This window comes from Calypte anna, chromosome 3, assembly GCF_003957555.1.
Source record: "Calypte anna isolate BGI_N300 chromosome 3, bCalAnn1_v1.p, whole genome shotgun sequence".
NCBI classification, from domain to species: domain Eukaryota; kingdom Metazoa; phylum Chordata; class Aves; order Apodiformes; family Trochilidae; genus Calypte; species Calypte anna.
Genome location: NC_044246.1, coordinates 95,705,419 through 95,849,597, shown reverse-complemented (window position 1 = coordinate 95,849,597; position 144,179 = coordinate 95,705,419). Strand labels below are relative to the sequence as shown.

At 38.1% G+C, this 144,179-nt stretch overlaps 3 protein-coding genes across 4 annotated transcripts; 2 read left to right on the top strand and 1 right to left on the bottom strand.

Annotated features, from left to right (window-relative positions):
* Window positions 1-57,098: 57,098 nt before the first annotated feature.
* Window positions 57,099-62,491, top strand: ALKAL2 (ALK and LTK ligand 2). The gene is made up of 4 exons (XM_008506184.2): window positions 57,099-57,375; window positions 59,828-59,881; window positions 59,993-60,073; window positions 62,427-62,491. The coding sequence occupies exons 1-4, from the start codon at window positions 57,117-57,119 to the stop codon at window positions 62,489-62,491; spliced, it is 459 nt and encodes a 152-aa protein (XP_008504406.1). The 5' UTR covers window positions 57,099-57,116.
* Window positions 62,492-68,812: 6,321 nt separating this feature from the next.
* On the bottom strand, window positions 68,813-89,599 carry ACP1 (acid phosphatase 1). 2 transcript variants are annotated; one of them, XM_030446746.1, is made up of 6 exons: window positions 89,499-89,599; window positions 81,096-81,169; window positions 80,871-80,984; window positions 76,385-76,446; window positions 74,194-74,299; window positions 68,813-73,310 (listed from the first exon to the last, which is right to left on the bottom strand). In XM_030446746.1, exons 1-6 carry the CDS (start codon window positions 89,539-89,541, stop codon window positions 73,233-73,235), a joined length of 477 nt encoding a protein of 158 aa, XP_030302606.1. In that variant the 5' UTR covers window positions 89,542-89,599; the 3' UTR covers window positions 68,813-73,232. The 2 variants fall into 2 exon arrangements, with proteins under 2 accessions (XP_030302606.1, XP_030302607.1); XM_030446747.1 differs by lacking the exon at window positions 80,871-80,984 and adding an exon at window positions 80,702-80,815.
* Window positions 89,600-89,848: 249 nt separating this feature from the next.
* SH3YL1 (SH3 and SYLF domain containing 1) lies at window positions 89,849-131,074 on the top strand. The gene is made up of 10 exons (XM_030446745.1): window positions 89,849-89,922; window positions 100,811-100,921; window positions 101,888-102,001; window positions 102,483-102,547; window positions 105,596-105,708; window positions 107,139-107,267; window positions 109,159-109,303; window positions 109,953-110,025; window positions 110,736-110,792; window positions 130,616-131,074. Coding segments are annotated over exons 1-10 (1,008 nt in total). The 5' UTR covers window positions 89,849-89,921; the 3' UTR covers window positions 130,816-131,074.
* The last annotated feature ends 13,105 nt before the right edge of the window (window positions 131,075-144,179 follow it).

Here is a 144,179-nt window from a genome sequence, read left to right as displayed (position 1 = left end):
AGCCAAGACAGTATTCCAGCCCCTAAAGCTGTCAAACTGCAAGTGAACAGCGTCAATATAGGAGAACTTTTGGCAGGTACACACTTTCCATTTTCATTCAGTGATCTTCATATTCCTACTCCACTTAGCATTGGTTAGCACCACAGACATGTCTTTACTGAAACTTAGTAGTTTTGTTGATAGTTTTGACAAGCATTGCCAATGTAAGTACTCTTCATGAATCATAGCAATAAATATAAGGCCTTAAGTAACCTTTTCCCTCTCTCTGGAGCTTATTATATACTCCTTTGGTACAGATGGGATTAATAATTACATTTGTATCTTTATAACATGGTGCTCTGAGTGTTTTAGGGTGGATGGGTTTATCTAGCTGAAATATCTACAGGCATTATATCACAGTGTCACAACCAATGCAGTGTTAACAGAAATTGGGGCCATTATTTCAAACCCATCAACCATTCACCTGCCAGGTGAGTACAAGCCTGTGGTCTGGGACTCCCTGTGTAGAGTCTATAGAGCTGGGTCCCCTGCAAAGGCTATCCTCAAATCCCTGAAGTAGTGGGGCAGCTCAACACCCACCTACTTCTGGCACTCAAGCACTCTGAAGGGGACAGGAGGCAACTCTGTACCTCTGTACCTCTTCTGCTGAAACTGAACCAGGCTGAAAAGAAAATCACAAGAGTTACAGAGCCCAAAGATCAAAGGAAGGAGAGTGTGACACAAGAGCCTAGTAACACAGCTGGCTAAAGGGTAGGGAGCAAAGGTACTGCTTCCCTCTACAAAAACCTTTCAAAAGTAGTCCTGGAACTAGGACAGAAAACCTGGATGTTATGGTAGAGTTTTCCATCCACTAAGATACAAAGTCCTTGTTCCAGTTCGCTGTCATTTGGTTCTTTGTCTTAAAGAAATGGAAGCAACATCTTTATTGTCTTAAAGTTAGAAGCTGAGAGCTGTCCTGGCCTCTGCTGTTCTTTGATTATTTATCCAGTAAGAATTTGCCACCTGTGAGGTCCTTCTACTGGAAATGAAAACAGCAACAACTCCCAGCACTGCTGTGGAATGCTGTTTGCTCCACACCTGGGAGAATCAAAGCAATTGGTCTGGAAAAAAAAATAAAGATAGAAAAAATTCAACACTTTAAAGCAGTTTGAATCTCACAGAGATTTTTTTGTTGCTGTTGTTCAAAAAATCATGAGATATTTTGTTGAATCTTATTTTTCCCTTTAACAAGAGCAGCAACGATGAACCTTGACTGTTCAGAAATCAATATGTATTTTTTTAAAAAACGGCCCAATGATGTGCAGCTCTGCAATATATAGGTTATTCCTTTCAGAGCAAAGGAAGTAAAAACTGGCTGCTTTAGTTGGTCTTCCAGATTTTTTAACTTTGTCATTGCCCTTATACACAAATCTGCAACTTCATACTGAATGTGTATTACAGTGTAGAAATGGAACATATGGTAGCACTAACAGAAACAATAAAGAAACATATGAGAAATCAGTAAGTTTAGATTACCCTTCTATAATATGCTAATCTAGATGATCTAAATAATAATTATTATTATTATTATGATATAATTATATAATACATAATTATATGTTTTTGTTGGTTTTGTTGGTTTTGTTGTTGTTGTTGTTGTTATTATTATTATTATTATTATTATTATTATTATTATTTTGAATTCCCAATCTGGCTTTTTAGAAAGTGAATGTTTGCATGTGCACAACAGAGAAACTAAAGCAGTTTCCCAGTGCCTGGCTGCTTTATCAGAATAGCACTTTACATCTTTTGAGAAGCTAGCAGGCTATTACATATGACTAATGTATCAAGTTTGAATGCAGCTCTTATTCAAAGTTTCATGGAGATAATAGTAATATAATAGCTACCCTCTGGATCTTGTAATTGAAAGAAGACGAGCTTAAAAGTCATTATAAAGGAATGTGAAGTTAATTACTTGCTTGTGTGTAGAATAAGAAGTCTATAATCTTAAGTAGTAGCCAATTTACAGGTTTGAATTCCTGAACACCCCTGTATTAGGAGAACCATTTCAACTTGTTCTGATAATATCTTCATATAATTATGATCAGACTCTTAGGTATCATTTAATTAGCTATGCCACTTCCCAACGCATCCTTTCTCTATGGTTTTGTTTACCAGAGCAAGATTTCAGGCACTAACGTTGCCTGAAAGCTTACAGTAAATCTAAATGATAAAGATATTTTACAGTCAATGGCAACAGAAAATAGAAAGTGTTAGTACTGAGATATTAGTCTATATAAAGCTCAGTAGGAATAAAAATTATTCTGAAATATTAACTTTATTCTGTTTATTCAAATTAAGGTTGAATTTAAAAATAAATATTTTTATTTCCTATGGAAGTAATTTTCAGCTAAAATTTGGTGTCTATGGTAATTTTCCAAGTTTTCATTATCTACTCTCCTGGAAGATGAAGAAAACGTCAAGAGATGTAATGTTGTATATGCAGAACCAGAAGACTTTTCCAAATTGCTTTTGAGTTTTTAAATTTTTTGTCTCCTATTGTACATCACTTACAACTATTTCTTCCCTATTGCTGCTGAATCATATGGAAAAACTTTCCACAACTTCCTTGAGCATGTGGAAAATTGGTGTATCACATCAGATCTACAGGGATAGACATTAATTTGTAAATATGAACCAAAACCAAAAAAAAAAATGGTAGAGTGGCCAGACTGACAAAGTGAAATGTTTCAACATATTGTGAATTTTGTGTCACTAATAGATAGGAGATGAGACTTTGCCACATATTTATTACACCCTTAAAATGAATTCAGATAGAGAAAGGCTTCATGCCTTTTACATAATCCTGGATACTGACAAAAGAGAAACATGCTTATCTGTGATAAGATGACTGATATTTCAGCCTGATTTTTCCAACATAGATATGCTTTCTGTGTGTCCCAGCAAGACTAGCTGAGCTTTCTTCTTATGACATATGTTCTAAAACTTGCTCTCCTGTGTTTGTGAATAGTCAAAAACTTCAGTCAGCATCACTGATTTTGCAGGACAAATTGAATCTAAAATATGTATTTTGTCCATGGTGGTTATGTGATGTCAGTAACACACTTACTCCATGTGTGCAGGAATGTAAATGAAAAAGATTAATCAAAAACTACCATCATGTGGAAGTCTCACAGATCTTCTTAAATTCTGACTCAGTAAGTTAGTTTCTCTTTTTTTTTTTAATTTAATTGGCCACTGATTTAAAATTTAAAACTAAATAGTGAATATTGGTAAATAAGACACTTCCTGCATATTTACACTGTTTTTTTTAAATACTATGTATTATCTTATAATGTTTATTCATTTAACAGATATATGTATGCAGCCTCTTTCGCTTTCACTACCATTTTCTGTATTTATATAAGTAATTAGCTTGTTCTCTATGACCTCTGAAATAAAGTGTGACTATGGCATGTAGCTCAGGATAAAATGCTGTTGTAGTTAAAAGAGGATAATATCTTGCATTATGGTCAAATAAAATAAAATTAGTTCCCAGAAGGGAAACAATGCCTTGATTGATCTAAGTACAATACTAAGTTTTTAGGGCATAATCGTAGAGTGAATGATAACTAACACACAGGAAAAAATCATGTGATGGTGTGAAAATACTGAAAAAACATTACCTTACCATGAAATGTACTAATGTATAAAATGTATATTGATGTAGGAAAGTTATATTTTTAGAAACCATTTAACAATTTCCTTTCAGTATTCTACATATGTATCCACAATTGATGCAATAACATAACATTAGATATCATAACTAATAACAATGACATTACCCAATTACACAAAATAAGGCATAAGCAAAAGTATGTGGAAGGTAGGTACCCCTTTGCACCAGGAGGTACACAGTGAAGAGACTGGAGCCTTAAGGGATCCCATTTAAATTCAGCAGATCTACTACCTCAAAGGACTTCAAAAAGCTCTTGACCATGATTTTTATTTTATTTATGAATTGGTTATAATAATTAATATAGTTAATATAATAATAGTTAATAGTTAATATAATAGTTAATATAATTTTAACTAATAGTCAAAGAGTTAAGGGCATGGTATGGAGACCAGACCCACTGTCTTGCATATGGGTGTGGTTTAACTATGCAGAAAATTAGTATTTCTTCTTTGATGCTGCATATTTATTTCATATTTGTGATGTGAATATGGACCTGTTGGAGCAGATCCACCTCTCCTATGAGGAAAGGCTGAGAGGGCTGGGGTTGTTCATGGTGGAGAAATGAATGGTCCACGGAGAAATTGTGGCTTTTTAGTATCTTAAGTGGTCTAATAAGAAATATCATGGAATCATAGAATCTGAGTTGGAAGGGACCCATCAGGATCATCACATCCAACTCCTGTCCCTGTGTAGGGCACCCCCAGAATCACACCATGGGCCGGAGAGCATCATCCAAACACTGCTTGAACTCAGGCAGGCTTGGTGTTGTGACCCCTTCCCTGGGGAGCCTGTTCCACTGTTCAGCTGCTCTCTGGGTCAAAAACCTTTTCCTGATGTCTAACCTAAACCTCCCCTGATTCAGGTTCCTACAATTTTCTTGAGTCCTGTCTTTGGTCAAAGGAGTGAAGAAATCAGTACCAGTCCCATCTGTTCCCCCTGTGAGGAAGCCACACACTGCTATGAGGTCACCCCTCAGACCCCTTTTCTCCAAACTGAACAACTGACTCCTCTTAAGCCATCCACACAGGGGTGGGATAGGGACAGACTCTTTAGTAGGGCCTTTTGCCATAGGACAAGGCTTAATGATTTTAAACTAAAAGAGGGTACATTCAGACTAGATATAAGGAATAAATCTGGTGTCCCAGAAAAGTGTAAATGCCACATGGAATTGGGGCATGGAATGGAAACATTCAAGGTCAGGTTGGACAGGGCTCTGAACCACTTGATCTAGTTGGAGATGTCCCTGCTCACTGCAGGTACACAGGACACTGTCTATAAACATAAGAAAAATATTTTCACAGTGAGGGTAGTCAAACACTGGCACAGCTTGCCCAGAGATGTTGTGGAGTCTTCAGCCTTGAAAATGTCCAGAGCCAGACTGGGCATGGTCCTGGGCATCCTGTTCTAGGTGACCCTGCTCTGATCAGAGAGACAAACTTAAGTGTCTGGAGAAGCCCCTTCTAACCTCAGTGATTTTCTGATTCTGTGTTTCCATCCTTCTTTGTTGGTTCACCCATGTTTTTGTTGTCTTTTACTGAAGTTCATCACAAGCAGAGTAATTTTAGGAGGCTGCCACTGTTCTCAGAATCAATTAAATTAAAGCATTATTGATAAAACTGAATTCCCCAATTTCTGTGCAAAATACATATATTGGAAAGGAGCATGTGAGCAGTGGAGGGCATAAACCACCCCAGGTACTGTACATTATTTATGATGGATTCAAACAGCTTTCTGTATTTCACTTCTCTACCATTTAAGCCAGAGTGCTACTAGTAAAGACAAATGAAAATATTTACAGTAGAAGATCAGGAGAGGCAACATTTTAGGCTCATGATTAAAAAATAATGTATTTTTTTATGTTTTGGGAATTCATTTCCCATGATCTGCAAAATATAGTACTGAGATGGTTTATAATGGATCTGGTTTATCTGGTGCAAATACCGTAAGATATGATTTCCTCTTCAACTAACAAGAATTTGATAATTATGAGCATGGAAGGCAAAGTGTTTTGGAACAACAGTGAGAAGGAAATTGCAGTGAAAAAAATCGTATTACAAACTTGCAGCAACACTTATTATTCCCATTAAATATGAATCATTTATTAAGAAAAGTGACTGTAAGTGATACACATGCATTCACAGATAACTCAGTGTGAGGCTTATGAAATTAATGGGAAATACAGCAATCTTTGTAATGTCCTGTTTAATGATTATTCCCTGCTAATATAGCATGAAGCACTTTGAAAGGTCATGACCTAATATTCTTGCCTCACTTCTGATTATTGTACAGAAAACCTGGTAGTGTGAATTGAGCAGAGGTACCTAGGATGTGTGTCTTTGCCTTGATTAGATACATCCTCTAGAAAAGCAGTCAGATCTGGTTAAGAATGAAGGTAGAACAAGTAAAATTGAATCAGTAACCCTTAGAAACAAACATAAATGCTAATGACTAAGGCCCATATCTCAGCAGACATTTGGGTGCCCTACCTTTTATTTAAAGCAACAGATGTAAAAAAGTCAAGGCAAGAAAAATTAATTAATTTAATCAAATCCTATTTTATTTCTGTTAATAGCAAATAAGATCACAGAGTATGGAATCACAGAATGCACTGGGTTGGAAGAGACCTTTAAAGGTCATCTAGTCCAACCCCTCTGCAGAGAGCAGGGACATCTTCAACTGGATCAGATTGATCAAAGCCGCATCTAAGATGACCTTGAATATTTCAAGGGGTAGGTCATGTATGGATGGATATACAACGGGGATGGTAAATATAGAGATTTTAAAACAATACAGTGTGAAACTGCTCTCTCTCCTTCTAATAGGGAGTGGCCACATATCTGTGACATTAAAATTGTGTTCAACAGGATTGTGCACCTGTCAGATGAAATTATAACAGAGAGTTTTACCTAAGCTCTCAACAAACACTGTGAGTTTTTCTCCTCAAAAGAGGAAGGTGAATGTCAAGTTATTTGGTGATTCCTTAAGTGGAAACTTTTTCTATGTTGAAACCATTGGGCCATTTCATTGCCTCGAGTCTCCTCCTACAATTCCTGAGTAGGCCCAGTAACAGACGTGAAGATGACCTTATCTTCTAATTAAATATTTACTGTCTTTTCTGGAGAAAGAATCATGAAGGATAAAAGATCAAGTGAAGAATAAAAAAAAATAGCCAATCTGATTTAAGCTCATTCTAGTGTTTGTTACACAATTTCAGCAAGCTTTTTGAGTGTGTACATGTACCTGTAGGGGGTGTGTGCATCCCAGAGCTGGGCAAAGGATTGCAGGAGGCTCTCTGGGAGGAGAGACCAGGGCTGCCCCTTGCTGGGCACAGCCAGTTCCAGATGGATCCAGTCAACAGCCTACAGGGCATGTGAGAACAGATTGAGGGGGAGGAGATGCTTCATGGAGCAGAGATTCCCTGGCATCCCACAGACAGGTCCATGGATGGACCATGTACAATGGAGATTGTAAATCACCATCCATGGTGGAGCAGTTATCCGCACTGCAGCCTATGGAGGACCCCATGCTGGAGCAAGGAGATATTCCCTGAAGAAATTGTGGTCCATGGAGACCTCACACCAGAGAAGACTTATCCTGAGTGACCACAGTCCATCAAAAGGATGCACACTGCTGCAGGGGGATAAGCGTGAGAACAAAGAAGCAGCAGAGAGGAACTGCTGCATACTGACCATACTCCCCTGTTCCCTCTCTCTGTGCCTCTCAGGGGAGTGCTAGAGGAGTTTAGAAAGGAGGGAGGAAAAGTGTTGCTTCACTAAATGTTTCTCAATACCTGAATCTATTTTATTTGGCAACAAATTACTTTCCCCAACTCAGTCTGTTTTGCCTGTAAGTGATCTCCCTGAATTTTCTCAACCCATGAAATATCTCATCCTATTTTCTTTCCCCATCCCACTAAGGATGGGAAGTGAGTGAGCAGCTGGGCAGAAGTTTGGGTGCTATCCAAGGCTAACTCACCATTATATGTGTCTTACTCATAGTAAGATTAAGCTGACAGCTGAGCAATCATCTAATGAAAAATATTCCCACAAAGATTTCTCTGTGAAATTGTCATTAGAACATAAACAAATAAAAAAATAGATCTTTTATGTCCAACTTAGACCACTTTCTGCAATCCAGATAGTTTCAGATTTCATTAAAGCTCTCTGAAAGGCTTTAGTTTAAGAAATAACTGAATTGAGGTTCTGGCACCTAAAAAAATCATATCTAGCACAGGTATTTTTTTATTATTACAACTTATCCTAGACTTCACTCATGAGTTCAATTATAAAATTTGCCCTCTCCCCTTTCATTTATAATATACAAGTTCTTTAAAAAAGCAGGACTTATTATTCTATAATCTATATTTATTAGCCTATATTTTGTATCTGACTTTTTTCTTCTCAATAATATGTTTGTACTCATTTTTTTCTTTCTGTTACATACCACTTGCCCAATTTATTAGAATCACTATGAGTCCTCTCACGTGCTTATGATCCTTCCAACTCTGGTCTTTTCATTCCACTTTTCCATCAATTACTTTCATCTTTAATTCATTAAACCTGGAGTGTCTCTGTAAGAAGAAAAGTATAAACACAGATTTTACAGCTGTGATTTGCTCTGTGATAATGTGTAAGGAAGATGCTTATGGTTCCAATATAATAAAACACTCATTTTTGTACTTAGTGAGAGTCAAAGTTTGAATAAAATTGTAATCTAATTTGTTAAAACTGTAAACATCAATGGAAAGGTAGTGATGTATGTTCAGTTTTCCAATGTTTAGAAGTAACTTGGAATGAAAGAATTCTACTATGCAAGATTAGTAGTCTTGGATATTCCATCATCTGGTTCTTCATTACTGCCTAAAGATTGCTTTGAAATGTTCAATAGACTTAATCATAAAATAAACAAATGAAACAAAATAAACAGAAAAAATGACTTCATTATAAATTTTTGATTCCTCAGCAAATGGAAAAGTGTCAAATTTCCTCACAAGGAGTTTGGGCAACAAATTACCTTTCACAGGTAGATTTGTAAAGCAATATGTCTTTATTCCTAAGCTGAATCTCAAAACCATTATTAAGAGGTAAAAAATAGGGACAGAATAAACTCAGGAAACACACAGAAGGTGTTTATTTCAAATCAGCACATCCCTTACTAGGAGGCTGCCCACTCTAAGAACTCCCAACACGTGGTTACAGGCAATTTCCTTCACAGGTGGGGCTGGTGCATGCAGATGTTGTAACTCTCCCTCCCTCCCTTTCTACCAGCTGTTTCTTCCTGACCCTGTTCTGTCTCACAATCAGATCACACAGCTGTTTGGGAGGTTTCATGACACATCAGTTTTTAAGAAAATGGCACTGATGAAAAATAAACTTTGAAAAGTCACTAATTCAGGAAACTATTCAGGAAATTATTTCTTGCACTGCCTTCTGTCTTTTGCTCACTCTACTCACAGTTTGACATTCAGAATTTCCAGGCTCCTGACCACAAGTGGGTCCATCAAAATGTCTAAAGAGAAGTGATCCTGGATGAAGAAATTATGTTCCCATATACTGCAGTTAGGGCAGTCTTCTTTGGGGACATTGAAACAGATTTCACTTCTCAGAAATAAATCTTGCCTCTGCATGCTCCAACACTTCAAATCTCCACAGATACACTCACCAAAAACTGAACTGCTCAGTTTTCAGTGAAATCAATTTTTCCCATAACATAGATGTCAAACTTCAGCTTTTCAGCTGCAGGCAATTCAGCTCCATTAGAACAGGTAGTTGAAGGGCACATATGCACATACACATATATATATATACAGTGAAGAAGACTGAGGAGAATAGGGAGTAGGATATGTTGTAGTTCCAGCTAAGGAAAGATAAAATCATTTGAGTAATGTAGGAAAACCAGACAAGGGAATGGAAACAGAATATCATAATTGGGATTAAAGACATGCAAAGGTCTCAACAAAAACTAAAGAGCAGAAATGGAGAACTGTGCACCTGTGGAGGAATGCTGGTTTTATCTTGCTTATAAATTACTTTCATGGAAATTTTAAGAAATATCCTGGGGAGCATTTTTGTATCCTTCTTACACATGTGACTATAACCAAATATATGGTGTCTGATTTGCAATATTAAAAACTAATAAATTAGTAAGCTCCAATGTAATTAAAGATTAAGTATAATGCAACAACCTAAGGAAGTGGAGATAGGATGCTGAGCCAGCATTGTTAGAGATACTTCAGTTACTGTGATCTTATAGCAGAGACTTTAATGGAATACAGCACTCTACATAAGTCTGCAATTACTTTTTTTTCAGAATCAACATCCTCTCACATCCAATATGTCTTTATTTTCCTCTATGCTATCATCTAGTTTTCCACACATATACTTACTACTCTGTGTTTCTAATTATATTTACCTCTTTTTTTATATATATGTGTAATTTAAAACACCATAAAAAGTATGGAAAAAGGAATTAGTGTAAAGGAAATTGTACTCAGATATTTCCCTCAAATTCTAGTTTTGAATTTTGCCTTCAGTTGAATGACTTTTACTTTTTTAATCATTCAGTAATCAATTCTCTAATTAATGATATTAGGAGTTCAAAATTGTATTTATGTAACTATTAACATTTTCTTTGCTTTTATATTGCCTGTCCTGGTTTAGGCCAGGATAGAGCTAATTTTCTGTCTTATATTTTTGCTTTCATCCAAGTGTCTCATAAGTAGCTGTACTTGCTGAAATTAAGAGTCTCCTAATGTCTGTTTCTAGGACTTAGAATGCTTGATGTTTATAGTTACAGCTAGAGAACAACATGCAGAACCAAGGTCATTATTGGTTCTGAGGAACATCTTATGCTTCGGAAAGAATAAAAGGGAGTAGAGATGTCACAGACAAGATAAATGGCCAAAACTGACCAAACAGTGTATTCCATCCCATACCTATCATACTTAGTACAAATTTGAGGGATCATGAGGGTAAAACCCCCTCATATCCATGCTTCACTCTTTTCTTTGGCCCTTCTTGGGCTGTCCCTGTTTGCTTCGGCATCCTTGGAGGATTCCCTCCATTCGTCTGCCTGTGGTCCTGATCCGTGCCAGCCCATATCTGTGTGTTCCTGCCTCCAGCTCCCAACTGCTGCCGACTCCAGGAGTCCAGCCTGGACTTTCCCAGGGCTGCCCTGCAGCCTCGGCGGTGACGTGAGAGTTACTGGGGGAGTAGGGGGAGGAATGTGGTATCATTTTTCTACATATTTGTATATATTTAATTTTTTTTCTTTTTATCATTACTGTTTCATTAAAGCTGTGTATTTTAGTTTACAATCCTTATATGTCTTTCTCCCTTATTCTCTCTCCTTTATCGAGGAGGGGAAGGGGATTAATAAAGAGCATCTGTTATTCAGTTTAATTGCCGGCCCAGTGTTAAACCATGACACTGCCTCATTCCTCATTTATTGGGAGATTTATTACCTGTTATTCTCCTGAATTTGGAGTATTTACTTCCATATTCTCCTCCTTACTTCCCAATATTGCATTTTCTTCCTCTGCTTCCTCTGCATTTTCTCCTCTGATAGTAACACCATTCTCCAATCCATTGTACACACAGCAGAGCAGCTTCTCTGTTGAAGCTCTGTTTAACCTGCTTAAAACACAGACTTTGCTACAAAAGAAATAAAATAACTGAAGCTTCCTCTTGATAAAGCAAAGCTAGCAGCCTAATTTCTATTGTTTCTCTTGGGTGCAGGAAAATGGCTGCACTTGCAGTCCAATTACTTGCTTAGACCCTCCTTCAGATAAAAGCAGTACTGTTTTTTCTTTAAGTCAATGAAAAATCTATATTGTGAGTCACTCTCTGTAAGGTCACTGTAGGTGCATTACATCACAGAGAGAGGCACAGCTCAGCATTGCATTTCTGTATTGTATCACTTGAACACTTCTGCCAAGTTTTGTCAGCAGCAGGAAGGGTCAGGTTCAAAATCTATGAGTTCTTTGTAAAATTGTAAAACAAAGCCAGATGACTGTTCATTCAAGCACCTGGGAAAATGAAATCCTTTCTTTGAAGGCCAAAGGTAATCAGTATTTTCCTGTTCTGGAGGAGTACATAATTCTGTACATGTAAGAAAAAAAAAAAAAACCCAAAAATATTTACATTAAGGTAAAAGAGAACACAAGCAACAAGGAATTGAATAAAACACATAGCCCAAAAATAATTCTGACAACCAACTTCTTCTTTTGTTTCCTTATGTGCTGATGCAAATACTTGTTGGATAAATGTCTCACATGCGTTTCTTGGTTTTATTCTCTAATGACTTGTATTTGTTACCCCAAGTTGGTGAAGGTTCAGATGCAGGAATCCACTTAGATAGGTCCACTTCTAGCCCCTCAATAGAAACACTCAGAGGTTCTTTGGAGGTGTGTACATGTGTACACAGACCAGGGCTCTTCTGCTCTCAGTAGCAGAGATTTAGTACTAAAGCACCTAATTTATTGTGAGGTCAAAATCATCTTGGGATGATTCCTATTCAGACAATGGACAGAGGATCATAATTCTTTCAAAACCCACCTCATAAGTGGACCATGCCCATTAAATGACCTCTTGATGGCACCTTCAAGCACTCCTGGAAAAACCTGGTGAAACATGAGCATCTATCTTCAGAATTATAAATGCTATGCAGAAAACCATTTATATTTTTCCCATGTCAGCTGCTGTAACACTCTGCAGGAAAGAGGTGTTGCCATTTTTAATGCCATGTTCCTCTGTAGCATTCTCCAAAGCTTTGCTGATGTCTGCCCTGCAGCTCTTTGAGAAGAGAGATATCATAAGATCTAATTCAGCTCTTGATGTAACCTACAGCTTCAACACAAAGCACACATCACCTTTCAGAAAGATCCAGAAGAACATTTGTGACCTTTGGACTGTGTTAGGGATGTGGTTAAATGGAACTCTGGTTCCCTGAACTGACTCTATTCCTTAAAGTATCTTCCAAAACAGGTCAGATAAAGACCGGCTGGCAAAGGGTGGAGCAGGTGGAGGCAACCTAAGCTCCATCTGCCATCAGTGTGTCTGAGTGCTAGTATGAGGCTTGTTTTGTCTCTTTGGTATAAGGTGCATACTACAGAGAGTTCTCTTCTGTCTCAGTCATACAAGGCATGGAAGGTGGCAGTATTCCTGTGTCTGATGCTTACTTGGATTTTAACCTCTATATTAACAAAATATTTGGATTGCCAATGCAGAAGCTGTTCATTGCAAAATATGTCTGCCATGTAATTTCTCCTCTTGATATAGCTGTGGACTGCAGAGTACTCATTCATTTTTAACCCATAAAAATGAATGGAGCAATATGATCCTTAAATTCCATACATTTTACTTTCTTATCTTTTCAGCTCTATCTAGAAGGCAGAGGATTGCACATAGTTTCTCTGCTTAATGTGGAAGAATGTCTAATGACAGCTGAAACAGGACCAGATCTTCAGCCCTTGAAATTGGAAATGCAGAATCCGTTCTAGGGTTTTGAATTTGCATCTGGATATGGTGGTTCGTATCCCAGTTGAGGACCTGGACCATAGTCTCTGAATTAAGCAATTGTGATGCTATCATCTGATAGGCAAAACAAACTAATTAGAAACTGAAAGATAATTAGTTCAAGTTTCTGCTGAGCCACAACAACTTCCATCTAAGAAAGTAGTTTGTTCAAGTCAAAACCAAAATTCCATTTGGTTTCAGTGGTAGAAGATCTTTAAATCTTAAGATCTTTAAATCTTAAGAAAAAAGTTCTTCTGGTTGGCCTCCCAGGTGTCCAAAGTTCACAGATTATTTGAAACAGATGAAGCAGAAAGAAAACCAAGTATACCACCAACAGTTAAAGTTTGAGAATGAATCGAGACTGTCCATATGTTCTTCAGGAGGCAAAAGGAAGGTTCTTCGACCAGTCAGCATATTTCTTCTACCTAGTGATCAGTTTCATTCTTCCTCCATAGGCTGCCTCTAATGGAGCTTCGAATGGAAATGGAATATCATCACTGGGATTAAGGAAATGCTTCTAATGTGATAACTCCACTTTCAGTTTGTGAATAAAAAGTAATATGAGACAAAGAAATTAAGGGAATTTCAAGGAAGTTACTGGGTTACTGGCATCGCATCAACCCAGAACATTCTACCCGTGAGGTAGAATGAGCTCACAGGTGAGCTCTGTGAATCATGTACTCAAGAATTATTTTTAAAATCAACATTTATAACAAAAACTCTACCTCAAACCACAACAGGATCTCTTCCTGAAAGCAGAAGCAAAAAAACCCCAAGACTAACATAAATGAAACATTATGCATGATTTTTGGTTAAAACATGCTAACAAAATACTGATTTAAAATCAGAATGGTCAGGGAGTGATAAAGGTGTCCATAAAGTTTCATTGAGTTTCAAAAAGTCAAAGGAGTTGTTTTTTAAAAGAAAAGAAATTTTGCTTGAAAGCTGTCCAACACTAGACTAAAACAGGTTCGGTCCAGCATATCTGCATCTGTCAGTATTCAGCAAAGGGCATAATAGACAAATCATAATTTTGAGTAATTATGTCTGACTGATTTATTAGAAACATAGTTCTGGATGGAAGCTACAGGACAAAAGAGAGGAGCAGGTCAGTGCCATCCAAAACAAACTCTTCCATAAGGATTGTGTTCAGAAGATTTTGTTCAAAGTTGAATATTCCATTTTGAATAAATAAAATTGAGGTTTCTTCTAAAGAGCAAATGGTATCTAATACCCTCATTTCTGATAATCCCAGAAAGCCTACCTGCTATGCTGTTGCTCTCTTTCTGCATCAGTATCCTGCAGAAAAAGATTAGAATCATTCTTGGGAGGAAGATTAATGGGTAGACATTGGCCAAAAAGACGTATTTAGTATTGTATCTCTTCTACCAGATCTATCCAGAACTTCTGAGTAAGTGACTCAGAATTGACATTTGTGAAACCTGTCTAACAAGAAGGATCATCTGTATAAAATATTAGAAAGCTGAAAGAATTGACAAAAGCAGTTGTTCTTGTCACATGAACCACCTGGCATCTAATTCTGTGAGTAACTTTGTCTTCTCAGGCTTGAGCACCCTGACTCTTCAGGTCCTGAGAGATGATGGGCTGCAAACTGTTCTGCATATTTGTAGTCACTGTATCAGAATTTTTAAAAAAATATAGAAAGAATTAGTGTCAGTAATCTCACCAGAAAACTACCCTGAATAAAACAATTTTATTGAAGAGCACAATTCTATCATAACTTAAATAATTTAGGATAGGAGAGGATTGCTTGATGTAATTGGGACCCATATGTTTCTGCTGTCTTGACGTTGTTTTCATGCACAAAGAAAGGCTAAATTTTTTTTAAAGCATATGCAGCCTTTTGGATCAAGATTTTAAGAAAATTCTCAAACATCTAAAAGTTCTGAAAAATGTATAGAATTTTATGCAACATTTCAACTTGTAATTTAAATTTTTAAGATTGTTTTGACTTACTACACGAGATGACTTACTGCATGAGATAGAGCTGTAGTTTATACTGACTTTTCTATGTACCTTTAGCTATTTTCAGGTAAGTAGAGAGATATACAAATCTTGCTGCTGTTGATTCACATCTTGGTTATTCAGTTGATCATACACTTCCCCAGCCATCACTTGCCTTTACCAATAACAATTTACAGACTGAAAAATGTTGAAGCCTGGTCTAAAATTTCAAGAGTGGATACTGATTTAGGATTGTTGAAGCAGCTGGAAATCAAGCATATGAAATTTTATAGACGCAAGAGAGAGCTTTCAACCAGTGAATTGATGAATGCTTTCTGGAAAATAAGCTTAAAAACAACACAAGAACTAACTCATTCAAGTGATGCACCAGCAAATTCTGCAATGCAATTGAACTAATCTTTTCTGTTCTTTATTCTTGTTCTGAATAGATGTACAGTTAAAAATTACCATGTTGACAGTAGTGGCAGTATCAGGATCTAGGCAGAACAACAATAGGCCTCATCTTTGTGTTGAAGGAGGCAATACTCAAAGTTAGAGATCAGCATAATGAGCAGGTCCAATTGGGTCCTTGCAGATATGCACTTACCTTAAGAATGGGATTTTGTAAGGGCAGGAAATAAAAAGGGAGAGAGGACCAGGTAAAGATAGCAGCAAAGTTTTTAAGAAAATATTTTTTTTCATAATAAATGGTGCATCGTCAAACCCAAAAATGTTCACAAGGAAGGCAATTATAACTATTCTTTTCACTGGATTTTTTTCTCTTTAGCTTTGAAATTGCTGTAGATGAAAGTGTATCTTCTCTTTTAGATATCCCTCTTGGATATTTTAAATATAAGTAATTTATTTTAAATATAAGTAAATTAGAGTAATGGTCTTTTAAAGCACAGAATAAAAGATAAGAGGAAAAAAAAGATATTTCAACTGGCAGGATACTGATTTTCCTTGGATAAATACTAAATGAAATTTGAAGAGTTAGTTGCAATTCACAGCAGCAATATTTATTTATTTATTATCTTACCAGCCTGGAAAAAATATTTTCTATTTCCAGCAACAGGAAAAATTGTGGCATCTTGTCCATGCAGAAAAGAGAGACAGGAAAGCACCATCAGACCCTGGGAGACATGGACACGTGGGACACTGTACCTCTGGACATTCACAGGAATGTAAAATGATCTGCACTCTGCAAGGGTTTCCTTATTCTTGTCTTAAATTGATTGGGCAGGATGAATTGTTGGGGGATGGCAATCTTTCCCTTTTCTTAGCCTATTGAGATTGGTATTCCAAAGATGCATGCAGGCAAAAATCCACACCAATCCACAGCAATCACATTTGTTTCTGACCCTTCATTGGTAGCATTTGAGGAACAATCTTGATTCAAATGAAAGTTCAGCTCAAGAGCTAAAACACATTTGGAAGAACATTCGATTTCTTATATTTAGATATTCAGTTAAGATGGGTAAATTATCTAATCACGATTACCTGTCTTCAGTACTCAGTCTACCTGAGAACATAGACATGAGTGAATTACCCTCTGGAAATACATATCATTTTCTCTCTTCATTGAACAGCAAAGATGCTGAGTTAAATAGCTAAAATTAGGAGAGGTAAATCTGAGCCTATTAGTCCCAGTAACAATACACCTTAAAAACTGCTAAGGGTTTTCTTCAAAGTCCTGCTGGAAAGACATAAATTACAGTGGTTTTGTTATTCTATTTGTACATCTTTATATGGCTTCTTTTCATGCTTCTCATTATGGTCAACAAAATTATAGTTTAAAAATTTTAATCACTGTTCACATTTGCTAAGTTAATGCCTTATACTGGATACTATTTACATGTGTTACTTTGAAATTCAGTATTGTGAAAAAGTAACAGTAACACTTAGGGTTTTCATTTTGTTGAACAAAGTAATGTATAAAAGTACCCCTTTTTCCTACCAGGAAATGTCATGACTAACACATTCACATCAAATTGGAGTGGACTGCTTTTTGGAAGTTGCACACTTGTGAAATAAGTTAGATGTTTGGAAAAAATATATAACTCAAATTCAGTTGTCAAGTTTTCTCTTTATAATATCAAAATCAAATTATCAAATATCAAAACTCTATCCAAAGTGTTGTCTCCATATCAAAGAACAAAACTCAGTGTCTTGGAGGAACTCTAATAAAATTAAGGGACTGAAACCTTTTGAAGAAAGTCTGAGAGACCTGGGGCTTTTTGGTCTGGAGAGGAGAAGACTGAGAGGGGATCTAAAGAATGTGTATGAATATATGAGGACTGGAATGAAGAACGAAGGGACAACCTCTTCTCTCTTGTGCCCTGTGATAGGATGAAGGGAAATGGATTCAAGATAGAGCACAGGAAGTTCCACCTAAACATGAAGAAGGATTTCTTTACTGTGAGGGTTACAGTGCTGTGCAACAGACTTCTCAGAGAGGTTGTGGAGTTTCCTTCTCTGGAGAGTTTCAAGACCCATCTGGACGCATTTCTGAGTGACCTGCCCTAGTTATGGTCCTGCTCTGGCAGGGGGATTGGACTCAATGATCTTCAGAGATCCCTTCCAGCTCCTGACATTCTGTGATTCTGTAATGGCTATAAGAAAATAACATCAGGTGGTTTCCCTACATTATGGGACCAGTACTGTTCAATATCTTGATTGTTATAGTCAGTGATCAATAAAATCTCTTTAAGAAAGCTTGAGCAAAGTACTAGTTTTTTAGTTATTTTTTCAGAAACATCCAGAGAACAAGATTGTAACAGCAATATTCTACTGGCACTGCAAATACTGCAAATCTGTGTGCACCCTTGCACTTGTACTTACCTGTATAAACAGAAAAAAAGTAATTTTCAGGCTAATATGCTAATCTTGAATGAAACTAGATTTCTGATCCTTACTAATTCTTTGCTTGATAACTAAGCACATCACTCACTGCATGTGCTATCCTGCATAAAGACAAGTAGTCAGCCCAGTGCCAATGAAGACAATTTATTTTTACTTCCTCTTTGAATAGCTTCCAAAATATAGTCTCACCCTTAGTAGGAAAGGGTGATTTTGTGATTCTTCTTATCTTTTTTTTTTTCCACTTGAAGTGGCAGGAGATTGGAATATAATCCGTGTTCAGACTCAGTTGATAAAAACACAGTTGTCTATATAGTACCATGGAAGTACTTTTTATTCAAGAGGAGTTTGCACAAGTCCATTCACACATGTTGACAAATCCTTCCTTAATACTTTCTCTCAAAAGAGAAATCTGTTGGGTAAATAAGAGAATTCAATCTGTTGGGTAAATAAGACCTCTGTGGGCTTTGTGGTCACTTCTCACTTGTCTTTTATGATGGCTGTATTAGTAAAATTCTCTGGCTGTGCAGCCTCTATCTGTATTATCCCAAAACATCTTTATGTGAAAAACATATACCCAAAAATATTACCAACACTTAGGTGTAGTATTCCTTGACTCCTGAATTTAGTAGACACTATGGAGCAAATAAAGACAAAAGTATCCATTGCAATTCATCAGATATAATTTTTCAGACAAAATATGCTTATAAATCCAAGTCTGCTCAGTCATGAAGAACTTAGAAATTTAACAGTGGCTATAATAGCAAACAGTATGAAGCTGAATTTCCAGAATGCTCTCCACAAATCATTCCTACTTATGAAGTCTTCCCATCAGACCAGCAAACAACAAAGCCGGATGTGCTAATGAGGCCAGAGAAGCCACATGGCCTCTGCTAGCTGCACCAGGGCTGGAGTAAAGGCTACGTAAAGACCTGAAGATTTCTGACACTCAGTCTAAGAGAATGCTTCATTTCATCCCAGTTGTTGTCAAGACACTGTATAAAAGTAAAAGGCAGGAGACAGAACCAGGGTAAATCTTAAATGGACAAAACCTTTCCTGCTAGCAAGGAAGCAAGGAAGGAGTCAGCTAAGTAGAATGGTTCTACATCAAGCTAGTGTGAGCTGCTTGAGATATCAAGTGTACCAGAGTCTAACAAACACTAAACTTCTGGCTTATTCAGCTTTGAACAAGAACTGCTTTTATAAGGAGAAAGAACATCAGTTGAATATACCACAGTAACAAGTGTCACAATCATAATCCTCAGAGAACTTTGAAGGAATACTAAAGGTACAGTTTTCTTTTGGTTTCCTAGCTCTTGTCATTGAGGATAAATCTTTGATCATCAGCAAGTGAGCCTCATGGAATAAAAACAAAGCCAGATACCAGGATCAGCAATGGCCTTGTTGGATACCTTTTCTCTTTCAGTCTAATTCTGGCTTTAGAGAAACCAAGACTGAGAAGGCCACTGTGATTCTCTGCTCTGTGTCCTGCATATCAGCTGCCACAGGTTTTCCTGAATCTTGATGTTTTCTGTATCTAAATTTTTTCTAGCACCTAATTCACTCATACCTTAAATCATAATCCAATTTTACTTACCTCAGGCTCTAATCTTTAGACTTAGTTATAACCTGGCCTGTTACATTTAGAGACCTTTCTATCAGCAGATTTCTGTTACTTTCGTAGATATTTATGGACAAAAATCAAGTCTCCATTTTGTCTTTTTTAGGGTAATTCATTGCAGCATAGATCAGAAACACGTGAAAAAGCTTTCCCTTAGTTTGAGCTCATTTTTCCTCATTTCACTATAGAATAATGATCTGTACAGATTTATGTTGCTGGACTGCACATGGGTCTTGTCCATGATTTTTTCAGAAGCTTTTGTTGACAGCAGAATATTAAACATGGAGGCACTGTAAGATTTTAGAAGAAACAAATATTTTATTTCCTATTCTACAATTACGAAATTTAGGACTGCAAAACTGATCAATAGATCAATAGTACAAATAGATTTTCTTCATTCAGTGCTTCCTTTTTTTCTTATTCATTTACTAAATAATTTTTTCTCTCATAGAATTTTATTCTTTTTTCCCACATAGTTTTCAGTCTTTTCAACTGTTATGAAAATAAATTGAAAAATTAAGCTTGACTTTAGTGGATTTTAGACCAAAAATTAAAGCCAACATATATTTACACTGTGATGCTAAGTTACAGTCCAAGTTGTGAGCATAGAAAAGATTACTTTAACCTTGCAATGTCTAAAAAGTTAGATGCCTAAGTCTAACTCAGTCACTCTAATTCTATGGAATGGAGTGTAAGAGGCATCTTCACCAAATGTGTCATAGCATCATAAAATAGGTGTCCAAGAAGAGTTAGTTATCTGAGTCACTCTCTGTAAGTGTGTTTTTCTCACCACTGACTGTAAAAAGGATAATTATCCTAGATTTAGAAGGACAGTTCTTAGATATTTCAGCAATGATTCAGGTGCCTATACAGAGACACTGAAGATTATCTGAGGCATCCTCATGGAGCTAACAGAGGTAACAGAAGTTAAGGGACCCACATCCATCTGCAGCAGCAGCTGGAAACTGAGGAGAATGCTCCAAGTAATATAGCAGCAACTGCTCAGGCAACTGAATTTCAGTGGAAAATTTTCCCTGATTACATGGTTATGTAGCATAGCCATTTCAAGCTTTTACAGTTATTTTAAATATTTCACAAAGGAAAATTCTGAACAATGCATCAACATATGTGCTAGTGTGCATTGAACTCATGTGCATCACAAATGTCAAAGATTTTGCTTCTACCAACAAATGCAGAGTTATATGAATAAACACATGTATAAATAAAGCTTTAACTTACCTGTTGGAGGGTCAGCGAAATTTTCTGCACAAAGAGATTGAATTTTGCAAACTGTTAACTGGAAAAAATGAAATTAATTATTTGCTGATTTGAGGTTTTTTTCAATCTGCACTATGCTCTATCCTGAGCAACTGTACAGATATTGAAGGAGAGATGACACAGCTGAAGAGCAGAGCTTATAGGGCTTTCTTGAATGACTCAGAACTGCAGCTCCCAAGAGGCATCAGAGCAATTCTTTCTTCCAGAGACATTCCAGTCATTGAGGAAAGGAAGTACTGGACTGATATTTTGTCTTAGTCTTCCTCATGGCTTGGATAGGCTTACTCTCTGCTGGGTAAAAAACTGGCTGGATGGCCAGGCCCAAATTGTGGCAAATGGAGTTAAATCCAGATGGTGGCTGTCACAGGTGGTGTTCCTCTGGGTTCAGTGTTGAGGCCAGTTTCTCTCTTTGTCCTTTGAGCACTCCACTGTGCTGTGCTCTGCAGATTTACCTGGTCTCTGAGCACTACACACTACTTCAACTTTAGGCATGTATAGAATATTAGAACCTCAGAAACTCTGCCTTATCTGGCTGATGAAATTCTTGAGGAACCCACATTTCTCTTAATTGACCTTTCTTGGATTAAATCTCCAGAACAGTGAAGCAAGGATTAATTCTCTCATAGTTCAGATAAATTATCTTATCACAGGGATAATGAATCAGTTTTTCCTTTTCCTCTTTCCTTTCTACTACAGCTCAAAGAAGAGCTTTGCATTTCCTCCTGGCAACAAGGTGAATGAATTTAAATGGACATGTTTCTGTTTCTTTCCACTCAGTAAGGATCTGCTCAGGTTTAGGTGCTTAAATGAAAAGCATGATGAATAAAACCTATATTAATTCAGCAATATTGCTCAAATCAGATTGAGTTAACATGGCTTAATTCATGGGAATTAATCTATTGCACTGAGATACTGCTAACCCACCTCAAGTGAGTTTAAAGTGTATTTGATTAAACTTCTCTCAATGAAACAGAAGATCATGCAGTTGGTTCACATTTATGATAAATGGAGGGCATGTATATGGCAGTGCACAGCAGGTAGGTGATAAAGGAGAGCTCTGCAGTGATGGACTCTACCTGCTAACCAACCCTGAAGGAATTCACTTAAGGAATTCAAGAATTGAATGCAGGTGTTTACATATATATACATGCCTGCAGGAATGCTGTTTCTTAAATAGATTTTTGTTCAACAGAATTAATATAAACAAGAGAATGATTCAGGTCACCATAAAATAGGTAGCTGGTGGTGTAATTTGAAGCTGTATTACTGAACACTATCACTGATTATCAGCAATGGAAATATCCCCAGGAGGTAATTACTTGAGCTTTCTGAATACAGAAAGAAACTAGACAAATAGATTAGCTCAGAAGTCTAATCCTTACATAGAATTACAGAATGGTTTGGGTTGGAAGGGACCTTAAAGATCATGTAATTCCAACCTCTGTGCCGTTTGCAGGGACACCTCCCAGTAGACCAAGTGTCTCAAAGCCCCATCCAACCTGGCCTTGAACACTTCCAGGGAGGGGGCAGCCACGGCCTCCCTAGGCTAGTGTCTCAGCATCCTGACACTAAAGAATGTTTTCTTAATACCAATCTAAATCTACTCCCCCTCATCCTATCACTACATGTCTTGTAAAAAGTCCCTCCCCAGCTTTCCTGTAGGGACTCTTCAGGTACTGGAAGGCCACTATGAGGTCTCCCCAGAGCCTTCTCATCTCCAGGCTGCACAAACTGAAGTTTCTCAGCTTGTCTTCATAGGAGAGGTGCTCCAGGCTGGCCCTGAGATCAGTGTTACTGCTTTCATTGCAAGTTTTTACCTCTGTCTCCCCATTATATTCACTGGACATTATTTCTGCAAATTTTTATGCTACATTGTCTTTGCTAACATTGTTAGCAGTGGTGAAAAAATAGAATAAATGGAGACAGATCCTGCTTTTCTTCCTTGTTTCTGATTTTTCCATAGACCATTTTCTAATAGTTAAACGGGTCTTGCTTTCTAAATATTAAAAAAAGTTGTTAGAGTACTACTCCTGAAGCATTTATTTTTGGTTGCTCAGGATAGTAAGACTAGGGGAAAAAAGAAATCTTTGAAAGCCAAATGACTTGTAATGATGAATCACAGCTAAGAAAGGGGATATACCAAATCATCCTGTTGGCTGTACTGATTGCAATGTACAGACAGCTCAGTCTCTGATGTAATGGGAAGCACTGTCCATGGCACTTCCCCAAAGAATGAGAGGCTTTATGTTATTATATGACTGTCTCCTAAAAGAGGATGAGGAATAATTTTCAGAACTCTGAAACAAAAGCTAAAAATAAGTTTTGCTCTCTCACACACAGATGGATTTATTTCAGAGTAACTCCCACTACTTTATCCTCCAAGTTGCAGCAAATTGACCCTGACTTTTTTTAGAGTTGGCCACATGTCATGCAACCTCCAGACTGTATTGTTTTTCTAACTTTAAACAGCAAATCATACAAATTAAAGTCCCTCCTAAGTGTTCTTTTGAAATATGCACCTGGACATCCTGAGTTAGGAAAAAGAGGAACTCTTGATCCTTCTCTCAAAATTTGACAGATTTGAAGAAAAAAAAATTAGTTTTCAAGTGATACAGGGTTGTGTCTTTACTGTGGGAAAGTGTTTCATTAAATTTGATACAGTGCAGCTTTAGGTCTAGCCATATATCAAAAAGCACAAATATTTTCCACAATTAAGTTCTGAGAGTACACAATATCCTTAATGAGCCTAGTGTTAAAATATATACATACCATATATAGCACTTTCATGCTGACATTCACAATTTCCATTAAATGTCTTTGGTTTTCTTCTTCATTTGTGTATAGATCAGGTGGTGCAATATAACATAACCTATCGATAGCTTTGCTTCTCCTAGCAAAAAATGCTTTGAACAATATCATCTTTTATTTGCCCACCACTACTAAATTATTGCTTAGATACCCATAGACATTTAGGGTGTTAAATTTTAGGTAGGTGTCTTACTGACAGAGCAGTCTCACACACGGTAGATTAAAAGCACAGAGTAGTTGCCATTTCAATAGAAACAGATATCTTTAAAATTATGTAACAAAAGACCTGTGCTACTGGGAGTCTTTCTTGAACAGTATGGAGAGAGTTCCTTTTCATTATTACAGTAAATACAGGTCAAATTCATTCAACAAGCAACTAGATGAAGAGCCAGATGTTTCTACAATCCCACAGAAATCATGATGAAGTTTTAGAGTTGTGTATAGCTTTATAAATTTATCTTATTTATTAATTTAATATTAAGTCATTCCTTTAGGATATAAGTTCAATCTTCATAGACATCTTCCTGTTTAATAAGGATGACAATCTAAAGTGAATGCTCTTTGGAGAGCAGATCAAGAATACACCAGGAAATCTCAGGTGAACTTTGGATCATTCGTAAGATATTGAATGACTGACACATTTGTTCTTTCTTCACATATGATGCATATAAAGGATCATAGGTGACTTCATACAGTAGATAAAATTCATTCAGAAGTTAGGAGATGCATATCTGTACAGGTTTCTGTATTTATGGCATGGTAAGAAGAAGAGGCTTAGCTGTGTTTGGTGTGGGCATGGAATTTATATACTCAATAAAATGTTTCATATTTTAAAAAATACAACTAGGAAAATATATCGTAATAAAATTAGGGACTGACCAATATCTGACAATTACCATTTAAACCCTGAAATAGTGCCTGCACAGAAACATTTCATGCACATCATGTAGGATGGAAAGAAAGCAAAATATCTGTCTGACCAGTGTTTAAAAATCTCCCAACACAATCTAACATGGAAGGCCACAGATATTTACAGCAGCACGAGACCTTTTCTCCCCATATTCAGTGTGTTATGCACTAGTACTCTAACACAGTCAAAAGTGCTTCCAAGGAAGCTTCTCCTCACATGAATTTTCTGAAAAGATACCAATAGAAAAGGAAGACATTTTACAGTCATCAGCTCACATTCATTTCACCTTCATTCAAATGCCACAGGAATCCAGTATTGCTAGTTAGGTTGATTACTCTCAAGAACTTTTTTCTACTGTAACATCAGAAAGACTCAAACTGAATAAAGAAACTTTTAGATAAAAGATGCAGCTAAATATCTTCATCCTTGTACAAATGACCATGTTACTATTGTATTTTTTTGCCTTACCTATTCACTTAAGTTCATCGATATTTTAACTACTTTCTCTACTACTTCTTTCTCATTCAGATTCCTAAAACCTTTATTTACAGTTCTTGGCATAGAAAACAGGAAATAATTCTAATAGATTATCTAAACATCTGTTAAATATTCAGGTTTTGCATCTCAGGAAACATCCAAATCAGAAAGGAAGAAACCAATGTTTTAAATTTTCTGAGAAATAACTTCCACATAGGCTGTGTGGAACATTGGTATATGATTTATTTCAGTTATCCCTTAGTATTAATGATGAAATTGGAATACTTCAGCTTCCAGAACTGGATTCTCCTGGCCATAGATATTGTGACCGGATGAGCTAAGTCTGTAGGAGAGAGAAGACAAGGAACAAGTATGATCAAGATTTTTTTAGAAATTCCAGATTTTGGTATTGGACGAATAGAAGGTAAGGGAATTCATTAGATCTGACATTACAACACAAAATATCAGGCAGAGGCAAGAACATAGTAGGCGCAGTACAGGTATTTGGGGGAAGGATATGGAAAGAGAGCAAGACCTGGAAGAGACTGGATGGGTGAGGCTGAAGCAGGAAGCTCTAGGTCAGGAGAGGTTGGAGAAAAGTAGTCAATCCATGCTATGATCTTATTGTCAGCGCATAGTGTCTGTGCACAGAGATTTGAGAGCTGATTGAACAGAAACAAAAGAAATATCCTTTAATACAGAGTCAACAAAGGTATTGCTGCTGATATATCTTTCTTTCTGAATTTCAATACCATGTATCAGAATCTTTCACTGGAATTTGGTAACAAATTAAGACAGGGACAGATCTGTCATAATTATAACACTGCACTCCTATAGACTGCAACAAGGTCAAGATAAAGATTTCAATTGTTCATGAAATAAGCATCTAATTATCTTAATTTAGGGGCTGCCTACTTTTGAATAGAACTAGAAAATCATAAGAAATTATTTTATTATAGAATTTCTACTTGAAAGAGATATGTTAAAATTATACCCACAAGTCAGATGAGATAAAGGGATGAATTATATACTGTTTGATGACAATAAACATCCTAATAAAGCCAGGTGCACTGCCAAAAGAGACTGTACACCAAAACACATCTGCACCAGTTTCTCCATGTGAAAATAGAGACATGTGGGAAGCATTACATAATTAATTCTGTAGCTACTTCTCAAATTAGAGTAGTAACTTACAAAGTTCTGTGAACTGTAGCCAACTTATGTTTTGACATATACAATAAAATTCTGCATTTTACATACTTTTCTCTAAAACTCACAAATCTATGACATCCTAATACATACCATTGGTTGGATAGATTGAGGAGAGGATAGAGAATATTTTCTAGAGAATCACTGAGTCGAGAAAATCAAGTTCTACCAACCAGCAGGGCATACTATTTAGTTTCAGTGCTGTAATTTTTATTTGTTGATCTTCTTATCCTGTCATTGGGCACCAATGAGATCAGTTTATTTCTCTTTTCTTTGCTTCATTCGACATACTCATACACACTGAAAAGAGCCTCCTGAGACCTCTTTCTTCATGCTGTAGAATCTCATCTCAGACTCTCCTCTCCATATGACAGATGTGCAAGCCCCTAATCATCTTTTGGCCCTTCACTGGATGAGCTCCAGTAAGTCCATCTCTCCCTTGTACCAGGGAGCCCAGAACTGGATAATACTCCAGGTGTACACTAGTACTGAGCAGAGGAGAAGAACTGTCACTTTCAACTAGCCCAGCAGCACTCTTGCCAATGCAGCCCTGGATGCTATTGGCCTTTGCCACAAATGTTCATTAGTGGTTCACAACTAATTTGTCCCTCAGGACCCCCAGTCATGGCATTCCAACAAGCCATTTCCCCAGCCTCCTGTGCTCTGATGTAGTATTATTACTTCTATATAGACAAAGTTGTGATGTAGCATGGTTGCAAAAGAAATAACACATATTTGTGTAACCACAACTATAAAGGATGGGTGTATGAGATTATTCATCTACCTAAGATTAATTTAACAAGAAAGAAGAGGCTGCCTTATCTCCTGGAATTTGAGAATACAATTTATCTATAAATTCTATATCTATATCTTCCGAATAGGTTGAATAAAAAGAATTGTTCATGTTCAACAGTATATTGAAAACTGGTGTTCAAGGATTAGTCTTCAGACAAATTTTTTTAGGAATAGTCCCTAAAAAATTCATTTGCATATTTTCCACTCTGGATATTTATTCATATATACATTTATTAAGAAGAAAGGATTTCTAGAGATGTCTTGAGATCTTGCAGTGAGATCTCAGTGAGATCTTGCAGTGATCTCAAGAACACTGAAGAAACTTGATAAAGCACACAAAACTCTCTGGTAGCTCAGCAATTAAAAACTGTTTCCCACTTCCCAGTAAAACGAACAAAAATTTTAAAATATTATATATATCTGTTAGACTATTCCCCACTTCTACTTTGTAGTCTATTACAGAGGAGTCCAACTCTTAGAAAAAGTTTATCTCTTGCCCCAGTCATAATGCTGCTGTCATCATTACCTATCTTTACTGATGCACTTATCACCTTTCTCCTCTCCTCACCTCTTCCAGCACACCCAAAGGGTTTCACCTCTCACAGAGGAGCCCAGTGCTCCTGACTACAGTCTTAACATCACAAGGAATAGAAATTGATCTCTGTCTCCTATTCTCTCAATTTTAGTCTTTTTAAACTCAATCGTCTCAGAGGCAACAAGATGGTTGCATGTTCATTCAGCTACACTGAACTGAGGTGTCTCACTACAGATTTTCACTTCTGAATGAAAACTCAAGCACCAAAATAAAACACTGTCTCGTATCCTAATTGCAATTAGCCTACCCTGGCAGCTACCTTTACTTGCCAGCAGATGCTGGAAAAACACTTTTTCCCTGAGGAGGTTTTTCCCCATCTGCAGTTTTAAGTAGCCTTGGATTCCTCTTTTGATCCATTTATCAAAAAAGCTCAGAAGCAAATTTTTTGTTTAATTTTTTGAGCCAGTGGTTTAGTAGGGAAAAGAGGAATTTACCAAGACTTCCTTCTCCAAGCAGAGGGACCTTATTACTGGGCAGTAGAAAAGTGCTCACATATCCTTGGTACCTTTCACATTATACTTGCTTTTCTTGTTTTTTTCTTTTTTTCTTTTTTTTCTTCCCTTTTCATTTTTTCTTTTTTGTTTGTTTGGTTTTTGTTTGTTTGTTTTGTTGCTGTTGTTGTTGTTGGGGTTTTTTGTCCAATGAGAGGTACTTCTTGAAGAAGAATCTTTCTATTCTCACATCTAAGTCTTAACTCACATCCTGGCAATAAAGATATTCTACTTGGAAATTGAAGCAGGATATTCTTCTAAACCTAGTTGCAATGCTTAACCGGTGCACTTTTGTGGCCACTTACATAACACACAGGTGGCTCTTCTCCCCTCCTCACCAAGCATCTTTCTGAAGGACAAACTGTAGAACTGTTGGTTCTGTGTTGGCGTCTGGGCTGGGTTTACATGCTAAATGTGGATTTTTCCCATTGTGGATCTAAAGGCAGCCAATCCTAACAGATGGTTCAGTTAAGCCAAGATAGCACAAGTAAGAAAATTGTTATGCAACTGTGATTCCTTTACCTTTGACCTTTTTAATACTTCCTTGTTGAGAGGCCTTACGAATTACAGGGTGAGCTGTTTATTCTCTTTCCCTATACAAATCAAAGTAAATTTAGAGGTCTGACATTAGCTGTGTCATTTACATATATATACTACAATATCAGCTGTGTTGTGACTGTGATCACTGATTCTGTGCTTATAACATGCTAGCTGACAGATAATTGAACAGGTTGGAAAGATGCTGTGCCCTTAATGGTCTGGCTTCTGCAATAAAACTATTAGATAAGCAACACACTGGTTTACACTCAAAACAGTTTTCTATTTTCAACATTATTGTTAGCTTAGCAGCCCTTACAGTATGACATTATTTATACTCACAGTATCTTCAAGGGTAGCATCCAAGAGCAGATGTCAGATATTGCACCCTTGTAATAAAAGCTTCCAGCCTATGATAAACATATAAAAATGAGTGTTCTTAAGAAGGTTGTCAGGTCCTTGCCCTCTGGAGTCTAAGAGCCATGTGGCATCCTGTGGAGTCAAGGGGAATCTTCTCATTAACTTCAGTGAGCTTTGGATTAGTACTTCCAGTTTCTGTAGTATTCCTGATCAGCCACTGTACAAAAGCAAATGCTAATGAAATGAGTTTAACAATGCCCTTAGAAGACAGAAAGATAGAAGCTATTTTTTCATCTATCCATTTCTGACAAGGGTGAAAGGCCACAACTGAGAAATATAAAGAGATACCACACAGTGTCTCAAGATGAGAAATTAAAATGCTCATTATATTCTTTAAAAATCCAGAGGGATTTACATGTTTGAGTTACTGTTTGCTCCCTAATAAGATAAATCCATCAGAGGAATTAGAAGAGAAATAATGGCTGAGGTTAGTACTGAAACATCTTTCCTGTCTGCCAGCACCATTCCTATAGGGTTTTTAAGCATTTCAGTGCCACTCCTTAAGTGGAAAACTACTGATGAAGACCTAAAGGTAGCTAAAGTGATCACAGCTGTTTACTTAAAAAAGTATTTTCTCACAGTGCTAACCCATTGACACAGCAAATTCTGGATAATAAAGATATAATTACTTTAAAAATGTTCATCTAGAAGTGTAAAATTAATGGTGTGAAGTTTCTACAAAAAAAGTTTGTGGGAGGACATACTTAGAAATGTTGTTTCCTGAGGTCTTTATCATAGATAGTGGCTTAGATAAGCCAAAGCCTGGTTGACTGGTTGGAATTTTAAAGATTGTGCTTGTCAGGCAGGGAGACAGAAAATAAGGAAGATAAGGGATAAAAAGACATATAGAGATCAGTTGTGCATTAGATGGGAGTGTCTCAAAGAAACATACATACTTCATTTGTAAATGAAAAAATACTATGAAAAGATTATTATAATATGAAACACGGTTGACACCAGAATCTTTCATACTTGTTTATCTGCACACTCTTAAATAGAATTTTTCCCAATACATTTTCTATTTTACAGTATGTAGTATATGTGTATAAATCATATAATATATATGATTTTGTTTCAAAATTTTGAGAATGTGAAATCATGCATTGCGTTTTTGAGCCAGATATTAAGCAAGTTAATTTAAAGAATTAGTTTATTTTTAATTCTATACATTTTTTGCTATAAAATAGAGTAATAGATTAAACATCATACTTCAGGCTTAGTTGGAATATGGTAGATTTCACACATGAAAATAAGTTTGCAGATTTAAACATATAAAGTGACATACCCTACAGGTGTCTGCAGGACTGTTTCTCACTACAGCTCTGTTGTGCTATTCTGTCATCACATGCCTTCTAATTACACCTGAATCATAAGCCCATCCTGACTGTTGGAGCACTTATCTGAGCACTAAAAGTTGCTATCACTGAATTAAAGTCTTCCATAAGTCATACATTATGAGAAAGTTTCATAATTTTTATCAGTTCTATAACCCTAGCAAGTTCCTAACTTACAACAGAAGTTTTCAGCACATTACTAGCAAAGGGCATATGCAGAACAAAGTGCTTTCCCCTCATCTGCTGCAAAGATTTATGTTTCTATATCCAGTTGTTGCAAGGTTTTCTGTATCACACTAATAAAAAATAAATAGTGGTATGATTCAGATTTCCTATGGACAAATCATGTCAATAAAGGCTGGATGAATCTTGCCTAGAGTATTAGGGAAACTGTAATGAAGTTGTAAATGGCAAATGTGTGGGATCTTAATAAAGTGTTAGCCAAGAGAAAGTAATGAAATCTTTTACTCAGAAGACAGCATTCAAGCAGCAGTCTTGAGAAAGCTAAACTAAAGAACCTTAATTCTGATTAACCCTCTCTACTTACACAGGTTCAGCACATCTTCTTTTCAAGACCATTATATCTTGGCCTCTACTTCCCATGAAAAGCAAACACTCATTCTGATGATTCAGATGTACTTTATAACTTCATTTGATCCAGGATGCTGTTTCTTTGAAGACATCTCAGTGCTAAAGTGGTGCTGAACTAACAGCTGCAACATCTCACACTGTGATCCAGCTTTTGTTGTGCTATCATTCTCTGACTTACTTCTCTGTGGCTATTGCTAAGGATAAGCATTGTTTGTCAGGCAGAAAAAAGAGAAACTAAGAGATGTTCTTACAGACAGCATCCTTTCAAAATTAAGAGGACTACAATTGCTATAGAAAAAAGTTCAAAAAGAACAAGAACCTTTCTTCAGATTTAAACAGGCCGGAAGGAGAACCTGGAAAACTACAGGCCCGTCAGCCTGACCTCAGTGCCTGGCAGGGTTATGGAACAGATCATCCTCAGTGCGATCACACAGCACCTACAGGATGGGCAAGGGATTAGACCCAGCCAGCACAGGTTTAGGAAGGGCAGGTCCTGTCTGACCAACCTGATCTCCTTTTATGATCAGGTGACCTGCCTGGTGGATGAGGGGAGGACTGTGGATGGAGTCTACCTGGACTTCATCAAGGCCTTTGACACCATCTCCCACAGCATTCTCCTGAAAAAGCTGTCAGCCCACAGCTTGGACAGGGGCACTCTGTGCTGGGTTAGGAACTGGCTGGAGGGCCGGGCCCAGAGAGTGGTGCTGAACGGGGCTGCATCCAGTTGGCAGCCGGTCACCGGTGGTGTCCCCCAGGGATCAGTGTTGGACCCGGTTCTGTTCAATATCTTCATTGACGATTTAGATGAGGGGATTGAGTCCATCATCAGCAAATTTGCAAATGACACTAAGCTGGGGGGGCGGAGTGTGGATCATCTGGAAGGCAGGAGGGCTCTGCAGAGGGACCTGGACAGACTTGGAGAGTTGGGCTGATTCCAATGGGATGAGGTTCAACACGGCCAAGTGCCGGGTCCTGCACTTTGGCCACAACAACCCCATGCAGTGCTACAGGCTGGGGACAGAGCGGTTGGAGAGCAGCCAGGCAGAGAGGGACCTTGGAGTCTGGATTGACAGGAAGCTGAACATGAGCCAGCAGTGTGCCCAGGTGGCCAAGAAGGCCAATGGCATCCTGGCCTGTATCAGGAACAGCGTGGCCAGCAGGTCCAAGGAAGTGATTCTGCCCCTGTACTCAGCGCTGGCGAGGCCACACCTTGAGTCCTGTGTCCAGTTCTGGGCCCCTCAGTTCAGGAAGGAGATTGAGGTGCTGGAGCAGTCCAAAGGAGGGCAACCAGGCTGGTGAAGGGACTCAAGCACAGATCCTATGAGGAGACTCTGAGGGAGCTGGGGCTGTTCAGCCTGGAGAAGAGGAGGCTCAGGGGAGACCTCATCACTCTCTACAACTACCTGAAAGGAGGTTGGAGCCAGGTGGGGGTTGGTCTCTTTTCCCAGACGACTTTCAACAAGACAAGAGGGCATGGTCTTAAGTTGTGCCAGGGGAAGTTTAGGTTGGACATTAGAAAGAATTTCTTTACCGAGAGGGTGATCAGGCATTGGAATAGGCTGCTCAGTGAAGTGGTGGATTCTCCGTCCCTGGAGATATTTAAAAAGAGACTGGATGTGGCACTCAGTGCCATGGTCTGGTAACTGCAGCGGTAGTGGATCAAGGGTCGGACTTGATGACCTCTGAGGTCCCTTACAACCCAGACAATTCTATGATTCTATGATTCTATGAACCTCCTCACATCTACGCAGTCAAATCTACAGAGATTGCATCTGAAAAAAAATCAGGTTTCAGGTTTTCATAGGTTAGGTCTAGATTTTGAGGCAGCACTTTTACAATGAGGTTCATTCTTTATCAAATAGATTTCCATTCCACATCTTTGCACACTTACAGTCTTGGCTTCAGTACCTGAACCCAATATTTCACACAAATATATGAATCCCAGTACCTCATTCTTGCATTTAGTTTGCAAAACACAGCCTAATGGAAAATTCTGGAGAGTTAAAACAAGGCAGAAATTTTAAAAACTATCCTTTGCCTTTTTAAATACTACCTTTCAAGTTCTCTAGTTTCCTTTGACAATTGCGGCTTTTCATTGATTATTCTGAATATCTCATTTAACAATAAGAAATAATGAAAAAATTCAGCAAATGCTAGTATATTCTAGAAGGAGATATTGCAATAATAATAATAATATATCTTCATGTACCATATAAAATAAGCTAAAACGGCTCAAATAATTACACAATTATGTAGAACTGTGAAAATAAATTAAAATATTTATTAGTTGGCAGTATCAAAACTGAAACCTCTCCCAGCAAGATATAAGGTCAAACATTGTTTTAATTTATTATATATATATATCATTATTATTTTACATATGTCATTATTTTATTTTTCTTTTAATTTATTTTAATTTATTTACAGCCTGCCATATTCCAAATCTGAGTAGATCTACCTAGTTACCACAGAGTTTACGGTCAATTTCCATTAATTCCAAATCACTGACATTAATGAAATCAATCATGAAACTGCAACATCAAATGCTATGGTCCTCACATCTGCATTTTGTCTCTTTTATCCCATCAAAAAGTGTAAAGCCAAATAAAACAGTTGAATTGAATAAAAGGCAGCTAAAACCCATTGCTGCTTAAAGAAAATGAGGTCACACACTGGGAGGGATTTGCAGAAAACAGTCCAAATATGTTCTTGTGTTTTGAATTGCCGAGGGGCTTCTGCCTTACTTTTTCATATGAAATAAAGAAAAGCTCCTGTTAGCTTTATGGAGTCCTGCTCCTGTAACACATTCAACAGATGTCTTCTATTAGGAGGATAATGCTTGAAGATTTTAAGTCCTGTCTAGTCAGATTTCTTTAAACATGGACTTATAAGGGATGCAGATACTTTTTCAGGATTATATCTCTCTTGTCTTTTACAATGGAACTTTAATGAGAATTTACACAGGAATAAGGGAAACAAACCTGCAAATATTCTTTCAGAAGATGTAAAATATTGAAGGAATTAAATATATCAGCAAGATTACCCTTGTGATATGACAAAGCAACTTTGAAAAAACACATCAGTGTATAAACATAACTTTAGGTTAGATATTTAAACTATTGCTCAGATAAAAAATAACACATTTTTTACAGCCAAGCTTGCCTTAGATGCAATGAAGTTACACATTGCAGATAATTTATATACCCCTGGAACTTAAAATCAGATTTAGTGAGTGTCTCAACAGTATTTGTGTAACCTAAAACAAAACTCAGAAGAAGCCAGCTCAAAGAAGCTATTAGAAAACCTATGAGGAGAAAAATGTGTTCTTGAATATTTCTATTGCCTAAATTGTCCCTGATATGCTAATTTCTGATCTAACAGGGCTTTCATGTCAGCAGAGAAATACAAAGAATGCTATCTTTCTGTCTTTGCCTGATTAGGGCATACCTGTGCAAGCACACATGCATGTGCAAACTCAAACACCCTTTGTGAAGTGTGGGAAGACCATTTTGTCCTTCAGTCTGAAGCAGCCCCACATGCACACACAGACACACACACTTTAGACTGAGTCAGGCAGTACTCTGAGAGCTGTTGTGTTGCAAGAAGAAAGGGTGCTACCTATCTGCTGTAGATCTGTTCTATAGTCTACAAGATTTATGGATCAGTCATGATTTCAAATTTATGAAAGAATAAACATTTCATCAAAGAAGTGAAGACATAATGATGTTACCATGTGGCTAGGAGAATCTTCTGGAAGAGAGGAGGGCTGTTTATCAAATTAGTAGCTTTTCTGTACAAAATGTGGAAAGTGAACAAGGAGCAGGATTAAAATGGAGCTGCCTTGTCCGTGAGGATGTCTGGTCATTTGGCTATGAAATCACAGTCCATCCTCTGGGATCTATTTTTCTGTTTCCCTTACATTCTATAAATATTGAACTCCTCCTAGCATGACAACAGAGATATAAACCACCTGAACAATACCACCCATAGCATCCTTAAAATAACATTCTCATGGAAATGTAGAAACACAGAATAGAACCATAGTATAAAAATGTATTCTGGAGTGTATGATTCCCTTTGGGCTGCATATGGCAACTCAGGTTCCCTGCTTTCTTGATGGAGGCTGTAGCCATGTGATGCTCTACAGAGGGGAAAAAGGATTGATCTGGCCCAGGTTGAGCTTGGGACAAACCTGTGCTTATGTTTGCAAACACTTCTGTTTATGGATAGAGCCTTGTTCCACCTCAGAATCAATCCCAGCCATATGCTGGAAAAGAGTAAAAGATTTGTGCTCAGAGTTTTTGACATTTCATCATGTTTTAATCAAAATGCACAAAGCGAAGGCCTGGGGAGTCTGCATGTTGATTTAGCATTGAGGCTGTTAAGTTCTTTCTTTCCTAAGTGAAGAAATACAATTACATGGAAAAAGCTTGTATGAAAGAGTAGTTTTGGCATGCTACTGACTGCAAAACTGGGGCAACTGAATTTAAATAAAAATACCATTGATAGGGTCAATGTGGGGAGCAAAACTGACTACATAGAGGCAGGACAGTCGGTAGAGTTAACAGTTATTTTACAAGTGAGGACTAACTATGGTAGGTGCTCCTGTTCTTAGTAGATGGCTTTGCACATTAGGACTGTAAAAGTGTTAATAACAACCTCACTTAGGTGCAAATGAAAAAGCATGAGTATTTATTGAAATGAGTTTTGGATAAATATTAAAGAGACGCATTGCTATGCTTTTATTAAAAAAAAAATAATCTTAAATCCAAGGAGATTTCGAGGCTAGAAAAAAAATTAGTAGGGTTTGATAAGACAAAGGGTATTATTATTATTATTAAACTTAAGAGGGTTTCATGTTTTACTGAATGCTTTCAAGAGCTGAGACTGCAGGTGACAGACAAAGAGACTCCACCTATAACTGAGTTTCATCATGCTCAGATACAAAGGGACATGAAGAGGTACCTGCTGTGTCTTAAGGGGTCTAAGATAAATATAAAAACTGCACTCAGATCTCACCAAGGTGGAGCCTCGTGTTGTATAAAAATCTAGTTCTACATGAAGATTCAGGGAGTTTTAATACAAATTAATAATTTACATTCAGGTAACAAAAAAGAGCTAATATAAAAACCTGGAACCCACATTAATATTTCCTGTGTTATCTCAGTTTAACTTCTTTATGTTTATTAAATTATCATTTGTGTTTTCCTAAATTTATTCAGTTATGAGCAAAGTATGCATGATAAATCCAAGTAGTATTATTGAATACAGAATCAATGGATATTTGTAGTAATTTTATTTTAATTGTTTGGTGCTGAAATTGTGGGTAGAATATATCTTGGAATTCCTTTCTTTTCAGCACCTGCTCTCATGTTTCATCCATCTCCAGGACTAAGTTCATATATTAAACTCATATAGTTCATGTACAACATTCTCACAACTATGTTCTCTTGTTTGGGATTATTTTTAGGGAACAGAGATAGAGAAACATCATAACTGAATCACAGAATCGTAGATTGTAAGGTTTGAAGGGACCTCAAGGGTCATCTGGTCCAACCTTTCTAATATTATTATTTATATGAGATGTCTCAGCATCCCACCAAGTTGAGACTTAAAACTTTCCAAAGTGGAAGAATCCTCTACTTCCTCTAGGAGACCATTCCAGACTGTCCTCATAGTGAAAACCTGTCCTCTTGTGTTTAATCAGAAACTCCCCAGGGGCAACTTGTGACTCATGTGACTTCTTGTAAACAGCGAGTCTCCATCTTCTTTCTCCATCTGCCCTTTAAGTACTGGAACACTGTAATAAGGTCTCCTCTAGGCCTTCTCTTCTCAAGGCTGAACAGACCCAGTTTTCTCCGCCTCTCCTCACATGGCAGGTGACCCAGTCCTCTGATCATCCTCATGGCTCTTCTCTGGACCCTCACCAGCCTGTCCACATCTTTTTTGCATAGCAGAGACAAAAACTGAACACAATACTCCAGGTGTGGTGCTAAGTAGAGCAGGATGATGACTTCTTTGTCTCTGGTGGTGATGCCCTTTTTGATGCATCTCAGCATCCTGATGGCTTTCTTTGCTGCTGCTGCACACTGTTTGCTCATGTTGAGCTTGTTGTTAACCGAGATCCCCAGGTCCCTTTCCACAAGGATGCTCTCTATCCAAGTGGATCCCAGTCTGAGCTGCACTCTTGGGTTATGTGTTCCCAAGTGCAAGACCTTGCACTTCTCCACATTAAACTTTATAAAGTTCCTGTCAGCCCACCTCTTCAATAGCCTTTGTGTATCTTCTGTACCAGTACCTGAATGAGGCATCAGCCCTTTCTCCAGTCATATCCACAGTTTTCCTTTACACACCAGTCTTTGTTTTAGTCTATGCAGGCTGCAACAATTAACATTTTTTCAGTTGCTGATGAACTGTTATATTTATATGAAGCATATTCAAACCAGAAATATAACCATTTACCCAGGCCAGCTGTGGGTTCATCCTAATTTTGAAGGCATTATAAACCACAAAATTCTCAAAACATTTCAGCACCTCTTGAAGAGAACCCACGTTTAACCCTTCCCCATCTTCAATTCTAGCCCCTTCCTCAGCTATGCTTTCAGGGCCTATAAATTCTTTAGCAGAACTTCTTAGCCCTGTATTCTTTGCTAAATCTAGCAATAAATTCCATTTCTTCATCTGATTCTCTGACGTAATACCAATTTCTATTCCTAAACCTCATTAAAACAGTAAATCCTCCAACACAATCATCATACCCAAAGACTCAAAAGAAGTATTTTTTTCCTAACCATTTTCTCCCTCATTCCACCTCTGCAAAACACATCTTAAAAGACTTCAGTCCCTACTTTTCTTTTTACCATAAAATTATCACCAGACTTTAGCTTTTCCTTGCAACTACGACTCCGTCCTTTGCAGAACTAATCTTTATTTGTCACTCAGACCAAAATAAGGTATAATCCTGGTTGTACGGACCTCACAGGAAAAATAAATCCACTATCCCAGTTCTGTAGTCTCTGCTGTCATAATTCTGCTTCTTATTTTTAAACTTTTTCAAGAGTAGTCTCATCCATAAAAAGAGATCTTTAATGAATATCACCTAGAAGGTAGTTCTGTGTTCCACAACCTGCTAGCATGGAGTTAAGCCAAAGGAAAAGGTTTGGGTTATGGGAAAATGAAGACCTTACTGCATTATATCAACAAGGCATACTGCTTGGCAAACTGGGATGGACCTGGCAAGGTCTCCTGTCTTTCAGTTAATTCCTTGATTATTTTACGATACTAAGTCTGAAAGTAAGATTTGAGTTTGGTGTTGGTAGTACTATTTGGAAGAGAAGTTTATAGAAATTTGTAGTTATAGCCATATTTTCGATGATGTTTTTACCTCCCTGCATCGTCTCATCTCTCACACCCTGCCTTCCCTCCCTCACTTTTGAAAATAAGTTTAAGAATAGTAGTGATTGATTTCTTAAGATTACTGCTGGATCTTGCTAGACATGCAGAAGCCGGATGAGGGCTGGGTCTGGAATGTTTGTATCCTTTTTCTCCTTAATTTAACAACTACTAGTAGCCAAAAACAAAGTGTTTGCCATGGTGGGTTCAACATTAAACTTGGCTCTGCATGGCTTGGAAGCTGCATGCAAAATCAAGTTATTCAGTACCCACTCTGCCACCAATAATTGCATCTTTGTTCCTAATCTTTGCTATCAGTTTGCATCCATTAGTCATAACTGACATAGAACAAACAATGACTTCCCCAGTCCTGTAGCCACCAGCACTTATTCCCTTGCCAGAAGCCTTTATTCCAATAGAATATTATCAGCTATTTGGTTTCACTCCATAACACTTCAGAATGTTCTGAAATCAGTGTGTACCACTATCTTACCTATGGATTTGTGGAAGAATAAAATCTTCTGGACACAAATAAGTGTCTAGACTTCTGAAAAAGGTGTGGAAAGGTGAAGAGCTGGTGAAGGGTCTGAAGCACAACTCATTTGAGGATCTGCTGAGTGACCTGGAGTTGTTTATTCTGCAGAAAAGGAGGCTGAGGGAAGACCTTCTCACTTTTATAACTGATGTATTTCTATAACATCCTGTATAAGGAGGTTGTAGCAAGATGGGTATTGAGCTCTTCTCCAAAAATACATGGTATAGAATAAGAAGTTCCTCATTTTGTTCCAGGAAAGATTTAGATATTAGGAAAAAATTCACAATTGAAAGGGTTGTCAGGCACCGAAACAGGCCTGACTTGTTTCGAAGACTTGTTGGGAAGACTTTGACAAAGTCTTCCCAGGGAAGACTTTGGTTTCTCTTCCATGGATGCTTTATTTATGTAGAAGCCTTTTGAGGTACTCTCAAAAGTATCTGACAGATCAGACAGATTTCTCTAATATATGCTGATTCCTTCAAAGAAAAACAGTAGATCTGTAAGGCATGACTTTCTTTACAAAACTAATTTTTATTATTATTTTTATTAAAATAATATTGAAACACAATGATAGGTAGCTAAAACCACATGAAATACAGGAAAACTAACAGCAATGGAAAGACAACCACTTGCAGCATGGCTAAGAGTAAGGAATTGTAATGCACTGAAAAAGAAATGAATCATAGCAATGAAATGGGCCTTTTAACTAGACATGAATTGGTAAATTATTAATAGTGCAAAAAAAGAATATTTATTCAATTAATACTTTTGTTCTGTCTTTAGAAGGATGCCAGATAAGATACATGGATCACATAGGAATAATGGAAAGATTCTTAATTCACTAGTAACTGAGGAAGATACAGCATCCAAACCAGATAAGCTACTTACGGGTGCATAAGATGTTTCCAGTAACACTTAATTGCTTGCTGAGGAAATATATGGCCTCCTGGTTTTGATTTTATTTATTACAGTGGAAATGAAACTGTATAAGACACTAATTTTGTTTTCATAATTCAAAATAAGGAAATGGACTAAGGATGACAATTGATTAGTCTGATTCCAGTTAGAGGTAAATTAATAGAAAATAAAAAGAAATTAATTAAAGAATTAAAAGATGGGATTCTAGTTAATCTCAGTCAACACAAACTTTAATAGGTTTTGTCTAACAAGATAGGATGGATGGAAACAGGAACAAGTCAATTGTTCTTGCCTTGAATAACCTGAAAGTATGTTAAAATGGGCAAGTAAACACAGTAACTTACCTCTGTTATCTTTCTTTAAACCTATGAGTTACAGAATCATGGAAACACAGAATGGTTTGGGCTGGAAGAGACCTAAAGATCTAGTTCCAACACCACTGCCATGGGATGGGATACCTTCCACTGGATCAGCAGAAGGTGGTTCAAAGCCTTCATCCATATTATGGGAAGCAACTAATTAGAGAATCCACTTACTTTGGATACATACATCATCAGTACTGGAATATCATTTCTTTTCCAAAGTATACTACAGAAAACTGCCAGATCCATTTTTCATTCTCCTGGGATACACTGCTGACAGATTAACTGCTCTGCTGTCAGGGTTATCTTGCCTTGAATATAGATTAAGAAGAATAAGATGAAAATACTAATTTTTTTCTTGAACATAAAGACTAGAACTCTTTCTGATGTTTTTCCATGCCTCACTTTTAAAAAAGTAACACACCACCCCCCACCAAAAAAAAAAAAAAAAAAAAAAAAAAATTAGCATTTTGCAAGTAACAAAAACTTAAATGGACCATGCTTCTTTGATCTCTATTCCTTCACCCAGTTTCTCAGACCAAGAACTTCCTACTAAATGAAGAGAGCAGGGAGAGCAGGTAAGACATTTTCAAACATGGCAATATTTCATTAGAGGAATACTCAGTTTTTAAAGTAAAAGTTCTGTGGCAGTATTTTAGCTGCCTAGTAGATTGCTTCAAAGTCAGGTAGGTGGGGACTTACCAGACCGAACAATCTCAAGATCAAATTTCTTGGTGTAATCAGGAATTGCAGAGACAACATGGAGCCAAGAACCCAGCAATCTCGGAAAATTTATTTAGATCCAAGAGTTAAAGATGCTAGAAGGCCTTCAAAACTTGCTTTTTTTAAACTTCCGGTTCCATATGTTCCTTGTGCTAGTCCTAATTTTGGGGAACTCCTGGGATTTTGCCTACCTCTGAACTAGCTGTGTGCACAATTTAATTTTAGAAAAATCATAGGATATTATGATTTCCTAAGATTATTTTAATATTTATTTTCCACTGTCAATATTTTAAAAGATTTTTAAAATTTGTTTGTGAAATTGTCACAAACATAAAGAAAAATTTTTTGGACTGCTGGAGTTTTCCAGAGAATGGAAGTTCCAGATTTCATCTAGCTCCTAATCACTATTACTTCAGTCAAAACTCTTCTCTTCTGACTATTGTTTTCTTGCTCCTCTACCAAGTGAAGTATGGACAAAGAAAAACTGACAAATAGCTCCTTTGGAAATGTATGTGTTTCATTCTGAATTCTGTTTTCAAATAAAATAATTGTAGAGGTCACAGCTGCACTAGGCAACACTGACCAGGGAACATTCTGAATCTATGGCAGTCTCTAATAGAAACACCTGACTGTAATTCCTAACCTAATTAAAACTACCAAAGTGGTATTTCCACTAAACTAGCACTACAAAATAAGTAATATGGGTGCAAATATTCACATTTACATGGGATACCTGAAGGCAGTGATAGAAGTTCATCTGCATTCCTTTAATTACTGATACAAATTCTTCAGTACATCAGAACAACCACTTAGAAAATTTGCATACAAGGAAAATTAACTTTCAGTGGAATATTTTAATTGGAAATTAACATTTTAAGACAGAAACCTTTCCCTTGTGGTATTTGTCACTAAATAGCTATAAAAATGCATGAAGACTTCTGCAGATGACAGTGCCAACTGGAAAAGGTGAAAACAATTGCTCTGTTTCTGTTATCTGGGCTGATCTCAATGTGAAAACTAAAGTAATAACATAAACAGTGAATCATCAATTAGATTTTTATCTTTTATGAAAGCAAATAGGCACTAATTCAGCAACGCAAGATCTTCACATAGATCTTCACAACCTGCTGGTTGTTGTGTTGGGTTTTTTAAATTATTTAGCTGAGTTTTCTAAACAAAATCAATTTAGAGTGAAAACTGTGGAAAAGATTTTTACAGTGTGATTTTTTAATGTGATACTTCAACATCAACAAAAAAACAAGTCAAAACCAAGTCAGTTTTCCATTTCAGAACCACATGGCATTTGTGTTCTGTGAGACAAACTTGAACAAATTTGACATTTTAGCTTAGAATAAGACAAAAAAAAGGGGGGGAGAAAAAGATAGAAATAATAATTAAACCTTCAAATTATAAGAAAAATTTCACTAGTCTCAAAACAGTATTATTGTGTCATGTGTGCAGATTTTTCCATTAAAAAATACACAAGGAATTTGGGGGGACTCATGGGAGAGGATTCATTTTGGGGGGAAGATGGGAGGATTCAAGTCAGGAAAGAAGCTGGAGAGAGCAATTGCAATAGCAAAATCTTCAATCAGCATGTTATATCTTATTAAAATAACATGATGTGAGGCAAGGTAATTTTTTTGTCTTAGGAGAAATACCAGCTTGTAAAGATCAGATACATTTTTTTAACCCTTTTTTTCCCTCTAGGCAAAACTAAAGATACTGACAATTTTTGTCCATTGCCATACAAGATGTAAAATATTTTGCATTTATACAGACAATGCACATGAGAGGAAAAAATAAAAAGAAGAGAATGGTTTTATTCTGTTCTTTAACTAAGTTGATTTCACATTGATTCTTTGCTGCCTCCAGTGGAAGCTGTGTACAGCTGCCTGACCATAAAAAGATGTGGGACTATTTTTTGAGATGGTTTCAAGTTTTGAAGCTGATTTTTTAAGCTGCTGCTGTTCACAGATTCCAATGTTTATTTTATTCCAGTTTAGGCCCTGATGAAAAAAAATCCTCCTGTCAGTTCTACCAACTGGTAAGAGTAGAAGAAAGCAGAAAAAGGGAGTCAGACTGCCCGTCCTCTTTGCATTTAGAGAGTATGGAAGGAAATGGGAAAGAATACAGATCCCTTCCTGTTCTGACACTCCCAGATCGTTCAGGGTCTTAAACACCCTCTCTTTAGGTCTTTCTATTGGTACCATAAAATTATCATGGCCCCCTTGAAATCATAACACTGTACCACAGAAGACAAAACTGAACACTGCCAAAGAGAGCTCCTGTCACTGGAACCAAGCCATCGATACTTTTTAATTTCTAGAGCAGTCTCTGGCACATGGTTAATCTGTGACAACTCCCCTGATCAATTCCTGGGTGCTGCTGGGAAGCTAAGAAGTACAGGATGTGTTCCTAATGAGCAGTTTGCATAAGGCCATCCTCTCACAGGCAGTAAGATGCATGGGCAGAATGGATGTGGCCTATCCCATGCCAGCTGGCTTAAGTGCCACAGTCTTTATCAATGTTCTTAAGCCCATTATACTTACTGATACAGATGTAGCCTGTATATAGCAGGTCCTGGACTTCCTACAGTTTGGCTGACTCAAGTTGTTTTGTGTCCTCTAAAGCACTGCAGAATTCAGTACAAGAAGAGACAACATTAGTGGATGAAATTTGTTTCAATCACTTCATGACTAGAATCAAGAAGGGCTAGGAGTTGAAATCCTAAAACTACAGACTGCTCTCTACAGACTTCTGCTGATACTGGATAAACCTTCTGCCTTTATCCGGAAGGCAGCTTATTTCTTTATGAAGTCGAACATGAGGAGGCTGCCTGAGTACATTTGGGACTGTAATGCTGGTTTCTGGAAGGAGATAAAGGCTGCTCAACAGTGAACACACATACTGTAGGCTCACTGTTGCACAGTAGCTGCAGAACTGCTTAAAGCCTGCAAGATAGTTTCTTAGAATGGGATTCACCTCCCACCCTCCCTTGGCTGCTTTTGTATGAGCATGATCTTCTGAAGAGTGTGCTTGGCAACAAGTAGTCTCTCAAAAAAATCTTGCTGATGGACCTGCTCTACACCTGAGCTGTAAATCATCCAACTGCCCACCAGATGGTCATGAGGCCAGCTCACTCCATGAGCAGCATTCCTGCCTCCTGATGACCTGCAGAAGGAAAAGGTACATCAATATTTGTGCTTAGCATTCAGATGCTGAGAGTGAATCATATGGAACATCCTTATGTTGCCTAAGTTGGCATTTGGTTTTCAGCATAAATTTTTTAAGAAGTGGTGAGACAACTGTGAGATTACTCAAATTCAGGCTATACTATCACAACATGTTATTGCTTATCTACAACTCTACATGTGGCTCTGAAAACCACATGTGATTCACTTGTCTCCTCAATGCTTGGGAATGAAAGAGAAAGTAATTCTGCCTCTAAAACTACTGAGTGCTTATGCACACTGAAGCCATCCTCTTTCCTCTGTCACAGAGAGCTCAGCAGGCCAGAAAACATCATGCACTCTACCCACTAAAGACACATCAGCTAGGGCTTTTTCTTGTAGATTCTACAGCAGCAGCTATAACTCCAAATGAACAGATAGGATCACCAGTGAATGCATACATAGTAGGCTCACCACTGCACAGTAGCTATAGCACTGCTCACAGCTTGACAGATAGTTTATTAGATTGGGATCAACCCCTTACTCTTCCTTAGCTGCTTAAAAGTCAAGGGTCTGGTCATGTTAGTGTCCTCCTGTTGGTGATAGTCTTACAGTCAAGAGAGTTTTGAGTTGCCTTTCTGGGGCATTTACCTTTACTGTGCAAAATAAAGCATCTCTGAAAACTTAAACGTGGAATGAATTAGAGGGGTGTTCTATGAAGATTTCAGGGAATACTTTGAAGATCATGAAAAGCAACTAAAAAAGTGAGACTATTCTTGTAAAACTTAAATTTCCTCCTACTGGTTCAGTGTATTTCCACAGTAGTTTTGCTTTGACACAGAACTATTGCACTGGTGCATCACTGCAAGGCTGGTGAAGACAGTTTTGAAACTGGCTTAGTAAGAGATGTGTTGACCAACTCAGAGATATCTTTATCCTTGAATTTAAACACAGAGAGAATTTCAAGCCAGAAATCTGGTTTAGTTTTTTTTGTTGTGGTTTGGTTTGTTGTTTGAATTTTTTTATCTTTCTAACAAACTTCAAGCTGGCCCTGACTGTAATACCGATAAAACATTTGGGAACAGTATCAAAGCTCTTCAATTTTGGTTGCAGTGATGATTAATGGAATTTTAATCCTGTTGGCATTTGCATCAGGTAGGAAGTGGGGAAGTCCTTAAAATCCTTGATTGGCTTTAATACTGCTAACATCTGTTTAAGTTTTTGTTTTAGTTATATATGTTCTCTGCCTGATTTCAATGCTACAGGAATTCTTAATGCCTCATCTTCACTCTCCCCAGCAGCTGTCATTGGGCATTGCCTCTGAGAGTTGGAGGCTCACAGAGATGAGTGAGCCAGGTGCATAAATATTATTTCATACTTATGTACAATCCATTATATTGAAAACATATTCTGCATTTTCATAACCCAGAGTAGAGATTTTGGAAAGTATCATATGTTGGATGCAGTGCATATATTTTTCTATACAGATTTAAAAATTAAATATCACACATGTATATTCCATGTGTGTGGCCAAAATTTTGGAAGTCCAGTTGCCATGTCAGCCAACTGATACCCACTCTATTAACCCAACAGAAATACCAGCTCTGTCTCATTCCATTATATTTATCTCTAGAAGGACTGATGTATAACTGCCGCAGCAAGGACGGGGACCACAGTTTGATGCAAACTAAATCCGTTTATTTGTATCCTTACATGCAGTTATATACCTTTTCTTATCCCACTATTTCACAATGGTGATTTACCCAAGGAAAGAAATCCCACCTTATCTATATCACTAATCCCTTCCAGACAATCTCACAATCAGGGGGCTGCATATACAGGAAATTCCATACTTATCTAGCATAGCTCGGGACTATGTTTATCCCACGGTTTGTATGACAAACAGCTTGTCTCCATCGGTTGCTTTGCACTGTCTGTGCATACCACCTTTGTATCTACATCTCCCCCCTTCTGTTGCACTAAAAAAACCTTAGAAACAGTTCTATTAAGCATTCCCTGGATACATTGAAAAAGACAAGGCAATAACAAAAGCAAAATCACAATAACAATCCCAGCATAACAAAGAGTTTTAACTAAAGATAAAAGCCATCCTTTAAGTCCCATATCATGAAGCCAGGTTGTGAAAGCATCGCCGAGAGGGTTTATTTGTTGCTGAATCTTCTGTGTGTGTTGCTTCAACTGCGTGATGCTGGCGTGGATGCTCTCACTATGATCAGAAAGATTCATACAGCACATGCCTTCAAATTCCTGACAGCCATGACCCTGCTGGGCTAGCAATAAAAAATCTATAGCAGCGCGATTTTGTAATAAAGCGTGTCGCAAACTATTTTGATCCATTAAAAGGCTATCTAAAATCTCAGTAGTAATATTTGCTTGCTTTTCAGCCCAACATGCTAATCTAGCTAGGTTAGTAAGCGCATTTCCTGCGGCAGCACCAGGAATAAAAAGAGCTAAAGCAGTTCTAGCAGCTACACTTAAAAGCCTAACATTATCATCACACTGCGGTGTGAGGCCAATACTTCTTGCGTTACGAGCACGGTATATAGTATTTACAAGCTGCCTTAATTCAGCAAAGCGAGGAGCAAAAAGGGTTAACGAGCCTAAATAGCAAGGTCCGCCTACAACATTACGGGGGATGCCTTGCCAGGCCCTATCACCGCAGATCAGAAATACTCCGGGGGGTAAAGCCTTAGCAGTGTCATTTACCCAAATAAGTTTAATGTTAGCTTTGGGGTTATGTGTTGTCCCTATTACCGGCATTCGCTCCGACCCATTGTACCCACAATATCCTGATCCCAGTCTATAATCTCCAGATGTAGGACTGATGTCCGGCCAGGTATCAGGGTATGCCCTAGCAGCATACTTAGGACCAAAAACTATGCAAGTAGGTGTCCAGTTTCCTGATACGTTGCCAACCGCCTGGGATCCCAATAGATTTAATTCCTGTGGATCCCAGGGGAGGGATTTTTTCAGCCCCAAAATCAGTTCTGCTGAACAATTTCCAAGTGAAGGGCTTGCTTTGCAGGATCCAATTGAAAAGTCAGCAAACAGAGAAACATTAAAACCTGGGATACCTATAAGGCAGGTACGGAAAGGGTCTGTAGCGGAAGCCATTGCAATGCAAAAATCAGTGGTGCCAGTTGCATTTGCCCATGTTACCCACATGTTTCGCCTTGGAGAGATTTCTAATACAGCATAACAACATACAAACAATTGCAACATACAAAGCCATTTGTATAGCATTTTGCGTGTGCTGAGAGATCTGTGCTACGTCTGTTCCTTCAGTTGTCCTTCTCGATATGGGCGGACGTTCCTTGCCGGATACCACTTAGGTCCTGCTTCTGTGGAAACACAAGCGTAGCCCCTGCCCCAGGTGATTAAAGGAAATGGGCCTTCAACTTTCCCGGACTCCAAATCCCGTACTAACACAGGGGGTCTTTCCTGAAATTTAAAAAGATGGTTACTTGCAAAATGCTTTGTAATTGGTGGGGCATTGTCTGAAAAGCAATTCAAGAAATTAAAAGTATATATAGCTTTTTGCAGTCTTTCTTCTGGTGTATTTATCAGTCCACCAGTTCCCCCTTTTTGTTTTAGTAACAGTGCCTTAAGGGACTGATGGGAGCGTTCAATAATTGATTGACCTGTCGGAGAATGGGGGATACCTGTCACATGTTTAATTCCCCATTCTGCAAAAAAGGTCTTCAAAAGCTGAGAAGAATAGGCAGGACCATTATCTGTTTTAACTGTTTGAGGAACTCCTAGAGAGGCAAATGCTTTTAAAAAGTGTTTTTTGGCGTCTCTGGCCTTCTCTCCTGTATGGCATGATGCATAAATAGCTCCGGAGAAGGTATCAATGGAAGAGTGTATGTACTTAAGACGACCAAATTCGGAAAAATGAGTAATATCAGTTTGCCAGAGTTCAAGGCTTTGAAGTCCTCTAGGGTTAATTCCTCCTGCTAAAGGCTGAAAAGTAAATTTTTGACAATCAGGGCAAGCAGATAAGATATCAGCTGCCTGTTGTGAAGTCAGACCAAATTGTCTGCGGAGCCCTTTGGCATTTGTATGAAAAAATCTGTGACTCAGGCGAGCCTGTTCGAAGTTATTCGGAAGAGGTGACACTGACATTGTTAACAGGTCAGCCGCCCTGTTTCCTTCGGCTACAAAGCCTGGGAGGCAGGTGTGAGACCTGATATGCATAATAAAGAAGGCGTGTTGCCGTTTGTTGATAAGATCAATCAATGCTCTGAGCAGAGTATACAGTTGTAAGTTGGAAATGTCTCTTAGGACTGAAGATTCTGCTCGAAGCACGATACCTGCTACATAAGCTGAGTCTGTAATAATATTTAAAGGTTGGTTATGGAAAAGAAAAAAAGCTCTAGTCACAGCTGCTAATTCAACAAGCTGAGGAGAACCTGGGTGAAAGGTGATATCAGATTGCCAGTCCTTGGTTTCAGGGTCTCTCCATACAATTGCAGCTTTATGAGAGATACCTGAACCGTCTGTAAACACAGTAATTGCCTGTAAAGGAATTTCACTTCTCTTTGGAACTTCTGCAAGGGAAAAGGACAATCGAAAGAGTTTATGTGGAGGAAAATGATTTGAAAATTGTCCCGTGAAGTCCTGGACGGCAATCTGAAAAGGAAGTGAATTCTGTAGAAGAAAAGAAAGATACAATTCAGTAACAGGCATATAAATTGTAGAGAATGATCTGCCAGAAAGAGTTAGCAGTCGCTCTCTGGCTTTCATGATGATTTGAGAAAACATCTCTGGTCGCTGTAAAATAGTTTTAGAGGATTGATTCGGCAGGAAAATCCACTCTAAAATTAACAATGGATCTGTAAGCGTGGTGTCCCACTGAAAAATCATGCCACAATATTTTACACCGTCTTCTAAAATTATTAATTGAAAGAATAAATCAGGGTCCCACCGAGAGGCTTGCCTCTGTTCGATGGCCCTGCAAACTCTTTGTAATGCTAATTCCGCAGAGGGTGTGAGGTGTTTGGGAGCCATTAAGTCCGCGTCTCCTTTAAGAAGATCGAATAGAGGAGCCAATTCAGAATTTGAAATACCCAGAAGGGGTCTCAACCAATTAATAGATCCCAAAAGTTTTTGAGCATCATGCAGTGTGGCTATCTGAGTATTAATAGATAGCTTTTGCGGAATTATGGAATGATTGGTAATTTTCCACCCTAGATAATTCCAGGGGGTTTGTTTTTGAATTTTTTCTGGTGAGACTTTCAAGCCTGCCTGATCGATGGCAGTTAACACAGACTGTATTGCTTTTTGTAAATCACCCTCAGTAGCAGCAGCAATTAACAGGTCATCCATATAATGATACAATATTACAGTTGGAAATTCAAGACGTACTGGGGCCAATATTTTGGCAACATACCACTGGCAGATTGTGGGGCTATTTTTCATGCCCTGAGGTAAAACCGTCCAATGGTAGCGTTTAAGAGGTGCTCCCATATTAAGGCTAGGCACAGAAAAGGCAAACTTAGGTGCATCATCAGGATGTAAAGGAATATCAAAAAAGCAATCTTTTAAATCAATAACAATCAGATTCCATTCCCGCGGGATCATTGTTGGTGAAGGGAGACCTGGTTGTAACGCTCCCATTGGCTCCACAACAGCATTAATTTTTCGTAAATCTTGCAATAATCTCCAACCACCTGATTTTTTCTTAATTACAAAAACAGGAGTATTCCACGGACTGAAAGTTGGAACTACATGTCCCTTTTTTAATTGAATTTGTACCAATTGTTCTAGGGCGGTGAGTTTTTCTTCTGATAAGGGCCACTGATTCACCCACACTGGCTCCTGTGTTTTCCAGGTTAATTGTGGAATTTCACGCCCTTCATCAGTGACCCTCGTTAAAAAACCGTTTCTAAATGCAATCCCCATTGTGATAGAACATCCCTTCCCCACAGATTCAATGGTACTGGCAATACAAAGGGTCGAGTACTAGCTACCCTGTTCTCAGGACCAATGATTTGAATAACATCTTCACTCTGGTAACTGTTACCAATTCCCCCTATTCCTGCTAATGGCTGTGCAGTGCGAGTTAGATTCCACTGGCGTGGCCACTTAGCTTGGGAGATTACGGTAACGTCGGCACCTGTGTCAATAAGACCTGTTAACACAACTTGTTGATACCCATTTTTAAGTTTACATTGTTTCAATGGTCTGTCCTTTGAGATCGCATGTGTCCAGTATATTTGCGGGCAGCCTGTAGATCCAAAGGCGCCCTGCCGCGTGACATCTGAGGGGAAAAAATCAATGTTTAAAGGTAACAACACCAATTGTGCTATTTTGCTTTTAGCGGGTATTGTGCAGGGAGGGGTAGGCGTCCAAGCCATTATTTTTATTTCTAATGCATCGTTGTCGATGACTCCTGGTAAAACAAAAAGACCACTAAAAGTACTTGATGACCGACCCACAATAAGACCCATAGTCCCGGACGGAAGAGGCCCTTGAAACAAAGTTTCTATCATATGCACCGAGGTGTCGGCAAGAATCACTGTGAACCGGGTCGATAAATCCAGTCCGGCGCTCCGTGCTGTGGCGAGATCACTCGCCGTGGCGCACCGAGAACTGGACACTGCTGCATCGAGTATGTCCGAAACGACTGCCGAGCCGATGGGGTCCCCCCCGTGCCGTCGCTGTGCAGGGCGTGGGGGCACTGATAGCTATAGCCATGTCAATTTCTCCCGCATCTAAAGCCTGCTCTTTAATAGCAGCCCATACTGCGTATGGATCGTAATAATCGGGAGTTAGATCTGGTTCTTGTCCTGTATCGAAAGGATCAGGCTCGAACGGATCGTCGCTCGGCGAATCCGGTCTGGTTACCTTGGCTACAGTTCTGGCAGTGGGAGCGTCTTCCCGCGCTCTTCCCTCTGGTAGCGGGGGGGCGCTGGGAACGGCAGAAGCGGCAGAAGTGTCTGCTCGCTCCGATTCTCGCGCTTTAATACCTTCAAATACAGTCCGCCAGGGAAATAGGAGTTTAAGTGCTTCATGATCCCCTCGCGTACTCAGGTCCCATAAACGAACTCCCGCTTTATCCCACAGTTCAGATTCAAAAATAGTAACAGCAGAAGTACCTGGGAATTTATCGCGGACCCATTTTAAAATGAGCTTAAGTGCATGATCCGAGATTTCTTTCTGTTGCTTTAGCAACAGTTCTCTCATAAGTCTATACACGTCCTGTTCTTCATGGGAACTTTGATTACCCATGACTTCGTTTCTCCGAGCTCACCTGCCAAACGCGAGGAGGTGCAGACGGGCGGCCGCCCTCGTCCAGGCTTCTTTCAGCCTCAAATTCAACGTTCTCGGAGACCTGCTGGCCGGCTGCCTCTTCAGCAGAGTTCTTCCCGAATCACGTCCGGGGTCACCAATTGCCGCAGCAAGGACGGGGACCACAGTTTGATGCAAACTAAATCCGTTTATTTGTATCCTTACATGCAGTTATATACCTTTTCTTATCCCACTATTTCACAATGGTGATTTACCCAAGGAAAGAAATCCCACCTTATCTATATCACTAATCCCTTCCAGACAATCTCACAATCAGGGGGCTGCATATACAGGAAATTCCATACTTATCTAGCATAGCTCGGGACTATGTTTATCCCACGGTTTGTATGACAAACAGCTTGTCTCCATCGGTTGCTTTGCACTGTCTGTGCATACCACCTTTGTATCTACATATAACCTGAGGATTAAATGATATGCTTCTTTTGTGAGGAGTGAAGTCTGTTTTTTTAAACCAATAGTGCAACTTTACTTTTTAAGATTTTTGTAAACTGATTTAATGTTTAAGGAAAAAATTTACCTCAAGTTCTCAGGTCAATAAAGAGTGATGCACAAAACATTTTTACAGTCTAGTCATATGGATGCCCATTGCCATTTTCTCCCGAGTGTATGTTCAGTTCATGTATTGGTTATGAGCCTGATTTAGACAATGTTGCACTTGCTTTTATTAAATATAGATAGGAACCCGTATGTCTGTTATAATCAGCTGAAACAAGAGCATGCTTGAAACTGTAGGGCTCTTAGCATGAAAATTTCACCAGTCTTAGAAGAGAGAACCAAAGAAAACACGTTTTCTTGTTTTCACATACACCATGTAGATTAAAAAGAAGGCAAAAGATCTTTCCTTTAGTGTCTTAGAATGGCTTTATGAATGGAATTGGTGAAAATGGTGACTTATACAGTGTATTAACAGTGTGTTATTTAACAAAGTTAGAAATTCCGCTTCATGTTTCCTCTGAATCCCAAATGAGTGGCTGTTTCATAAGCATCAAGGGATCTGGAACAGCACACCAGCTAAAACTATCCACCAAATGCTGCATTTGATCTTCTCATTCATGTGTGCTTACTTCCCAATGTTCTTATTCTGAGGATCACAGTTTACTTTAAAGACAGGGCATTTTTAATAACATTGTAGATTGATCCATTCATACATTTTAATTGCAAAAGAGTTTACTAACTTGATGTCCTATAAAAACAAACCAAAAACTGCACCAGGTATTTTTAAATGAAACCCACCACTCCAGGACAAGCCAAAATAGAATCATAGAATGGTTTGGTTTGGAAGGGACTATATCGTCTCAGCCCTTCCTCCTCCCAGGGCAGGTACACCTTCCACTGGACCAGGTTGCTCAGAACCTCATCCAACCTGGCCTTCCAGGGAGAGGGCATCCACAACTTCCCTGGACAACCAATGCCAGTGTCTCACTACCCACACAGCGAAGACTTTTCTCTAATATCTCACCTAAATCTCCCATCTTTCAGCTTAAAACTATTACCCCTTGTCCTATCACTACGTGCCCTGATAAAAAGTCCTTCCCCAGATTTCCTGTAGGCAGCCTCCAGGTAGTGGAAGGCCTCTACAAGGTCTAACTGGAACCTTCTCCAGGCTGAACAATTCCAGCTCTCTCAGCTTGTCTGCAGAGAGGTGCACCCACCCTCTGATCATCTTAATGGTCCTCCTCTAGGCTGGCTCCAAGAGCTCCATGTCATTCTTGTGCTGGGGGCTCCAGAGATGGACAGAGTACCCCAGGTGGGGAGCAGATGGGGGGAATCACCTCCCTTGACCTGCTGCTGACACTTGGTTTGATGCAGCCCATACTCATTGTACAGCATTACCTCTCGTGATCGCCTCTCACAGGTTCACGTTGCTTTTTGAGACTGGGTTTTTTATGTCCCTCTCCAACTTCTTTCAAGGAAAACAAGCAAGTTTTTGTCCTGGCTGGGAAGGTATGTTTCTCTTCAATCTCTGCCTGAAGGGATAAAAACTTACATCTTGTAAATCCTGGAAGAATGCTTTCCTCACCATCCTGGCTACTTAGTGTTGACGAGTCACTTTATAAGCCTCAGGAGTCAGACTGAAGGTGGGTGGAAGTCTTGGGGGTTGCAGTTTTGGTAATACATCTGCAGAGTAGGAGCTCGGTAGCATTTAGATGGTTAGCATCTCAGTGGTTAGCTTAGATGGAGCCCTAAGAAAAAACACTCAACAAAATGTAACCTGTCGGAATATTAAATGATCATCCTAAACCTACCACCATGAATTTAAATTATGTCCACTGAAATCACAGGAGATATTACACATCTTTGGATAAAATAATGACTTCCCGAACATCTCCTTCAGTCCTGCAATTGTATCTGCCTTTTTCATAAAAGAATACTTTGGATGAAGGACTACTTGAAATGTAATTGTAGAAAGAAAACACCAGGCTGTACACTTCCTGGCTCGTTTTTCATCTTCCCTCTCTCCATTAGGTGACCCTAATGTGTCAATATTTGGTATGACTAACTTGTAAATATAGCCATACCAAGTCATGTCATGCAGAGGGACGTTCTTTCTCATTGTTGAGCTGCTCGTTCAATTTTTTTTTTTTTTTTTTTGAGTCTTAAGGTGACTGAAAACAAACCAAGCAGCCACAGTGCAGGAAGGATCCTGGACCCCTGACAAACCGTTCTTGCTCAATCTTGCCTCTGGGTGTCTTTCTTCATCAGCTTGTGTATTTATTATTTTTTCTTTTTTTTAATAACTCCATTGTGACAATATGGGCTAAGATAATTATTTGTACCAACAGATACACATTCCGTTTATTAATAAAATACAATCTAATCGGCCACTATGGGTAAAAATAACGTAGTGGAGAACACAATGGTATAAAATATGAGCTGCACTCTGTGAAACGGCCACGCCGATTTCCCGTGGCTCTGCCCGCACAGCTGCCCGCGCTCCGCCAGCAGCCAGAGGAACGACCGTTAACGGGTCTCGCGCGAGGGGCTGTCGAGCCCCGCGTGGCAGCCGCGACCCTTAGCGCCGCCTGGCGGCGGCAGCGCCACGCTGGGCCCCGGTCTCGGCCGCTGGGGGTCGCTGTTGCCGCTGCCTGAAGAGAGCACGACGGCGCGCGCTACCTGTCTGCGGAGGCCGCCGGGGCAGCGGGCGGCTCTGCCGTGCTCTGCTCTTCCCTGCTCTGCTCTGCCCTGCCCTGCCCTGCCCTGCCCTGCCCGCGAGGGGCCGCTGCCGGCTCGAGAGGCGGGCACCGAGCACCGACCGCTCCCACCCCATCGTCTGTCGGGGTCTGGGAAGTACGTCCGCCACGCGATCCAGGTCCGTGTTTGCCCATCTCAGCTGCCAAGGGAGAGGTTTATCCACACAGTCAGAGTCAACAGAAAAGTTCAGCCGGATCGTGTTTCACCCCCACCTCCCCCCCCAATCCCACACGCTCCTGGGGGCTTCGCGGAGAAAGCGGCGGAGAGCTTGGGCTGAACGTATTTATTGAGGGGTGGGGGTGCTTGGGGTGGCTCTGGCAACAGGCGTCTTGCTCTGGCAGGGGAGCGCACCGCTCCCAGGAGGTTGTCGCCCCCCCCCACTTTCCACCGCCGGCTCCCCCATGCCAGTGCCTTCTCCTCGCTCGGGCTGGCACCCTCTTCCGAGGGAGCCGGCGGCTCCGGGACCTGGCAGGGCGCTGCTGCCTAGGGCACTGTCTTCGCCGCCCTCCTCCTAGCTCCATCCGGCCCCGCTGGGAGCACTTCCAGGCAGCAGAGCGTCGAGAGAGCCCAGGAAGCTGCCCGGCCACCCGAGATTGCCCTTGCCCAGAATCGGCGAGAAAGGCGACACGCCCGCCTCTTCCACCCAGACCCCGCTCCCAGCCCTCTCTTCGCGGGCTTCCCGGTCGGCGGCAGCAGAAAATAGCCTTCCTCTTCCCCGGCAGTTCGCCCCCGCCCCAACACCTCCCCTTCCCCGCCGCAGCCGGGCCCGGAGTTCCCGGTAAGCAGGCGGCTCCCCCACTGGGGACGGCGCGGAGCGCGGCGGCTGCGGCCCCGGGCCGGGGACCCGCCTGACAGGGAGCCACGCCAAGGCCATCAATATTTCAGGGGCTCGTCAGCGCGTTTCTAATTAAAGGCTGGGGCGAAGCGTGCCCCCCTCCCTCCTTGTCCCCATCTTCTCGCCGCCGCCCCCTCCCACTCCACACACACACACTTGGGACCGTCTCCTTACGTCGGAGAGAGACGAAGGAGTGACTGAGCCCTACCCGGGAGAGCCGAGCGAGGGGGAGGAACGGGGGGGGACCGGGGCGGGAAGGAAAGGAGGGCGGGAAGAGGGGGGCTTGTGCAAGCAGCGACTCTCCCAAGGATGCCAAGTGGACTTTTATTGTTTTCCACCCACTTCCAAGTCGATACTATCTGCCGTCTCATGTCCATCCTATAGCCTATATAAGCGGCTGCGCTGGAGCTGGAGGCGATGGAGTAGTTTGTGGATACCGCGGGAGCGCAGGGACGGCAGGGGGGCGGGCGGGCCAGCGGCAGAAAACTTGGATTCCCCGCCGCTCACGGGCTGCTGCCATCAAGGGAGAGCCCGGGAGCAGCTCCCGGGGGGGCGACATCTCTGCTGCTGGGACTGAAAGACAGGTAAAGCGGCCGGGTAGGGCCAGAAACCCTCCTTCCTCCCGCGTGTCTCTCCCCACGCCTCCACCCCTCCCGCCCCGCTGAGCAGGACCACGGCGTGCGGTGGGGCCGGCGGCACTGCGGGGCCGCGCCGGTGACAGCGGCAGCCCGGGGTTGTCCGGGAAAGCCGCCGCAGGGAGCACCCAGCGGAGCCGTCCGAGGGCGAGAGGCTCTGGGGATGAGTCCCCCGCCGCGGGTGGCTGCCGCTCCATACTGCTCCCCGGGGAGGGGACCGTGGCCGCCCGCGCCCCTTCTCTGATGTGAGAGGGAAAAGGGGCTGAGGAGGGGAAGCCCGATGTTGCCGTTCCCTGCCCAGACGGCTGCCCCAAGCCGAACGACCCTGTCCGCTGCTCCCGCCAGCAGCCCCGGCACGGAGCCTCGCGGTTGGGGTTGGGGGGCTCGCTTGGTGCGCAGCCGCTGCGGCTCTTGGGCGAAAAACTTTGGGGAAAGTTGTCGCCCCTTGCCCGCGCTCCTCCGTTTCGCGGCGGCGGGCGGTACGCGCCGCTGGTCCGTCACGGCCGTGTATCCGCAGGGCGCGGGGAGTCCCTCCGAAGCACCCCTCGACTGCCCCGCTCGGCGGCTGCGCAGCCCTCCCTCCCCCGGGGCCCCGGTGGGTGCAGGCGGGCGGTGGCCGGGGGCGGCGGGGCGGGGGGCTGCCGGCCGCTGGGTGCAGGCAGCGGCTCCCCCCGACGCTCTGCCGACCCTTCCCGCAGCGGGCTGGGCTCTCGCCTGGGGTAACCTGCGGAGTGGTCGCCGCACTTTCTGTCTCTCATGTTTCCGATTTCACGCCCACGAGTCTCCCCACCTCTGACCCAGCCCCGTTTCTCTCTTCCAGTGAAATAGGCGTCATCCCACGGTCTTGGATCCTTCCTTTTCATCTGCTCGTGCACCCTTCAGGTCAGACTGCAATGAGTGGACTGAGGTCTCCGGGGCTGCTGGGGCTGGTGCTCTTAATGCTCTCCGCAGGATATTGCAAAGAGAAAACTGACTCTGCAGATTTGAAGGACAGGCAAAGTCTCCTAAATCTGATCATGGAGATCATTCAGGAACTGAAAAGGTACCACCTGGAGAAGGACAGCGGGGTGCAGTACTTCTCCAAGGATGACTATAACTTCAATCAAAGAGAAGTGGCTGACTATGGAGGATATCAGGATGAGCAGAGAGTTGGTAAGTCACAATCCATGACTTGGGAGACTTTTTCCTTTCTGTAGGGTAACTTGGTGAATCAGGTATCAGACTAGGTTGCTAATTTCATATAAAGAATTCACAGCTTATAATACCTGCAGATTCCCTTTGGTACCAGAAACTGACATAGATGGCAAATTTGGAATAAAAAAGCTCCACATATGAGTATCATACTCTCGATAATATACTTGACTGAATTTCTGACTTCTGTGTATTGGCTTTGAACAAACCTATTAGTAAAAGACTGACATGGACTGAGATTAAAGAAGTAAAGGTTGAAAATGCTTTTTCTTGTAAATTTACAACTTAATAAAATGTGCCTGGTTTAAGTCTTTCTTGGAAATAACTCTGCAAAGAATTCCCCTGCAGGAGTACAATATGCCCTTATAGAAATCACATCTAGAATCCTTTTCTGTTAAGCTTCATTAAACTTTTTGTCTCACTTGTTGGTCCTTTTTGTACAGCAGTGATCAAATCCTTTGAAATCCTAGGGAACTGAAACAGGGTATTCCTTTGTCACTGTACAAGGTGTGATTACTTTGGGATACCCCTGTGGGCCTCCTACTCAATTTGACTGGCTCTTCTCTAACTGCTGGTGAAAGCCCAGGTTGGTTTGCAAGAGGGTCAGAGCAGTCCAGAAGTGGTCTTACTGCATAGTGGTGGTTACTGCTCAGCTTCATGATGTACATTTGTGCATCCATTTGAAAGCTGATTTGGCTTCTGCTGCCATGTCTAATTTACTGTTCACTGTCATTCCCAAGCCCCTACAGCATAACTACTCCTCATCTTAGCCATTCTACTGAAACTAACTTTCTGAATATTTTTTTCAGCAAATGCCTACTCACCTGTTTCCAAACTGGCTTTAATTTTCCTAGTGTGCTTTTTATTTTGCCTTTATTTATCACATTAAACTTCATTCTACCTTTTCTTCATTGTCATTCAAATATACTCATTACTTGCATTTGTTGGTGGTTGTCAAGAAAATGTTACTTCTGGATGATTGATGAATTTACAAAGGAAGACAATTTTTCTCCATTTAAGATCAGTGTAGTGAGACAACTTTTTTTTAATAAACGTTGACAAATTTTGAAAAGCAGACTAAGCAGGAAATCCTGATCTACACAACTCTTAAGTTTCAACATGGAACATGGTCATAGTTTTTGGTCATCCTACATCAGGACATTGGTGCAAAACATCTGGTTTGTGATGAACAGTTATGTATGTAAATAATAAATCTACTTCAGGTCAGATTAGTTGGAAGTGCTGTCATTGACTCCTAAACAGGATTCTTCATTCTGTTATTATAATGGAGTTATTCCCAGCAACTCGGAAAAGAACTGCTGCTTAGAGTCTTCCATTTCACTTTTGGCATTACTTTCCCAGTGAGACTGTCCCATGGGAAATTTCTGAGTGAAGTATGTGTGGTTTTCATGCTCTTCATGACATAATTAGGTCAAATATGATAAGGTCAATTTTACTTACACTGACTAAAGTTAGAAGCAGATGAAAAATTACTTTCGAGAAGTGTCTAACCTCACAACTGAATCAGATCTGGATGGAAATGCTCTCTCCTTTATATCTGATAAGAGGTGCCAAGGGAATGAAAAAGGCTGCTCAGGCATTTATGGTCAAATAAATAAAGCACCATGTAGTATATCATACACATGCAGCACTGAGCTATCAGCATAGATATCGTAACAGAAAGCAATCAAAGATAGCTGTATATCAGGAAGACACAAGCAAAGGTTAGGGCTAAAATGGATTTCAGTAAACCAGTTTCATTTTGCCATCTGCTGAACACAAAACACGAGGCGGTAAACCACAAACGCAGAGAGCCAGAAGAGAGCAATTTGCTTGGGATCATTTCCTGTGATTTTTATTTACTGCCAGGGAAAAAAAAAAAAAAAAAAAAGGATTCCTGTAAGGAGATCAATGCAGTTTCATGACAGCAGAATGACAGTGCTTATACAAACATACTGGTGGCAAAAGAGTGGCTACAGTTGCATAAGAAAACTGGAAGACAATAAGCCAGTCTTGAATATAGCTTTGGGTCTTAACCACTAGTGGAATTTCTGAGCAACCATGAAGTAAAAATTCTGAAAAAATTTAGATCTATGTAAACTTGACACTGTAATTCGTAGAGAGATACAGTCTGACTCTCTGAACTGTCATCATCATTAATAACTGCACACCAAACAGACATTACTTGTTTCATTATCACAGTGTGTTTCACAGTGCATTCTACAGTGACTTGATACATAAAACAAATGCTTGCATTTTGGCCTACTGCATACAAAGGACTTCTGGCCTCTGTGCACCTGTTTCAATGTAGTGGTGATGGTTGATGGACAGTTTTATTTCCTTTCCTCATACTATGCTTGGTAAGCACAGTTCCAGTGCAGCAGGGTGACTGTTCTTTTTTTCCACCCAACAGAAATAGTTCCCAGAGATTTGAGGATGAAAGACAAATTCTTAAAGCATTTAACAGGTATGTTTTAATTTTGCATTGGTATCCATCATTTCACCTATAAACTGTAAGCTGCACTCTTTCTCCTGTGAGTTGTGCTGATTCATAACTTACTTTTTCTTCATATTTCAGGTCCGCTCTACTTTAGCCCAAAATGTAGCAAGCACTTTCATCGGCTTTATCACAATACAAGGGACTGCACCATCCCAGCATGTAAGTGCCCAAACCAGAGACTTTCATGAAACAACAGAAAACTCTGAAATTGAACAGCTGTATGAGGTACTAGTAGTGATACAATGCTAGAATATGTTCTTTGCAATTAAGAATTTGTAGTGCTCTAAAATATTCTAGGTACACTTTACATCGCTGTTAGAACAGCATCAGCATTACAGTGAGGAAAACACAACTTTTTCATTGCAAATACATTGAGTAGAATGGCTGTAAACAGGAGTTACCTAGCTACTGATGCAGATGTCTCTTTGGTTCCAAACCAAAGGTGTTTGTATTCCATAGAAATACATGACTTCTCTCACAGACCTCTCCTACCAAATTTTGAGTGCTGCAAGTTCAAGATAGGATGAGATATCCAGCTGTGGCTATTTCCTTTTCATTTATTATTTATATAAAACATTTTATAGATGTTCTATATTTTGACTGTTCAATTACCAGTCTACCAGTGATGTTAAAAGTGAATCTTCACAACTCCTGTCTTCAGTGAATTACAAAACTCTAATTTCATAAAGCTTAGTAAAGAAAAAAAATGCCAATGGATGCAAATCAGCAAATTCAGCTTATCATCTCTCACCCATGTTGGCAGCACAGAGGCTTAAAAGTAAATAGAATCAAACACTGACATTTATCAGTCAGTAGCTGTGACTTTAGATTCATACTGAGGTGGACCTGTTGAATAAGCAGATGCTATTTTAGTACAGCCTTTTCAGAATGGAAGCATACTTTGTTTTACTTGTCTGAGGTCAACCAGTTGGGTCAGTAGCCAAGCTAGGAATAGAAACAAGTTAGATTCCAAGTTTCAAGTATTAATAAATATTTCAGTCCAATATATTTTAAAGGCATATTTGGTAAGAATTGCAGGCTTTTCCCCTATTTGTAAGGCTTCAGATTAGGAATATCTTCTACAGATAAGAATTTATTGATAATGGCTAACCACATTCCATTTACATGGATAGAGATGGAAGTTGTTCATAAATAGTCTGTTTTGAACAAGCAAATGATCATGCTACATTTTTTGTAAGGATCACATCATAAAAATCATTCAACTCAGCACTAATAAGTACTTCAAACTGTGAAGCTAAAAACTAGTTGATTCTAATGTCTGAATTAACCTTTTCCTCCTGACAGGTGACATACCCACCAGCATTATGTCTGGATAATGGAGGATAATTTGTATGAATGGCAATTACAACATATTTATGCTGTGAGCTACTGAGTGTTAACATGGCATCCCTAGGAAATATTAGATGTAGTTACTCATAAATTAAATAAAGCCTAAAGAAAATCCACATCAGTCACCAGAATGGACTGACTAGCATTTCCCTAAAGTAACTTTCTTCTAGGAAAATCAGATAAACAACCTGTTTTAATTCTTGGTGCACAGTATGGTGCTACTTTTTTTATAATATCCCAATTTCAGGTAATACTGTTCATTCTATGTAGAAATTCAAAGGTCAAATAAGAAAGAAATTCAAAGCATCTGTGATGCTGCAGCACATGGGTAGCCATTACAAAAGCTTTTATTTGGCATATATTCTAGTATTTTGTACAGCATAGTAGCATTGACACCTAAAGTAACTTACTCTGCTGTCTGTCCCTGACCGACTTTGTTAAAATTTGCTTTCAGTTTGCCATGATAAAGAAAAAAAATATCTTTAAAAATTTTGTAGCTTTGCATCGTTTCTGTCCCTTAGTATAGATGATTCAAAAACCGTAAGGTACCTACAATAAGAACTACTAACAGGACTGCTGTTAAAAAAATTTACTAGTTTTAAGACAAGACTTGATACAGTTATGAACAGATTTGTGTGATGTGGTCATCTAGTCAAGCTGGATTTAACATTCCTGGGACTACACATTATTTATCTCATTTTAAGTTTTTCCAGGAAGAAACTTAATTTGAGCATTGCATTACTTGTAATGAAGTTGATGGCTTGCTCAATGAGGGCTGGATTTCAAAGCTGGATGAGTACTATTTATTCTTCCTGTAGTATGGAAATACTAGCCACATGTGTAGACCCCACATTTAAGCACAGACAGAGATGCGTAGAGTTTTTACACACATATACTCTTGGAGAGTCTGCAAGCACATTCATGCTATTTATTTATAGATACATATGGTTACACAGTTACATGTGCCATTAGACACAGCTTCCAGTTACACAATTTTTACAGGCTCCATTCTAAGTGGAAGGAGCTGATTTCTACACTGTTGCGAACTAGAGTGTTCACTGAACTTTACTACAACAATAATTTGCAGAGCATTATCAATTTTAATTTTTAAAGGCAAAATTGGCTACTTCAGTAATCTGTTTATGCTTTTTTTTCATGACAGACTATAAAAGATGTGCCAGGCTTCTTACTCGGTTGGCAGTAAGCCCAATGTGCACGGAAGGATAAAGGTAGGCTTTTTCATAGCAGTACTGACAGTCTGCTGCATAGCAAAGCAGTGGATTTTGTGTTTCAGAAATGAAAATTCATGAGAGTACTGTAGAAATTGTCCCTTGGCTAAGGTATTCCCCTCACAGAGCACTTAAAGGAAGTGGTTTAATCTCAAATATTGGCAATAAATAAAGGGTACCCCCTACTGGAAGTCATTATATAAAAATCTGTGTGCATCAGCTGTGAATTATTCATTATTTGCAGCAGCAGCCCATTTATGTAAGAAGCTGAAATATATGATGTATATTTTAGTATGAGCTAATACATACATGCATACATACATAATACATACATATTAACTTTACAAATGCAGATAGGTTGCAGGTGCTTTTATAGTAATTCAATTTAAATGTATTATTAGTAGCACTGATAAACTGACATGAAGCTACTCATATTTCTTGGGATTTTCATTGTGTTCATCTCTCATGTCTTTGGGTTTATTCCCTCTATTTTACCATACACCAAAATAAAACCAAAAAAGCAACCAGCCAAACAAAAACAGTATTTCTAAACTATTTCTAGGAAACTGATGCATAGTATACAAAAGGATAACATGCATTCTGTCCTCAACCTTAACCTGTGATAAAAATGACCTCTGACAAAGGGATTCGTAATAATTCATATGGATTTTGTAGTAACGAACGGTGTAAACCCGAGATATTTTAACTCTGCAACAAAATGCACATCTTGTGGAGAGAGTCAGGAAAAGCAATTTTATTTTTTTTTAAAGCACTGACACTATTTTGTATGACAGTCTCACATGCAAGAGAATGATCAAGAATCTGATCAAGAGAAGTGTAAAAAAAACTGGAAAAAATATACAAATAATTTATTAATGCTTCTGTCACAGAATCTTAGAATTTTAAGGGCTGGAAGGGACCTTTAACATCATCTAGTTCCAACCCCCCTTCTACTAGCTCAGGTTGCTCTGAGCCCTGTCCAGCCTGGCCTTAAAAACTTCCAGGGATGGGGCTTCCATCACCTCTCTGGGCAACCTGTTCCAGTGTCTTACCACTCTTATGGTGAAGAACTTCTTTCTAACATCTAATCTAAATCTAAATCTACCATTGTTTGAATCCATTCCCCTTAGTCCTATCACTACCTGACATCCTAAAAAGTCCCCCACCAGCTTTCTTGTAGCCCCCTTCAGATACTGGATGGTTACAATAAGGTGTCCTTGGAGCCTTCTCCTCCCCAGACTGAGTAACCCCGACTCTCTCAGTCTGTCTTCATAGGAGAGGTGCTCCAGCCCTCTGATCATCCTCATGGCCCTTCTCTGGACACTCTCCAGCATGTCCATGGCTTCCTTGTAACAGGGGCTCCAGAACTGGATGCAGTACTCCAGGTGGGGTCTCATGAGAACAGAGTAGAGGGGGAGAATCACTTCCCTCGACCTGCTGGTCACGCTTCTTTTGATGCAGCCAAGGCTCTGGTCAGTTTTCTGGGCTGCAAGTGTATAGTGATGGATCATGCTGAACTTCTCATCCACCAGCACTCCCAAGTCTTTTCCTCAGGGCCAACTGGAAAAGTGTATTAATCAGAATCCTACACATCTTCATTATGGGTATGATACTGTTCAATATTTTCATTAATAACCTTGCTGATAGAAGACAGTATATTTATGGATGGCAGCAGTATACAAGAAACAGCCATGATAGATTGAAATCTTGAAAATAAGCTTGGCTAAGTGGCCGAATGGTCTAAAACCAGAGTAAAATTCAAAGGAATGAGCAGGAATAGTCAAGTGCAGAAACACACAGCACGTTGTGAACAGATGGACAGTTCTGTAGAAGACACAGGGGTTGTAGTTGATCAAAAAATAAGCATGTCAACCATGTCACACTTGAAAAAAGACAACATACTGAAATTTATCAATAGAAACATTGTTTGTAAAACATCTGAAATAATCAGTTACTGGAATACAGTATTTAATTAAGGACACCATCAAGACATGTGGTTGCTTCTCTTAAGAGTCCAAAGAAGAGCAACATGGATGAGCAAAGACCTAGAAGATTTACAATTACAGCTAAAAGGTATTTGGATTATTTAAGGAAAGAAAAAATAACTGCAGGAAAACATGATAGAGCTATTCAGTTCCATAAAATGTGGCTCCAAGTCTATCCAGTGTGGATAAATAAGACATAATTTGTTTAACTTTGCAACAAGAGAGGATTCCAGCTAAACATTAGGAAAGACTTTTCTAATGGCAAAGGCATAGGTAATATATCAGATGTGATTCAGCATCCTGACTTTATGCTGAATTCCTCAACATTTTAAGTATTTTCTGCTTGGCTTCATCAAATAAACCTACATTAGCCCAGCTTCAACACAGAATGTTTTCAATGCCAAATAACTGTTACATTCCTTACTGTCTTAATTTGAAACATACATGCATGGAGAGGAATCTTACCCATACAATGTATTCAGGGATGGAATTGTGGAAACAATTGCATACAGTATTAGGACAAATTAAAGTTAGCAAATAGGTAAATTCTTTGATCAAATAAGTAGAAATGCCAGGGATTCGAACTGCCAGTTGTAAAATCCAGAAAGCATGGGACAAATTGGCTAGAATATATTGATACTCACCTGTGAAAGATAGGTGCATAACATAATTACTCATAATAATAAGAAGATGTACCTGAGTATTTGTTTCTCCCATTTCTTGCAAAATGTATCTATACCTTTACCTCCTATCATGTAACAAAAACTCAATAACTCACAACTCAGCAACGTAACTGAAGTGCTTCACATCTCAAGCTGGGAGTCCTATTTTTAAGAAGTCTGTCTCATTTTGCCACACAACTCCTTTGCTCAACTAGGAGACATGTTTCAGTGTGAGCAACAAGCCTCCACTTCCGTTATCCTCTACACACACAAATCGTTAATAGTATTATCACTTTTAAGTAACTTCTTTTAGTAGTAAGGCTCCTCTCTGCCACACATGCCTTGAGGTGTCTCCTTATGTGAAACATACTTTCTCCTCAAAGCTTTTCCATTGCATCACTTCAGTTTGTGTGGCTAAGACAGAAAAGTGTAATGCAGACTTCATTTGTTTTCATCACTTCATGGACAAAGCTGCAGAAAAATGGGTTTGTATTTTCCCACTTATCAATCCATCATTTTTCCACCAAGTGTACAGTTATCATTAATCCAAGATGTTTTCAAGAGGTTTTGAACATAGTACCACTTAAGCATAGCAAGACAAGATTTTGAAGCCATTTCTTAATTAAGATGGTTCGCTAGTGTAAAAAGAGTTTATTCATAAGTAAAAACACTCCTGGTTTCTGCCATAAGGCTACTAGTTAGTATCAGTTCTAGAGCTTAAACCATCTCCTGAGTACTAGATAAAATTTTCATACAGGATACTACTCCACAAAGGTCTGAATTCACAAGTAGAATGTGACTGTATTAACTGTGATCACAAATACATTAAAAAATCTTACACTCATAAACTGGTAAAATAACACATTCTTAATTATCCTCACCTACGTTTTTTTTTTTGTTGTTGTTGTTGTTTTTTTCAACAAGTGAGATTTCCTGATCTGCTCAGGAGCTGATTTTTGTTCATTGGAGGCTTGTGAGTGGGAGGAACTATAGATGAATTATTGTTTTGCATTAATTTGGAAAATTAATGGTTTCAGTCCATTTTTGAGATCTATGGACATCTATCTGTCCGTATTCAGAAATCACTTTGGAGGAAAGAAAAGGCCAGGTTTGTTTTTTATTGGTACTTAAAATGCGTTTTGGACTATCATAGCTTTACAAGACACTGAAACTCAGTGCTAGATCAACCAAAAAAATAGGATGCAAACCCAGGAATGAGGCATCTGTTACTATCACACTACATACCCAAAGCACAGAGTTGTGATACCTTGTCTTATAGAGCCTTCACTTGCTCATTTATCCTACACATATGTAACAGGGCTCTACCTTCTCTTTTTTTAGAATGTATGTTCTCATTTTGGTTCTCCCATAGTAGAAGAAATGCTGGGGTCCAAAACCAACCCTTTTACATGTTGGGATTGCATGTGTGAAGCCAGAGCAGCAAATTTTATTACATCACTCAATAATTCATTTTTTCCAATCAGCAACCCAGGCTGTGTTACCCAGCTGCCACCAGCATAGTCTCTACTTTTATTCACCTCTCCTCATGTTCAACACTGCTATGCCAGAGTCCTGTCCCAAGTGCCCTTTTTTCCCTACAAAACAGTAGGAACAGCATTTTTTTGAAGTATTTTTGCAACAGTATTTTAAGGTTTATATTGATATTTAAACCAGTAAATTCTCCTGCATACATTAGATTTCTCCTCAAGTCCATCTCTATCATCTTGCACAGATGACTGGAATCATTTCTGGAAAGCTGTAATATGCATTTACATAGCTTGCATTTGTGCTTTTTAAAACTGGAACAATTGTATGGTTTGGTCAGTTTCAGCTAAGACTTGCACTAGCAAAGAAGGATGAACAACAGGAGAAAGGAGCTGCATAGCTACCCACGTTCTTAACAGAGAATGTGGTCAAAAAGTATTCAGGATCTCCACTAAGACAACTTGCCATTCTTCAGCTAATTTCCAGTCTCATTTTCCTAGCAAGACATATATAAGACAGATTATTTGAAATTATTTTTTTTTAAAAGTACAACAGATTGAGCAATGCTAAAAATCTGGGGCCTTTTCAAGGATTTCTGAAAATGCCAGGGATTTAGAAAACTGCAATTTAAATAGGCACTGGGAATCTGAGACTCAGTTTTTGATCAGATATCCACACAAAACCAGGTATAGATGACAAATAAACATCCTATTCACTTTCAGGTTTTCACCCTCAGTGATCTGTGTAGAATAATTAGTAGTTAAAAAATTATTCTCAGTGTTTAACTTGTTAGCTGTACTACACATTCAAACTAAAAGCACATTTAATTTGTTTTTGAACATCACAGCTTAAAATAAGGTACAGTATTACATACAGAAAATAAGATAGATTAAAATCTAGGACAAGGCAAAGTTACATCAGTTTCCCCTCTAACGAATTACATTTTTAAAAACAGAAAAAAAAAATTGTCTAGTCTGTAAAGACAGAGGAAAATTAAATTACATTAAGCTTTTCTCTAACATTATTACATTTCCTAATAGCTTTTAGAAATTGCAAAACTAAATACATTTAAAGACTACTAACAAGAATTTCTGTATGCACCCATAGCTTGATTTCCAATAGATTATGTCAAATCTGGCTGACTTTGCATTCAAATTATTCTATTACAAATTAAACGGTAGAAAATTTAGAGAAACTCAAAATATTGAAGAATTCACACTGATCACGGGAAAGAGAGTTACATATGTTCAGACAAGTAAGATGAAAGTTTTAACCATGACATCAGCAGAACTCTCATCAGAGACCCACTGTTTTTTTATCTCCCACATACTTCTGGTGTGTATGACACATAACCTTCAGCTACATATGTTCACACGCGGTGTCTTTCACCTGTGCAGTTCCTAAGAAGAGATAGGTTATTTTTTTATTTTAAATTAAGGGCATTAACAGCTTGAAATGGGTAGGCAGAGTTTCAGCATTCAGTGGCCACCTGTCTAGAGAATGTGACTGCAAAAAATCTCAGGAGTCAAGGGAGAGGGGATGGATTTGTAGATTTGTATACACAGAGATGGCTACACTACATTTCCTCATAAGGCTTAAAGCTGTGAGGAAAAAGGGTCTTGGAAACCTTCACTTCTCAATTTTTGAATTAACAATTCTAGACTACAGACAATATACATACATAAGCAATGGGGAAAACTCTGATTTTGTGTCAGTGATTTTGATACCAGTGTCAAAAAAAAGGTTATGATTTCATTCCAAGAAACTACTCTGGGAAGAGTTAATAGAATGAACTTCTGCAGCTCCTACTCACTTGGTGCTGCTTCAGTGTTTGCATTTCCCAGGGGCTATATTTATATGACCAAAAATAAGAAAGTTTCTTCTATTTCTTTCTTGTTTATATGAATCCAGATCTCTTCTCTAATGGACCAAATGCAATACCATCCTGGAGGATATTATTCACTTTTACTCACTTTTTACTTCAAAGCTGCACTCATAGGAACAGGTTAAATGTAATTATGAGTCTGTTTTTAATAGGTAGAGCTGTATTTTCCAAATCTGTCTACATAAAATGAACCCACACAAAAATGGATGCTTTCCAAAATTTCAGCCTTGATTAACAAAGCAGTAATTTAGCAGTAGGCTGATATAAACTAAACTGAGCTAAATCAGAAATGCACTATTGGATCTTTTGAAAGTTTGTACTGAATTCTAGTTTTATTTACTATTGTCAATATGATAAATACATTCTTACACACGTATGTGAGTATAACAATGATGAAAATCAATATTCTTTTTTCTTGTAGTCCACCAGATGATATTACCAAGAAAAGAACCACCAAGAACCAAGAGAAGTGCCTTGGAAATCAACAGGGAAACAGAACTTATTACCTTTATAACATATTCCATTGTGAACAAGAGATTTATTTTTGCAGATTGACAGACTACTTCCCACAATTCTTAACATGCATTTTGTATGTTGTCAACAATTTGCAGACTGACATTCTTTACAGTAGCATAACTGCCAATAGTACTTAACGCTCTGTACTTAAAGAACACACTTTACAACTGATGTGTAATGCTGCCAAAATTATGTAAACACAAATATTTCACCAAGAAAATTGATGTTCTGTTGCTTAATTCTACAGTTTTAAGGAATGTTTGTTTGTATATCTAGAACTACTAAAGATCTGCTCCACAGTACTTGTGGTCACTTGATATCCTTTCATGCTTAGGCAATTTTTAAAAAGTTTGGTTAAAACAGACTTGCATTGGGGTCACATTGTACCCTAGAAGTACAAAACTGCATGACAAACAGGAACACAATTCCAAGTAGACATATTTTTGAGGACAGTGGAGCATGTATTTTGTACACAAACACAAATGCCATTAAATTACTTTATATAATAAATGTATAAAACATTCCAGCAAAAGTGCAATATGTAGATACTGTAAATAACAAGAAGCGTAAGTAATAAAGTGTTTGGTATTAAGTTGTTCTCAGTTTTCTTTCTTTTCACTGAATCCAGATGAACAAACCATCTTCCAGCAGCTACTATCGTTGATACACACCTCAACCTGGTTTTGTCAAGAGCTGACAAGAAGAAGAATAAATGGTACACCCACCCCAGAGAAGTCCAGTAATTTGGACACTCTATACATTTGTAAGGATGGACAGATCTGTGTGTTCCACTCCTGCAATATGCCCAGAAAATAAAGCTACTTTCATTCTCTACAGCATTATAAACTTGAATTTTTTTTAATGAGAAATGGTTAAACAGAGGCAATATAATTAGCACATGTCCCAGAAATCATCTTAACATCACAAAATTTTTACAGTCAGCGAACACTTACTCAGGAAGTTGATAACACATTTCCCTTTCTTCCTTAAATTAAATACAATTGTCATAATAAAATGGCTCAATCAGGCAGAAAAATTTGTGTGATTTGTAGATGAACATCAGGTACTTTTATCTTAATACTGGAATTTAGCTTCCATTTTATCTGCAATTCAAGCCACAAAATAAAACACACCCCTCCCCACCCTGAGAAATAACTAGGAGCTGGGATACTTGACATTCATACATTTATGAACCTTCAGAATCTAGTTCCTTAAAGGAAAAAAGACAAAATAATACAGAACAGAGTCCCATCCTAGAGTATGGCTCTATTAAGTAAGGGAGAAGTAAATATTTTGTAGCTGCTTTTGGTGATCACTAAATTCATTTCCCAATAGAAGTAACACATGCACACCAAAATATTGATAGTTAAGATACAGGATTCATTAAGCTCAACATCTGCACTAACACCTGGGTAGAACTGCTTCCTGGTGACTGAAATCAGATTATAGCATGTTATTTAACATGGGAGTTCAAATTAGTAGAAATCTTTCTTTTTGTAGTGGATGCTTGAAATGTGGGTAACTAAAAACTCTGTAGAAAAATTTCCTTGTAAAAGGAAAATAGTAAGTTATTTAATGACTTAATACATGAATATAAACAAATTCCACAGCAGATTTTTGATTGGGCAGAAGTGAGCATGCTTTGACAGAAAATACAACTATACCATACCAGAGGTTTTTTACTTAGTCTTAGGTATAAACTTACTATATAAATGAAAAAAAAAAAAAGCCAAGGTGGGCAGAGGGGGAAGAAGTCAATTCTGTATCTTTTTTAATGAGTGGTATTGCAAAGCTGTAAGAGCTTAGCTGTGTATTGGTATGATACATAATTTGTGTATTAATCCTATGATCACTGTTTCTCTTGGAACCCAAATAACGGTATTGTGCAACTGTCCTTCCTCAAGACTATTCCTCTTCTGTATTCTTGTATTCTACAGATTCTTTTAAAATACTGTTATGTTCTCCTTCCCTTCCTCCAAAAGAAACATACTAAGTACAAAAACAATCAGTCAATCAATCAATCAATCAGCTGTTTCCTCCTAACAGAGCTAGTGAATTATTTAGCCAACAGAATACTTGCTGAAAATACACCCCAAGGCTGAAACTTTTAAAATCCAAACCGAATTTAGCACAAATACCTTTGAATTAGTATCACTTTACAGAAAGATTCCTAAGACTACAGAAGGAAAACAACCATAGTCTTTTCCTTTCTGTTACCCCAGCAGCATGAAGATAAAGATTTACAAATTTTAAATCTTAAACTGTAATATGTAGAAAACTATAGGTTGAATTCCTACTCAGTCATGAATGGGAAAGCACAAACCATCACATGTTCAATCTTCTGAGTTTATATTCACTGGAATATTCTAAATATCGCCTTGGCATTTAGGAGTATTCCTAAGTACTTCCACTTCTGAAGTTAGTGCATAAAACCACATTTAAGATAGTTTGACCCTAACTGCCCATTATTTTCCCTCATTTATTTTGTCAAAGCATTTACAAAAGAAATAGAAATGTTGTTCTGGTGTAAGTGCTTGATCTGACCTGAAATACATATTTTACTCCTTGTGCACATAGAGAAACAACTATTTACTTGGAAATTTCCAGCTTGTTATTTAAAAGTCAAAACTATTGGTAATGCAATAATGCACAAAGATCCTGATTCATGTATATAGGTGTTCATCTACCACTTGTCTTTTTGTTAACAGGTTTTAAAGTTTTATGCCTGACTTAAATTTTAGCACAAAGCAGAAACCTCACTAAATACAAACACAGCTGTTCCACAGGCAGAATCTCAGGAAACTTAACCTCCACTGTGCAGGCTGCAGCTCACACAGACTGACACCAGAATTCCTCCCTTGCCAGGAATAACAAGGCCCTTTATTGAAATGCATCTCTCTTCTAGAAGGAGAGTGGATGAAAAAAAAAAAAAGGAGCCTACTCTACTAGTTTAGAAGGCAGGCAGAGGCAAAACTAAGGCTAAACAAACAGGAAAGCAGATTTCACAGATAATATGGTAATGCAAGTTCATACCAGTGCTAGTATTATCCGAAACAGGAAAATTACCATGGTATCAGTTATGCTGCTACCTCAGCACCTTTCCAAAGCAGAAATGAAATGTGATGTTCAGACAAACAGACAAGTTTTACAAAGCCTTCAATTTTGTCCAAGAGCAGAATTTTCTACTTATTAGCCTTCTGTTAACGTTGTATTACATTACAGATAGACTGCCTTCAGATTAAACTATATTCTCAGAGAACACTTTTGATGGGCTATCCATTCTCCTGAGTAAAGGTAAAAACATTGCCCAACACCTACAGAAACTCAGATTACAGCAGACTCTCATTTGATAACATTTGCATGGATCTGAGTATTTTACTACAAGATAAGATTTTGCAATTAAGACTTTTAAGCTGACCTGTTTTGCCCTCAAAGTAAATGCTATGTTACATATACTTGTATCAGTGTGCTAGGAACTGATCACAAAACCAAAGGAAGACTAGCCAGAGAAGTACTATTAACATCAAACACTACTTCTGAACTGAGTTAATCAGTATAAAAATGTACCAGAACAAAAATAACTGTTAATAACTCTCTTTAAATAACTGAGCATTGAAAGTCATACAAAATCCATCTTCACAGGATCCTGATGACAGACACAGAGGTTTTTCCTTGCTTAAACTTGGAAACAGTGATAAGAGCAGTGTCTGTCTGGTGACAGTTCTTTTAGACCAGAAGGCTCAATATGAAATACCTTCATTCCCAAAGGCTGTCTAACAATACAAGTAAGACACTCCAGTGCATCAACTATTACCTCACAGACTCTCACTGAAATTTGACTTAAATTAGTTCACTTAGGGCACAATGAGAAGACCTCAGTTTAGTTGGTAAAGCACAAGAAGGAGCAAGATGTTACTTACTTTTGCAGTGTTTGAAAGCACTAGAAGAGTTTACAGATAAATTTAATCTGTATTATAGATATTTTGCTATTACATTGATGTGTTACAAAATAGTTGATACTCCTATCCAATTAAAACTTTTCTATATTTTTAATTAGATGACAGAAAAGCTAAAGTATCAAATTAAACTGAAAAAGTTTAGAACCCACTGAAGCATGATTTTACAATTTAAATACACCAATCAAGTAAATTTTACGTATTTCAGGAGAAGCTAATTATTTTATTTTAGAAGTAACATTATGAAGCATTAATGAGACTTTTCCAGAAATGCTTTGCAGCATCTAACACACTGCTCATAAACAGTTTCAAAGTCCTTTTCACTCCCCTAGAAAAGAACAGAGGAAAAAGAATGTAAGAATAGTAATATTGGCTCAAAAAAACTTTGCAAAGTAGTTTCCTTCTGTCAGTAATGGCAAGTAACTGGCATTAGGGAAGCATAAGGACAGCATTACACGAAAGACTTGGTGAAAGTTTTTGCATATTTTCCCCTCATTTAAGCTACCTGCAGCTCAGAAATTTCCACAGACAAACACTGTGACTTTGTACCCAACAGTCCTGGAATGAACTTTACTTTCCTTGACATATTTCTTCCATTCACTTTTTGAGCCCTTTTAAGTCTTTTTTTTTTTTTTTTTTTTTTCTTTACATTCACAGAAACCTGTGATGTTGAGTTTCACGCTGTGTGGAAAAACAAACACTCTCTCTTTTCAACTTGCTTCACACTGATGCCAATTGATTTTCTCTACTTTTTTTGGTAAGGAACAGAAATTCCTTATTCACCTTCTCGTACGATATCAAGATTTTATAGAACCCTTTTAGATATCTTCATCCACTTCTCCTTTCTAAACTGAAGAATCTTCTGACCACACTGACCAATCTAATTGGTTGCTGCTCATTGATATTATTCAACTTCTTTGACCATCTCTGTACATGCCTTTGTCTCAATCTTTACCAATTATATCCTCTTTAAAAGGAAACTGACCAACCAAGGCTTCACCCAATACTGAAAATATAAGCAATTGCATCATTTAAATTTAAGTAATTGTTACAAACCTAAAGACATGGTTTCCTTTCCTATCCAAGTAATTTATAATGTAAATTATAAACAGCATATTATGTGTCACATGTCAACTGTGGGATCTGGAAAGATTATATACCATATATACATAATTTTTAATCAAGCCACTCAAAGAATTTCTTACACATACATAGTATGGATCTTCAATGATAAGCTGTTTCTGCGGATCATAAGTTCCAAGTAGTTCAATCCTGGCCTTGCAGTCTTTCACTTGATTGCTTTTTCTTTTCAGATCTCTGTATAAGAGAATAACATTTTTTCAACTGATTTTTCTTCAGAAATTTTGGCATCAGCATGCAATGCTCATGACCATTTCTTGAGAACACAGGAAAATAATATGCATCTGGACTCAAGTCAGTCCTGTGGACTCTCTATGCTGCTCCTCATTTTTGTTTGTTCCTTGTGTGTTCTGGGGTTTTTTGTTGTTGTTGTTTTTAATCAAGTATGGATGACATATACATAAACTTAATTCACAGAATAAATAAGCAGTCAAGCACTCAACCTAAGGCTACCTGGGCTTTGTAACAGTAAGTTCATCAACTTAAATTCTTTGTCAAATTAATCATTAGTACTCCCAATACTCACCTTCAGCTTGTATTAATTCTCTAGCTATTTTACCAAAGTACAAGTAAGTTTTGCCCACCTGTTCAAAACCAGTATTTTAAATTGGTATTTTGAAATTTCTCTCATTCATGAAGGCATTGCATGCCTCTAAATCATGCAAAGTCCTACTACATTCAGTTAACAGTATAAACATTTCTTTCCAGGCTTTTTTTAGGCCACCTAATGAACAGGAAAAGGCCAGGTGGCTCCCATGCTAAGGAAAAGGGATGTCCCAAATGTTTCTTCTCAGATACAACAGGCATTCTGTATCAACACCTGGAATCAGCTTGCCCTCATAGTGCTACAAGTAGGTGCTCTCAGGGAAAATGGTTGAACTGGGTGCAAGTTTAAGGTGAAATTTCAGTGAAGCAGTAGCAATATCCCTATTGCAGCTGTTACATTTCTTCTGCTCTACAACTCATGTCAATTGTTAATAAATACAGAAGTAAGCTTCCATTTAAGAACTCAAGTGAAAAGAAGGCTGAGAGAGAATATTATTAATGTCTATAAATATCTGGGGGGAGGGTGTCAAGAGGATGAGGCCAATCTTTTCAGTGGTACCCAGTAATAGGACAGGGAATAACATGTTCCACCTCAACATGTGGAGAAACTTCTTTACTGTGATGGTTGCAGAGCACTGGAACAGGCTGCCAGGGAGGCTATGGGGTCTCCTTCTCTAGACTTTCACAATTCCCCTGGATGTGTTCCTGAGTGGCCTGCCCTAAGTTATCCTGCTTTGGCAGGAGGGTCGGACTAGATGGTATCTACAGATCCCTTCCAACCCCAAACATTCTGATTCTGTGAAAATAGAAGTAAGCTTAGTAATGTCATTGCCTAACATGCTGAAGTCAAGCCAAGGGGTTACAGAGCCCTTCATTTCTGCAGTCTCTGTAAGAGTCATTCAACACATTCCAGAAAAGTCAACAAAATTATAGTTATTTTAGTTATGTGGTGCTTGGTTTGGTGTTTTCGTTTTTTATTTTTTAAACTAATTTAATGAGTAATGGTCCTCAGAAACTCCTTTCTCTATGCAGGCTGCCTCTGGGGATCACACCATGTGCCTCAGAGCATCATCCAAACACTGTTTGAACTCAGGCAGGCTTGGTGCTGTGACCATTTCTCTAGGGAGCCTGTTCCACTGCTCAGCTGCCCTCTGGGTCAAAAACTTTTTCCAAATATCTAAGATAAACCTTCCCCGATTCAGGTTCCTACAAGTTCCTCGAGTCCTGTCTTTGGTCACAGGAGTGAAGAAATCAGTACCAGTCCCATCCCTCCCCCTCGTGAGGAAGCCCTATACTGCTATGAGGTCCCCTCAGCCTCCTTTTCTCCAAACTGAAAAGCCAAGTGACCTCAGCTGCTCCTCAGTCATCCCTTCAATGTCCTCAGTCTTAACTATACTGGCATCAACTGCACATCTATAGCACAAACTATAAAAAATTTCCATTACCTTAATCCAAACAGACCATTGAGTTCACTAAACTTATTAGAAGACAACATCTATCATCTATTAGGGTATCATACACAAATGCATTAAAAAAATAATTACAAAACAAAAAACAAAAAAAACAAAAGAAAAAACACAAACAAACAAGAAACCAACAATCAAACCAAACAAACCAAAACCAAACACCGACAAGGTAGGCAGTAAAACATGACATGTTGACTTAAGGATCACTACAAGGAATCCATATGGATTTGTTCCATCTTTCATACATTACCTTAGATTGCTTTCATCCATACAAAGTATATAATCAAAGGTCTGGAAATCATCTTTCGTAACCTAGAATTAGAAATATGTGCTTTAATCTGAATTTTGATTTACAAAAAGGGGAAAAAAGTATTTCAAATTTAGTAGTTCTGATTTATTAAGAGACAAAGGTCAAAAGAATAAAACTTCATGAACATTTACAGTACCATAAGGCATTTAAGATGTTTATTTATCCATATCTGCAGGTTTTTCATCAAAAAAATTACCACTTTTTTTAAAAAAAAAATCTCATGCATCAACTTACAACATCATTATAAGTGACTTTTCTAATGCTTTTCAGTTACTAAAGCTAAAACAGGTTTCCAGTTTTGGGAACCATGCAATAAAAATGTAGACAAATAACTGATAGGAAAACAAAAATGGTAACCTGGAATTCAGTTCAATGATTCCAATCTAGAAATTTTGTCACTGCACAGAAAAGAATACCAAATGAAACTCAAAGCTGAATATGATGGTAGAAGTTAAAATCTCCTAAAAAAAAAAATCTGAGTTCTATTTGTACATCTGTCTACCATCATACTTTATTTTTCTTTCCTGTAAATTACTGACTCCTAAACATGAATATTAACTAAATTCAGAGATCTGAGTTTAGAGTCAGGTAGGCAAACACTGCAGATAAACCACTAACTTAAGCAGGGATGTTATTATCTGTAGTAGAAAAAGGTTGGCTGCAGATTTTTACCAGTATAATTATATTTTAATTTACATTTAAGCCTTAGCTTGGGTTAAAATTTTCCTAGACCATGTCCACAAAACACAGTATAAGATATCTGAACCAAATGTCCAGAACAGGGAAGAATAAGTGGAGTAAAATCTCTAATGAGTTTACATTAAGACTGCATTTCATGCATAGTCCTATGTGGAGAATTGTAACAAAGAAACCTGGAAAGGTTGTTCAGTATAGGTTTTTATGGAATCTGTGGGAAGGATGGACTAGAGAAGTAAGTAAGCAAGTGAGCAGATAAAAAGTCCAAACTTAAATCAGAGTTTTAACTTGTGAAAATTTTTTACATATTTAAAAAAAGGTTCTAGATTAAAAGAAACCCAACTTCTTTTTTTGTGCAAACAGCAGATACTGACTAAGCTCCCACTACAGAAGTAAGGAAAAACCTACAGAAATTATCACCAGGGTAAAGCCACAAATGAAACATTCCACAAAAGGAAAATGGAAGGGAAGGTGGAGAGGAGGCCTTTGAAAAGAAAGGGTTAATGGTCAAAACTAATGCAGACTGCACTTTCACTGTAAAAATATTTGCTGTATTCATGCAATGCCTCTGACCTACGAAAATATTTTTGCAGTGGAAATAGCTCCGTTTTCCTGGCAATTCTAAGCAGTACCTCAAGTAGCTGTTTCTGATTGCTCTACACAGCTGGACACTGGCCCCTGTAAAGTACGTGGGCACAGATTTCTTTGTAGTGTGGACCTATGTAAGAATAAAATAAAACCCAATGAAAGGAAAAACACACCTGCCACGCTTCCCACATTCTCTGTATACTTGACAACTTGACAGTTATTACATCTGAATCAGCACTAACACAGGTGCCAATGTAGCCTTAAAAAAAGATTGCTGGTCTTCTTAAGCCCTACAGTATTATCAGATACAAAATCCTTAACTGAGCAAACTTGACTGAACTTAATCTTCCTCAGAACTATGACAGCTAGTATTTTGAGGGAAGAAACTGAGGACATAGAAATGTATGTACATTTTGAGAAGAACAGAGCAGAGCACAAGTAGTCAACTTTGGATGGAACTACAACAACATTAAGTTGACATTAAAAAAACATATCAAACCATTTTTAGAGACCTTCAGTTGAGAAACACAATCATTCCAATTTATTTGTTAACCACCTCCCTTTGTTTACAGAAGGAAAATCTCCTTTTCTCAGTCTAAAAACCAAAGAGAGGCAGTAGTCCTCAAATTTATCAAGTTGGGAAAATGTTTAATACAACCTTCATCTAATCTCAATTTCATATTTAAGGCAAAGGCACTCTATGACTCATACATAAATCAATTTTGGCCTCAGCATGAATAAAAGTGGAACTGATTAATACCTGTCTGCTTTGTGCATGAAAACTAAGGAGCTTAGAAAATTTCAACAGATGCCTAAACATATAGCAACCTAACATCAACTGAAATGTTAACAAAATCTTTATTTTATATATAGACACATAATTTTATACTTCACTTTTCACTTAAAATTCACATAAACAATCATTGTATACAATGGTAGAATGGAACCAATTCACCATTTTCTCTTACGTAAATCAATCCTCTAGCATTATTGAGTTTTGAATTTAAAAAAGATACAACCCATGGTTATCGTAATTATGCACAGAATTACATGAAAGAAACTGCCTTTCACTGGGTGAGTAACACTCTTCCACAGGAAGGAGGAGAGTAATAGCATGAGGCTGTCATCTTATGACAGTGTTTTGAAGGCATCAGAAGATAAATCCCCCAACCGCAGCTTCCATTTCATTTGTTCTGAAAGAAATCTCATGCAAAATTCTATCCTCAAGTTTGTCTCTAATACTGTAATAAATACACTTTCACTGGTACTAACATGACCACTCTGAAAAGTCCTACTCTCCACGGTTGAATCCCTCTTTCCAGAAGTACTACAAGACTATATATCAGGTACACAGTTTGGAGAATCAGCAGAGACCATTTGACAGAAGTTTGAAAAAGATAATGGAGTTGCATAGTTAACATCAGTGCAAAATGAACAGTTATCTGTAGTTCATGGATTTGTGAATTTTATTTGTAAAAGAAATTGCTTCTACTGGGATTCTTTCTGACAAATTTTCAACCTATTATTCTTTCATTTTATTGTCTCATTCTTAATTTTCTCTCCCTGTATCTACAACATTGTAGGCTCTTCTGCTTTAAAAATCTCTTCACTTGCCAGAGTGTATAAGTAAATGTCTTCATTCAAGTGTTTGGGTTTTTCCCTCTTTGCAAAAGAAGTGCATTTGTTTCAAGACAGATGATCAACTGGTTTTGGATACTTTGCTTTTGTTTAACTGCTCATAAATCACTCAAGTAATGTCCAAAAGTTTCCAAGGCTTATCTTTTAATACAAACATATAAAATTACCATCACTGGAACACTGTCTGATTAGTTTCAGTACCATTTAGCATAATGATAAATAATGTTGTTTGTTAGCACTGATAAATAGTAAATCCCAAACTTGTAACAAGATCACAACACACAATATCCAGTAATTATTCTAACAGTAAAACTAGAAAATCTGAAACTATGTTGTGCTCAATTATCTGTTATTATATAACAGAGATTAACATCAGGAAAGGTCAGCAGAGGGCAACTGACTAATTGAGGGAATTTATTTTAAAAGTTAAAAAACTCAACATATTGTCTTTGAAGGTGAAGAAAGTAAATATGACCTCAGTAAGGTGTAGTAAAATTCTGAAGGGAACTGAAATGGAAGATAATAACAAAAGTAGTTCAGCTTTTTGTCAGTACAGGAACTAGAGGCATAAACTCAGGGTAAGTAAAGGTCAAGCCCTCAAGGAATATCTCATATCCAGAGAACGATTAACTGTTGCAAGTTATGTGCATTTATTTGAGCATCTGAATAATTTAAACAGACACATTTATTTCCAACTTCTCTGTAATGCAGCATGGATATACACATTGCTTTGTTAATGACAGCTGAGGTGAGCTCTGGCAAAACTTAGAAGATTTCACTAAATGACAAACCCATCATTGACTTAGGAATGCTTTAAGGGTATGTTTATCTCTGAAGGTACCATCGGTCACACTACTAATCTTGGGTTTGAATGCATTTGTTCTAATTTAGCACTCTACATTTCTTTTAAAAATCTTCATGCAAGAGCAGAAGCTTTTTCTGATGGTTGAACAGGTATTCTACATTGAACCTGCTAAATAAAAATACAATTCCTTGCTGAAAGTAGCATCACAGACTACTACAGTAAGTCAATTTTTATAAAGTATTATAAAGTGTTTCAGAAAAAATGCCCAAAATACTAAACATTTGCAAACAGGATTTTTCTATAATTCAGAAAGTGCTCCAGTGCTTCCTAGTTATATTTCCAACGAAGCTTAATAACAAGCAGCTCAACAACCCCAAGTAGAAGAGTTAGGCCTCTCTGGAGTCCTTTGAAAAACTGCATTTATCACCTGATGTTTAACCATGCATTGGTCAAATGACTTCTGTGATTGTAATGGTTAGGGCTAAACAAAGCATGGGTATGAATAAAAAAGAAAATATACTCTCTTCTACCTGCCGTGCTTTATGTGCTGTCTCAATGCCATGGTTTCTTAGACAACTTAAAGCCCTTGCATCTGGGGAGAGCCCCACGTTCCAGTCTGAAACAGCAGCACTGTCTGTCATCCACTGTAACAACAAAACAAATACATATACATATTTAAAGAAAATTTAAGTACAGTACCTGCCTGGCAATATGATTCATGGGAATGCCATGCTTCTTCATGCAATTCTGTCCTCGATAGTCAGGAGGGCTTCCTATTTCATAGGTGGATGTCGCTGCACTGTCTATCCTCCACTGAAGAAAAACAAATTTATATTTTTATGTTTCCTTTCTCACTGCTTATCCTTCTAATCACTGGCTAAAAGGCACTTACTTTTTAGGCAGAAACAGAAATAAATAGCTTACCTTATTTTCAACCTTTTCATCAGTTACAAGCTTTCTAAAAACTGCTTCGGCTATTGGAGAGCGACAAATGTTTCCTACAGAAACAGAAGAGCATAGTGAAATTTCTGACAATTAAGGATGAAGAATCAGTTACTGTCTTTTTATCAACACAGAGCAGATTAAAGATTTTTATTTACTTAGGTGGAATTGCTTATCTTGTTATAACCCAGGAGATTCTGCAAGGATATAAATCCAGAGTCCTGCACCTGGTTTGGGGCAATCTCCAGTATGAGCATGAGATGGGAGTTAGGGGAGTGCAGCCCTGAGGAGAAGAACTTGGGGATACCAAAGGTTATAAAATTGGGTATGAGCTGGCAGCATGCACCTACAGAAAGCCAACTGTATCCTGGGCTGCATCAAAAGTATAGCCAGCAGATCAAAGGAGGTGATCTGTCCCTCAACTGCGATCTGGTGAGATGACACCTAGTGTGTCCAGTTCTCAGGTGCCCAGCGAAAAGAAGGACATGGACCTGCTGGAATGAGTCCATAAGAGGGCCACAAAAAATAACAGAGGGATGGAACATCTCTAAGTGAGAACTGGGGTTGTGCAATGTGGAGAAGAAAAGGACTGGGGAGATCTTATTGCAGTCTTTCTAGACACAAAGGGAGCTGTAGCAGCAGGACAAGTGCTGACAGTTTTAAACTGAAAGAGGATAGACTTACATCATACATAAGGAAGAAATTTTCTTACTATGAGAGTAGTAAGACAATGGAACAGGTTTCCCAGAGAAGTTAGAGATGCCTCACCATTACAAGTTTGCAAGGTTAGGCTGGATGGGGCTTTGAGCAACCTGATCCAGTTTGAAGGTCCCTTCCCACCCGAGTCATTCTATTAATCTATACAATCCATCAATCCATTGAAATGTGTATTATTATATGAAAACATGTAACATAAAAATAAATAGGAGGAATATTGTGCAAACTCATTGCTCTCTTTTCACAAAGAATCCATGACCACAGAAGACTTAGCAAAATAAAGGAATTTAAATGGCACCAAGTAATCTCTATCTACAAATCTTCCTACACAGTAGCAACCTTCAACTAATGCTTTACTAGAGAATTGTATTTGCCAGTCTTCCTTCCCAGTGGTATTCAACTGCAATAGCCATCTGACTTTACTGTCAATAAGAACTTATTTCAACAATGATATAGTGCCCCTTAAAAGTAGAAACAATGGATCTACAGCATTTTTACTCCACTGCTGAAGTTGTAAGTTTACCACCTAAGGTAAATGTTTCCAGAATACATCTTTGAAAAGAATCAAACGTCACAACAACAATGAAGTCTACTCAACTGTTACTTGAACTTTTTCTTCCTTCACAAATTCTGAGTAACTAGATGGGTAGTCAGAAATTTGGTATGCCACCCAGATACACAATAAATTCTACAAAAAATTCTACACTTCCCATCAAAGAGAACCTATAACTTCTTGAATCATCTTTGACTTTGGAGCAGGTAAGTATAATACATCACAAATGACAACATTCATTCCTATACTTTCAAATAAATTACTCTTCTACTACTGATTAAATACTTTCCAAATCTCCATCAGTAAAAAAACTGAAATGGCCATAAACAAAGCTAAAATTACAGCAGAGAAGAAAAAAAAAAAACAACTAAAAAAACCCAAACAAACAAAAAAATCAGATCAGGAACTGAGCCTCATTTTCATGCTTATATTTTCAAACAAAATATCAAGGAAGATATTTCACTGCTAAAGAGGAAGAAGCTGCTATGACCTGAGCATTTAATAACTTGCTGTCAATCATGCCAATGACAAAAAAAACCCAAAACAAACAACTAAGTGGCTAAGTGAACCACTGAAGTATTAAAAATTCATTTTCAAAATTTTAGAGAGCATCAAATTAGTAAACGAGTGAAAGGAACTGGCTGACCATTGAGACTGCTGAAACGTTACATCAATTTTGATGGCAGTAGATGATCTTCCAGGAGAAAGCATATGGTTTCCTTTGTTTCAACTAGTTTATTCCAAGCAGAGAAGCTAAATCAATCTTGGAAGAAAAATAATTACAAAAATGGTAGAGAATATAGCAATAAATTAAAAGATAAAGCTCACTTCTGTAATTGAGTTAAACATTAAATAATATTTTTTAATAGAAAACAGGGAACATGGGAACATACAACATAAGAGAGTAAAAAATCTTCTCTATCAATGAGACCAGTCCTTTGATAGTGCAGGCATATACAGCAGCACTTCTCTTACAAATACATCAAGCTCTCTTTCAAAAAGCATCATCAGTCTTAAAAGGCTATTCCAGACACTCATTTCTTGCCAGAAACCTTCCAGTCACCACTTAATTATTCTTATTGCTCATCTGATCTTGATTAACATCACTATCTTAAAACCTTTCCCTCCTTCAACAGATACAGAACCCTTGTCAAAGGTAGCTGTGCTAAAACAAACCAAGCTCTCAGTCTCCTCACAAAATTAACTGACTCTTATCTAATCACTCCAGTTAAGCCAACTCTGCACTTGTTTTTATTTGAATTTTTCTTGAATCATGACAAATAAAATCATATACTACACTGCAGGAAAACTTTTTACCAATTTAACACAAGTCAGAAATATTTACTTTGCTCTTTTGAAAATAACCTGAGATAACTTCTACTATCATATCTGACTCCTTCACAAGTATCAAATTTGCAATCATAATCCCCTAATTCTAATTTGTCCATTCCCTCTTCCTCTGTTGCTTCAAATAAGTAACCTTTAAGTCTTCTTTCAAAACTATTAAATTCTGTTTCCACTGCACCAGCTGCTGAGGCCACCTACTTCTCCCTGTAAAGTTTTTCCTCTGTATAAATGATCCTATGCAACTTGTGCATGAACAGTAAGTTTCATTACTACACTAAAAATTTCAGTAATAAGAACTGGTTAATACTGGTCATCCTACTAATTCATTACCTGGCTCTCAGAATTTCAAAATTGTGGTTTTGAAATAAATCCTTCTGGGGGTTTTATATTTGTTTAACCTTCTGTTTTACCTGAACTGAATTTATTCTGTATATAAGCTGCTCATTACTTTAAAAAAAAATTAAAAATGCTGTAAATATCATCTGTGCTGATATGATAGTAAATATCATACTGAATGGCACTATGATCACTGACTGACTAAATATATATATATATTTATACACACACACATACCACTTCCAGCAATAACTAAACTTATTTTTGGGACAAACATGTAATCTAGTTTGTGTATTAAAAACTGTCTTCCACAATGACACATTCAAGACCCTACTGGAGGTATTTACACTATTAAGGAACTGTAATCACAATTCAAATCTGTTCTTGGGAACTACAGACAGAAACCCAAAACTGGCTTAGCAGAGGCTCTTTTCTCCACATACTCTGCAATATTATATTCACACTAACTGTTTACCCATGCTACTCCTTGTGACTTGTTCACCCTTCCTACCTATCCTCTGATGTTCCTTTCTCCTTTGTTGTATTTCTGACTGATTGGATCACATTCTTTTTATGTTGAGGATATCAGTATTCAAGTTCTCTGAATCTCCACCTTCTCCATTAATTTTTTATATTTTTTATATTTCAAGCTTTTTACATTGCAGTTTTTAATAATTAAAAAACCATACCTAGACAGCACCTGCCCACTGATGATCCTACAGACCTCTCCAAATATGAAGATCCAAGGATAAGAAACTCAAACATCAGTTGCAGAATCAGTACTGGAACCATTTGTTGATCAATTCTATGGAGTTATGCTTTCTCATTCATTTTCTAGGAAAAAGGACTCCACTGATGGCTGTTCAAGCCGATGCTTAAGTATTTGAGTTCTTACGCCAGTGTCAGCAATAATCTTTGACCCGTTCCCATACATAAATGGAAGTGTTGCTTCTACTGACAGGAAAGACAACTTGAACACATTTTATGCTCAGGTTCACAGCTCATCTCTGGGTACTGTTGATCCAATAACTATTCTCACAATTGCTTTCGTATCTTATTTGCTCCTTATTCAGGTCTCTCTTTCGAATCTTCCTCAAATGCAGATGTTTTTTTCTTCTTCCTTTTTTTTTTATTTTTATTTTTTTCCCTATTGTCTGATGTTTGTAACGTAACTTCTATTAGCGTTCATTCTCTCACTTTTAAGAACCTGCTTTTAACTCTACTTACTTTCCATGCACAGTAAATTAATCTGAGTGACTGTAATTCCACTACCCCCTAGCATTTACATCATCCATTAGGATCTCTTTGTAAGCAAGAGTTTAAAACCTACTTCTCACTCTATTCTGTTCTGCGCTGAAGTTTCTGCTTGAACTTCATCATGCTTCCTACTTCTTCCCAGTTAAACCTATGTTGTCATACTTGGCACAGTTAGTCTCATAAGGAACCACTCACAGCTCTGATTTTAGTCCTGATTCCCCAGCCTTTCCATTCACAGTCAAGTTCACTAAATACTTACACTCTTTATCTGAAACACCCAAGTATATAGCTACATAAGCAACATCACCTAACTTCTATACATCTACCAATTACCAATACTCAGTGGGATTTCTCTCAGAAGTGGAACATTAGCTTATGTGTGTGTGTTTATATATTATCTAAGCAGATATTAATTTTGGCTCAAGATATCTAACTGTGGATGTCTACAGGAGCAATGGGTTTCAAAGTGCCTAGCTAATTGAGGCTTAGTCAATGTAATTAATGTTGATAGCAATATGATTCACCAAGATTCATGGCAGTCAAATAAGCAACTAATTCACTGCATGTTCACATTTTAAAAATCTTTCCCTGCAGCAAGATTAATTATACTGAGTTATCAAGTACTGGAACATTATGCTTTTTTCAGCAACATAAATGTTCCCCAGTAAAAATAAAACTTTTCAGCACATAAGCACCTACACACAACAACCAGACTCCAGACTCCTAATACTTTTTAATTCCAACACTTTACAACCATGCTTTCAACTCTAGTACTTCTGCATCATTTTGCAACACAGATTAATTAAGGCATTATGTTCTTACAGCTATCTCACTAATGATGCACAGAAGCAAGGTCTTTTCCTTACACTTATCTAACATTCTCTTCGTTATCCAAAAGATGTTATTTGCTCTTTTTGGCAGCTTGATAAGAACCCCAGCTGTTTTCCATTGACCTGGATGTTGGGATCAAGAGCAACCTGATGGAGTTCGCTGATGACATTAAGATGAGTGGAGAGGTTGACACCCCAGAAAGGAGAGCCACCCCCCAGGATGACATAGATTTAAGGGAGACCTTATAAAAATGTTCCAGTACTTAAAGGGCAGCTACAAAGAAGATGAAGATTCCCTATTTACAAGGAGCCACATGGACAAGACAAGGTGTAATGGGACCAAGCTGCTCCAAGGGAGAGTCCATTTGAATACAAGAGGAAAAATTTTCACTATGAGACATTGGAATGGTCTCCCAGGGGAAGTGGTGGATTCCCCCACTTTGCAAAGTTTTAAGTCTCAGCTTGATGGGGTGCTGAGACATCTTATATGAACAATAATATTAGGGTTGAACCAGATGATCCTTGAGGTCCCTTCTAACCCAACATTCTATGATACTATGATTCAGTGTTTTATCCAAGCTGCTTCTTTGTTATTCTGCAGTTATAAATGGTATTTTGTCCCATGAAGCCTTGTATTTAGCTATTCCTAAAGGCATATAATGGATGGTGACAACTGAACTAAGCAACTCAAATCTCTTTGTAAATGTAAACCAATTTCCTCATACTCAATAGACTGTAATTTTAGAATTATTTTATGCAGCCTAGATCTCTACTGGCAATATTGAGTGGATCACAAGTAGCACTTCTGGGGACCTTCTGGGGACCTAACCAGCAAGCACTTAGCTTGCTGTTCCCCAGTCTTATAACCCATTCTCCATATATGCAGGAGATGAGGAAGCCAGTGCCTAGTCCAAGATACCCATGCAGCTTCTTATTTAATACTGGAGAAGTCACCAGTGAAAGAAGCTAACTTATGTAATACAGCATGACATTAGGATCCCTTCTGCAGCTCAATCAATAACCAGATGAACTATGCAAGTGTAAAAAGGGCAAAACACATTTTGGCTCACCTCCATTTTTAATTATTTTGCCTAAATGAAAAATAAAAAAAACCATCCCAGTGCTTTTCCATATACTGTAATCACATATGCTGCTGGGTGCTTCATTATTTCTCAGTGATGGGGAAGTCTTATTAATGTAGTTATGCACATTAACTAGATTGTATTTTGTTGTGTAATGAGTATCTGCTTATCTCATTACAAAGAACAGTCAATAGATACTTCAGTAATATGTTTCTTTCAATCTAATGTAGAAAGAAAATGTAGTTTTTCCATGAAGGCTTGTACGTTCAGGGATCAGCTCTCATTAAATGTGCAAACTTCAGAATTAATGTGCTCCATTAATCAGCACAAAATAGTACAGATAAATGCAGTAGTAGAAATCAGGTTAATACTCTCCACAACAACCACAGCTATTATTCCTAATAAAATTCAGGAGGAAAAAAAAAATCTATTAAGGTATAAGTATCTCTCTTCACAACTAACAAAAAAAGCAAGCAAACTTCAAGTAGGAAAAAAAGCAAGCTGCCTTCAAAACTTGACTAAAAAGAATATTGACTTGACTGGAAAAAATGAGTACTTGCCACATTAATTCTCACACATCACATGTCATTATGGTAATTTTTTTATAACCATAACATAGCTTTTATAACCGTAACATAGTAACATGGAAGACAAAATTTAAAAGATATTTACAACATTTTCTTAAAAAAAAAAAACAACAAAAAAATTATCCCATTAACATTAGTCCTTACTTGTTCACCCTTTCCTCAATTTAATGTTACTAATTCCACCTAAATTATTGTATTAACTTCTACTAGTAACAGTTCATCAAAGACTCAAATGGATTAGGATCTTGTTGAGATTTTTGCACTTTACAGTGCAAATCACTTTCATGGATTCCCAGACCCATAGATATATATGAATTGCTTTGTAAGGGTTACTACTGACTTTAGAACAGAGTGTTTGGAAAAAATAATGCATAATAATTAGAAGGTTTCATAAAAAAAAAAGTCTGCCTAGGCCACTGGCACCCACACATACAAAACCTGATAATCTTTTACTAAAGAATATTTTAGCTAAATTATGATTAGGGAGTGATTTTACTCTGTGGTAAACATCAGAATATATTTCACAATACTAAGGTCTTGTTATGCTTTTCATCTAATCTGCATTTCTCCTATTACAACATAAAAGCACATAGAAAAAAAGCTCACCACATATGAACCAGTGGTTTTGTAACAAAACTGGCAAAATGCCAGGGATCAATTCTTACCATGTAGCTAAGGCTAAAAAGCAGATAATGTTAAAGGCTCCTCAGATGAGAACCAAAAACTCTCTAGCCTTTATCCCCAAAAGGGAGCAGAAACAGGTGTGTAAAGAAAGTATGTACAAACTGGGGCAGAGCCCTGCAATCCATGTAGACAGGTCAGAAATTTGTTCGTTGTGAAGATGCAAGTGACCATCTCGCTTATCAGTTACCAACTGTTCTAAGCTTTAGGAAAGTATCCACACCCTTTAAGGAGCCCGTTTAACACAAGTGTTTTCTGTTACTTGAGGTTCACAACTTAAATGCACAGAATACTTTAAAAAGAGTAAAATGTGCATATATATATATATAATATATATACAATATATATATATATGTTTCCTAGTTCTTCTTTGAGGTAGCCCTTCAATAAAGTTATTTTCTCTGCACTCCTTTCCACGATGGCTATAATTCCATCGATCAAAATCCTTTTTACCCTCCACCAAATGCTTTTTCTTACAAGCCTCTGTTCTTACAGAGACAGCTCTATTAACTTCAGTCCTTCTTTCCACCGTTTTCCTTTTTAACGTCAGGTGCTCCGAACTGCAACCCTCCCCCAGGAGGTACCGCTGCCGGCACAGAGGCGGCCTCTGGCTGCGCGCTTCCCTTCCCTCCTTCCTACCCCCGAACCGAGCACGGAGCAGCCCGGTGCAGAATGCTGTTCACAACCAGCACACATGGGCTGCTCTTCAGAAACAGCAGTTAAGTCACAGCTCGCATTACTTAGTGCGTATTTAAGAGCCGCTCTTTCCCCCCTCAACGACCTTCGCATTTATCAACACGGGATTCCGCCCTCCGGCCCTCCCCGCAAAGGCCGATACCGCAGTGGCTGCTCCAGGCCGGGCCTCCCCGCAACCCCGCCGGGCAAGCACTGGCAGAGGCCCCCGCCTCGCCACGCTCCCTACACCCCCGCCCGAAGAGCGAAGAGCGGCGGGAGGAGGACGGACGAAGATCCGCTTCTTCTCTCGCCCCGCTCACCCAGGCAGACGAAGAGCACCGACTTCACCTCCCCAGCCGCCATCTTCGCTCCTCAGCCACCCGGGAAAGGGACCTTCTCAGCTGTCGCGCCGCCTGCGCCTCGCTTTACGGCACCGGCCGTTACAGCCGGCTGCATTTTTTGCCTGATTTGAGGAAAAAGGGGCGAATCGTGAAACTCTGCCGAGCACCCGCGTATTCACCGGGGGAAGGGGGAGGCGGGGATGGGACAGAGCGCGGGGCGGCACGGCGCCGCACGCCTACAGGGGGTGGCGGGCAGGCAGGCGCTTGGAGGCCGCCTCGGCCCCGCCCGCCTCACCTGCGGCAGGTGCGCGGCTCGGCGGGGCTGTCCCGGCGCGGCCCAGTGCGGCGGCGGCGGCGGTGAGGAGAAGCGAGGCGAAGCGGGGGTGCCCCGGTTTGAGCAGGAGTGAGTATCGCCCTGGGGGGCAAGAGGACTCCTCGGCGGGGGAACGGTGGCGGAAAGCTCCCGCCCTCCTCGGCCGCCAACGGGGCTGCCTCCGCTGAGGCGGCGGCTCTCCCCTTGCTGCTCCTCGTCTCCCCTCATCCCATCCCGGGCGGCCGGGCTGGCGACCGTCTGTCCGGCCAGCGGCTGGGACGGGCACGGCAGGGAGGAGGAAGCCGCCCGCCTCCCTTGTCGCTGTAGAAACCATCCAGAAGGGCGCGGGACTCGACGGGGTCGGTCAGCCCGGGGCGGGGGTCGCGGCGCTGCCCCCGCGCATCCCCGGGGTGCTGAGCGGGTCCCCGGGGTGCTAAGCGGGTCCAGCTGTCTCCGCAGAGGAGGAAACACACTCCTACACTGCTAACAACCCTTAGTTTACCATTGATTTCCCTTCTCGAACAGAGGTGCAGCGTGTGGTGCTGAAATTTCAGAAAGCATCGAATACGGTGTTGGCCTTAGCAGGGCTGCTCGTAAGGTTACACACACGGGCTCTTCGTTTTCCAGAAGAGCTTGAGTATTTTCGGTTTAGTTTTGGGTTGTTTGGTTTTGGGTTTTTTTTGGAGGGGGGAGGGGGTATTTTTTTGTGGGTTTGCTTGTTTGTTGTTTGGGGGGATTTCTTTTTGTTTTGTTTTTTGTGCTATTGTTTTGTTTTATTTTTTATTTCTTTGCTTGTTTTTTGTTTGTTTTTTTTTAAATCTGGTTTCATCTGTTGAGCTATCCCGTGTACCTCTCTGGGTTTTGTAACTCTGGCTTCAGCCCAGTGATGGCAGGGTGTGGCCAGGACTGGATTCTTCTGCTGCTTTTAAGACATGTTTACCTTGTTTTTCTGTGACTTTAAAATGGAAGTGATTCTGTGATGACTAATAAGCCATTACAACCCAAAAACTTACACTATGGAATAGAACAAATAGCACATTTCCTTTTGTGCAGCTTTGCCTGTTAGCTTGCATACATCACTTTGCAAACGCAGTTGTACAGCTGTTTTTGTATATATGTATTCATTTTATTTTGTAGTGGAATAGGCTGGTAAACAGAAATATTGATTCAGTTGCAGGTGTCAGCAGCACAAGGTGATGGAACCAGGAGGGGCCCATGGCACTGATGGGGCCTTTTCAAAGGAGACATGGCCAAGATGAATCAGTTGTGTAGTTCTCACATGTAGCTCTGCCACATTAGATAAATTGACCAGAGTGCCTTTGTTCCTGCCTTCTGTCAAGTGGAGTGCCTTGAGGTGTCAATGTAGGAAACAGATTCACTATCACCTTTATGTGCATTTGTTGGTCAGAGAAAATTTAGGCTGTATATAGGAGGAACTGTTTAGAAAGACCCTTCTGAAGTTCATATAAAACCCAGTATTTGTGTGCTATGTTACATGTAGGCACATATGTAGTTCTGACTTTGAGATAAAGTGTTTTATGTTTCCATGGCTTAAGGAGAATGTTTATTTTAAGCTTTGTTCTACATTTTCAGCCATCAGGAGCAGGAAGGGGCCAGCTGGCCATGGCCACTTCTGCACTGCTAACTCATGGCCAGGACAGCCTCATGCCAGTCAGCAGCTTTTGTTTCTTCAGCACCATGAACAGAATGTTTGGGAGCAGGCAATTCTACTCATACTGCTCTGATTTCTGCACAGGAAGTATATGTGTTTTTTCCACACATGTATATAAGGAACTCCTCTGTATATAATCAGGTTCTTTGTGGAAATCAGAGTACCATGAGCAGAGCCACCTGCCCCTGAGGGAGGTTCTGTTCACAATGCTGAAGGAGCACCACCTGCTGACTGGCATGCAGTTGTCCCAATGGGGAGTTGGTAGCAGGGAAATGGCCAGTGGCCAGTTGTCCTAGACCCTCAGTAGCTAAAGAGCATCACATTATGTACCTTCTTCAGTTAATGCCAACTTTGTGAACTGTAACAGAATTCATTATTGTTCTTTGGCTTATATCATGGTATATCACCACTGAACTCCTATTTCTGTGTGATATTTTGAGAAGTTTTTAAAGATCTATTACAGCATTGTAAAAGAGCCTGTAATGTCAAGCAGCTATGAAGAAAAGGCTTTGTGACTTATGAGCAGAGAAATGCTAATGTGAACAAGACCTTTGTGATGTAAAACTTGGGTAGAACTGGGGCTCTTAAACATATAAAATTGGGAAATGATTTCTCAAAAATGACCGGGGAACGAGAGGTTGAGAATGGTAGTGACAGTGTTACTGATAGAAGTGTTAAGTATTTTCTGCAGGAAGTAGCTAGAATATGTATTTTGTGAAGGTACCCAAATTTCTTTTCATACAGGTTATTGTAGCATATAAAGTTATTGTGTGGTACACACTCGAATCTGTCACATTTTTGTGCCCTCTTTGCCTCCATGCCTGATGTGAAGATAAACGAGATGTGTTTAGCACAAAGCACAGCTTTGTCTTAGTTAAAACTTTCTTATGTAAAGGTTAATGTGCTTGTTTACCTGCTAGGAATGCCACAAACTGTATTCTTCTTGATTAAAATAAAGTTACCAGACCAAAGCTGAGATTTCCTTTGGGATTTTCCCTTTACCCCATGTCTTAATTTCCCATATCATACCAACTTTGCATTAATATGAGGAGAGGCAGGCAGAATTGAATTCTTTGCTCAGAGTCAGCTCTGGTCAAGCTACTAAACTTGCTTGGTGGGCAGCACCCAAGCCCTTTGATACCAACTGCTTACACATCAAACATATTACGATAACTATATATGAGAGAGACTTGCTAGAAGGGCTTCAGGGAGACAGTTTCCCAGGGCTTTGGTGGCAGGGTGCATAGGTGTGGTGGTGTGTTTTGAGCAAAAGCCTGCAATTTTCATAATATAAATTCTTGGAAAAGTCCACTTGCTAGTCTCAGACAGCCCTCATGGTCACTCTGCCCTTAGTGCTTGTTGTAAGCACATACCACTGTCTCTGCATTATTGGAAATGGTATTTTCTGACCATGTCTTTACCAACTTAAGTGATTTTTTTTTCCCCATACCTCATATGTTGATCCTCTTTCCTAGTGCAGAGGCTACTGCTCAGTTATAAAACATGGACTTGGGATTTTAGCATTCACTAAAAATAACAAGGATTTTTGAAGGCTTTAACCTACAGGTGTTCGCATCTCTGCCTTTCGTGCAGTTGAACAGAGGCCTGATGCACTTTTTGGAACAAACCCTCTGATTCAGCTGTGCCACAGGCATTTAGTGACTGCCTTCACATGCCACATTTTCTTAGAAATAAGTAGACATAATCTAGGTGAAACATTTTACACATACAAACGAAACATTTTTCTCTAAATCAATAAAATTTTACCTTCATGTATTCTGGCTCTAATCAGAAACTTTCTAGGAGATGAGAGGAAATTCAGCATCTCCAATTTTAATTTTTTCCAAGTTTATTTTTGGATGTGTTATTTTATGTAATTACCCCATTTGAAATTAATTTGGCTTTGCTTTCAGAAAGGTCATTGGCTAACATCTTATTTAGTATCTTTGTAAGCTTGAATTTACAAAATCCCTGTGCTTAGAGGACCACATCCTAAAAACATGACTGGGAAGGAGAAATCTTCTCCATTAAAAAAGTTACATCAGAAAGCCCTAAACCAAAGTTAGGTGCTTATAGAAACTGAAAAGTACAATTGCCTTGAAATACCAGCTAATAGTACAAGCAGTATAAGTGCAGGTTGGGAGGGGTGGAATTTCCTTCTCCAGGTTCAGAGTTACCACAGTTATATGCTTCCAATACACACTTCCTTTGAGTTAACTGCAGAGTTGTTTTGAGTTCCATTAAAAGAAAAAAAAAAAAACCCAAAACCTAAAAAAACCCAAACCACCTCAAACCAGCAACAATAAAAAAACCCTACTCAGACTTACAGAGATGAGTACAAAGGAGGAAATCAGCTCTCTATTACTTAATTTCTTGCAAGGGAAAGGCTTCTCTGAAGGTCTTTTTTGAATAAATTTATGATTCAGTAGGTTTTGGCTTGACTTTATACTGTGTATTTGCATGCCAAAATTCAAATGTAGATGACTGGGTTTCTCCTCATTGTTGTCTGACTTCTTAGTTGTCTTGGAATTAGCATCCATATGCAATGCAAGATTTCATACAGGTTTTCAGAAGTACTAATCTTTAAAATGGCCAGTCAGTTTTTCCCCTCAAATTACTCTGATTATATAAATATATAAATGTATATGTGTGTATGTTTGGAAATACAAGTTTCATAAATTCATGAATGAGTTCTTATTATAGACCTCTCCACAAAACAATTAAAAAACTTAAAAATACTGTCAATATTTCAGCTTTTATGTCATTGTAGAAAAGTGAGATGCTTCTCTTTGAAAAAAATAATTAATGAGCTGTTTTACTTGTAGAGAAGGTGCTATATTCTGGTATGTGACATTCCTTTTTAATGTTTGAGTTCTTGAAGGCTGAATTTAGTTGTAACTTCAGTATGCTCCTGAGGTTTTTCCTGTGCACAGGCCATCATCATAAGCTAACAGGTTGTTGCAGGTGGAACAAGGAAAAACAAGCTGGTCAACATTAATAAAAGTGTGTGTGGGGGGTAATTTAAGTACCATTTCAATTTCCTGTGTTTTGGGAAGAAAAATCTGATTGTTTTTATATTTTCATCTATCTTAGGTAAGCCTTAAAATGCTTGCAGCTCCTTGTTTATGGTATGCTGAAGGCTGCAGGTTCTGCAGACCTTCCTGCTCTGTTCTCCCCCTTTCCCTCTTACTGACTGCCAGCATCAGCTGCTTAATGCAATACCATAATCCAGTAAACTTCTTGCTTATCGAGGGTTTGGAAGGAGGAAAGAGTAGATGCAGTAATTTGTAGTATAAAAACCTTTGGGTCTGAGTAGACACACATCAGTCTCCCAGTCTCAGTGAAGGTCAGCTGCCACTTCGTGAAGTTGCTGCTGTAGTACTTGTACCCTGCTGCAATTCCTATCTCTGACATAGCACTAACTACTCAGACCAACATTACTGAGGAGCAGAACTTCATGAAAGCTGGTAAAGTTTCAGGAGTTCAAGGGATGAGGATCATGGTAGCAATGCATGACATTAGTGTATGGCTTCACTCTACAGAGGGACCTTGTTTTCTCCTTTTCAATTTTGCTTCCCCTGGCTTACACTGATGTATATTTTGTTGTCCTCTGTGGCATGTTAAGGCACACCACTGGGTCTTCTTCAGGTGCTTATGGCAGAATTGTAAAACAGAGACAATTGGCATGTGCCCCCTGTCAAGAATTGCTGTTTTCTCCTCTGCTACTTTCCTAGACTCCTTCTTGCTCTACCATTAGTGCTTTCTGGAGGGATGATCAAAGCTCTGAGGCTTTTCTCCTCCTGGAGTCTCAAAAGAATATCTGCCTCTTGCCGTTGACTTCAAAATTAGGACTAAGGAGGTCAGGCTCTGAAACAGGAGTCTGTTAGATTTCAGCTTAAAGGTTATTGCCTTTATTTTGTTTTTCATATGTGTGAAATCTGCACGTGAGGCTTTGTCTCTAGTTTATCACCAGTCTTCTGTGAAACTACCTTTGATGTTAAGGTTCTCATATTGCCACAAGCTTTATTGCATCTGCTCGTATTCAGCAGAATTTTGATTACATCAGAATTAGTTACAGCTTTTAAGGTAAAAAGGCTTTTCTAATTCTTTATTACACCTTGCTCAGATAATTTCACCAAATGTTCAGCCAACACATTATTACTGTTAGTCAGAATGTAAATTAGAGGCTGACGCACTTGCCTCATCAGTTTACAAATTAAGCAGTTAATCAATTTTGGTGTGATATTCCCCCATGGGGTTTGTGTTGCTGACTCACATATGCTCAATATCTTCTTTCAACAACTAGCAGCAGTGCAAATGAAGCTTGATCCCAGCTGAGCATTCACTGGTCATGGCATTAAAAATCCATCAGTCAGTACATCCTCCTGATAGATATTATTGTCTTATTGCTCCTGGTTACCTCTTGCCTGAGCATTACTTGAATAGAAAACAGACAATTATATATGCATACTTAAAAGCTAATAGTGAAGACAGTGCTACAGGATTATTCTTTATGTTATTCATGGAGTAAAATGAAAACAGAACTTCTGTTTATTGCTAAAAATTTCATACGATATTTTAAAATAAAAACATATTTCTATAGCGTGTTCAATAGATTTGCAGTAATAAGTCAGTTTTTAAGAATGTAATTTTATAGTTCAAATCCTAAGGTAAGCTTGAGGGGGAGGAGGACAATTTGATAAGTGAATAGAAGTTTAAACCTTTTTTGGTGTCACAGAAATCTCTCTTAGGGTTTTGTCTGTTTATATGGTAATTAAAATAAGTAGAAACAAGATTTTATCTCTGACCTTGACTATTATCTTCAGCCATTTTATTTCTACTGTATGTAGGAACAGCCACCACCCTAGTGCAAACTTCATGCACATATTTTCCTTTTTTTTTTTAAAAAAAAGTAAACAACTATTTTGAGCTTCTAGACTTTGGCAGGTATGTGCAATTTTTCTTTGTGCAATATTTGCGTTTGAACAAAGTTTTACAAAACTGATCTGAAATTTAGTAGTAAGAGTGAGGCCTCACCAATCCTATGTAGCTAACCATTAAAATACACCTTTTTAGTACTAATTATTGTCTGTGTTCTTGTTTAATTTTGAATTCTGTCAACAAAATCTTGAGCGTTGCATAGCCTAAGAGGGCTATCCCCCTTTCCTCAGTGATAAAAATACTAGATTTCTTTGCTTTGACTCTAGCAATCTTAGCAAAATGGTAGTCCAGCCAGGCTTTATTAAGCATCATATTATATATAATTAAGATCAGAATATGAGCTTCTTGTTTGTTTGTTTGTTTTTAAACAAGTCATCAGTTCCTCAAGTCCCCCTACCAGTTTATTAAAATCTACGTAACATTACAAAAATGAATAAAGGAATTTGGAATGAGTCACTATGGAAAGAATCATATGTAGCCACTTTGAGTAACAGTGTTGGTTTCCAGCAGTGGAAGTGTTTAATCAGTTGGCTTGTTGATCCGTTGTTATTAAAACCTTTCTGTGCCATGCTTGCTTGCGAATTAAAGTCTCTTTAATTCAATTACCTGCTGCTAAATTAAAATTTGGATGCAAGTCATCTTACTTGGAACCCTTCTCTACAAGTTTAGTTGACAGTATATCCTTCCCTCTCACCCCCTCTCTACTGTGGCTGAGAAATATCACCCGTTTCTTAGTCTGCTCCAAAAGGCATGCAAATCTGGCTCCATGCAAAGTAACCAGCAGTGTGTTGTTGTCTAATCTTTGTGCTGTTTCTTAGTTAAGAAAAATGATTCTGCATCACTGCAGTCTATGGCAGGAAAGGAGAAAGCAAGGGCCAATACAGGTGTGAATTCCTGTAGATACCCCAGGGGATGCAGAAGCAGTATTGATGTAAGAAGCAAATAATACAGGGAGAAAGTGAAGTTTCAGCTGTTATTTTGGGGATGGAAGGTTTTGTTACTCTTGTTCTTCTTGGAGCAGTGTAGAGATAGGTGAGGAATATCTGATCGTCTCCCCTCTCCCATGGTAGGAAAGGAATTCCAGAACATGAAAAATACCATCATGGAGGGACTGGAGCAGAAATACATAATTTTCTGTTTCACTGAGTAATACTACTTTTCTGTGCAAAGCTTGCATTTAGGATTATAATGTTTAGCCTAGTAGTGCAGAGAAATCATAGAATGGTTTGGGTTGGAAGGGACCTTTAGAGTTCATCCAGTCCAACCCTCCTGCAGTGAGCAGAGACATCTTCAACTGGATCATGTTGCACAGAGCCTTGTACAACCTGACTTTGAATGGTTTCAGTGTTGGGGCATCTATCACCTCTTTGGACAACCTGTTCTAGAAAAATGCCATCCTCATTGTAAAGAAACTTCTACCTAAGTTGTTCCTAAATAGCAACAACAGAATGCAAATGAACCAGGTAGGAAAATAATGGAATCAGCCTAGGCATCCTGTGAAACTTTCAAAATAAACACTGAAAAGGGTTACTTAGACATCCTCCTTCCTGCCTCAAGGTGTGCGAAAACCTGATTTTGAAACCAATTATGTACTGAGACGTGAAGGGACAGTGAGGTGTTGCAGTATTTATTTTTATGACTCATGAAGTTCAGCTTTAAATTGTCTTCAATTAAATACTAATTCCTGTGTGCACATAAACTTGCATACACTGTTTTCTGGTAACCATAAGGTCTTTCTGAAACAATTCTGAGATTCTGAATCTGACAATACATATGAAAATTATAAATATATATTTTATTTTTTTTTTACTGATCTGCTTCTGCTTTGCAGACTTCTTGGTCCGAAAAAATCTCATGTTTTCACAGTGGACTTTAGCTAAGGAATTTCTCTTCTACTCTGAAATTAAAACCCTTTTTGTCCCTCTTTTTAGTAGTAAGAAGAAATTAATTGATGTTCCTTTTTGAGTTCTCTTTCAACCCCTAAAATTCTGTGATGCTCCTCCTAATTCTGAGGTTGGTCAAAGGGAAGGCAAAAGGGAGGAAGGAATGCATGCAAAGATAAGGAAGAGGACAGTGAGAGGAGCACAGACGCATATTTTATTTCTCTGTAATCTAGAAGCTGGATAATGCTTGCTTTTGCTTCATATATTTTTTTTATCTCTTGTGTGCACACATCCTTTTTTCATTGTCAAGATTACTTTGCTGGGAGCCCTGCATTGGTCAGGCACATAATTGTCAGTTACATCTCTCACAGTTTAGATGTGAAGCACACCTTCCACTTAAATTTTATTGAAAAGCTAAAAGAATTGAGTATAATGAAATGTGTATTTGGGGGAGACTGAGTAGGTAACCCTCCCTAAAGTCAAGACCTCTAGATTTATAAAATATGTGAAGTGAAAACCTTCATACAAAAGTGTTCATCTGTTTATGCAAATGGACACGCTCTGTGTGTTACAGTATTAATTATGAAATGTAAATTGTCATGCTAAAAGTGTATTATTAATGCCTTCTTAAGAAGAATGGTTATGCAGTGTGCTTTTTTTGACTTCCTCAATGTACCTCCATACGAAACCAAAGTTGTTATTTTTCTCTTACAAAATGCTGGTAGTGTTTCCCCTGTCCTTCAAAATGCAATGTCAGATACAAACAACAGAAGTAATAGTGACATTTGCTCCAGCCATGTTTGTTAATCCACCAAAAGCAATTGTCTATTAATATTTTGTTTGGGCTACACTGACCTCTCTTATTGCTGTGTCTGTGTGGTCACGTTCGGGACGGGTGAAGTGAGGAAGAAATGCACGTTTTAAATTCCTGCAAACTGGCTTACAGTTTCAGTGCCATAACACTCAGAGAACATTGCACATGCTGGAAGCATTTGATGATGTCCTCAGTTCTTAGACTTTACAGCTTCACCCTCCCCTTTCTTTCACAAATGGGGACTTGGCCATCATCTTAACTTTCTGCAAACAGAAGAGGTTATTAGAAAATAGAAGTAATGTCTTGTCTCTTACTGCAGCACAGATGAGACTGCTGCATTCCATGCATCTGTTTTCTTCTGTTCCGAGGGGCTGATTTTTCTGCACCTCATGATGGCTGGTTTTACTTCATACTCTCCAATGTATTACATTCTGCAGTTTCATAGAAGCCAAGTGTTGCTTCAAGCTTTCACAGGAAAAGCTAATTCAGAGACTCCGCTGTTAAAATCTCATTATGGGAGTCTTCCATCTTGCTTGGAAAAGAATATACTTCACTTTGAAAAGTAGAGGTGTAATTCCTCTTCTAGTCAGTGAAGCCTGGACAGAAACTTGGCTGACTTGCTGCTTGATGTTTCGCTTAGTTCTGAGCTAAATTGCTCTCCAAGCTTCATTGATTTAATCTCAGAATGTATTTAGTCCTCACCTTCATGGCTTTGTCTGGGAGTGTAACCCTGAGTGAAGAGGTGAATGACTGTTGAGGTAATGCCTGTCAGAAAACCAGGCCACTTTTGGCTGAAGGTTGTTTCTCTATGCACAGTCTTTTCTATATTTTTGTGAATTTAAGTACAGCGGAATTTTATGGAAATACTGTGGCTAGTTCTTTTCAGAGACAAGGCATGGGGCTAGATACATATTGGGTCTGACAATACTTTCATGTATTACTGGGATAATTTGTCACTGATAAACTTGGAAATGGTGGATGTTGATATGTCCAGACAAGAAAATAAGAATAATTTAAGTTAAAACTTTGAGGAGTTTTACTAGATATGAGGACCAAGACAAACTCATGTTTATATCTATGTTAAAGCCTCGTTTTGCAAATCTGCGGGTGAAATGTTGCTGTTCATACATAAAGGGGTATTTATATTTTTGCAGAATATTAATATTGTATAGTACTTGATAATGTTCAGTGGTTGATTAGTGACAGCAGGTCTGGTAGATTTAAACAGAATCAACATTCTTTGGCAGAATTTATGATCTCTTTTTTTCTCATTCTTTTTGTGGCAAATTTTCAAGATTTTTTGTTGGCTACTGTAGTCTGCAGTTTGAGAAGGTATAACAAATTCTTAGGCAACAAGTCCATAAATGCTGACAGGAGCAGCTGTGGGTGTATCTCCAGCATCCTTGCTATTACTGAGAAGGCCCATAGGGAACAGATTGCTGAAAAGAATTGAGGTTGTGTGCTCTTAAGTGGTGTCTTGTGATAAAAACATCAGAGTCAAAATGTGGGCCTGATGCTGAGAGTAATTGTATTTGCTGTTTCCCAGTTTTGTTTGATTTATTCTTCATTTGTAAAGAATCACTCCCATACAAATTACACTGATTTGTTTTTATATGTTATCTTGAGATGACTGTAGATAACATTTCTAATTTCTTTTATGTTTTACAGTGAATAATCCTATACCTTCCAACTTGAAGTCGGAAGCTAAAAAGGCAGCTAAAATACTACGAGAATTTACAGAAATAACTTCCAGAAATGGCCCAGATAAAATCATACCTCGTGAGTAAAGAAAATGTTTTGATTCAGCTAAGACCTCTAGCACTCCCTTGTGTTGCAAGTGTACTCTTTTACCACTTCCCTATTTTTACTGATCAGAATTTAAGAGAGGAATGAAGATCTGGGGTGCCATAACTTTTGTGAAACTATTTTGGAATAAAAGGGGTTTAGTTTGCTGTATTCTAGGCAGACATTACTTGCTGGACGTTTTTTGCATCTTTACAACCACAGGTATCTGCTTAGGAGGGTTTCACTGTGGGGTAGATGGACTGTCTCATGATCACCTGTGAATGTCTTTTCTCAAGGGAAAACCTGGACTAGTAGATTTAGTTCTTGAGCCTCTGTTTATTAGAATTAGTTAGATGTAAAAAAGATGCTGAGGGAAAGAGAACAGGCTTCATTTCTCCTTTGATATGGACTAAGTGCTCCTATTTGCTGCTATCCTCTTTATTTTTGCAATTGTTATTCTGTGTTTGTCCTAGTGTCTTCCTTCATCTGGTGTTGATGCTTGTTCCAGAAGGTGTATAACAAGACTTGCAGGATGATGACACTGTCTAATGATATAAGCTTATTAGGCTGCTGTGTGTTGCTGTGATTTAAATTCAGACTCCTGTCCTCCAAAAATCTGTTGAGACATGGATGTCAACTATTGATTCCCTCTTTATCTTGTTTAAGGGTACTCACACACAATGTTTGTGGCAATAAGCAAACTACTACTCTGTGTGCTAACCAGGGTAGCTGAAGCAGCTGTGAGTGTAGAGGTGAGAGCAGGCTAATGGGAGCTGTGCCTGGCTGTGTGGTTGACTGTGGAGTAGAGCTGTCATACTTGTTCTGCCTTATTGCAGTTTTTAAGCTTTCGCTTTGATTACTTGACTCTTACATGTTCAGAATTGTTAAATGTGGTTTTATTTTCCCCTTCTCTTAGAACCTTTCTTACAAGTTTTTGAATAAATAATTTTGCTGTTTCAGCTCATGTAATAGCTAAAGCCAAAGGCCTTGCTGTTTTATCTGTTATCAAAGCTGGATTTTTGGTGACTGCTCGAGGGGGAAGTGGAATTGTATTAGCTCGTCTTCCTAATGGAAGTAAGTGGTTATTTTTCTTTCATACTTAATGGGAAAATGAAAAGAAAGAAATATTTGTTCTTCATTATTTCTTTTCATAGCAGGAAACTCAAGATGTGAGATGTAGCAGCCAGTAGGTGACAATATTTGGTTTGAAAGCTGTTTTCAAAATTTTCTACCTGTTTTACCTTTGCAAATCCTTCAGTATCTTTGCACAAAAGGATGAAATATAAAAGTGCATAGCTTAAAGCTCATTAGAGGAATGAATTATATCCAGTTATGGACAATTATAAAATAAATAAGTTGTAACAAAGATTTGTTTAAATCATGAGGGTTTGTATTTCTTAAATTTCTTCCTGTGGGATAAACCAATACAGTTATGTGATTGCTTTGAACGTAGTTTTAAAGAGAGAATTTTTTAGCCTTTTAAAACTCTATTATTAAATAAGTATTTTTATATTGTGGTAAAAAATCTGTAAATTTGTCTTGTTTTGCATAACAGCTTGGTCTGCTCCTTCTGCAATAGGAATCGCTGGCCTTGGTGGTGGATTTGAAATTGGAATCGAGGTATAATTTTGTATTTGAAATACTTTTTGATAACTTTTTGCAAGAAATTAAAAGGCATTGATGAAGATCTAAATGTTAGTGAGACAGCAAAATCAATTTTTTTATGTAAAACAAGCTATTTTAAATTTCATTTATACAAGACAAACAAGATAGGGATTTTGATCCTATCAGTCTAATTGCTTGGAGAAATTTAAATTAAAATAAGTGACATAACAGCTGTTTCCTCACTTTCTCACTTCTAGCAGATTGAATCTCTCCCTTAGAGAAAGCATCCAGTCAGTGATCACATATAAGCCAATTGGGGTTAATTAAAGGTATTCTACACTTAATACTGTATCAAATGTTAAAGAGCCATCTGGCATCAAAGTGAAATAAATTGAAAGTGGAGTAAAATGTAATCTAGCTCATGCTACTGTACTTTATACATTTCCCATTCGAACTTGTGATTACTGACTTACCCTTCAGTTTGGGAGCACCAAAGCTGATAGTGCCTCCTCTAAAGGAATGCTACAGAAAATGAGTCAGTTTCTTGCCAGCACAAATGGCCAAGTAAAGGACTCTCAGCATCTTCAGAAAAATCCTGATGATCTGATCCCTGACAGCTCTCTGCTCTGCTTCCAGTCTTATCTTCTTCACAGGTCCTTCACCTTTGTTTCCATTTTTCCTTTTCTTTCCCACCTTAGCCTCCAGTTCTGTCCTTCTCTTTTCTTTCTGTTTAGCTTCTGTTCTGCTGGTTCTAAAAGAAAATCAAAGTAAAGGTGTGTTGCCAACAAGACCTCTTGCTTTGGGCATCCTACTCTTCAGAAGAATCCATGCATGGATGATCAGGCTGGTCCACACCAGCCCCCAGTGTGTCTCCTAACAGTAACCAGCTATCCCTGTCCTGACAGCCAGTTAGCCAGGTCTCTCATAATGAGCAAAAGATCAATGTTTAATTGTATCCTCATTGTTCACTCTCTGATTTGGGGCATTATTATGGTGTACTTTTTCAAGGATGCAGTGAATACAAAATTAATAATATTTATGAGAAATTATTTTTTTAACTGCAGTATCTGAATGCAGTACAAAACCTTGAGCTTGAGTCCCAGTGCTTGGGTTTTGGGGTTTTTTTGGGGTTGTTTGTTTTTTTGGTGTTTTGTTTGGTTTTGGGTTTTTTTGCTTTGATGACAATGAAACATACTCTTCACATGCTTTGATTAATCCATTAAACTTTTCCTTTGGTCATCTCCATCTGATTTTAGATCCTGTAACCATATACAATTGATGCTTACTCAAATAATTTCAATATAGAAGCTGTGCCTTTGTGTGAAATTTGAAATTTTAGTCATCTTAGAAAATGCTGTTTCACTACTTGCACTATTGTAACAGTCTTACTTCTAGGGAATAGACAGTATTCAGAAATACCTAAGTAGCTTAGGCACCCAGAGTCCAGTTTCAGCATTCTTTTAGTCATTTGGAACCATAAGCCTTGTAGAAACTGGCTGAATTTTATTCCTGTGGGAGAGATTATATCTTACATAATTGTAGTGGCATTTATGAGTGATTTTAAACAAGAAGGGAATCACAGTCTTCAGTAGTCATAGTATTTGCATGTTTTTCTAAGTGAAACAACTAGTACCTCCAATTCAAGACCAATTTTGAAATTCATCTGCATACTTTGTTTAAAGGTTTTCTCACTACGGATTCATTTAGCTTTAGCTGTGGATTCATGCTCTTACTGGGTGAGAGGAGGTAGCAGCGTGCTGAATTACATTCTGTCTCCATCCCTGGATGATTCATAAAATACTTGTGTCAGCCACCTTTGTTTGGGATGGGGTGGAGGTGCCCAGGGGGCTAACAACAAAGGCCTCTCTTACATGGTGTGTAATACTTTTAGGCCAGCCTTGCTTTGCAAATAATCTGGTATCTCCTCTTGTATTCCCTGCTGTCGCTCTTTGGAAATCGGGGTAAGTTGAAAGTTTTTTCTGAACCTGCCCTTCAGTCAGGTCTGTCAGATGAGAGGTCAGGCCTCGGGTATTCAAGATACCTGTTGAAAAGATGATCCATCATAGCAAGCTACAAAAGTGTCATCTGCTCAGTTGAACAGACTGGTACTGCTGCAGTATTTATTTTTTTTATACATGTGTAGCGTGTTTGTTGAGCTTTCAGGAAAGGTAGAGTGATCTTTATAAGATCATGCTTGTATTTGACAGACTTTTTTTCATTAAAATGCTCACTAGTTTGGGAAAAGAGGTGTAGGAGACTTCTATTGAAAATTGTTAAATTGAAGAGAGCTATAATCTTACTGTAGTTATGGTAATAGACATCGACTTAAATAGTAGTAGAAGTTCTTTGATACATGTAATTTGTGTCACAATCCAGGCAGTGAAGTATTTAAAAAACAGTGATTTTTTTTTTTCTTGATCTTTCAAAAATACTTTGTTAGCTCCTCAGTTGTTTGCTTCAATAGTTTCTTGAAGAAACTGGATACATCTCATATATTCAGGTTTCAGAAATTAAATAGTACTTCATTATATATATGTACACATACATATTAAACCCCTTATTTTCTGTCAAGAAAATAAAATCTTGTCAATAACAGGAAAAACTGTATCCTTTTGCTGTTTATTCTTCAGGATAGTAATTTTTGTTAAATAAGCTGTGTCTTTTTCTAATTAATTAAATTATAGAAGGATCAAAAAATTTTCTTAATCTGATCTCTCTTCACATCTGAGAATTCCTTGTAAAAGTCATAGAGAATGAAATTTTGTTATTTTGGAAATTTAGAATTAAAATGGTGCTTCTTTTACAGCTGTAAAAGAAACATCACATACTCTATCAGCACTTGGAAAAATCAAATTTGATTTTAAAAGTAACTGAAAGGGTTTCTAGTTTCAAAATACGTTGCAGAAAAAGAATCAACATTGTTATGAAAACCATTTCAAACAAAGGGACGGGAGTTTCTTTGATACTTTCACCTGTTTTCCTGCAGAACAGAAGCTACCTCTGTCACACTATTCTAAATTTATTCTTTAAAAAAGCATAGTAGTTTTATTTGATATTTTATAGGTTTCAGACTTAGTGATAATATTGAATCATGAAAGAGCAGTAGAAGCTTTTGCCAAAGGAGGGAATCTTACACTTGGAGGAAATCTTACTGTGGCAATTGGACCTTTGGGGAGGTGAGTAAAATACTTTCCTAGTATGGGGTAGATTTAAATATGGGGTAGAATTAAATATGGAAGATAGTTTTTAAAGATATGGCTTTCCTTGGAACATTACAAAACAACCTGTACAACCAGTATGTTGACTGGACCATATTGTTCTTGTAGAGTTAGCATTTCAGTCACTTGTTGCCTATTTTTTTTCTTTCATAATAAAGGCATTTAATTGGTAGAAGGAAAGCGTTCTGAATTTTATTCTCTTCTTTCAGGAGGTTGCTTGGCTAGGATCAATAAAGAGCACAGGTGCTGCTATGCCTGACAACTATTATTTTCATTCATTAACCTATGGGTCTGTGATTTGTGTCACCACAGATCTGCCTGACACTAAGTAAAAAATACACTAAATAATTACACTTAAACCTTAAGTGAATAATCCATCTGACTTCAAAAGATGAGATGATATACTCTCCGAGTAATTTAATATGGAGGGGACTTAACAAGATCACTCCTCTAGCCTTCTGCTCAAAGCAAAGTCTCTTCTGACTTCCTATAAGGTTGCTCAGGCCTTTATTCTGGCTGGGTTTTGAAAACTTCCAAAGACAGAGACTGCTCAGGCTCCCTGGGCAACCTGCCCCTCCGTTCAGCTGTCCTCATGGTGAAATTTTGCCTTACATCCAGTCAAAATATTTCTTGTTTCAATTTGTGTCTGTCCATAGCTTTGTATATTTCTACCATACACTGCTGTAAAGAGCCTGGCTTCATGTTCTTGATTGCATCATCTTCAGAGATACTTGAAGGCTGCTCTTAGTGTCCTTCTGTCTTCTCCAGACTTACCAAGCCCAGTTGCATCAGACTGCTCATAAGACATGTGCCTCATTATACTTCAGGAGGGACTGGCTGACTGCCTGAGGCATCTTTAATCTTAGAATATTATGTGATTCTGTGTAGGAAAAAACCCTGGAATCTTCCAGTACTTTTGAGGTCTGATGAGGCCTTACTTGAAATATTTTGTGCTGGTTTGGGCGCCATAAAATCAAGGAGGAGCTGGACATGTTGAATTGTGTTCCAGGCCACCACAAACATAATCAGATAATTTTAAAACATGATTAAAACTTGGTTATCATTTTCAGACTTCTGAATGCCAGAGACTTAATGCAGAGAATTCACATGAAGCAACATTGTTCTGTGCTTGGAAGGAAACCTTAGCAAGCAACTTAATTACTGTGTACTGGGTCCTGTCTGAAATAAGAACTAAAAATAGATTTCAAGTCTGACCCACTTTAATATATTCAATAGAGTATGTAAGAATAAAAATAAATATAATATTATATAATAAAAATAAAGTTAAATTCTTGCTAATTTTTGGTGTGATTAAAATAAAATCACGATTGCTGTTCATATTGCAAAGCCATACTGAAGAATGTCAAGCTAAACTTTTTTCTTTTTAGAAACTTAGAAGGGGATGTTGCCCTGAGAAGTTCTGCTGCTGTCTATACATACTGCAAATCTCGAGGACTTTTTGCAGGTGTATCTTTGGAAGGAACCTGTTTAATTGAAAGGAAAGAAACAAATCGCAAGTAAGTTCTCTTTAAATCAGGAAGATTCAGTGACAGTACAGTGACAAAATTAACTAAGAGACATTCGAGTGTGAAAAAGAATTTGTTGTGAAAACATACTGTGCTGATTATAGAGTTTCTTGGGGGGCAAAGGTTCCTTCAATCTAAACGTCTTGCAATGGGTATAGAGATGATTCTGAAAGTTTAGAGATTATTTATCTGTGGTGGGTGGACCTTGGCTAGCCACTTGATGTCAGCTGAGCTGTTCTGTCACTCCTCCACAGGGTGGGAGCAGAAAAAAGTATGACAACAAGCTTGTGGGTTGAAATAAAGGTAGGGAGGTCACTTACTAATTTCTGTTCCAGGATTAAAAGAAAAACACCTTGACTTGGGGAAATGAATTTACTTTATTGCCAGTTAATGTAGAGTGGGATAATAAGAAAGTTTAAAAATCTGACCTTCACCCACTTCTCTCTTCTTCCTTGACTCAACTTCATTCCCAGTTTCTCTAACTCCTCCTCTCAAGAGGTGCAGGAAGAAAGGGAATGGGGGTTCCAGTCAATTCATCACACATTATCTCTGCCGCTCCTCCCTCTTAACACTTTTTCCCTCCTCTAGCATGGGGTGTCTCCCCTGGGAGGCAGTTCTTCACAAACTTCTGCAATATAGGTCCTTCCCACAGGCTTTAGTTCTTCATTAACTGCTTTAGCATAAATCCCTTCCCTGGAATACAGTGCTTCAGGAATAGACTACTCCAGTGTGGGTCACCAACAGGCTCACAGGTCCTGAAAGAAAACCTGCTGTTGTGGGGGTTTCTCTCCATAGGTCCACAGGTTTTGCCAAGAGCCTGCTCCAGCACAGGCTCTTCATGGAGTTCACAGCCTCCTTCAGGTTGCTCTGATGTTGGGTTCTCCACAGGCAGCAGGTGGATATCTGCTCCATTGTTAACCTCCGTGGGCTCCAGAAGGACAACCTGCCTCACCATGGTCTTCATCACAGGCTGCCAGGAAATCTCTACTCTGGCACCTGAAGCATCTCCTCCTTCTCCTTCTTCACTGGCTTTGGTATCTGCAGAGCTGTTTCTCTCTCATATTCTCACTCCTCTCTCCCCACTGCTGTTGTGCAGATTTTTTTTCCTGTTTTTAAATATGTTCTTACAGTGGTGCTACCACCATCTCTGATTAGCTTAACCTTGGCCAGAAGTGGTTCCATCTTGGAGCTGCTGGAGCTGCTTCTCTCCAACATGGGGGCAGCTTCTAGCATCTTCTCCCAGAAGGTACCCATGTAGCCCCACCACTTACCAAAACCTTGCCAGCTAAACTTGTCACAGATGATTACTATCTTGTAGAAGATAGTAATTGAGGTGTTTACTAAATAATGAGGAAAAATATTTCAGACCAGTTGAAACAAAAAAGTTTATATAGAGTATCACCGAATTTGAGGAAATACCCAGTTTATGGAATGCTGCTTCCTCTGTGCAGCCTATTAAGTTTAAAATCCAAGGAAACCCTGAGTGTTCTGTGTTTATAAAAACTTTGACTCTGCTAGTATCTCCAAAGTTCAAGTCAGTAACTTTTAGTGTCTTCATTCATAGAATCGAGGCTCCAGTGTTTCCATTAAGCAATTTTACTACATTATTAAGGAATCTACTACAATGTTTTGTAGAAGTGGTGTGTATTCCTTCAGTTTGCTGTGTGAGTGGCTTTCAAATGGTCTAGCTGATGCATACCAAGTATCAGCCAAATTTACAGTGTTGAGCTTATTCTGTCATTGCTCAATAGATGATCAGTAGGAGAACTGCAAGGCTGATAAGGAGGAGGAGACACATTTGCTCAGGTTGAATTTGTCTAGGCATTGATTAAAATGTAATGATGATCAAATACCTGGCATTTTTTCTTTTCTTTTTTATCAGGTTTTATGGGCAGGATATTCGTGCTAGTGCCATCTTGCTTGGTGATGTGCCTTTTCCTTCTCAAGCAGAAGATCTGTATGAAACTTTAGCATCCTTCACTGAAGTATATGAAAATGAAGAGCAAAAAAATAATCCAGGAAAAGCTGTAAGGAAACAAAGAAGGATTTATGCACCTCTTTTTCACATAGTTTTTTTTATGTTCCTGAAGTGTTCCTAGTCAGTGTTAATGTTGATGTTTGTGTGGCATTCGTAACTTTTCTATTGGTGTAGTGCTTTGCAGATACTGGATGTGAGTAATACATTCATTCAAGTATTGCTGTGGCAGGCTCATCTGGAATAGAGTGTTGCTGCTTTTGATCCTTCAGTATAACAGTGTGTCCTTTTTTTTTTTTTTTTTTTTCAAAGTAGTGCATAATCAAATCTAAGATGACCTAATCAGGTCAACCTGCAAATAAAACAATAAGCATACCAGGCTTGATGTGGATACTCTTCATTTTTCTACTTTTTCTGTCTTCCCTTCAAAAAGTGCACTTACAATATAATACTGAGACCTGTAGAAGATGTTTTCTTGTGTATGTTAGTGTTACTGATAGACATTTACTTTGATCTTTTTTAAACCCTTGATGAATTACTTTATACCTGTATGTTACTACTCCTTTAGTGTGTTTCTCAAATTCATACAATCTCAATGTAGATAAAGTGATTTTTTTTTTTTTTTCAGTCTAACCTGTTGCATACCTCTAGGCTTTGAAGTTAGAGCTATGCTTCTTGTAGTAAATGTTTGTATATTTCAGGTAAATGACCCACCTGGTAGACCATCATTGAGACCAGAACCACCTAATCCCACTGTTAGGCCAACGCCACCAGGTTAAAAGCATTTTGATAATATTTTCTCTATAAAATTTAAATTAATGAATGTTATGCAATTATTATAGAAATAGTTCTCTATAAAAATGTGTTGCTAATACTCTCCCTTGGGCAAATATTGAATGTATGTTGGGATAGTTCCATGAGCATTAAAGGGCAAAATTTTCATTTGTTTTATCTTAATAAACCTTTTCTCTCTGACAGATTTGCTACAGAAATAGTGTCTGTATAGTTGCAGAAGCATGTAATAGTTCACAGGAAGCAATCAGGTTTATCAGATACATAGAAGCCCCATGGTACAATGAAACATCTTAGCAGTAAAAAGAGCAGTCCTGCTAGAAACTCTTAGTCCTACTTCTAGAAACTTGTGATTTCTAGAAAACTTAACTCTTCTTTCATGTTGTCATTAATTTTTAATTAGCAGAAGTCCTACAGAACAGTAGAAGAGGCAAAGTTTCAGCTTCACAGCAGTTTGTCTGTCAAAGTGCCGTCATTGAAAGTGAGAATTTACTGTACAACTCCTGTTGTTAAACCAATTTATTTCTCTGGCCAAGGATATAAGGCACAGTCTTTATTTCTTTCTACTGTACTGCTCCTTAGATAATTGCAATAATTTTATTTCTATTGAACATGTATAAGAAAAACAGTATATGAAATATAACAGTACTTCCTAGCGTATCATATAACTTGATACTTTATTGTCTCTTCAGCTAAAAAGAATACCAACAAACTTTATCCTGAACTTCCAAATGATTATGCCTCTGTGGGTAAGTACTAACCTTACACATATTTTATTAATGCAGTGTGGAATCTGAGAAGTCCTAAGAGTATTTTAGAAGATATCTAAGAACAACTTACATATTTTTCTTTACTGTCCATGTGGTAAAATGAGATCGAGGTGTTCTATACTTTCCTGAAATATGAATCTGATGATACATTCATAATTCATACAGTGCTGATCTTTTTCTGAGCATTAAAATTCTCTTGCTTTGTTCTTTGAGCTTGAAAAATGCACTGAAAGCAGTAAAACTGTTTTACATTACCACCTAGTTGAAGTGAAAAAGAAAGGTGATATAACAAGCTTATGTCCAAGGCCTCATGGAAGGTAATGTAACTCCTGTTTTAATTAAACAGTGCTTCCACAGATCATATCTCATTATGCTGGCATAAACACAGATTTCCATTACAGTTATACTTCTTGAGGGTTTCTTGTATTGAGTTGAGATAACCACATTATACTAAAAAAATAGTACTTAATTCTCTTTTTTATGTTAGTTCTTGGAAATTTAAATCAGTTCTAACAGAAGACTTTAATCTAATAATTGCAATGTAACTTTTGAATTGTTGATTTGACTGCTATAGTCTTCTCTCCCATGTGGAGTCTCATCTTTCTCAGGTAAAAGACCACTGGCTGTTTCAAAGTCAGTGACATAAATTATTTCTTCCATGAAATATGATGTCTCTTTGATAAAGAAATGTTACAATGGTTACTACTAAGATCAAAACCAAGACCAAGACATTCTGTATTATGTATAAATACATTTTTATGTATGTGAATATGTACAGAAATTTTCACATATTGTATGCACCACTTGAAAATATAATTAAATAAAATATTTCTTTTTTGAAAATGGAGCTAAAATCAATGTTGTTAATAGATCACAGTGAAAAGTCTATTTCAGGCAGAGTACTGTGATTTAACACACTATTTAAACTCTCTTGTCTGAAGGCCAATATCATAAAAATATTTTTTATTTTTTTATTCATGTAATTAGAGATTGTAATTAAGATAAATTATGTGTGACTGTCTTTATATTCTTCATATCCTTTCTCCATACATGCTCTTGAGGTGTGTGTGTAAGTGTTCAGGGAATTAACATGGGAGTATCTGTAGCTGAGATGTTGATGTGACTTCTGCAGATCAGAGACTTGCTGAGAATCAAAATTTGTAATTGTTCTGGAGGACTTGACTAGGAAAAGAATGGTGAATCTACTGTACTCAGCATCTATATCCAAAAGGAAAGAAAAACTGATCTTCTGGCTATTAAACTTTCCCAGACTTGAAAAAACTCTGACCAAGTATGAAGAGGTTTCTAAAGCAGTAGGAAAAACTTGCACACACATTTGCTAAACAGTCTTCTTCCATTCAGGTGCAAGAGGGAAGGTAAAAATCTTACAGAGTCATCTGTTGATGGCTTTCAAGTTTCTCTGAAAATGGTGGCTCAGTCAGTCTACTAATGAGGATTCCTAACAAGTGTTAGACACACAAAAGTTTATCTTTGAGAACTGCAAGAGACAAGAGGATCTTGTGTGAATTACACTCTCTGCAAGAAATCATGTCTCATGGTAATTTTTTTTTACTACCTTGGAAGTTTGACATGTTATATTTTGCTTTTTATGGCAGATTGTATTTCACAGGTAACAGTTCAAATGATATCTGAATCCACAGAAGTAATGTATGTTTCTAAAGGCTAAAGAATTGTTCTTATCAGAAGGAAAAATGAAGACTGAAGTCAGTTCCCCTAAGTTTCTCAATATCATAGCTTATAATCATGTTGATGGGAGGCTGGAAATGGGTTGCAGTCCCTTTCACATCAGTAGCAGTGGGTGTTTACAGTGTGTGATGGAATAGTAGGAGCCTAAAGGCTATACCTCCTGCCCATGATCTCTTCCAGCCAGTTTATAGTCCAGATGATTTCAAGAGAGCTGCCCAGCAGCTATAGCTCCTAGTAGCCCAGCTTTATTTAAGAATTAGTTGCTGCAAGGAATGTTCTATTTGAAAGAAACAAGCAGCTTATTTTGTGTGTTTCTAGTTTGTTTTTGGTTGGTTGGTTTGTTTTGATTTTTTAGTTACTAAATAACTAAAAGAGTGCATGAAACTAATCTTTGGGAAACTACATTTCAGCTGGTGCAGGGGTATAATTTTGATATATATAATTTTGATAGGGAGCAGCAAGTTTGGGTTATCAAGAGTAAAGACCTACTTTTCAGTGGGGAGCTGGGAGGCTGGCATTGTGTTATGAGGCTTTGGTTTTACAACAGTTGCAAAAGTAGTCGGAAAGATGAAACATTGATTCTTCTCATTAGATAGATGGAAGAAAACCTAGTCTTCTGGATAGAACATTTTTAATTATTTTATGTTGACCTGAATTATCTAGATAGGTAATATAATATAACCTGTTTAAAATGCAAGAAGAATATTAAATGAAAAACATGTTTTTCTAAACTGATGTGATACTTGAACTCAAATGTAAGTAGATTGTTTTCATGTAACTGAATGATACTTTAGGTAATGCATTTAGTTGTAAAATGGGGTTCATTAATGTTTTAAAATGTTTCCAGAAAATTGGAAAGACCATAAATTTATTTTAAAGATAATGATTTATAGAGATCTTTTACATTTCTGGGAAGAAAACAAACAACAAACTGATAGTTACTGTGATTCAGTGAAGTATGAATTTCCTATGGGTAGTAGAGATTTTGCTGGAGTGTGTTCAGATAAAGAAATTATATTTGCTTATGAGTATGAAATTTCATACCTCCTTCCTGACTAGATTTAGGGATTTGCATTTTCATTTTCTTACTTGTCCCCTGTATGTTATACAATCTAGTAAAAGGGTTGACTGGTTCTTCAAAGCTTTATTAGCATGACTTAGCTTTATCTTATCTGGGTGGAAGGTTTCTGTGCAGTTCTATACCCCATCTGTAATAGAAATGATCCACGTTCTTTAGTGAAATATTTGGGCACTGTAGACTAAGAAGTTTATTTTATTAGGAAAATTTTTTTAGATACAGTAGGTTGTTAGTTTGCCACACTAGAATATATAATTCTAGATATTAGGTTTTTATTAGTGTTGTAATTTGTTTTTTGTATCTGCTTCTGCCCTCTTCTTTAGAATTTTAAGCTGAATAAATTAACTATCTGCAGACTTAGAACCTTTAAGGATATTGTGCATAAAACCATCACACCTAAACTTGATTACAGTAAAAACTTAACAAAAATACAAATAATAACTGCTTTTTTCAGCAAAAACTTTCTTCCACAAAAATATTAACAGATTGTTACTGCCCTCTTAGGCATCTGTTTGTATCCTTACATACTGAAAGAAGTACTATTTCAAGAAGTACTATTTTAAGAAGATAAATTTCCTTTCTGCAACAGTGATGGTTTGAGTGATTTGTCAATCTCACTATTAAAAATTAATGTCTGCCCATATGAATTTGTTTCCAGCTTGTAGACAGTGATGTTTTTGTGGCTTTCTTCATTATACTGAGGAACCCACCCAGAAGGATTTCTGTTCTCTTGTTCCTTTTAAGACACTTGTGCTGTAATCACATCACATTTTGAGCTCCCTTGATATTTCTTTTGATTGCTAAACAGATTGATGAGCTCTTTGTCGTAAGTCACTTTCCCTTTCAGATTATAAATAGTGTTGCAAATCACAAATTCTGAGATGTGATCTCAGGATCAGTAAGATTGTGGCTCCTAAATGCCATAATGAATTTCAGCTACACTTCAGTCCTTACCTTTTTTATTAATTATTCATGTATTTATTTTAGCCTTCTTATAAATTGCTACTCTATGTTAAAGTAATTGAGACAATATCAGCCCATTTTTATTAGGTAGTGCCATGAGGTTGTGGTAAACTCCTTGTGTTAAGAAAATTCCTGTCATAGCTGGTGCTTTTCATGGTTACAGTTCTGTAGGAATCACCAGGTCTTGTTAAAAATCTCTTTAATTCCAGGGTTGATCTCAGTGTTTCTTTCATTAATCTATGAATGCCAGATGGTTCAGTAGATCTGTAAAAATCTGTCTACTGTAAGAATTCCAAGACAGATTTTCATGCTCCCTAAGGTGTATTTTGTCAAGGAAACTGGAGGGTCTGTATGTGAATTATTTTTGTTACTATGTTATGGGGGTTTTGTGTCCAGTTAAACACATGTTAATTTACCCAGCACTATTACGAGGACTAAGAATTCATGGGCTGCTCCTCAGGTAAAAAGCTTAAAAAAACCCCACAAAACAGCAATAAAAGCCACAAAAAAACCCCAAACAAACAAAAACAAAAAAAACCCACAACAAAAACCCCAAAATACCCCTCAAAGCAAAAGAACTGTTTTGCAGCTCTCTGAAAGCCATACCACTATTTTTACTTGTGACTTCACCTCCTGTTTCATGTATTTTACCTGCATTCCTCTTCTGCAGTTCAGTTTCCACCTTACTTATGGTCTTGATGTTTTGGGAAGTTCTACTTCTATCCCTGTAGGATAATATCGATCAGATTCAGGGAAAACAGAAAACATAGCCTGTAATGTATACACCATTTTGGCTGTCTCTGCATTGATTAGTACACCTAATTACATGTACTGCTGAGCTTGTTTCAGCACAGTGTAGTGAAACAATGGAATTTTGATTTAGAGCTTCAGAAAGAGAGCATCAGTGTATTTGATTGCAAATGGAAAATATTGAAGCAATCGTTTTGTTTTTCTGATATGCTCCTCTTGGAAGAAGAGAAATCTAACATACAGGTATGTGTATCAGCTATGCAGTTCCAAATTTACAAATACCCATTGACAAAAAAATTACAACAATTACACTTTAACAAATGTGTAAGTGTGCCCAAATCTCCTCTTGATGACCAACTTTTGACTTCGGCACTTTTATTGTAGTTAAGACTAAATATCACAATAGTAAAGTAAAAGTATTTCATCAGTTTTGGGGCCAGTAGCATTCCAGTGTCTTTGTTACCTCTGGCTTTTCCCCCATATAATAGCTGAATTTTTTGTTTATTCTGTGTTGTGTTGTTTTGTTTTTCTTGTCTGTTCTGGTTTAAAATCATTTCATCATTCTGAAGATTCATTTCCCAATAAAAATAGTAGTAAAAATAAATTTAAAACTTTTATTTAAGAAATATTATAAAATGGATTTTGTACAGTGCTATCTGTATAGATCTGGAAGGGAAAAGGAATCCTAAACCTGTTCTTTTTAAGGGTGGAGGAGGGCTCCCTGGTTCACAGTGAGAAAAGCATTTTGCTTTTGAATGGGAAATGAAGTAATCTGGAAAGATGATTTATTTCTGTCACTGAGACTGGCTGACTTTTCAGAAATGTTGAGCCTGAGTCATTTTCATAGACAATTGACTGGATACTTTTAAGAGTCTACTCACTAATAGGGGTATGAGAACTTGGAGATGAATAGAATAAGCTACTCCACCTGGTGGAGTGCTGGTGCTTTCAGATGAATTGGCCATATTATCCTGATATATTTCTGTGCTCTTTCTCATTCCTTGTAGATAAGGAATTTAATTGGTTGATGAAGTTCTGCCATTGTGTGACTTCATGGAAAAGTGGAATAGACATTTTTTATGGTGAATAAATATACTGTTATCAATAATTAACTGAAAACAGGATAAAACAAGGAAAATAACAAACATGGATATGTGCATATTCCTTTTGATGCTGTGGATGTGGCAGTTCATGAATTACCCCTTTTCCAAGAAAGGCAGAGATTTGCAATAGGATCAAGTAGAACTATTTTGCGTTGTAAGCAGGAGCCCTCATCAAGCTGTGCAGTAATCTTTTCCTTCTATACTGTAATTTGTTGGGGAATTCTAGCAGATTATAAACCATTAAATCAATAGGAGAGCTCAATGTGACTAGCAGATACTTGTTTTAGAAAATCTTTACAAAGTGAGATACATCATAATCCTTCAAGACCCTGTCTACTAATTTAGTAAACATGAAGAAGTTAACCCCTTGAAAAGTAACTAAAGTACTTTTTTTTTTTTGTTTATTTTTAAGAGTTGTAGCTAAGCTTGGTCTATTTGCGTTTTTTGTGACAAGGCTTGTCAAATGTGTTTATATTTAGTTACTGGAAAAATAAAACATCCATCTGGTGGTCCCCCACAGTATTAATTTTCTTGCTATTATGGGCTCTTTCTTAATACTAATCAAACCCAGGAAATCCCAGGAAATTATTTTTGAGACTGTTTTTATCCCTGATTCACTTTCACTAGGATCATACTATTACTATCGTGAAAGTAATGTCAAATAATCAAGCTGCTTATGGCTTATGTTGTGGCAAGCTGACAGCGAAATATGGAGCATGCAAGACTTCACTGGTCATACTGAAACAAAGAACCTATTGCATATAATCAGCTAACTCAAAATATAAGAAGGTACAGGAAGATTGAGGTCAGGCATGTTAGGATGAAACAGAGGCCTTTCTGATGTGTGCAGGCATTGGCAGAGAGCTGTTTGCTAAATATGAACCAGATATACTGTCATGGGGAGTGATATTTTTTTCTTGCCATTTTTTGATGGAATAAAAATTAAGAAATTAGAGCTAGATTATAGGAAAATCTCAGTACTGTCTACACTTTTTAAGTGTAGTGCTCTGTTGATAATGCTGATTCACAGCAGTTAAAATGTGAAATCGTTCATGTGAACATAAAAGCGTTAAATGTCATAGGTTAAAGTCTTTGGTCTGAGGCCCTTGTAAAGCATGAAGTTTCATGTTTTTGTGGATTTATGAAATCTCTTCTTAAATATTTCAGTTGTTTGCACTGAAACTGTGTAGTGGACTAGATAGCATTTTTGTAGAATCACAGAATGATTGAGGTAGAAAGGTACCTTTAAAGGTCATCTAGTTGAACCCCCTGCAGTAAGCAGGGACATATTTGACTATGATCAAGTTGCTTAGAGCCCTGTCCCACCTTTCTGAATGTTCCTGAGGATAGGGCTTCTACCACCTCTCTGGCAACCTGTTGCAGTGTTGTACTACCTTCACCATAAAAACTTTCTTCCTTGTATCTAGTCTAAATCTACCCCCTCTTAGTTTTCATCCTGGTGGAACAACCACTTTCAATATATTTTTCCACAAGCAGTAGTACTAAGTGCCACGGTTTACCAAAAAGTGGTATGTTATTTGTCATGGAGGGACCTGGGGTTCTGCATCTACCTTGGCTGTTCTAGCAAATGCAGACCATGCAGATCAGCCAGATGGATGTTGCTGACTGAACCAAGAAAGTCATTCACATTTTGTAGAAAAACTGTCAGTTCCTGAATAATAAATAGAAGGACTTGCAAAAATAAACAAGGCAAACACTGATATAAGCTAAATTAATATGACTCAAAAACTGCCTTAAAAATGGTATTATATATTATGGTTATACTCCACTAGGTTTTTAGTTCTTATTAACAAGAGTATTGCCTTATTATGCAACCTTCACATACTTTTTTCCCCATTTATTTCTTTAAGAAGCGCAACTGGAAATGACCTCTACTCTTGTGGAAAGGAAGCGAGGTATTATTAATTTGTTCATACACTGTGGGACTTGCTTCCCTCTTCCCCCTTTCGTTGGAATGATGCATGCTTGTGTTCTTAGGAAATCCTTGGCTATTTAGCAAGGAAGAAGTCAAAAGAAGGGAAAAAAATTAGAAAATATAAAACTCTTCCAAAGGAAAAATGGAAGGGAGAAACTCTGGTAAATCATTGTACATGTTGGTCCCTGCCATAAGACTCAGGCTGTCTCTTTGCTACTCTTTCCACCAGTTCTGCCATTTGTTAACTACTGCAGAAGAATGAAGAAGAATTTGAGATTAGTGGTGCAGCTGTTTATAGGGCAGCAGGGGAAGTTTGGAAGTACTGTTGAGAGAAAAAATCTGCCTTAGTCTTTGTTGCACATTGGGCAAATTGGTACTCATGGCTGAATCCCATCTGCAAGCCAGAATTTCTTAATACTTAATCTAAGGGGTAAGTTTTTCACAAATGTAATTACTATAAGCTTTTTCTTTTGAAGGAGCATCTAAACATCCAATATGTCACTTGACCTAAAAGCATACAAAGCATTCCATCATATTCCTAAAGGTATGAAGAATGCTGCCAGTACCATTCTTAAATTGTAACTGAAAATTGCAGAACTGTTTGCTGCTTGATTTCATGAACTTTATCATAACTGTGTACTTTTTGGCCAGGTTCATGCAAGGAGTATTCAGTGGTGGTCAGCTGTGCCAGCCTGGGAAGTGGGATATGAGCACAGGTTGCAGGATGCTGGCAGTCCAAAATGCTTCATCCACATGAGGGTGGATGTTGCAGAGTTTGCACTGATCAGGTTAGGCCCTAGTTCAGGTTAGCTGAAAGCTGTTTCTAGCTCCTACTGAAGTTGCTCTGTGGTGAGGTATCTACCTTTCTCCTATCAGTTTACACTGGTTACAGATCATAAAGGATTGTTCCATGGATTACTGTAAGTGAAAGTACAATTGCTTGGGTCACCATTTGGCAGAAGAAGGGAACAGCTATGGAATAGATTCTGAAGTTATGAGCTGATGGCAGCAATGAGAACTAATTGTGGGAAGAATCAATCTTAGCATAGATTTCCACAGTCCCTTTTCCCAGCAAAATTTAAAAAAAGTATTCTATATACTGCAGGTGTTCACATAATATAAATAAACACTTATGTTTATTCATAACAAATATAAATAAATACCAAAATGTTTAGGAGATGCCAGCTTTTTTTTTACAGAAAGCAGTTTTTGAATTTTTCTTTTTTAATGACTTAAAAGTTCTTTTTTGCTTGTCTTCTAAATTTATTCTTAGCAAGATAAAATGAGGTTTATGTCATGTTTTCCTGAGGCTGGAGGTTATTTTCCTAGACTGAGGTAAAAGCTAGGACCATGACAAAAGAAATCATATGTGTCAATCACAGAACATTAGCACATTAGCAGAATTTTTGAATCTGATGGTACAGAAATCTGAGAATAAAAATGCAGAGAACAGGATATTAAGGTTGAGATGTAGAGTAAACATGAAAAATCTTGTCAACATAATAAAAGAACCATAAATCATTCCTAAATCATCAGTTTGCCCCTAATAAAACAGTGCTCTGTTCTTGTTACTTCACTTTTCAGAATGTGAAGCTTAAATGCTTAGCATTGCATCTCAGCTTTTGCAGTATGATTTCAGCACAGGTGTTATTTGCATTAATGGAGAATTGAACATAATAAAGCCCTTGACAGTGATATAGTTTATTTGACCATTTCATTTTGAATAAAAATGTAAATGTTTTTTTGAAAGGGCAGAAAAATCCAAAAAGTAATCAGGAAAAGTACTATTACAGAATTGACTCTTGCAAGCAGGAGGTGGGTTTTTTATATCCTAAATATCAAATACATCCCCAGATGCTTGACAAAAAAGGCACTTCTTTAATGCAAAAGCTGAGTGTGCTGAAACAAAGATAGAAAGCATTCCATCAGCAGATGAAGATGATGAGCCAGCATGTTCCCTAGTAGGCCAGAAACTCAAAAACAGTGAAATATGCTTCATACTGAATGAGCTTAATTTGCACTTCAAATATAGTCAGGTCTGTTTCACCAGCCAATGAAACCACTCATTTTGTTTGCTGGATGTGACTGTTGAGAAATGGTGACATGGAAGCTGCTCTGAAATGTTCCACTTCCATCTTATGTGTAAGAGGTCAGAAATACTTGAGCCTTTTCTGGCCTTTGTGAGTCTATTATAAAAGTGTGTATAATGCCTGCATTCTATACATACAAATTTGCAGCTGATGACAAATTTTATCTCTTTGAGTCCCTGCAGCAAAACTGAGGGTAGTGTATGTACCTTGTACAGAACATCTGTGGCTAATTTTGCTTTGTGACCTTTAACAACAAGTATTAAACATAGAATAATTTTTCCCAGTGCTATCTTCTCTAATCTTTTGAGCACAGTTATCTTGTTTCAGAAATCAACTGGAGGGTTTTGTAACATTGGAAACCTGGACAAAGTTCCTACTTGAAGTTATATATACTCTAGCTCTGCAACTAATTCAGAAAATACTTTTGCTGAGACAAATCCCATGGAATTGGAAGAAATCTTAATATTTGGATTTGTACTCCTTTTCAGTACTGGGAAGTACTGGTACTTTTTAGTGACAAGATGTAGTAAAAGGTGTAGTTCCTGGAATACAGGGCTTCCTTCCTTGATATTATCCAAGGTTCTTTGAGGGTTTTGAAGTTTCCTGAAACCTACAGCTACTGTAACCAGTTAGGCATCAAGCTCTCTGAATGTAGGATACTTCTTTGCCTGTGACTGACTGTAGAATAGAGCCAAGCAACTGGTGTTTGCCCTCTCTTCAGAGCAGCTTTGTGTATTTGATAGCACAAAGAGGCATTTGTATGGGCTTGCTTTCTTAGTTATGAAGAAGAAATTGTTTTCAGACTTCAGTGTTGAATTTAAATACTCTGAGAATCTATGAGGTTTTTTATTTTCAGAGGAAGACAGGTGGGTTTCTTAACTTACATAAAGCAAGCCATAATTAGTGGCAAAACAACAGTTAAGTCAAGAGATTATTTGTTCTGAGCATGATCTGCTAAATATCATGTCTCCTGACCTTTGATCACATGAGCATTATTGGAGATTATTGGGATCAGTGATGTCATATGACATACTTTGAGTATCTGTGCAGAAAGATGTATACTTATATCTGATTAGAGCAGATGAGTACCTGTAGCTATAAAATATCAACTCTACTGTGCATATTTAGGCTTTCCCAAACATCTGTTCAGTGAGATCTGAGGTAGTTGTTTTGTGTATGCTGAGGGTTTTTTGCAGTGAGTCTACATGTAAAAAGCAAAATAGAAAAGACCATTAAGGAAATTAATAGTGTAATGTGGATAGGACATTTGAGATTTCACTTATAAGACTGAACAAACACTTGCTTTACAATTTGTCCATAAACAACTAAAATTAAATTTGTTCTGCTCTAGAAACTGAGATAAAACTATTCTACACACTCCCTCTCAGTTCCCTTCTAGTGCTTCTTTGGCTATTGCTGACATAATTCACATAAGAAATCAAATGTCTGCAGGAAATAATTTTATATTTGTAAGTTTTTTTCATGGATGCTGTTTTAAATAATAGTTCAGAAATAGATAGAACTAATGGAACAAGGAGGGTAAGTTCATTTGTAGTACAAAGTAGATATTCCCCAGTATGACTGTTCATATGTAACCAAGACATCAGATTTCCCTCATGTCCTTGAGAAAGGTGCTCTATCACTAAGACTACTTGTAGTTTCAGCTTCATAACTCTTTGGAGAAATGAGAACCAAAGAATTAGCATACCAGACAACATGCTGCCCAATTTCTCTCTCCCTACTGGTGATCTACCACACAATTAGTGCTTTGACTTGAACATGATTAATGCTGTTCTTAACTGTTTTTATATAACTATTGACAGGTCAGTTTCAGGTCTATTTCCTTAGTTTCTTTGAACTACATGCGTCATTTAATTTATGTCCTGGTATTTCTTGTTACGGTCAGGGAACAGATAAAGGCACTAATGACAGAGAGTTGTTTTGGTTTTTTTTCTCTACTAACCACATCCCTCTAGTGTTCTCTTTGCTAGTTTACTTTTTTTTATTTTAGGTAACCTTGGACTAGGTCCCATTATTGTACACAGACTCCTTTAAAAACCTAAAATAGTTTATAGAACTAATGACTTTTTATTTATGACCAAACTAAGAGTTTTCATTATGTTGAATTCTAATATGGCTCTGTGTTTAGACTTCTAGACAACATTCATTCCTATTCAAAATCCATATCTTTGTACTGAACTTTCTTTAAATTATGTAGACATCATCTTTATTTTGATTTCTCTGAATCCTCATTGTTACATTGTGGGTTTTTTCCCATTATCATTCTAAATGCATTTGACCCCGTTAGCTCTGTTATTATCTAGCTTTATCACCTCTTCTGTAGCTTTGGTTCAGCTCAGCCTTCAGTTGAAAGAGCAGCTCTGCTATATAACTAATACCTCTCTCCTTCTTGTACCTCAGCTCTCTGTGGCTTCCAGTTTCTCCAGTGTTCTCTGCTCTAAATGCTCAGATCTGAAACTGCCTGTTTCTGGCCACTGCAGAGCACATGTGATCTTCTAGTTGAATTTCTTTACAAGTTCTCACCTTCCAAGCAAGGATTCCTATAGATAGTTCTCTGAATACCATTTCAAAGGTGTAGGCTTTTCTTTCTGTCTCCACTTTTGCCTTCTTGGTTCAATTGTTACAACATCCTTCTCTCTGACCTTTACAAATTCATCAGTCTTTCACTCTCATCTAGATTCGATTCTTGCTTCAAAGTTAACTTCCTGCCCATCCTTTACATTCCTTCACCTACTCTCAATTTAAGGATGCTTTCAAGCTCAAACCACAACAGAAGAAGTCCCTACCAGATCCAGTTTACATCCCTTTCTAGTGAATATTACAGACTGGACTTAGTGGTTCATCTATTTCAAAGTTAAACTTAGGCCATTTCTCTGCCTGCTTGTAGGCATCATCATTTCCCAATGCTGCTGCATTCCTCAAGTCAAAATTGCAGGTATTCATTCAGTTGCTCTACCATGAGCTCTAGCACTAGTTTGAGAAGCATTGCCTGTCATTAGTAGTTACTCTGATGCCTTAAGAATTTACTACTTCCTGTTTTCTTTGCCTACTCCTTACCTTCCAGCATAGTGTGCTGGATCCACCAGAAAATATATTCTTTTGGTTCATTTCCTACCTGTATCTTACCCAAAGGATAGCTCAAGAGGCCTCAAGTCTGAAAATATGGTGGAGGAGCAGTAATAGTCACTGAAGGAACTGGACTCATTCAAGCCTGTAACAGTGAGTGCAGAAGCTGAGTGACTGTTGCTAACTGGATTCCATACTCAAATTCTAGTTCCACCCATAAAGCTGACTTTGGCTGTAATGCAGTAACTTGTATCCACTTCAGAATGAGCCATAAGACATTTGCTGCTCTTATTCTATCCTCTGTCCTATCTTATTCTGTCCTGCAGGAATTCAGCATTATCTTTTAGTTTCCGTATCTAGCTCTATCAATTGATGAGCACAGCAAGTCTTGAAATATCTGTAAGATATTTATTCTTGCCATTTTATTCTCATCTCATTTTCCTGATACTGCTTATCCAATAATGGATCTTTCTCTTCAGTCCCATACTTTATTAAAACCTTATCCTATTCTTAGCCTTAGCAGGAGCACAGTCACTCTGTCAGTCCTAGGCTAAACTGATTTGTTTTTGCAAAAAAGAGCAGCCATCCTTGCTTGTCATGGGGCTGCTAGTGACCTGAGCTTTTTAGTGCATAGTTGAACTCCTGCTCTCCACCCAGCTTTATCATCAAACACATACTTGCCCTTCTTGCTGGACCAGCTTAAATAAGCTATGTCATTTCAATTACTAGTTTAAACTCAGCAGTGGCCTTGAGCCATCCAGCCTGAACCCTAATCTTTGCAGGAGAAGACACTTTTGCAAGAACTGACACAAGGAAAGACTGCTCAGTTCATTTAGCTTAAACCAAAATCAGGATCAACGTGTTTTAATTCACTATCAAAGTGGTTTATTAAATCAGTATGATAGATAATTATTAGTAATCTGTGAAGATAAATATCAGCATTATAGGAAATAAATTGCAATATTAGACATATATTAAACTAATGGAAGTTTAATAAATACCTGAAGTTTCTAAATAGAACCTCCAAAGTTTCAATTGTACTTAGAGGTGTGCATGCATATCAAAGCTTTGACTTCATGCACATCTCCTCTGGCAGGCAGTATGGGTTGTGAGCACACAGTCTAATCTGGCAGAGCAGGTTCTCCTTCTTGCACAGACCTCTTGTTGAAGATGTGAGTGCTGCAGCTCTATGTGTGCTTGTGCAGCTCTCTATAACCCACTGATCCATATGTTGACAAGCCCCACCCTGAGGTCACAGATACATGAAGAGATATGAGAGCCTAATAGGTGCACCCCGTGCTGGCGTTCTCCTAGCTGGGTGCAGGCTAGTCACAGGTTTGTCTGGGAGGCTGCTCTGTCTTACCTAGACAGAGGTGATGCTGGCAAGGTGACTTCCATATGTATCAAACTAGGTTTTGATTACTGCTGTTCCAGTCCAAACTCTCCCCCACCCCCCAGTTACAGATTTTCACAACTCTTTTATACTTCAAGGTAACTTTGGTTTAAAAGTCTTTTTGAAGTTTTTCACCAAATCACAGGATGACTGAGGTTGAAAAGGGCCTCTATCTGGACCAATCTATATGCTTGAGCATGGTCACAAAAGAGCCATTTGCCCAGAGACATGTCCTTTTGAATACCTCCAAAGATGGAAACTCTACTACCACAGGGCAATATGTGCCAGTATCCAGTCACCCTCACAGTAAAGAAGTGTTTCCTGATGTTCAGAGATCACACCCTGTGTTACAGTTTGTGCCCATTGTCTCTGCTTCTGGGCATCACTGAGAAGAGCCTGGCTCCATCCACTTTCCACCCTTCCTTCAAGTATTTATGGACATTGATGTGTTATCCCAGAGTCTTTTCTTTTCTGAAAAGTCACAGCTCTCTTAGCCTTTCCCCACAAGGAAACTGCTTCAGTCCCTCCATCATGGCCCTTTGCTGGACTCTCTCTGGCATGTCCATGTTGCTCTTGTACTGAGTGGCTCAGAACTGGATACAGCATTCCAGGTGGAGCCTCAGTAGTACTGATGAAGGGAGAAGGATCACCTCCCCTGACCTACTGGCAGTATTTTGCCTAATGCAGCCCAGGATGCTGTTTGCTGCCTTTGATGCAACAGCATGTTGCTGGCTCTTGTAAAACTGTTGAATCAAGCTAATGGTTGTCTTCCTCCTGAACATGTCCAGATGGGACCTGATAATAGTTTTCTTTTTTAATGTGATAAATCCTTCAGGCAGTTTAGTATAATTGGTATATGTATACACAGTATTGACACTCACAGTCAAATCTTAGCAGGTGGTGTTGTCTAGAGTATTTGCTAAGGGTGGCCATTAAAATCTCTGTGAAAGTCTTCATTATGGGCACCAACTATCATTTTGTACTTAAAGATTTTGCAGGACCTAGCAATTAACTTAGTCCTTCAGCCTACTTTGGATTCTTCCCTTAACCAATTATAAACTCAATACTAATCCTTTCCAAAGTAAAGTCCAGTGTCCCCTAGCAGGTAAAGAACTAAGATTTCTGTCTGTTCCCTGTTAGTTATAGAGCTCATCTTAAACCTCCAAGCAACAGCTGAGACTTCTAATGCCCCTGAACTCTGTGTTAGTGATAGTAAAGCTTTTTGATACTTGGTGTCTTTGGTTTTAAAACCATAAATGTTTGCATCTGTGTAGATCCATTAGTTCTTTTCAATCATACGGTCTATTTGTTGGTTTTCTGTTACTTCTGCTGCACGAACAGCGTTCACGTAGTTGCTTATTCTTCTAGGTATCCATTTAACCAATAAGAATTCTTATTGCAGCTTTTCTGTAAGTTGACACTTTTTAGTGGACCTTTTATGCTAGCACTATACAACTTCTATCATCTCAGCTGCTGGAGACTTGTGTGATTTTAACATTTTTTGTGGCAGTTCCATTCATTTTTTTCTACTTCATATTACGAAATATAGAAAAAGTAGAATATGTTTGAATGTGTTGCTCATTCAGATTAATTTTACTGTGCAATCACATTTAGATATATTATGCTGAATCCCAGTAGATGTAATGTTAAAACCTTTCAACTTCAAAAGAAACCAGACCCACCAACCATTGACCAAATCAGAGATTTAGCAGAAAGTGGGTAATATATGGACAGTCAACAACAGGTTTAACCTGTCAGTCATCAGTACACTTGATTAGATGGCTTGTTGGTAGTGACAACTGAGTCACTAGTCTCCTTTTTTGCAAACTCCTTAATATGTTTTAGATAACTGAAAGCCAGCAGTAATACTTTGTATTAGTTTACTTATAGTTTCTGTCACATAGGTGCTCACATGACCCACAAAATCATTCTCACTCTTTAGTTGCTGATAGCAAATTTTGAAACACGGTGTTTCAATAATCTCACCACTCACCTTATCACATGAAACTTATTTCAGTTCTATTACTGTGTCAGTGGTGAAAAACAGCACTGTGAATTTTTTTATATAATTCTTCAGCAAGCTCTTGAGCATCAGACATTCAGTGCCTAAACAATATATGCATCTATGCCAGTGAGATTATATTTGGAATACACAGCTGAACATCACTAGTCTGTCTTCCAATTTAGATTTAGTTTTTGAAAAAATAATAGGCTGAACCCAAAATGATATAAAATGACTGTTCTTCTCTGAAAACAGTCTTAGAATCAGCCTCTAGGTTTACTAATATTTTACAAGTTCACATTAGAATGGCTAACATTCCAATGGCTACATGTAGTAGTAAATTAAACAGTGTGAAGGCACGCCTAGCAGTTACCTATGTGGATGTGTTGTTAGGAATTTCCTTGCCATTATTCTCTCCTGGCTCTTTTGAACACAGTTTATGGATTATGGATTATGGATTATGGATTATGTCTTAGGAGTTACTCCAGTCTAGAAACCAGTATGCACTTTGGATTGGCTCTCCTGTCTGGGTGGTGAGCATTTACTGGTTGGTATGTATGTGGCCAGCCTAAGCAAATTGGACTCAAAGAAAGTCTCTGACACTACTCAGCTGAATAATGTAAATGTAGCCAGTGTACCTGTTCTGTAGCAACTTTCTAGAGAATGCTTTCATTCTGTGGCAAGTGTGCTGTAGCTAAAAAATGTTTTACTGCTTTCATTCACTCCAATGCTGGCACTGCAGCACACTAAAGAGTCTGGAAATTTACTCCAGCGAATACCTCATAGAGTCCCCAGTCCATTGCAGTAGTCCTTAGTGAAATGTTCAACTCATTATAGCATTGAAAGACAAATAAAAATGAAAGAATGTTGTGGTCAGAGCAGTCTGTTATCCAGCATACACCACATCCATGTATGCTACAGCACTGAATATGTATGCTGGCTGCTGCACTAATGGATCTTCAGCCAAAATTTCAGTGTTTCTCTTTTGACCACTGTGTTTGTAGAACTCTGCTGTGTGTGTGTGTTCAGATACCATTAATTAAGGATTTTGCACAATGTAATTTGTTTTTATTCCATTGTACATGCTTATAAATCTCAATGGTTTCATTATCATATGCTGTATGTAGCACTGTAGCACCATCTTGTGTGAGCTGCAAATGTGGTTTCAATATATGCGTTCAGCAATCTTCATGTTGGCTAAAAAAATTTTCTTTAAAGCCCTTTTATGTAAAACTGAAATCAGGAAAAAAGATCATGAAATAGCTCTCCCTTATATGTAATAGATTTCATTACAGTCCATTAATTTACAATCCAATTTGTTAGCATGATCTGTGTAAGTGTGAGGTATGGGATGTTGCAATTGAATGCAATAATTATGCATTTGATGTGTTCTGTGCTATAAAAATACAGAATTCAAGCACAGAGATTAGACTCTTTGTGAGAAATAAACTGAAGGGATGGTATGGGAGAGAGTTGCTGGGGAAAATTAAGCAAAAATTTTTATTGAATACGTTAAAGAAATAAATCTGGAAAAAGCTTTTAAATTATATCAGTTAGCAAATGGGGCAAGGATTTAGAAATCAATGTTCACAGTCAGCTGTAGTCCTTTAAGGTTTCTGCACATTTGGAAGATACACATGCATAGAGGCAAAAAGTAAGAAGGGAAATGGATAAAACAACCTTGTTCCTTTGACAGAGCAAACATTTTATTTGAAGAATGATTGTAGTGCATCAAATGCATTCTTACACTTTAATGATGTAATGATCTTTTGTTACACCTTTCCATGCTTTAAATTGTGGCTAGTTCCCCTTCACTTTACTTCCTACTTTTACTGAGCCATTTTCAGTATACTCACTTGTTTAGGTAAGAGGAATTACAGTCTTAATTCAAGTTTATTCATGGAGGAGGCCACTGGTCCTTGCTGCCATTGCTATGAGTCCAACATTAAAGTGGTAATGTCATTTCTTCTATTGAATGCAATTGTATTGTGTTCACTTGGCAAGGTTTTGATAGCAGGGGTCTGCAGGGATGGCTTCTGTGAAAAGCTACTGGAAGCTTCCCTCATGTCTGATAGAGCCAGTGACCACTGGCCAGGGTTGAGCCCATCAGTAATGGTGGTGGTGTCTCTGTAATGATATATTCAAGAAAGGGAAAAAAAAGCTGCACAACAGCAACAGTAGTGAGAATATGCAAAAGAAACAACTCTGTACATACAAAGTCAGTAAAGAAGGAGGGTACAGAGGTTCTCCAGATGCTGAAGCAAAGATTCCCCAGTAGCCTGTGGTGATGACCATGGCCATAGCAGATGCTGGGGGGAAAAAAATCTATGCTGTTTATACATACATTTGTATTCCACTATTCTTTTTGTCCTGTTTTGACTAGAGTTTGTATTCGAGGGGCTTCAGGTAAAAGAATTTTTCCTCTTTCCTTTAAATAAATGCAACTGGAAGAGTTCTGTCAATCAGTTGTTGACAACAGACAGTCCAAAAAAAAGTTGTTATCAGTGCTTCTCCCACCATCCTTTGTGGCTCCATACTTCCAATGTATAGACTGAAAAAACCTTGGATTTCCCCTTTGGCAAGATAATTTTTGCAGCAAGACTTTATTCTTCAATGCTTCAACATTTGAGCAGCCTTCACATCCGTACAAGATTTCATCCAGAAATCTCCCCACCTGACTGTGTAAAAGCCTTCATTATTTCCTCTTAACTAGTCTTACATTGTACATTCTATTTTTCACTTTTAGATACATTCATGTGACAGATTTAGCTGTTTTCTAAATCAGTATTAAACAAATGCATCTACATCATATAGTTCAGACAGGTAAAAGAGCAAACATAATTATGAGTAAACTGAAGATATTCACTTAAAGTTCAGTTATAATAAACACTGGGATTTTGACTTAAAAGGTGTCAACAGGAACAGCTGGGTAACAGTAACCAGGACATTAGATTATTTTAAAACTGGATGGGAAGACTCCTGGTATGATTCGAATCCCAGCTAAGGACTGAAAAAGATAAGTAAGAAACTGGTGCAAAGAGACTAAAAGCCATTTGTATGTGTGATCTAAAATACTGCTATGCAATCAAAGTCTGGCTTCTGGTACATCAAACCATGATCAGTTCTTTCCAGTAACACATTTTGTGTGCTCTGTTTAACATGTGGCATACAACAAAATCCTACACCCTGCAAACCACATGGAAAGAGAAGTTTGGTGGATATTTTGTATTTTAGTATCTTATATCCTGAGTATTGGTAAAAAAACCCAATCCCTGCTTTAAGTTTTGCAGTTTCCGTGAAGAAACTGTCAGAAATCACATACCAAAACTAAAACCTGAAAGGGGTTCTGTTCAGCAATCTTTTAGGAGGTACTCATACTTTCTTCAGCGCTCTGTTTTTGTTCCCACTATCTTTGTTTGACCATATGACATTTATAGAAAAAGTTTCTCAATTTTATTTTATATGGATTACTACTTTATTAAATAGACTTTGGTGACAGGCTAGAGTCCAAATTTCACATACCCCTAAGAAGGTGGTAGAAATGGGGATTTTTTCGTCAGTGGTTTATATGCTCAGATGAATTATTTTGATGTCTTTGTCACTCTTTTCTACTGTCATTTGAGGATATTGTGCTTAAGGACTTACTATGGTGCAGTTTAATAATTTCCTTCTGATTAATTCCTTTCACTTCAGGTAGCTCTTGGAGTAATCCAGTAGAAGTGACAGCACTTTATTCATTTGAAGGACAGCAGCCGGGTGACTTGACTTTCAAAGCTGGAGACAAAATCACAGTTACAACCAAGACAGCATCTCAGTTTGACTGGTGGGAAGGAAGAATAGGAGGACAAACTGGCATCTTTCCAGCCAATTATGTTGCCATAAGTAACAACTGAATTTTTTTAGAAGAAAGTGTTGAAGCAGTAATATATTTACACTGAAAAATTTTTCAGATATTATTGAAATGAAATTCCTTATCAATACTGTTCTAACAAAAAAATTATATAACCTTAAGTTTCCCTTAAACTTATTTCTTAAATAAACAGTAGGTGATAGTCAATTTATAATGAAGTTTTATTTTTTAACAAGTTACCATATAAAAAGTACTGCAATTTGTGTCTAGTTTCAATTCTGTCTTGCTATATGGATTTATATTATACACTAGTGAAACACTACAAGCAATTTAAAACTAGGCTTGCTGAAAAAATACTAATTTGTATGAAATTATAATTTATGATCTATTTCAATAATAAATGCTCTCAAATATGTTTTAAACCATTTCTGAGTTGGATTTCTTTACTAAACAAATATTTCTTTGCAGGTATGCAGAGGAAACTATCTTTGTACTTGGATTTAAAAATCACTTTAGACGTTCCAGTTTTTCTCAGTAACTAATTTAGGCATAGTCATAGAATCATAGAATTGGCTGGGTTGGAAGGGACCTCAGAGATCATCAGGTCCAAACCTTGATCCACTACCGCTGCGGTTACCAGACCATGGCACTGAGTGCCACATCCAGTCTCTTTTTAAATGTCTCTAGGGACAGAGAATCCACTATTTCCCTGGGCAGCCCATTCCAATGACTGATCACCCTCTTGGTAAAGAAATTCTTTCTAATATCTAACCTAAACTTCCCCTGGCACAACTTGAGACCATGCCCTCTTGTCTTGCTGAGAGTTGCCTGGGAAAAGAGACCAAACCCCCCCTGGCTACACCCTCCTTTCAGGGAGTTGTAGAGAGTGATGAGGTCTCCCCTGAGCCGCCTCTTCTCCAGGCTGAACAGCCTCAGCTCCCTCAGCCTCTCTTCATAGGATATGTGCTTAAATCCCTTCACCAGCCTGGCTGCCCTCCTTTGGACCTGCTCCAGTACCTCAATCTCCTTCCTGAACTGAGGGGCCCAGAACTGGACACAGTACTCAAGGTGTGGCCTCCCCAGGGCTGAGTACAGGGGCAGAATCACTCCCTTCAACCTGCTGGCCACGCTGTTCCTGATACAGGCCAGGATGCCATTGGCCTTCTTGGCCACCTGGGCACACTGCTGGCTCATGTTCAGCTTCCTGTCAATCCAGACTCCCAGGTTCCTTTCTGCCTGGCTGCTCTCCAACCACTCTGTCCCCAGCCTGTAGCGCTGCATGGGGTTGTTGTGGCCAAAGTGCAGGACCCGGCACTTGGCCGTGTTAAACCTCATCCTGTTGGAATCAGTCCCTGATGTTTGTCCTTGGTAGTCATACAAAGGCTTTTTGAAAAACCTCTCTAACAGTTAAGGACTTCGGCTTGTCTGATAACTTTTCTTATGTTGCCTGCATCTTTGAAGAATTTAAGCATTTCTGAAAGTTTCTTTAATAAAATGCATGAATAGTTCCTTATGGAAAACAAGTAGGTTTAAGATGTCCCTCTGTTCTTGTAGGAACTTGTTTCACAGATGGAAAGCAAGACAGAGAAATGTCTGCCTGGTTCACAAGTGAGCTTGCATAACTCTTCCTGCTTGTTCCCAATAAAGATATTTTTTAATGTTTAATCTTTAAGAAAGGAGCAACAAAGAATAAATTACAGTCTAAATAGAGTGAATTATTAATAATAAGATAAAGGAAGACTTTGCTGTAGGATATGTGTAGTAGTAATATGTAATATGTATATGTAATATGGCACTAACTGCAGATTTCAACCTAATTTTGAGGGGTTTTGTAAATCAAACTCTTTTTACAGATGCAGGCACTGACTTGGATGTTGATGTGACAAATTAGAGAAGAGGTGAGAACGATACTTGGAGTTATTGAGAATCCATTTAGTTTACTTCTAGTTGCTGGATATGCTGAATTTGCTTCTTGTATGGAGCTAATGCCAAGATGATGATTATGCCTCTTCAGTCTCAGCTCTTCCCCACTTGAAAATGTGTTTTGTTAAGCCCTTGTTTCTTCTTACAGGGCTGTGAGGATCAGATGGAACATTAGTATGTGTGATCATTCCAGCAACCAAATTGCAGTTGATACACCATTACAATCTTCCAGTCTAGTAGTTTGAAATTTTCCCTTCTGAATGGCAAGGCTAAGTCTAGTGTAGAGGAAGACATCATCATCAGAAAAACATTCTAATTCCACTCATTAGCAAAAGTTCTCCTATTTGACACCAGGCCACACATTTTTGATTTACTCAAAATGAGACAGGAGAGACTGAAACCCTAGTCCAATGTGTTTACATTTACATTTCTAAGTGAAAATCTGTCACAATCTTTGTCTTATAGACAAGACAGATATTCATTAAAAGGAGCCATGCTCTTTGCAGGTATTTTTTTAGAAAGTATTTTCCGTTAAGTTGGAAAGAGTTATTTACCCCTGCATATCTGCAGTGGAAGTGTTAATATAGGCCTTTAGAAGGACTGTTGTAGCATTTGCCAGTTTGAAAGCAAATTCAGTGTTAACCTGTCTTTCATGGACTGCATCTATGCCTTGTTAAGCAAGAAAGCATTAACTCATCCAATATCAAGAATCAGTGAACAGATTTTTTTGCACTTAGGTTATGCAGCACAAGCTGAAGCATCCACTAACACTTGCATGCACACACTGGGTGGTTAGTTTGGATTCATGTTTGGATAAGGACCAGCTCAGTCTGAATGTCTTCCTCAGGGGTGTTCTCTTCTGTTTGCCTTAATAAATTTGGAGTGGGATGGCAGACAGAAATTCCTCAAGACTGAGTCCTGGCATCTCCTTGCAAAACGGCTGGGCTTCTCCTCTAAAAGCATGTCATGCACTGATGCTTGAACAACTTTTGAAACCAGATTTTTAGAAATGATGTCAAATTTTTATGTCTTAAGTCCATATTGTTTACCTTCTGCCAATTCTTATGCACAACTTACGCCTATGTGATCATAAGGAAGAAAAAATAGCCACTTACATAGCCTTTGCAGTAGATATTTAAAAGAACTTCCTTATTAAAGGGAGCTGAACTACAGATGTTTCTGTGATTTATTGTGGGTGCTTAGATGCACACAATTTTTGAAATACAGCCTTTTCTTCTGTGTTACCTAAATATAGACACAGCATTCTACCTATAGGCATCTTTTTCTAAAAAACTTGGCCAGAACATTTTGAAATCAAATTAAGTTGTATCAGGAATCTAAATTTATCCAACACTTCAGTCTAAAAGATCATGGGAAATGATTTGGTAGTTTTTAATTGGTTCTTTCTCTTAATTTAATTAGAAATACTGCAAAGAAAACCTTTTTGGCTTTTCCCATGCCATAACTAATGTAAGAAAAATAAATAAGAAGAAATAGCAAGCTTCATTTTTTGGAAAAGGTTTTAGTTAATTTCATCCAAAATAAAGTTCAAATGCTTCCTTAGATGTTGGGAGTATATGAGATAATGTATACTAAACCTAATGCTAGATTGCTGCCCATGTGTTCTGTATCTGTGATACATTCTGTAATTCTTTACCTACATCTTTTTTTACCAGTAGAAATAAAAATTCCTGTAACTGTAGACTGCAGAGGAATCCTGCCATCTGCATTGCTACGATGAATCTTTGCCATTATAAAAACTCTTAGGTAATACTGACTTTGAAGTAGTCTTTGGCAGTTCTTGAATCTTTTACCTGGCATAGGTCACCTTCAATTTAACCTTCCAGAAAAGGCAAATGTTCCTGTCATGCTTATACATATTTCTAGCCTTCAGCTTGAGAATTTGTTACATATGAAAGTCTGTATGAGAGACAGAAAAAGCAAACTGGGCCATGCCTGGAGATGCTAAACTGCTGTCTACCAGACTAATGATCTGACTCACTGAAGAACCAGGAGCTGCTGATAGTTCAACCTGAGGACAACCTAGTGGTAATATGAACCTGAAGGTCATTTTAAGTATATGAAGTGTTCCCATAAACTACTTGAATACAGTTACTTCCTTTCACAAGAGCAATAATCATACTTAATTTTATTGTTTAAGAAATGTTGAGGCAAAGTGTTTCCACTCCTCTCTTCTTTTCCAGCTGTGTATCTTTCTCCAGCCTTGTATTACCCCTGTGCTATCTGTGGCCTTTAATATCTGCCTTGCTCAGTGCTCAAGGACTATGTTTGAAGGTGTTCAAGGCAATTAAACCTAACCTTCCTGTGGCCTTCTTCTAAACACTTGAGTAATGCAAACATACCAAATAGATAGTTGGGACAGGTTGGGGGGGGAATAATACTCTTTTCAAAATATTGGCAGTGCCTTCTATTCTTTATATTTTATTTTCCAGATGCAATTGCTAGTCAAATCTTTTTCTCCAGGGGTTCCAAATCATTTTACATTCTAATCCTTATGCAACTAAATGTAAGTTATGCCTCACAGTAAATGTAGATAATTCTGTTGAGGGAAACAAATAAAGCACCTGGATGAAGAAGTATTGTCACAGGTTGGCAGTTCCAGCTGTTGAGATGTTTTTGTACTAATATATCAAGTCACTTAAAGTGGTGCCATTCTAACATTCTTGCATAAACAGGTGAGATGTTATCAACTGCAGAAATGTGGGCCAAAATTAACTTTTTTAAAGCAGACGTCATGTCTGTTAAGATATTGGTGAGTAATACATTCTGAAATGGTCATTTTTTGTGGCAATGAGATCTGCCTATTACCTTTTGAAATCTATCTCAGGCTATTACTTGCTCTCAGCCTGCTATTCCCTTAAGTGTATCTTGTATTTAAAAGTTCCCAGTTTCCTTCTGTCATAACTGTTCTCAAAATTAAGGTCACAGTTAAGCCAGAAATTCAAAACATCAGTCTCTTACTCTAATTGGTTTCTTGTCAGCCATCAGATTCTTACAAATGTGAAACAGCACAAGCTGCTTTAAGATTTCACAGCCAAAGATTGTGTTTGATGTGTTTTGGATCACTTCTTTTGCATATCTGATTTCATGCTCTTCAGACTCACCCCTTGTTTCCTTCTGGTAATGCTGAAAATACTTGGGCCTCTTCCAGATAGTTTTACATTAGGGGGATTCTCTTGGTAGTTTTGAGGTAGATTTTAGGCATTAAATGGTGCTACATTTGTTTAAAATCTACTTTACTTTGCTGACTTTACTAGGAGCCAAACTGCTGCTTATACTACAGTGCAAGACAGAGATTATTGATGCATTTATATGCTTCTGAGAGCAATCCAATCACTATATTCTCCATGACTATCTATACTCTCAATGTAGCTTTCCAGTAGCTCACATTCATAGCAGAAAGGAGGCTGGCAATTCCTATTGCAAATCTTATTAAGAAAAGTTTCCAAACTGGACATGAACTGAAACTGTTGGTCACTCCCACTGTGAATGAAGAATGGAAAATCCAAGAAAGGGAAAGTTAATTAACAGCAATATAACTTTATATCTATTCAATATATTCACCAATGACCTGGGTGAGGGAACAGAGTGCACTGTCAGCAGGTTTGCTGATCACAAAACTGGGTGGAGTGGCTGACACCCCAGAAGGCTGTGCTGCCATTCAGTGAGACTCAGACAGGCTGGAGAGTTGGGCAGGGAGAAATTTAATGAATTACAACAAGGGCAAGTGCAGAGTCTTGCATCTGGGAAAGAAAACCCCAGTACCAGAAGAGGTTGGGCACTGAGCTGTTAGAGAGCAGCACAGGGGAAAGGGACCTGGGGGCCCATGATCCACAATGTGCCCTTGTGGCCAAGAAGGCCAAGGGCATCCTGGGGTGTGGTAGAAGGGGTGAGGTTAGTAGGTCAAGAGAGGTTCTCCTCCCCCTCCCTTCTCTATTCCGCCCTGGTGAGGCCACATCTGGAATATTGTGTCCAGTTCTGGGCCCCTCAGTTCCAGAAGGACAGGGAACTGCTTGAAAGAGTCCAGAGCAGAGCCAGAAAGATGATTAAGGGAGTGGAACATCTCCCTTATGAAGAAGGGCTGAGGGAGCTGGGTCTGTTCAGGCTGAAGGAGACTCAGGGGTGACCTCAGTTATGCTTATAAATATGTAAAGGGTGAGTGTCAGGACGATGGAGCCAGGTTCTTCTCAGTGATGACAAATGATAGGACAAAGGGCAACGTGTGCAAGCTGGAGCATAGGAGGTTCCTTGTAAATGTAAGGAAAAGCTTTTTCACTGTGAGGGTGACAGAGCACTGGCACAGGCTGCCCAGGGAGGCTGTGGAGCCTTCTTCTCCGGAGATATTCAAACCCCACCTGGACACGTTCCTGTGTGACCTGCACCAGGTGGTCCTGCTCTGGCAGGGGGTTGGACTTTGTGAGCTTTCGAGGTCCTTTACAAATCCTAACATTCTGTGATATCTTCTTTGAAAATAAGAATTAATTTGACATGTTAATCTTAGCTGCTAGTTTTGACATACTCAAGCTATCTGCTTATGTTTGTTACGAAGACAAATGCTGTATAAAAGATGTTAGATGTTAGATGTATCTAACTTCATAAAGAATTGTTTTAGATTAGCTGAACACCCATCAAGTTATTATTCTTTTGTTCAGTTCAGAAATATTCTTGGCAAAACAAAGAAATGGAAAAGGAACTTCCTGAACTCAAGAAAATAGAGTTTTTCTTTTTTAAAATAAATCTTTTATTTTTTAAATTGTTCAAATCATCCATTGCTAAGTGGGTTATCTTAATCTAGGGTTCTTAATTTAACAGTAGTAATTGTTGGTATTTAACAACAGAGTAGATACAAAGCCTAAGGAAATCAGGTAGCCCGGAATATTTCTCTTTTACATGTTATAATACTCAATAATTGTATTTAGATTCTTCTCCCAAAGATGATGTCAGGATAAAAAGCCTAAATGTTATTCACTTATATATTAAAAATGCTCGTTTCCTTACACATGAACAGCTTTTTGTTAACAACTAGGCTCCAAAATCTGTTTGAACAAAATCTTTAACATGAAACCCAGCAGTTTTATGTTAATACACCCTGGCTGACACTATGAAACTTGGACATTATTAATTACATTTCCAATGAGATGTACTAACTTTAATATTGCGTACAAGCAACACGTGCAGGAAAGCCAGATGCAAAAATGAAACATTATCTAAACAGAGTTGATTTCAAATGTTTCAAATGTAAATAACCCACCCGGTGGTCCTTGAGACTGTCAGCAATCATTATTTTCTGCAGAGTAAACGGCTGTCAGCTGGGATTTCTGTCAGAAAGATAAAAATTCATTCTTCCCTAGCAAAGCCCAGGCTGTTGATTTTAAAGAAACTTGTGCAACTCCATGATAGATGGAGAGTTCCTTTCTAGATTTTCATGAAAGTATTTTATAAGCTGCCATGAAAACCTGAATAAGATTAACAAAGTAAGCTAAGAGACAGGAAAAGGTTAATGGAGTTAGCAGTGTAATAAGGTTTAAAATTCTGATGTGTCTAAATAAATGAATAGATTCACTTTGGTATTTTTTCAAAGTTTTCTGCAGGTAGCAAAATTGTTTAAATTGTTTAAACCAACAAAATAGAATGTAAGGTTGGAAGGGACCTCAAGGACCATCTGGTCCAACCCTTCTAATATTTTTGTTTATATGAGACATTCCAGCACCCTGTCAAGCTGACACTTAAACCTTTCCAAAGTGGGAGAATCCACCACTTCCCCTGGGAGGTCATTCCAGTGTCTGCCTGCCCTCGTAGTGAAAAATTTTCCTCTTGTGTTCAAACAGAATCTCCCCGGGAGCAACTTGCACACATAGCCCCTTCTCTTGTCCATGTGACTCCTTGTAAACAGGGAGTCTCCATCTTCTTTGTAGCTGCCCTTTAAGTACTGGAAGGTTGTAATAAAGTCTTCTCTAGGCCTCCTCTTCCCAAGGCTGAATGGACCCAGTTTTCTCAGCCTCTCCTCATATGGCAGGTGCCTCACTCCTCTGATCATCCTCATGTGTCTCCTCTAGACACTCTCCAGCCTGTGTGCAACCTTTGTGTACAACAGATATATAACAATAGATAAAAGCTAACATATAACCTTGGATAAAAATAAATGTGAGGCTGCCGTTTGAATTAAGAATATGAACATAATCTGGTCTGACATCTCTTAAGCACAGAATAAGTTACGTGGCTCTATCTTCTGTATCTGCCATAATATCTTGATTTCATAGCCACTGAAATCTGCTGGAGTATTGCTATTGGCTTCAGTGGAACATCATTTCAGACAGTGGTACATATCAATCTTTATTTCAAAATTTTTTTAAGATTTTTCTAATTGATTTTCTGGAAGAAAGTAAAGTTTTCAAGTTCTCCTCTTTCATATTTCCTCCTAGAAATTTATCAACACCTCCTTTCTCTAACTGTCCTGTGCATTGCTCAAAAACTGGAGAATTTCATGTTTACTGAACTGCAAAGTTGTATTCTTCCTATGAATGTTTTTTGTTGTTGTTTTGTCGGTTTTGTTTTGGTTGTTTTGTTTTTAGGGTTGGTTTTTTTTTTGAGTCTGAGAAACTACATATAGATTCTGCCTTCCATGACAGAGTAATCCTTTGCAACCTGTATTTATACTTCCTTCCATAGCAAGCAGAATCAACTGAAAACATGAACAATGTGGTAAATTCCTCCTGATGTCTTGGCTCTTGAGTATCACATCCCTTAGTAATTTTTGGAATGAGGAAGGAAAAGGGAATTCTTCCTCTGGGGTATGACATGAAAGTCTAAGGGAACGTTGTACATTTTAATGTGATAAATGAAAATTATGAAAAGCTTTTAGAAACTATCAGGACTCCAGGCTGACTCTGCTTTCTCATCCTTTTGTAGCCAGGAATATTATCACAATTCTTTTAATCTTAAAGTAAATCCCATGGTAGCACTTCTTACTTACAGATGGAAGGCTAAGTTAAATTCACCCCTATTTGACACTGCAAGAAATATCCCTTCATCTAAGAACCTATGACCAGTGATGTGTAATTGGCTTTCTTCAAAGTGGCTGTTAGCATCCAGAGATACACGCAGAAAATCGTTAAAAAGTCAAGAAATCTTTATCCTCTCTCTTACCTAAATGTGTATTCTTTGGTTACGTGTTCTGTAAAATCTGAGTAGTTCTGCCTTTGTGCTTGTCAGATTGCTTAACTACAGTTTTTCTACTTTCCTCCTCTTTCCTTGAGCTCCCCATTTCCTCTTATACAGCTACCAGGGATTTACTTCACCTTTTTTCCCCCAAGAGACTTTGTATGATCCCTTCAACCCTTGCTTTCCTATCTTGGAAAAACAGCTGTATGACATGGCTGGCATTCTAAATAAGCATCTTCCCTTTTAAATCTAGCACTTTTAATTAATTCTCTTTAGTTGTCTATCTTTTTCTTATGACCAAACCCTTTCACTTTGCATAGCTGTAAAATGTGGGCATCCCTCTACTTTCCATTGCTAAAAGAAATCCAATTACCAGCTTTTAATAAGATCAATGAATTGTATAAATCTAAAATAGTATGGGAATATTGCATATTTTTCTTTTGTGTCAGAATTAACTTTAATCCAAATGGCTGTATATTTTAAACAGATCTTTTCATCAGCAGATGAGATCAGCAGATACTCTGAGTGCAAGGAAGCTATAAATGTCTTTGTACCATACATACTTCAGAAGGTTCAAAGAATACTACTCTTTACTGAAACAAGATGAAACTTGCCCAAGTACTACACAAACTATGGTCAAACTTAAACAAAAAGACTGTGAAGAAGCTGTCAGAGGACTTAGTATTGGAACAAGGTAACCTTAAGTGACATAACACACAAACAAGAATAGTACATGGAAGTTAAGATCCCAGTTTCAGGGTCCCAAAAGGGGAATGTGCACTTCTTGGCATCTGTTCTTCTCAGGTTCTGTGGATTTTATTTTTGACAAACTTAATTTTCTCAACAGAATGGAATTTTCCATTGAATAGTCCTTTTCACAATTCTTTTGGTTAAAATACAAGGTGTTTTAATTATTTTTTTCCCCCCAAAAAAGTTTAAAAAGGTTGTAGGGTGATTTCAGTAAAAATCAGTAAAATAAAATTTTCTTCCAGTGTGTTTCAGATGTTCCACCCCCCTGACACTTTTCTTCTTCTGTTTACTATAATTTTGTCATCCAACAGTGTTTCTGTAATTTTCATGCATACTGCTCTTAGATTTTTGCTTATGTCTTTCAGAGCAAGAAACCTAAGTACTGAAATAAAAAGGGATTGAAATTCCTACAGTAAAGTGTGTGTGCCAGATATGGAGAAAGCAATAAATGTACTCTTCATAATTATAGTTCTTTCCTTCATTTTTTCTTCACTGGGCATCATTTTTCTTGCACTATCAGTACAACATTTCTAGTAATTGTCTGCAGTAAAGAGAATGTGAACTTTCCCCTATGCACTCAGATGTCAGATTTGAATGTTAAAAGAAAATACAATGAAGCCAGCCAAGACTGTTGTTGCAGAGAAAGAAGAATCAAATCCTGTTCTTTGTTGTCTTTTTTATAAGTATTCATTACATGTATTAAATTAAGGCCAAAAAGGCTTTACTGCAACCATAGTAATAAAGTAGAGGGACTGGATAAGCTAAGGGCTGATTCCATGTAGTAGTTTTTGAGTGTCTCTATGTGTGTGTATCTGTGCATAGTATTAAGGGGAAAAGTAATGCTTGACTGAACCTCTTTGATTGGATTACATTTCATCTTGCCCTTTCCATCATAATTATATTAGTCTGATGTTTATTTTCATTACTGCTTTTACTACATCTATAAAAAAATAAGAGCCTTCTTTGAAGGTCAGGATTATATTGTGCTGGGAGTATTGCTTGGAAATTGGCTGAAATATGGCAATGGAGTGAGGGGGCTGAGCATGGGAATTTTAAGACTGTGGGGACCAAAAGCCATAGATACTCTAAAGGTCTGGTCCCATGACCTTTAATAAGATACCTTCACTTCTCTTCCACTCCACAAGAAGCAGCTCTGATTTACTTGCATGAATAAATTTTAAAAGGATCAAAACTCTAACTGACACTGGTGGACATCTTGGCATCATTCCTTTTAGTCTGATGTAAGATCTAATTTTATTTCAATTCAGAAGAGAAAAATTAGAAGAGCAAACTCCCTACATAGTCACTGGAGAGAGGTAAGTGCTTCCAGGGTGGGCACTTAGGCAGTGTCAGTAAAATGGCTAAAGACAGCATAGATAATGTGCTTCTGAAATATAACTGTACCATGTGGTTCTTGGAAAGCTAGACAGACTTGGGTGCATGTTAAGATTAGTCAAAGAAAGATAAACTTACGGTGGAGTTCTTGCTACTTTCATTTGGAATGTTAATAGCCCAAATTAAACAGTGCAGAGTACTCCAAATACCAGAGCAATGAAGAAGTTTATAGCAATTATAGCAACATTTGGAGTATCCGTATTTTTTCAAGTTCTGCTCACTTCCCATGACTTTCAAAATACTTTTACATTGCCAAATATTACTCAGTGGGCCGATATGTTGTAGGCCTGATTTTAATTTGAGTGCTTAGGTATAATCCCTTCACTGATGTTACCACATGAATTCAAACAGAACCAAACCAAATAATGTTGCTTTCTACTACAAGAAGTCTATTTTGTCCCCATAGATGAAACAAACTTCCAGGCTGGTGTATTCAACAAGGAGACCCAGGAGTGAACCAGCACTGAAAAATTCCTTTAAGTGAGAATAACAATATTTTTCTAAGGTGAGTGAAAAAATATCGTTGTTAAAATAATGAGTTCTCCAGGCAAACATTGATAAGTTTGCTCTTTAAGTCTGACAACATCATCTTTTTAATTCCTGAATTTAGGTGTTATATGCATGTCCTGGTTTGTCCCTTGCATGTCTTGGTTGAGTCAGCCTTGCCATTTACTCTTCCCCATGTGCAATGTGAGGAACATCCTGTGTTTTAAGCACTTCAGTGACTAATACATGGAAGGAACCAAACACAGGCACATTTGAAAGACAGAAGTGTATTTCTAAACCACTCCTGTTAGATTCTCCATGTTGGCACCTTGGCAGAACTGTTCAACTTACTGTTTGTGTGCAGTCATTTTGGACTATTTACTTATTTTAGGGGAGAGCACAGCAACAAGCTGAGCTCCCTGTTGTCTCCACGATGCTAAAGAAAGTGAAAGCAAATTAGATCTAATATTACTATGTGCCCACAAAATAACCATAGGCATATCCTAGAGATTTGCTATCTCAGGGAAACCCTGGCTATCCTAGGCATCCATCACTCCAAATGAAAACCTTTGGCCCCTTTATATTTTCACAATTATATGTATGTTATCAAAAAGAAGCAAGAATGTGGGAAAGAAAAAAAAAATATTTTAAAATAAGCATCCATACTGTGGGAACACTGTGGGGGAAGAGCTGTGAAGGCAACAGCTCTCCTCAGCAGCAAAGGGGAAGTCTGTGAGAGGTTCTGCTCCATGCATGCCCATTTTGTTTAGAAAGGTGCTCTTGCCTGAGTACCTGCCTGTCATACATGAAAGAAAAAAGACAGCAAAGAGGTCTGTCTTAGAGACACCGTTGGTGTTTACTAAGGCACCTTTCCACCATTGGTGTTTACTAGGTCAGAAGCCAACAGAAGCCCGGGTTGGTCAAATGCACCTTCTAGTTCAGCAAGTTTGGGTGCTGGCTGTTTGCTGGTGGAAGTCTACAGATGCTACATACCCTATCTAACTCGAAATATCTGTGGAAAGTAGAAGTGTCACGTGACTGATGAACACAAAATATGAATTTCTCATCACACAAAAAAAAAATGTATGCAAGGAGGAAAAAGCTGATTTTTGCTGCTTTTCCATTGTGGTTCTGGAAGTCCTTTAGTTAATGCTGAAAAAATAAAATAAAATAAGATATAAAGGTAAAAAATAAATCCCACCACCTCCTAGATTACAGTGATTTTTATGCTAAAAAGGCTTGATCCAACAGGATCTTGAAATGATTAGGAACTTACTTTGGAAAGTTTTATATTGTATGCACGAGGAGGTTACTCTTTAAAAAAAATTAGGTGCCTCACTGAACATTTTTTGAAGAGTTTGGGATAAAGTAAAGGGCATTCAATTTAGAGAGCTGATAGCTATATGTCAACATCCTGAGAGTTACAGTGGTCAAAGCCCCAGGCAAATAACAGATGAAAATATACCATCAATGTCAGCAAGAATAGCAGTGGGCTCTGTATTATCTTGAGAGTACCCATGCTTACCATCCTCTTATCTTTTGGCATTTTTTTTCCTAATACTTTAAATGTTATAAATTAAATTACTATCACTGGGACAACAGAAGAAGTTGATCAAGCCTTCTTGATAAGTGTGAGACATACTGGACACCTCTGCCCAGATGCCATTATTC

Excerpts from the sequence above, each read along its gene's own strand:
- SH3YL1 (XM_030446745.1), top strand. Across the intron at positions 100,922-101,887 it reads CCCAGATAAAATCATACCTC|CTCATGTAATAGCTAAAGCC; the intron begins GTGAGTAAAGAA and ends TTGCTGTTTCAG. Across the intron at positions 110,793-130,615 it reads AAATGATTATGCCTCTGTGG|GTAGCTCTTGGAGTAATCCA; the intron begins GTAAGTACTAAC and ends CTTTCACTTCAG.
- ALKAL2 (XM_008506184.2), top strand. The coding sequence starts at position 57,117 with ATGAGTGGACTGAGGTCTCCGGGGCTGCTGGGGCTGGTGCTCTTAATG. Across the intron at positions 57,376-59,827 it reads TCAGGATGAGCAGAGAGTTG|AAATAGTTCCCAGAGATTTG; the intron begins GTAAGTCACAAT and ends TCCACCCAACAG. Across the intron at positions 60,074-62,426 it reads GGACTGCACCATCCCAGCAT|ACTATAAAAGATGTGCCAGG; the intron begins GTAAGTGCCCAA and ends TTTTCATGACAG.
- ACP1 (XM_030446746.1), bottom strand. The coding sequence starts at position 89,541 with ATGGCGGCTGGGGAGGTGAAGTCGGTGCTCTTCGTCTGCCTGG. Across the intron at positions 74,300-76,384 it reads ATGGATGAAAGCAATCTAAG|AGATCTGAAAAGAAAAAGCA; the intron begins GTAATGTATGAA and ends TCTCTTATACAG. Across the intron at positions 73,311-74,193 it reads TCATTGAAGATCCATACTAT|GGGAGTGAAAAGGACTTTGA; the intron begins GTATGTGTAAGA and ends GTTCTTTTCTAG.